The sequence below is a fragment of the Rhinatrema bivittatum genome, chromosome 5, assembly GCF_901001135.1.
Source record: "Rhinatrema bivittatum chromosome 5, aRhiBiv1.1, whole genome shotgun sequence".
Taxonomy (NCBI): domain Eukaryota; kingdom Metazoa; phylum Chordata; class Amphibia; order Gymnophiona; family Rhinatrematidae; genus Rhinatrema; species Rhinatrema bivittatum.
Window position 1 is genome coordinate 193,070,791 of NC_042619.1, and position 144,179 is coordinate 193,214,969.

Sequence of the window (144,179 nt, forward strand, 5' to 3'; positions counted from 1 at the left end):
CCTTCTCCTTATCTCATAAGCTCTGCAGGTCTATTGGTTTAATATTATTTTTCATACATAGTGCACTCCTCCTTCCTTTCTTCTTAGCCTGACATAAGAAGTAACATAAGAACATAAGAACTAATATCAAGGTCAGCATCCTCTTTCCAAAAGTCTTCAATCTAGGCTAAGGTCACACTTACCTGGCAAGATCCCTAATAACAGACAGATTCCATGCTGCTTATGTGAAGGGATAAGCTTTGGCCTTCTCCTAATTTACCTGGTCAATAACGGTTTATAGACTTTTTTTCTAGTAACTTGTTCAAACCTTTTTTAAACCCAGTTAAGCTAACTTCCTTTATCACATTTTCCAGCAATGAATTCCAGAGCTTAATTGTGAACTGAGTGAAAAAATATTTTCTATGGTTTGTTTTAAATGTTCTACTTAGTACCTACATGGAGTTTCTGTAATCGTTTTATTTTTTCTAAGAATAAACAACTAATTTGCATTTACTTATTCCATTCCACTCATTGTAAAGAGCTTGTCATATCTCCCCTCAGCCATCTCTTATCCAAGCTGAAGAACCTTAACCTCTTTAGGCTTTCCTCACAGGGGGTTCATTGCATATTCTTTATCATTTAGGTCACTCTTATTTGTATTTTTTATAGTTCCACTAAATCTTTTTTTGTGATACAAAGATCATAATTGCACAAAGTACTCTAGCTGCTGTTACACCATGGAGCAATACAGAGGTTGTATGACATTCTCCATTTTATTCCACATTACTTTTCCACTAAATCCTAACAATCAGTGTTATGGAGTCTCAATTTAGTGGACCCTTGGGCCGACCTGCAGGAGACTGGGATAGGTGTTCAATGTATCTAGTATGTGGCAGGCCGGGAAGCAGATGTTCAGGCAGGACGTAGAGGTGCTCTTCACCCTGGAAGCTGGTGCTCCCCCGGGAGGAGCCCGTAGGAGCCCAGCCGCTGGGACTTAGGTGGCTTCACCCTTGGAAGCCGAAGCCCTCCTGAGAGGAGCCCATAGGGGCCCGGCTGCTGGAACTTAGGCGGGTTGATGATCAGGACTGAGAACTGGAACCAGACTAGAACAGTCGACAGGAACTGTAGCAAGACTCGGGTACTGGAACCAGGCAGGAACTGTAGCAGGTGAGCAGGAACCAAGCAGGTACTGTAGCAGGCAAGCAGGAATGGAGCGAGTACCAAGGCAGCTCACTCCGGGGCACGAAGCAACAGGGAACCAGGAGGTAAACCCGTTGCAAGGCAAAGACTGAGTGTCCGCAGCCGGCTTATCAAGGCCGTGGCATCTGACGTCAGGAACTGGGCGGAGTCACCACTGGCGGGAAGTGGCCTAGAAAATTGCCCAAGTGGCGCGCCCGCGCGCCTAGAAGCAGGGCATCCATGGGAGGCTTCCCAGCGGTGCGGCCCATGCGAGGACGCCACCGAACAGGCCGCAAACCAGGCCTCCAGAAGCGGGAACAGGTCCAGGAGCATGGAGGTAAGGGTCTGGTCGTGGCACTCGTGGCCAGAACCGCAACAATCAGTTTGATTTTTTGATAGCCATCACACTCTCAGACCGATGCAATATTGGTGTGCATAAAACAGATACTCATGATTCAGCCTCTCTTAACACCCACCAATCCCTCTCTCCCGGGTGCCCAATTTAATATTGGCTGCTGCAGTAAAAAGTAGGCACTAGGGAAAATTTTGCATTCCTAGTACCTCCACAACATTGGGTACCCAGGAGAGGTGGCTGTCAGCAGGTTAGGAAAACGGACGCTCAGTTTTATGAGTGTCCATTTTCCTAACCTGTTTTCAGCCACAGGTTAGGAAAATGCATGCTCATTAATTGAGCATCTCTTATCCTTACCTGACTGCTGTCACACTTTATTATTATTATTATTATTATTATTATTATTATTATTATTTTAGGGTTCTTGTTTTCTGGTTCCTCTGACTTAATATCGCCAGGATATTAAGTCGAAGGAACTACGTAAAAGAAATATTTTCTGTTTTACTGTATACCTTTTGGGCTCCTCAATAATGCCTGATCCAGGGTAAGTGTTAATTTTTGAGATTGAAAATGTGTGAGTTAGGTGCACATTGTTTTGCATTGGGGGACATAGCTAATAGCCTCATCAACATGAATTCACATGTGATGAGCGTCTATTAGCTAGCGCTCGGTTGGAAGAGGGTTTTGGACACACTAACCCCTGTTCATCGGGGGTTATAGACACATATGCTAAACACACGTCCAATCATGTCTTGAACCATGTACTGCAGCCAGTGCATGGAAATGCATCAGCCTAACAGCAGAGGATTTTTAACATATTGTTCATGATAATGCCTAGATCCCTTTACTGAGTGGTGGCTCTTAAATGGAACCTAAAATTGTACTACCACAATTTTTATTAATTTTTCCCAATATGCATAACTTTGAACTTGTATATATTAAATTTTATCTGCCATTTGGATTCCCGATCTCCATGGCTTCTTACATGAATAGATTCTAGACTGGTATATCTGATCATGGTTTTCCATGCTTCTTGCTTGTATGACAGCCACTACGTCCAAGTCAGCTACTTCAATGACTGTTTCTAAATTCAGGACATTATTTCCAATGCTATGAGTATTAGTGTACATAGCTTTACAGATGTAGCACTTTTTTATATTTTTCTCTATAAATATTTAAAGATTTACTTATCTGAGTACTTTTACATACTTTATGGTTTTGTTCAGTAATCCCCAATGAACCTTTTTTTAAATCTAATCTTAGTAGGCAGCAATGCACATTTTGTTTAAACCAATGTGTAAAATGCAACAAATGAGATAATTTTCATTTCATTTTTGTCTAATTTGTTTATATTTCCCTTTCAAGTACTGCTGTACAGAGAAATCTGCAGGGATTAACTGGTAGCTATAGCAACCAGCCCTTGCCTGTGTGTGTGATAGGAGTTGGGCCAGTTTCAAGGCAGGAGACCTAGGGATATAGACATGATGGAGAACCAATCAAGATAAAGCATTTTTTTAAAAAATAGCCTATAGCTACCATCTGGATCAATTTGGATTGCTGTGACTCTCCTGCTTCATTAGTATTACTAATGAGGCAGGAGAGTTAGAGCATCCAACAAAGAGGTTCCAATAAAAGCAAACGTAGTCCATATGCCTATAAATAAACCTGAGCTAAAAGATTCTAAATTATTCCTTTCAACTGCAAAGCGTGTTAATTAATATAAACAAAAAGCACGCTTTGAAATGTCTGTACGCCAGTTCCATAAGTCTAAAATGTAAGGTAGGCAAGTTCGAGAGTATAGTAGTGAATGATGATATAGACTTAATTGGTATTTCAGAGACATGGCAGAAGAAGTATAATCAATAGGATATTGTTATACCAGGGTACAAATTATATTGCAATGATAGTGAGGACCAGGTTGGTGGCGGGGGGAACGGGACGACAACTTAATGTCCAGATTGCATAGAGTCCAAAAGACAAAATGCACAATAGAAACTTTATGGGTTGAAATCCCAATTGTGTTGGGGAAGAATTAGTGATAGGAGTATACTAGTATCACCCTGGCCAAAATGATAAGAGAGACAACGAAATGCTAAGTGAAAATAGGAAAGCTAATCAAATTGATAGTGCAGTAATGGAAGATTTCAATTACCCCAATATTGACTAGTTAAATAAACATCATGACATGCAGAGAGATAAATTTCCTACAGGTCTATCTAGTAACGAGCGGTAGGAAGAGCTGCGTTAGTGCCCGGCGCACCCGCGGTTGCCGCACGCACAGTGCAGCTCACCTACCACTCGATCCTGTATGTAAATAGCTTGCAAATGCAAGCTGCATCTAAGAAGCGTCCGTGAAGCGTTAGGCCCGCGCAACCCATTTTACTGTATAGAGCGCCTATACAGTATCCTGGGTGCGCGGGCCTAACGCTTCACGGCCACGCTGGTATCTGTCATTTCAAATGTCATTTGAAATGACAGATACCAGGAAGTCGGGATTGCCAGTCCCCTCTCCCCTCCTCCCGAAGCAGGGCGCGAAAAGCAGCCTTGCTCCGGGAGGAGGGAAGAAGGGACTGGCAGTGTAAAGCGATGAAGTGGCGAAGCGACTTACTTTTTGCACCCCCCTCCGGACATCGGACGACCTCTCCTGCCTCCAGCTGCTCGCGAAGATGGACGCCTGCACGGCCGCTGAAGACGTGACGTCACGACGTTTGGCGTCACGGCATGTGATGTCACATCTTCAGCGGCCGTGCAGGCGTCCATCTTCGCGAGCAGCTGGAGGCAGGAGAGGTCGCTTTACACTGCCAGTCCCTTCTTCCCTCCTCCCGAAGCAGGGCACGAAAAGCAGCCTTGCTCCGGGAGGAGGGAAGAAGGGACTGGCAGTGTGAAGCGGCGAAGTGACTTACTTTTTGCACCCCGCTCCGGACATCGGACAACCTCTCCTGTCTCCAGCTGCTCGCGAAGATGGACGCCTGCATGGCCGCTGAAGACGTGACATCATATGCCGTGATGCCAAACAGTCGTGACGTCACGTCTTCAGCGGCCGTGCAGGCGTCCATCTTCGCGAGCAGCTGGAGGCAGGAGAGGTCGTCCGATGTCCGGAGGGGGGTGCAAAAAGTAAGTTGCTTCACTGCTTCACACTGCCAGTCCCTTCTTCCCTCCTCCCGGAGCAAGGCTGCTTTTCGCACCCTGCTTCGGGAGGAGGGGAGAGGGGACTGGCACGGGGGAAGCCACGATGTCCGGAGGGGAGCTGCAAAAGTAAGTCGCTGAGCGTAGGATTGCCCGTCCTCTCCCCTCTCTCTCTTTCAACTTTTTTTTTTGCTTCGGGAGGAGGGGAGAGGACTGGGGCAGCCCCGGAGACCAGCATCCATGGACGCGGCCAGGGCAGGTGAGCGGGGGCTGGGGGAAAGCTTGCCGCCTACCCTTACCCCTGCCTCTAACACAGGGGTAAGGGTAGGCAGTAAGTTAGCAGGTTAAACGCGCGGCAAAACGGCAGGGTAAAATAGCGATAGTCGGGGCACAGGTTACTGGATGCTAGGGAATAGCTAATTCGCTCGTTTGCATGCAATATACATGCCGCGTTTGGAAGGAGTTGCCCGAGGATTTTAGGACACGGTAAGGGTAGGTTAAAGGGGGTTGTGGATTGCAGGAAGGGCTAACGCAGCCGGAAAGTGAGTAGAACGCGGGTTAGGAGCGGGGTAAACGCGGCCGCACTTTACTGGATAGACATGCTAGATGGAATAAAGGACAGCTTTAAGGAGCAATTGTTTCAGGAACTGTTGAGAGAGGGAATTATTTTAGATGTAATTCTTATGGAGTGCAGGATTTGTAGACATAACATGATCACATTTTAATTAATGATTGGAAGGGGGATAATAAGTAAGTAAATCCACAGCTCTAGCATGAAACTTTCATAATAAGAAAAATAGTTAGAAAAACACTGAAAGATGCAACTACAAAGGTTAAGAATGTATAACAGTATAAATATTGCTAAAAAATAGAGATGTGATTCGCAGAACCTTTTGGGTCGGCCTTCATTATCAACTCACCGTGGGAAATTTTGTTTCCCACGGTTTGGGCCGATTATTTTTCGGCCGTCCCAAACCGACTCCCACTCCAACCCTTTAGATGTAATTAATTACAACTCCCCCACCCTCCTGACCCCCCAAAAACATATTGAAAGTCCCTGGTGGTCCAGGGGGGTCCCGGGAGTGATCTCCCACTCTTGGGCAGTCAGCTGCCAGTAAACCAAATGGCGCCGGTGGCCTTTTACCCTAACCATGTGACAGGGGCTATCGGTGCCATTGGCCGGCCTCTGTCACATGGTAGGAACAATGGACAGCTGGCGCTATCTTAAAAAATGGCACGGGCCATCCATTGCTCCTACCATGTGACAGGGGCCGACCAATGGCACTGATAGCCCGTCACATGATAAGGGCAAAGGGCCATCACCACCATTTTGATTAGTGGCAGCAAATGGCTTGAGAGGGGGAGATCGCTCCCGGGACCCCACTGGACCACCAGGGACTTTCGGTAAGTCTTGGGGGGAAGGGTCGGGCAAGTCTTGGGGGGTCGGGAGAGTGGGGGGTTGCAATTAATTAAATTTGAAGAGTTGGGGTGGGGTTTTTTTTTTTTTTTTTAATGTGCTCTTTCTCCCCCTAAAAATGATAAGAAAACTGCATGAAATTGCATGGGTTTTTCTATCAATTTGACGGCCCCTCGAAACACGACGAAATAGGAAATATCATCTATATTTCCTATTTCATCGCAAACGAATGCACATCCCTATTAAAAAAATACCATCTTAGAAGTGCAGTCCAAATGTATTCCACACTTTAAGAAAGGTGGAAGGAAGGCCAACTGATTGCCAGTATGGTTAAAATGTGAGGTAAAATAGGCTATTTCAGCTAAAAGATATTCCTTCAAAAGTTGGAAAAATGATCCATCTGAAGAAAATAGGAAAAAACATAAGCATTAGCAAGTTAAATATAAGACAGGCTAAGAGATAATTTGAAAAGAAGGCGATAGAGGCAAAAACTGATAATAACACTTTTTTAAAAATGTGTGAAGCAGGAAGTCTGTGAGGAAGTCATTTGAACTGTTAGATGATCAAGAGGTTAAAGGGGCTTTTAGGGAAGATAAGGCCATGAAGGAAAGATTAATGAATTCTTTGTTGTTTACTAATGATGATGTTGGCTTGATACCCATTCCAGAGACAGTTTTCAAGGAGGATGATTCAGATGAACTGAACCAAGTCATGGTAAACTTAGAAGATGTATTAGGCCACATTGACAAACTGATGAGTAGCAAATCACCTGGATCAAATGGTATACACTCCAGGATCCTGAAAGAACTAAAAAATAAAATTCCAGACCCATTACAAGCAATTTAAAATCATCTGTGGTATCTGAAGACTGGAAGGTGGCCAATTTAACCCTGATATTTAGAAAGGGCTTCAGAGGTAATCTGGGAAATTATAGACCAGTGAGCCTGAATTCAGTGCCAGTAAAAATCATGGAAACTATTCTAAAGAATAAAATCACAGAACATATAGATAAACATGGTTTAATGGGACACAGCCAGCATGGATTTACTCAAGGTAAATCTTGCCTCACAAATTTCCTGCAGATAGTGGAGAAAATGGGCTTTAAACATTTGCTGCATATCTTAACCCCAATTATAAAGTGCACTCCAGGACAACATTTAGTAGGCAGCTTATCCCTACCTTGGACAATCAATGCTGTAGTCACATTTAGTTATAGCTGGCCAAGGCAGAGGAGAGCAGCATGTAATTCACAAAAGACAAGACATTTGGTCAGTACGAATGCTGTGCCTTCCTACTTCTCCCTATTGGCACACTGATTGGAGCTGGCCAAGTCAGCAGCAGGCAGCACCGCTAGCATGGAGCAAGCATCATGTGCATGTGAGCTGCACAATATCCTATCAGCCAATAGAAAGATGATGGAGGGCTGGCAGCTAGACCAGTGAGGCTGGTGTCTTCATGAGGTTTTTTTTTGTAACAGACAATGTGAAAAATATGATAATCTCAGTGAAAGATGTGGGCTAACAGGGGATCCATTGCTTTGAACACTTGCTGTACCTTGCAGTGAAAGAAGCACTGAGGCTGAGGCCCAAGGATCATAGGATTCCAATCCTGAAAGTTATGATAGAGAGATACAGAAAAATAGCGATGCATTTTAATTGTAGCATAAAGGGTGAACAACTTCTCCCTAGATGCAAGAAAAATTCAGGTTGTCTCATAAGTATATTAATCAAGATGTTGATACCCAGTGAAATTTCACTTATTTGATGCTGCAGAGATTAGTAGAGAGACAGACACCCCTTCATGACCTATCTCTGCAAACAGAGATGGGGTGGATCAGCCTCTCAAGCATTATAATTGGGTAATTATGAGGCAGATGATACCTGAAATCCTTCAAGGATCACACTGAAGATCTAAGTGCCAGAAGCACTACCCTGGGCTGGGACATCCCCATAGTAAATATTCTAGAGGAAAAGTTATAGGGTTTCTGTGAGCAAGAGGGAATAGAGGCAGAGGTGTTAAAATTTGTGGACTTCTTGCAGAAGAAGTTGCAAGAGAGACTGAAACCTCTGACAGAAAGCAAAATGTACATGAATGCCACAGTTTATGATGATCTATGGGTGTAAGGTAGTCTTACCTTCCAACTCCAGCATCTCACTTACATGAAGGAGATACTGGCTTCTAGGATGTGTGAACAACAGCTCAAGAGGCAGAGGCACAGTGGGGAAGTAGCGCAAGAAAGAGTGGTCACCATAGTGATAAGTGCAAGTATGATCATTACCGTGTCAGTGAACACTTCATCCTCCATCTCAATATGCCAGAGTCATGTTGCCCCCACAGTACTGTCTCTCTGATGAAGGCTGTAGCTATAGCAGCTGCCAACACAGCCCATCACCTGAACCCTGCAAAGGAAACATCAGCAGAAATTTCTGTGACACACTATATATCATAGGCCATTAAGGAAATGGATACAGATCCACTGGCATATTGCACTTACATGAGTCCATGGTCTGGACAGCATTATCTTGCCTCACTAGTATACCCAGTGAATGTGTCGCATCAATGGCAGGAGACATCATATGCTCTCATTATTTGTTATGGAAAATACGTTTTGAAAATCAATCTGCTCCTTGCTGTATTTTTAAGATTTTCCATGTGAGTGGAAAGATGACAGGAAAACACCTTGGAGGACTTACATATATCAGTGAATAAATTTCAGAGTGAACTAATCTGAAAAAACACTCACATAGGTCTGTATTTCATGACTGCTGCTTCAGGGAATAGATTCAACATGCACTGATGAAGCAGTCATGAAATGTGGCCCACACCAGCATCTGTTCAGATATGTTCACTCTGAAATTTATTCTGACTTAGTGCTCATTGATAGCTGCGATCATTCTGATTGTCACAACAACTATTTTTGAAAGCTGTTTTGCTTATTAAAAGTATCATAAGAATTGTAAAAAGTACTGAGTTGAAACCATTAGCAATTTTTTATTTACCATGTGCTTTAATTTAAAGTTATTTTTCCAGTTATGACAGTGTATTTTGAGCACTCTTTCACTGACTAAGTAAGCCAGTGGGGCTGTCTGAGTATTTTCCTTTTCTATTATTAAATAATTGCAGTACACAAATTAAGAATTCTTACAGTACTTCTTTAAGGGTATGTGTCACCCTCCTTGTAATCATCCCCCCCCCCCCAAAGTTATCTTCATGTTCTCAACTTTGTTCATTTGTAAACCATTTTATGGTTATGTTTATATGTAAACCGATATGATGTCTCCAACAAATGTCAGTCTTGAAAAACTGTAAATAAATAAATAAATAAATAAATAAATAAATAAATAAATAAATAAATAATATAAGTTAGTCTAAAAATGAAATAAAAGAAAACAGAAAAAGAAAAGAAAAGTAGTTTTCACCAGTAGTATATAATCTTTTGGATTTTGGCAGGTTACAAGATGGTTTCTGACCATTTTTAAGATATTAGGAACATCTTGCATGTATTGAAAGAAATAAGAAAGACCTGCCAAAGTCCAAGCCTTTTCTTCAACTGTCCTACAAGTAAAATTAGCTAGTCTTTGACATATAATTTCCAACTCCTAACTGAAAATCCCTTTTTGCAGTCCTGTTTACTGGCTCACTTGTTACTTTAAAGTATGTAACTGCTTTTCTGCACTATTGTTCAAATTGTAAAGTTTGTTATATTTGCACCCCTGTTTCTTGTGAACCAGCATGATGGGACTTCTGTCTTGAATGTTGGTATATAAAAAAACTTAAATAAATAAATAAAAATAAAGTATGAAGTAGCTTACCTTATCCTTTCAGACTGCACTGCTAGAGGAGTGTCCAGCCACCCTAGGTGGTGATATCATAACATGATCTTTCTCTTTTCTCTCTTTCATTGCACAACACAAATGACCCCAACTCCTCAAAGAAATACATAGCCAAAATTGGAACATGCCCTCCAGCTCTGTGCCTCTACAGCACCACTTCTCGTTTCATCTGTCCTTTCAAATCTGCCTTCCTTATTGGCTATTCTGTTACCCTGTCCACTTTCAGTATCCTAGGCCAGCCTCTACCCCACCTAATGTTTCCACCAGCCCTGCTTTCAAACTACAATATGGATTTATATATCTATAAGGTTTAGTATGGTTCTGCTGGTAGAATCTAGTTGCTTAGGGTAAAAAAGTAAACCCGATCTTTGCCACAAAAATGTAATAAGATGCTATTTATCAAGGCCCTCCCCAAAATAGGTTTACTAAATGTTTTGTCCTGTTTGCAGATGATAAAAATTTAATCTAAATAACTTACATATTCTCCTCGTCCTGGTACAAATTAATGTTTCTCCAACTAATGACTAGAAATTTTGTAAGGCAGGGCAGCATAGTTTTGCCCTGCTACCCTTAACATGGTGGCAGGGTAAACATAACTGAACAAGAGCTAGGGTTTTGGGATGACTTTCTTCCCCTCCCCCTTGCTCTTTCCTTATGGTGTGTTTTTTCCCTTGATTTTCCTGCCTAAGTACCAGGTGTTCACAGGAGTTAAGAGAAGCTCATGTGGGTTAGTGAATTTGTGGTGCGCTTGGTCAGTTGGCCAGGGGTTGGGGGGTTGTTGTATGGGAAGGTTTCATTGATGGATGAGTATGTAGGGTAGGTTTGGAGTGAAGGCCTGCACCAGCTCCCACAGTTATTATTGTAAATCGTTTTGATTTTTATCTAAATCGTTGTTACACCTGTAAACCGGAGTGAAGGCCTGCGTCAAACTTCAGTATATAAAAACATACAAATAAAAAAAATATATATGTGAGGATGTTACAGAGTTTCATGCATGTGGTGGAATTTTTTGGGATTCCAATAGCAGAGGGAAGATGGAGGATCCAGTGTCCAGGTTGAATTTTTGGGGCATTGAATTGGATTCAATATACATGGGGGCAGATTTTCAAAGGGGTACACGTGTAAGATACGCGCGTATCCCCCAAAAACCTGCCTCAAGCTCCCCCTGCGCACACCGAGCCTATGTTGAATAGGCTCGGTGGCGCGCGCAAGCCCCGGGACGCGCATAAGTCCCGGGGCTTTGCTGAGGGGGGGGGGGCGTGTCGGGGGGCATGTCGGGGGCGGCGTGACGTTCGGGGGCATTCTGGGGGAGTGTTGGGGGCATGGTGCTGGCCCGGAGGCATTCCAGGGGTGTGGCTGAGGCCTCCAGACCAGCCCCCGGGTCAGGTGATGGTGCGCCAGCAGCCCACTGGCGCAGGCGTAACTTTTCAAACAAAAGTAGGTGGGGAGGTTAGATAGGGCTGGGGGGGGGGTTAGGTAGGGGAAGGGAGGGGAAGGTGCAGGGGGATGGAAGGAAAGTTCCCTCCAAGGCAGGTTGCGTGGCTCAGCACGTGCAGGCTGCCAATTTTGCGCAGCCGTGCGCATGCCGACCCCGGATTTTAAAAGATACGCGCAGCTACACGCGTATCTATTAAATCCGGCGTACTCTTGTTTGCGCCGGTCGCACGAACAAATGTACGCGCGGGCGTACTTTTTAAAAATCTGCCCCATGGTGTCTAGGTTGCCAGGGGAGAAAGTGCAGAAATTGAGGGAAATGGTTTGACTGGTTGGTAGGGCCAAAAAAGTCACCTTGAAGCAGATTCAGGGGTAGATTTTCAAAAAACGCGCCTTAGCGTACTTTTGTTGGCGCATCAGGCGCCAACAAAAGTACGCTGGATTTTAGTAGATACGCGCGTAGCCGCTAAAATCCTGGATCGGCGCGCGCAAGGCTGCCAATTTCGTGTAGCCGGCGCGTGCCAAGCCGCGCAGCCTGCCGCCGTTCCCTTCCTCTATCTAACCCACCCCCCCGGCCCTATCTAGACCCCCCCCTTACCTTTGTCGGGGGATTTACGCCTCCCGGAGGGAGAAGTAAATCCCCGCGCGCCAGCGGGCCTCTAGCGCGCCGAGACGGGACCTGGGGGCGGTTCCAGAGGGCACGGCCACGCCCCCGGACCGCCCCGGCCTGAAACCACACCCCTGGGCCCGCCCCCGAAACGCCGCGTCCCGCCCCGAAAACGCCGCGCTGATCGGCCCCGCCCTGACACGCCCCCCTCGAAAAACCCCGGGACTTACGCGAGTCCCGGGGCTCTGCGCGCGCCGGTAGGCCTATGTAAAATAGGCGCACCGGCGCGCAAGGCCCTGCTCGCGTAAATCCGGGCAGATTTACGCGAGCAGGGCTCTTAAAATCCGCCCCTCAGTTTTTAATCATATCTTTGAATTTTGAATTCAGGGTAATCTCAATGGGTAGAACATTTGTCAGGTACCTTTCAGCGGCCACTGTGGGAGCAAGGAGGGTGCATGGTTTATTTGAGTCAATTGGAGTATATGAGAGGGTTGACTATTTGGGAAGTGTTTTTTCAGACTTACAAAGAGGTGCAGGTCATGCAAGAGGAACAGATCACCAAAAGGGATATTCACTTCTATTCAGATATGGTGGTAGCATTAACTTTGGAGTTTATTGTCAGGTGGCATGGTGAGTGGCTAGGTCACTGGCAGCATGGGTAGAGTAAGGGATCCCCAGAAGCATCACTGTTTTGGAATTGATTTGCTTGGACATAGTTTGAACATTTGTGGTCAGGGATTGCAAAACAGGAAGATGTTGCTTTGGTGTGACAACTTGAGGGGATGTGGAGGTAATAAACCAGCAGGCTGCTAGGTACGTACAGGTGTCTGCATTATTGAGAGAATTTGTATTGCTATGCCTTAGATGGAATGTTTCTGCTAGGGCAAGGCATGTGCCCAGGATTGATAACTCTATAGCCGATGTTCTTTCTCGTTCCAAGTGAGATATTTTTTGCTATTTGGCCCTGCAAGTAGATGAGAATTGAGCAGCAGATTGGAATGAAGAATCATGGGAGATGATCCAGACATATTTGGCACCTGCTACCTGGATGGCATACGCAAAGTGCTGAGGAGCTGTGTCCAGTTTCCTGTTATAGTTGTTTAAATAGATTACCTAGTAAAGCATGTATAACACTTGGTATACTACCAAATGATATTTGTTTTTTTTATTTAAAACCCACTTATTAACCTCGTCCCTGGGCTATATTTAGAATATGGGAAGCTCAAAGTTACATTTGAACAAATCAAAGCTCTTAGGTCTTCACTTCATGGACTTCCCATCCCTTACACTAGGGCCTCCGAAACTGTCCTGGGGACCCCATAGCCAGTCAGATTTTCAAGATATCTACAATTAATATGCATGAGATAAATGTGAATATCATGGAGACTCCATTAATGTAGATTTATCTCATTAATATTTATTGTGGATATTCTGAAAACCTGACTGGCTATGGGGTCCCCAAGACAGGATTGGGAAGCCTCGCCTTTTACTATCTAAGTTGCATCCCATTTCTTAAGAAGAATGTTAACATAAGAACATAAGACTTGCCATTTTGAATCAGATTAAAGGTTCATCAAGCTCAGTATCCTGTTTCCACCAGTAGCCAATCCCGGTCACAAATACCTAGCAGGATCCCAAAGGGTAGAAAGAATCCATGATGATTATCCCAGGATAAGCAGTGGATTTCTGCAATTCCACCTTAATAATGGTTTATGGAACTTATCCAAAACTTTTTTTAAAAAAGCAACTTTACTAATAGCTTTTACCATATTCTCTGGCAATGAATTCCAGGGTTTAATTATGCACTGAGTAAAAAAAAATAAATTCTCTTATTAGTTTTTCATGTACAGCTTAGTAACTTCATTGTGTGTTTCCTAATCTTTGTTCTTTTTGAAAAGGTAAACAACCAATTCACATTTACTCGTTATACTTCACTCATTATTTTATAGATATTTAATATATCCCCTCAGCCACCTCTTCTCCAAACTGAAGATTACTCACCTTTCATCAGAGGGGTTTGTTCCATCCCCTCTATCATTTTGGACATCCTTCTCTGTAAATTATGTAATTTTGCTATATCTTTTTTGAGATATGGTGACCAGTACAGCACTCTATACTCATAAAAACATAAGAACATAAGGCTTGCCATACTGGGTCAGAGCAAAGGTACATCAAGCTCAGTATCATGTTTCCGACCAAGGGGTAGATAGATTCCAAGCTCTAATCTCATGAATAAGCAGTGGATTTCTGCAACTCTACCTCAATATGAGGTCGCATCATAGAGCAATAGGGGTGTGCATCCGTTTTCCACGTATTTGTGATCCGCAACATATTTAGTCCTATCTGTTAAATACGTGGGGAGGTGAAACGCATCGCGACTCCCCACGTATTTAATGGATTTCTGTTTTATTCGGCCACCTAAATAAAAATTTAAACAAACCCTCCTGAACCCCCCCAAGACTTACCAAAACTCCCTGGTGGTCCAGCGGGGGGGCCGGGAACTATCCCCTGCACTCACACCCTCGGTACTGGTTTCATCATGGCGCCGATAGCCTTTGTCACAGGGGCTACCGGTGCCATTGGTCAGCCCCTGTCACATGACCATCGGCACCATCTTGTGCTCCTACCATGTGACAGGGGCTGACCAATGGCACCGGTAGCCCCTGTGACATAGCATGGGCAAAGGCTATCGGCGCCATTTTGAGTCCTGGCATCATATGGCCGGCGTGAAGGAGGTCGCTTCGGGACCCCCGTTGGACCCATAGGGACTTTTGGCCAGCTTGGGGGGCCTCCTGACCCCCACAAGACTTTCCAAAAGTCCAGCGGGGGTTTGGGAGCGACCTCCTGCACGCCGGCCGTCCGATGCCAATACTCAAAATGGCGCCGATCGCCTTTGCCCTCACTATGTCACAGGTACTGACGGTCGGCCCCTGTGACATAGTGAGGGCAAAGGCGATCGGCGCCATTTTGAACACTGGCAGCAGATCGCCTTTGCCCTCACTATGTCACAGGGGCCGACCGTCGGTACCTGTAACATAGTGAGGGCAAAGGTGATCAGCGCCATTTTGAGTCCTGGAATTGGCCGGCCGGCGTGCAGGAGGTCGCTCCTGGACCCCCGCTGGACTTTTGGCAAGTCTTGTGGGGGTCAGGAGGCCCTCCCATGATGGCCAAAAGTCCCTGGGGGTCCAACGGGGGTCCCGGAGCGACCTCCTGCATGCCGGCCGTCCGATGCCAGGACTCAAAATGGGGCCAATAGCCTTTGCCCATACTATGTCACAGGGGCTACCGGTGCCATTGGTCAGCCCCTGTCACATGGTAGGAGCACAAGATGACACCGGTGACCATGTGACAGGGGCTGACCAATGGCACCGGTAGCCCCTGTGACACAGGCTATCGGCGCCATGATGAAACCGGCAAACGAGGGTGTGAGAGTGCCGGGGATGGCTTCTGGACTCCTCGCTGGACCACCAGGGAGTTTTGGTAAGTATTGGGGGGGTCAGGAGGGTGGGGGGTTGAGGTTAATTTTAATTTTAGCTGGGACACGAATATAACCTGCCGTATTAACGCATCGGGGTGCCATACGGCCGAATGCAACGCATTTGCTCCCCGACGAATCCGAATCACGAATGCAACGTATGACGTCCCTCTGCACATCCCTATAGAGCAATATAAACTGAGATTAATTGTTCATTCTTTAATGTTTAACCTACATTCACCTTGGGCAAACACAATTATGAAATTCTACTTCCCGGCAAGATCACTTCGCTCAGCAACCAAGTATCTCCTTGACATCCGGTCACCAAATTTGATCTGCCTCGATGAAACATGAGAAAGAGATCTCTCAGCAGCAGGTCCAATATTTTGGAATACCTTCCCTTTAGAAATAAGAAGTTGCAATGATCCCAAATTAGTTCAAATATACCTGAAAACCCACCTTTTTAAGATAGCTTTCAGTGACTAATAATTCGTATTTTGACCTTTTGTTTTAGAGATTATTTGATTTTATATTTTGTGTTCATATTTTACAGATTACTTGATTTTATATTTCGTATTCATATTTTCTGTTAGCTATAACTGGACATTTATTATATATTCTATACTGGATCCCAATGCTATATCGATTGTCGATTCTGATTTGACTAAATTATTGTAATGCCTCTATTCATTTACATTTATTGTAATCCATCTTAAGACCAACTTTTGGAAATAGAAGCAAATCAAATGTTTATAAATAAACAATTAAAAAATACATAATCTATCAAATGTAGGGAAGAGATATGTTTTGTTTCTTCTGGAAATAGATGTACTTTAGCTGGAATTGTGATGCTAGGGGTAGACTGTTCCATGTCATCATTCCTCTCTCTTTTTTTGTAATGTCTGGCAACCTGCTGAGACAGAATCTGGAGAATTTGAAAAACTGATGAAAAATCTAGTAAACTGAAATATGCCTTGTCCAAACATATGGAAATAACTATTGTTTTTGGTGCAATTGGCAATATGCTAAGTATTATATTTTAAAAATTGTCATTTTTTTTCCTATATTTACACAACTCTATATTTTGAAAATTCTCAAAATTTGTATGATGAATTAGATGGGTAAAAATGGGGCCCGGTCAGAGATGTTCCTTGGGAAACTTTCAAATTTAATTGATCAGTTTTATATTCAGCAATAACTGGCTAAATGTAGGTAGGTAACCACAGTCATACAAATGGCAGGTAGCTAGATTAATCGGCACAATTATACAGATAAATGCGACTGAATATTCATGTATAGATATACTGGAGAAGGAAGACCAGCTGCATGTTACCCATGGCCCTGCTGCTGCTTCTTGTGTTTCCCTCAACCATATCTCTAGCATGAGAATTTTGTCCAGATGGCCACTGCTTTATGACATCATTGCTCATGCCTGTTTTTTCTGTATATCCATTGAGGTTGGCAGATAACCACTGAAGGGGTGTACTAAAGAGTTTTGCCCCTTGGTGTGCCCTTTCAAATGCCTTTTGGTTGCTTTTATATATATATATATATATATATATATATATATATATATATATATATATATATATATATATATATATATATATATATATCTCCACTCAAAGGTATTCACAAAAACTATTTAACTTTGAATCTCAGCACAAGCATAGGATTAAAGAGACCATCATAACACCCAAACAGCTAACTGGACTTTTTTTGTCTATCAACTTCCATGGGTCATGAATAATCATGAGTCTCATTGCACTACAATTCATGCAAGTAAAATAAGAGCCAAGAGGAAAATAATTGTACTTCCCTCAAATGGTATTTCTTTTCATTGTCCAAATTAGGAAGCAACATTCAACTGCAGCATTTGGCAAAACATGACCCCTGGTAGTTGATGGATAAAAAATAAGTCCAGTCAGCTGTTTGGCTATTATGATGGTCTCTTTCATCCTATGCTTGTGCTGAGATTGAAAGTTAAATAGTTTTTTGTGAATGCCTTAGAGTGGATATTTACAAATTGTTGCATTTCACTTTGGACTCTATCATAGTGCTCTTTTTATATAACTGGAAAGACATATGGTGAATATACCTTGAAATAGTCAGGTCTTTATTATAGCTCATGAGGGATGGAAGCTGCAGTATTCAGTGAAAAAAGGTCTGATATATTTTTGTATTTTGAGGCCGATATAATGTTATTTTTATTATTGAGTATTGGGTGGGGGAGGAAATTAAGTCGTATTCCAGTCCCTCCTTGAGAAAGGATGTGTGTGTGTGGGGGGGGGGGGGGGGGGGAGGGAGAGCAGCAGGCTTGGAATAGGCAGGGGATAAATCAGCATGATTTTTCTATTATAAGCCATATCTAAAACTGTAAAAAAAATAATAATAAAAATAACTTTGGGGGAAGTTCTTGACAATTGAATATTTGAGGGTTTTTTTTTACATGTTCTATATTTTATTATATTTATAATGTATTTTATTTTTTATATATTTCATTGCATTGTAACTTGAACTGGATACTTCTTGGAGGATGGCATTTATATAGAAAATTTAGTATACTGTAATGTATAGTTATCTTACCTGTTCAGCCTGTTTTTGAAATTGACTCCTAAGGGCTTAATTCACCCCGAAACATTTCAGTCTTTGGAAGGAGAATGTCTGAAAATCCTGAATGACAACTATAAAGAAACCTGATTTTCAGGAGATATTTGGTAAGAATAAATGTTTGTGATGGCTTAAATAAAAATATTTAGAGTATGTAGAAGGAAGACATTCTATTGTTACCTTTTGTTGCAGTTGACCCCACCGTTCATCTTAATAAAAATAAAAAAGGAGGGAGGGGCATAAGCAACAGTGGCTGGTGACTCTGGCACACAGAGAGATCGGCAATATTTCCCTCCACAGCCTTCAAAGAAGCCTATACCACCTTGAACATCACTGAGCAGGGGAGACTTAACCTTCTCCATGAGTGTGATAAGGTGATCTTTCTGACATGGTCAAAAGGTGGCCACCACCATTCCATTAGACATTTGGATAGGAAGAGGGGAAGGGCCCAGCACATGAAGTGGCATCCACTATGGTTTTGCTCACCACCAGAGGTGGGAAAAGAGGCTTATGGTCTATAAGACTGCCCTTGCCCCATTTTGGGACATTTGCTGCCACATCATATGGCCCCTCCCAATTCAGCTTCACAAGAGGGCATCATTGCCTTCCCTGCAAAATTAAAGGGGAGAGAGGAAGTGATAAGGAACAAAATTTAAAATTTATTCAGGGTTAAATTAGGGAGTAGGAACCAGCCAGCTGCTGTTTATCATTCCCCTTTCAAATAAAGGTAGAATCAGCAGTAGTGATTCTTTGGCCTTGCCCTCCCTCTCCCTCAAGTATTCAAACTATAAAAAGGAGATTCTGTGGCACTAGAATGGATTTTTTCAAGAGTATATAAAAAAGGGAAGCAAGCTATTTTAATAAAAGGGATTCCCCTTTTTAAGAAATATGGGGTTGTGGTGAGTGTGTGTATGTGTGTGTTTAAGGGGTTATCCTCAAATGAAGAGTATGTATTTCTCTTAACTTGTATAATATAATTAGCTTGTCATTAATCTTCAATTGTTAGGGATGTGAATCGTTTTTTGACGATTTAAAATATCGTCCGATATATTTTAAATCGTCAAAAATCGTTAGAGGCGCGATACAATAGGAATTCCCCCGATTTATTGTCAAAAATTGTAAATCGGGGGAGGGGGGAGGGGAAGGGTGAGGGCGGGAAAACCGGCACACTAAAACACCCTAAAACCCACCCATACCCTTTAAAATAAATCCCCCACCCTCCCGAACCCCCCCACCAAAATGTTTTAAATTACCTGGGGTCCAGTGGGGGGGTCCCGGTGTGATCTTCCACTCTCGGGCCATGGCTGCGTTAATAGAAATGGCACCGGCGCTACCTTTGCCCTGTCATATGACAGGGCAAAGGTAGCGCCAGCGCCATTTTGGTTCCTGTCCCCCGACGTCACGAGCGCAGGAGATCACTCCCGGACCCCCGCTGGACCTTCAGGGACTTTTGGCCAGCTTGGGGGGCCTCCTGACCCCCACAAGTCTTGCCAAAAGTCCAGCGAGGGTCCGGGAGCGACCTCATGCACTAGGGCCGTATTGCAAAATGGCGCCGGCCGTATGGCCGTATTGCCGTATTGCAAAATGGTGCCGGCCATACGCCGGCCATACGCAGGCGCCATTTTGCAATACGGCCCTAGTGCATGAGGTCGCTCCCGGACCCCCGCTGGACTTTTGGCAAGTCTTGTGGGGGTCAGGAGGCCCCCCGAAGCTGGCCAAAAGTCCCTGGGGGTCCAGCGGGGGTCCGGGAGCGATCTCCTGCGCTCGGGACATCGGGGGACAGGAATCAAAATGGTGCCGGTGCTACCTTTGCCCTGTCATATGACAGGGCAAAGGTAGCGCCGGCGCCATTTCTATTAACGCAGCCGTGGCCCGAGAGTGGAAGATCACACCGGGACACCCCCCCCCCCCCCCCCCCTGGACCCCAGGTAATTTAAAACATTTTGGGGGGGTTCAGGAGGGTGGGGGATTTATTTTAAAGGGTCGGGGTGGGTTTTAGGGTTGTTTTAGTGTGCCAGTTTTCCCGCCCTCCCCCGATTTACGATTTAAATGATTTTAAAAAAAACAAAACCGCGACGATCAGATTCCCTCCCCCCCAGCCAAAATCAATCGTTAAGACGAACGATCACACGATTCACATCTCTAGCTATTGTTTCCTTTATAGTGGAAGAGAATCTTAATCAGGCATCTATCTATCTGCCTATAGTATCTGCCTGCCTATCTATCTATCTATCTATCCATTTATCTATCTCTATATTTATATAGTAATATAGCAACTAGGGATGTGAATCGTTTTTTGATGATTTAAAAAAATCGTCAGATAATTTTTAAATCGTCAAAAATCATTAGAGTCACGATACAATAGAAATTCCCCCGATTTATCGTGAAAAATCATAAATCGGGGGAGGGGGGAGGGCGGGAAAACCGGCACAACAAAACAACCCCTAAACCCACCCCGACCCTTTAAAACAAATCCCCCACCCTCCCGAACCCCCCCAAAATGTTTTAAATTACCTGGTGGTCTAGTGGGGGGGGGTGTCCCGGCGCGATCTCCCGCTCTCGGGCCATCGGCGCCATTTTAGCTGCCACTAATATAAATGGCGCCGATGGCCCGATAAAAAAACCCCCACCCGACCCTTTAAAATTACCCCCTTAGCCTCCCCCACTCTCCCAACCCCCCCCCAAAAAACTTTTTACACATACCTGGTGGTCCAGGGGGGCCGCGGGCAGCGATCTCCCGTTCCCAGGCCATCAGCTGTGCTAAAAAAAATGGCGCCGATGGCCCTTTGCCCTTACCATGTGACAGGGCAAAGGTAGCGCTGGCGCCATTTTGAATATTGGCAATACGGCCCGAGTGCAGGAGGTCACTCCTGGAACCCCGCTGGACTTTTGGCAAGTCTTGTGGGGGTCAGGAGGCCCCTCCAAGCTGGCCAAAAGTCCCTGGGGTTCCAGCGGCGGTCCGGGAACGATCTCCTACACTCGGGCCGTATTGCCAATATTCAAAATGGCGCCGGCGCTACCTTTGCCCTGTCACATGGTAAGGGCAAAGGGCCATCGGCGCCATTTTTTTAAAGCAGCTGATGGCCTGGGAACGGGAGATGGCTGCCCGAAGCCCCCCTGGACCACCAGGTATGTGTAAAAAGTTTTTTTGGGGGGTCGGGAGAGTGGGGGAGGCTAAGGGGGTAATTTTAAAGAGTCGGGTGGGGTTTTTTTTTATCGGCGCGGGCCTCACTAAAAAAAATTAGTGATGTGAATTGGAATCGGAAACCGATCCCAATTCACATCTCTAACGATCAGATTTCCCCCCCCCCCATCCCAGCCGAACCCGATCGTTAAAACGATCGGGCACACGATTCACATCCCTAATAGAAACATATGTAGAGACCTAAAGGTCTCCACTAGATGGCCCTAGATCTCTGCCTTTTAGTTAACCAGCTTAGAGGAATATAACATTCTTCTCAGCACCTCCTCAGAGGCTATTTAAAATGTTGTGTGCCTAAGTCCAGAATGGGGGGGGGGGGGTTCTAGGTCAGTGTAGAGTGTGGTTATTTTGGTTTAACTTTGGAGGAATGAGGATCTTTTTGGTTTCCCTTTCTGAGTTAGGGCCTACCAACCTAACTTGACATTTTTGTGATAAGAAGGTACGTGCACTTCCTGCCTGTGAGGATCTGTATCCTATTTTAAAAAAGAGACTTTTGTTAGAATTTGGATTTGATTGGTGGTGATACCTAGTCCACCCTGTAAGGGACATGCCCTGGATCCAAAGACTAGGTAGCAGAAGACTTGTGAGTAACTCTCCATGTAAGTGAAGGGGGTAAAGTGACCTTTTCACCCCAGAAATATTTTTGGGAATTTCAAAGTGTTTTACCTTTTTGTTATGGCAGGAGGTTTAGTATCACCACTTCTCACACTGAAGCTGGGCTGTAATAGCCTCTATAGACCTTTCCCCAAGGAAGGTCACATTAGGAGTCTGGAGAGTGAAGAAAAGAAGCAAAATCTTTGGAGACCCACAACAGGATGTCTATCACTTTGGGACACAGGACACGGGCTGGGAAAGAAGAACACTGGACCTTTAGACCTCAGGTAGGATTTTTCCAGGACAAAAGTGGATCCCCTCACTTTTAGGATTTCCTTGTCCTAATGGGACAGTATTACAGGTAGTAACTGCCAGTTTGTGCTTGTTACACACAATTATCCCTTTTCTTCATCTCCAACTTTTAGCTACACATGATTTTCTGTGTTTATCCCATGCCTTTTTTGATTCAATTACTGTTCTTGTCTTCACTACCTCTTCTGGGAGAACATTCCATGCATCTACCACTCTTTCTGTGAAGAAATATTTCTTGACATTGCCCCTGAATTTACCCACTTGGAATGTCATGTTATGTCCGCTAGTTCTACAGCATTCTTTCCTTTGAAAAAGATGTCACTCCTTTGCATAAAAACTGTATCATATCTCCTCTGTGTTTCCTCCCCTTCAGAGTATGCATATTTCTTTATTTTAAAATGTATAATCTGCACCATATACAATTTTAGGTGGATAATAATTTTAAATATCCATAAAAATAATCAAAAAAGTAAAACATATATAACAAGTCATATAGAGAGCAGACAGACATCAAACTGAATTTAAAAGCATTCTGCTATTGCGGTCCGCGGCTCTCTTACCTCCGCCGCCTCTGCCCCAACCTCCATGTTCCTCCACAATATGCTGACTTCTCAGATGTTTTTTCTAAAGAGAAAGCAGAGACCCTTCCGGTGCATTGCACCTTTGACTGCGCCATAGATCTGCTACCAGATACGGTTCCACCCCGAGGATGGGTATACCCGCTGTCCTTGCCAGAGACACAGGCTATGTCAAAATACATAAAACAGAACCAAGACCGGGGGTTCATTCATCCCTCATCACCCCCAGTGGGTGCATGGTTTTTCTTTGTTTCTAAAAAGGATGGTTCCTTAAGATCCTGCATAGACTATAGGGGACTCAACGCCATTACATGCAAGGACAGCTACCCACTTCCCTTGATCCCTGAACTTTTGGATTGCCTCCATGGAGCCAGGGTATTCACCAAATTGGACCTGTGAGGGGCTTATAACTTGGTCCGAATAAAACCAGGAGACGAATGGAAGACCGCATTTAACACGCGCAATGGTCATTATGAGTACCTTGTAATGCCATTTGGACTATTTAACGCGCCCGCAGTCTTCCAGAATCTCATGAATGAGGACTTTCAGGATATGCTACATGACAAAGTGATAGTCTACCTTGACTATGTTCTAATTTACTCCAAGGACATCGTCACCCATCGCTCCGATGTCCATCGGGTTCTCCAGCGTCTCCGAGAGAACCGGCTATTTGCGAAACTGGAGAAGTGCCTCTTTGAGCAACATTCATTGCCCTTTTTGGGCTTTATTGTCTCTACCACTGGATTCCGAATGGACCCTGATAAACTAGTCAGCATCCAGGAGTGGCCGCAACTGATGGGACTTTAGCCACTTTAATTTTATTCTATGGTACCATCCTGCGGCAAAGAATACTTGCGCTGATGCACTATCCAGACTATACGAATCCGAGGACACACAAGACCCACCTAGCTACATTTTGCACCCAGCCAAGGTTCTATTTGCATTCACGGATACAGTGCCACCAGGGAGGACAGTGGTTCCATTAAGCCTGCATGCCAAGGTGCTCTCTTGGGCACATGACTCCCTTACTGCGGGGCACCCGGGTAGGACGTGGACTCTGGCACTATTGTCCCACTATTACTGGTGGCCTCGCATGTCGCAGGATGTTCGGGCCTACATCAACTCCTGTCCAACTTGTGCCCATCAGAAGCCCTTACATGACCGCCCGTGTGGGCTCCTTCAACCCTTAACACCACCACGAGAGCCATGGACCCATATCTCCACCGACTTTGTGGTAGATCTGCCCATGTCTTCAAGGAAGCAAGTGATATGGGTTGTCGTTGATCTGTTTTCCAAGATGACCCACTTCAACCCACTGCCCAAGCTCCCATAAGCCCTTGAACTAGCACATCTGTTTACCCTACATGAGTTCTAATTACGTGGCCTTCCACTGCATATCATGTTGGATCGAGGTCCTCAATTTATGGCTAAATACTGGGGAGCGCTATGTAAGAAATTCGGAGTGCAGCTGGATTTCACCACAGCCTTCCATCCCCAGGGAAATGGAAAAGCGGAACGGGTCAACAGAGGCCTGAAAACCTTCATCCGCTCTTTTGTGAACTGTCGCCAGGACTATTGGGCCTCACTTTTGGCATGGGCCGAGTTCTCACACAATTCTCATGTACACTCTGCCACGGGGTGTACATGAGAATTGGGTATGGCAAGATTCCAAGACCTTCTCTCCCATTGCCACTCACGGTTGCCTCCCCGGTGGCCCAGCTCACTGCTGAACAATTACATAACCTCTGGGAGTCGACCAATTCCAACTTGCTGCATGCAGCAAACTCTGCTAAGCACATGGCGGATAAACATCGTCGGCCTGCCCCGCTGTTCGACACAGGAGACAGAGTCTGGCTTAGCATTCACCACATCAGACTAAGGGTCCCATCTTTGAGACTTGCTCCCAGATATATTGGACCCTTCTCCATCAGCGAATGCTTGGGACCAGTAACCTACCACCTACGGCTTCCTTCAAACCTTCGGGTACATAATTCCTTTCATGTATCTTTATTGAAGCCCTTGATTCTCTCTCACTTTCATGCTGCTCCACCCAAACCGCCTGACGTGGTGTCCGATGATGACCCCCATCTACCATGTTCATGAGATCCTTGATGTCCGTCGGCACCATAGACGCTGGGAATATCTAATTGCCTGGGAAGGTTTCGGGGACGAAGAAAATTCATGGGAGCCTTCCTCCAACATTCTGGATAAATCCTTACTCTAACACTTTCACCTAGCACTCCCTGGTAAGCCAGGCCCTTCTCAGAAGGGGTGTAAGGGGGGGGGTACTATTGCGGCCGGCGGCTCTCTTACCTCCACCACCGCTGCCCCAGGCTGCCGCGGCCTTGCCCGACGCGCTCCGCTCCGTGAAAGGCCTCCTATTGCCTGCCACATGGCCGCCAACACCGTCCTCCTCTCTTCAGCAGGGTCCTCCCTAGGCGCGCGTGCGCGCGGGAGGCCCCGCCTTTTAAAGGGACAGCGCAGGAAGCAGCAAGACCAGCTCCAGTAAGAGATGTCTGCAAGCAGGGGTACTTAAATCCCATTTAGGCAGTTGAAGTTTGCCTTTGCAACAGATTCCCTCTTTTGCTCTTGGGCTACACTGTCTCAGTTGTTACTGTGCTCTGGTGCCTTCGTTCTTCTGTGTTCCTTGCTTCCTAGTGCCTGGCTCCATTCCTGGTTCCTTTCCTTGGCTTGATCTACAGGCTTGACTTTGGCTCATCTCTTTGTATTTGCTTGCCTGCTGCCCATCCTGACCAGTGGCCTGTATCTTCACTTTGTCTCTTCGCTGCCTGCCTCGAATCTCCTGCCTGGACTTTGGCTGTCTCTCGTGAAGGTCAGGTTCCTATCTAGCTGGGTGAATGCTCCAAGTAACCGCTCCTCAGGGGCTCTAAAACATTCATAGGCCTCCCGCTCCTCGGGGGGTTGTCCGGCTAGATCCACGGAACCAGTCCAAGTGAGTCCTCCTCTTCGCCTACACCACCTCCTGGAGACGAGTTCCTACCGAGAGACCTCCTCGGCGGTTGTCATCATCTCTTGCTCTGGCTCAAGGGTCCACTCCCTCAACATCTGCTTCTTAAAGTTGTATTATCATTAGTGAAATTACATAAATTCACTGAACGCCTGTTCAAACCGTTATTTTTTAAGTAGCTTTATTCAGGTTCTTCAGTCCGATCTTGTTGTAGATCTTAGTTTCATCTGTTAGAAGGCAAACATTTTTTTTCTTCCAACTTTTCCACAATATCACTCACAAATATATTGAACAGAACCAGTCCCAGAATTATTTGAGGTGCTCTACTTATGAGACTTGTCTCCTCAGAAAAGATTCTATTTACTACTACTTGTTGTCATCTGTCTATCAACCAATTTGTCTCCATTTCTGAGTACTAAGTTCAGTAACACTTCTTCTCTCATAGGTTCTTTCACTGTTTGTCTAAACAGAATCCCTTGAAAGGTATTCACAATTTCTCTACTTCTTACATATTCTGCAGAAGGGATACTTCAATCTCCATCTGGAAGATTTAAAACACCAACAAGTAACATCTCATGTTTCCTTCCCAACATCTGGATATCTTCAGCCAGATCTCTGTCCAGTTCATCTATTTAGAACATAAGAACATAAGAAATTGCCATGCTGGGTCAGACCAAGGGTCCATCAAGCTCAGCATCCTGTTTCCAACAGAGGCCAAACCAGGCCACAAGAACCTGGCAATTACCCAAACACTAAGAAGATCCCATGCTACTGATGCAATTAATAGCAGTGACTATTTCCTAAGTAAACTTGATTAATAGCAGTTAATGGACTTCTCCTCCAAGAACTTATCTAAACCGTTTTTGAACCCAGCTACACTAACTACTAGGGATGTGTAGAGGGACCGCATACGTTACATTCGGCATTTGTATTCGTCAGGGGGCAGATACGTTGCATTTGGCAAGGGGGGCCCCTGAACTGTTCATGTGTTCAATTCTTATTCATTTCCCGGTTAAAATTTAATTAACTACAACCCCCCACCCTCCTGACCCCCCCTCCCCCAAGACTTGCCAAAACTCCCTGGTGGTCCAGCGGGGGTCCGGGAGCCATCTACTGCACTCACGCCGTCAGCTGCCGGTTCAAAATGGCACTGATAGTCTTTGCCCTTACTATGTCACAGGGGCTACCGGTGCCATTGGTCAGCCCCTGTCACATGGTAGGAGCAATGGATGGCCAGCACAATCTTGTGCACCCACCATGTGACAGGGTCCGACCAATGGCACCGGTAGCCCCTATGACATACTAAGGGCAAAGGCTATCGGGGCCATTTTGAATACCGGCAGCCGATGATGTGAGTGCAGTAGATGGCTCCCGGACCCCCGCTGGACCACCAGGGAGTTTTGGCAAGTCTTGGGGGGGTCAGGAGGGTGGGAGTTTTATTTAAATTTTCTCCTTTAGATGGCCGAATAATTTGGTGAAGATTTGTTGTATTCATGGGAAATCACGATACTTTTTGCAATGCAACGAATACAACGAATATGGCCCTATACATTGCAGATTGCCAATACGCTGCAAATGAATGCACACCCCTATTAACTGCACAAACCACATCCTCTGACAACAAATTACAGAGCTTTATTGTGCATTGAGTGAAAAAGATGCCCATAGAACACACCAAGTAGATCACCATCCACCAAGTTTTTCATTCCAGCTCACCACGGAGCATATCACGCAATTACTGACGGAAATAACTGAGGCCTCTTCCCTAACCCTTAAATCGGTGTCCTACGAAGTTAAACTACCAACCCCACCCATTCACGTGACCAACATAAACCCATCTCAACAATCACACAACCCCACCTCTCCACACAACAGACGTTGTGTGGTGAGCTGGAATGAAAATCTTGGTGAGTGGTGATCTACTATTGAAGGTAAGATATATGATCGATTGGTTATGGTGGCTAAAGAGATGTGTAAATACAGTTAATTGTGTATTGGTTTACATGTGTGCCTTTGTTTTTTGAATAGGCACACGAGAAGCAGACAGTAAATGATCGTGTGAAACTTGCTAATTGATAGTCACGGAGATTATGTGGAAGAGAATGTGAGATGTCTCATTTGTGGATAAGATTTATAAGTAAGATGGGAAATATAATTATTAAGATGATGGAAATGGTGTTACAAATAGTATAAAGTGATTATCATATGTCATTGTAGGGTTCTCATAATGTAGTGGTGGTGGACATGAACAGGCATTAACAGCATTGGAATAAGTAAGTTAAATAACAGTGGGGTTTAGGGAGAGATGCTAAAACACTTTTGGGTTTTATTGTGTTTTAATGTGTTTCTTTTGTTTATTGAGGTATTGTTGGGAAGTTGGAGAAGTCAGTTCAGAGATGAATTCAGAGTTCAAATTATCCCCTGAGGAAGCATATGCGAAACAAGGAACCTTGTAGGGAATGATGTTAAAGGATTCTAGCAAGTTTGAAGGTGTGATAAAAGCATCTAAATACTGAAAAGATAAAAGTGGAATTAATTCATCTGAATAATGAAGATTTGAATGGTATCTAGGCAAGTCAAAAAGGTATAGGGATAGATAACAGAACTGATTCTCCTGTAAAATATAATGTGGGTTATGGGACTTTTAATTGGGGGAGTGAGTGAATGTGATGGATGAGTGGGGTAAGTTTTATTAAAATGTATTTGGGTAATGCTGGCATGTCCATGTTGTGAAAAATGTTGTGAAAAACATTTTTTGAAAATATGATATGATGTATATGATATATGTAAAAAAAAAGTATATATTTATAATGTTGGAATCTAATTAATAAAGTATGAAATATATAATCATATGAGATTTGTTTATGAGGTACTATAAGAGATAGTGGTTTAATAAATTGTTTTGTAGAACACAATATATAGTTATGTGATGTTCCCTACATTTGTGAAAGATTATTAATATTGGGGAACTGAATACCTCTCTGTATTTAATGACCATGGTAGGGAGGTTTAGACACCATGTGCCTTTAAGGATGCTAATGATCACCTGAAGTTAGAGGAGAGTTGGTCATGGGTAGGGGTAGAAGCAGAAGCAGCCATAGAACAGAGAACTGGAGCTGAGCTGCTGGAGGAATAGGAAAGCATGGAAATAAAGCTTTAAGATTTGTCTCCCCAGTCAGAGGTTGAAGATGTGGAATACACTGAGGTCCTGGCAGCTGTGCAATATTAAAAGGAAGAGAACTGCTGTTTTCCATGGAGCACTGAGAAAGGTAACTGTGGGCAATCACCTGTGGGAAGTTGGTAGTCAGAGTGACTGTTGTGCCTACCGGGGGTGGAGGTGTTTCAGTAGAGTTACTGATTTTAAAGCTGCTCAAAGAATTATGTAATGAACTTTTTTGTTTCTTTTTGATAAAGCACTGCTAATGCAAATAGGATATGCTTGTTCAGCAATAAGAAACATATTTTGCTTGCTTTGTGATTTAGCATTACACCAAGACCTGAGAGGAGTTTTCCTTCTTAAAACACTTGCCAAATGAAAAGTCTTTGGGTTGGGAACTTTATTGGATAAAACTTAAATGGGTCTTGCTGTGCTTAAGTGAGAACTGTAATCTGTGATAGTGCAAGGGCAGAATGAGACAATTTTATCTCTGCATCCATTGCAGTAAACAGTTTGCATGTTTTAGATGGTAAATAGTTTTAGAGGACATTACTTGTGTCTCTCTTTGAAAGGAGAAATTGTTTTCTTATTATTAGCCACTGTGGTATAAATTCTGACTATATGATTGATTGATTTCTTTTCAGTTTCTTAGGTCTTTGTGGAAAGATGTTAAATGTTTGAACTAAAATCTGAGCAGTCCATCAGGGCCAGAAATCCTTCAGTTTGTGGGCTCTTCTTAAATTGGTTTTCAACTCTTTTGTTGTTACTTTAGTCTGTTCCTTTAATTTGATGTTTGCTTTTTTCATGTGCTTCTGCATGCTGGGCAGCCATTCTGCTTCTCTGTTTTGTTCCATAGGATGCTCACATAAATTGCTCGGAACGTTTCTGTTTCAGCTGAGATAGGTGGTGTTTTATATGTATTAATGCTTTTCCTCAATTCCCTGTAGAATTTCCTCGGATTCTACCTGTTTTATTTTGATGTCTCTCATTTCCATTTTCTTCATATCTCTGCAGCCTTTGTGCTTCTGTTATTATTTTCAATTTGTTATTGAAGAATATTAATTTAAGATCTTCTGTTAGTGCACCTTGCTTTAGCTTGATCCTAGCATCAAGAAACTATTCAATACAGTGAATAGTAGCTGACTGGCTAATCCCTGTGGTGTCTGAGTCTTTCCACTGTCAAGAATTGCAAGAAGAATTTTAACAGTTTAATCCTTTCTTTATATATTTCAAAAATTAATATCGGCATAAGCAAGCCTTTTTTCAAGCCAAAAGAAATATTGCAAAATCCCAAATAAATTAGTAATACAAAATAACAAATATGTTTTGGTCTTTTATTTTTGTGGTATTTGGGATGCTTCTTTTTATCTCTAATATGATAATAACTGGGGACATGCATGTGTTTGTTACTTTCTGGGCATACATTTTTTATGTATGTAAAATTGAATTTAAGCACATAAAATTGATTTCATACATGCTCACAAATGCACAAGTGTGCAAAAATGCATTTTATATTAATAGTGAAATAAAACAAAACAAAATGTATGAATGCAACAGCAGATGACTTCCTAAAAACTTTTATTTGCCAAATGGTGTGATTCCATTGAAGAGCAATGGTGGAAATGGACTAAACAAAGATGAGGTTCCTGGACTTGAGGAGTATCAAAATTATTAAGATAGTATCTTTGGGGCTCTGCATTAAAACATGTAGGGAAAACTGTCATGAAAATAAAGGTTAAACCTAAAGAGAAAATACCTAATGAGGTAAACACGATTCAAGACTCTTGTTTAAACATGTTAGTGATGACTGGACTCTAACACTGAAAGAGAAGGAAAGAATATGTGGAAATGAACAGGGATAAAAGCAGAACTACTAAATATATAATTGTGTTTTTATGTCACTAAATAAAGAGATGTGAGACACTGCACATAATTGCATTACAATCTGATGGGAGGTAGCTCCATTTATGGAACTAAATCTGGATGTCAACAGCAAACTTGGAATTGGGTGAGGCAATGCAACTAGACAGGTCATATTTTAAGTGTAACAAGGTGTGGTAACATCACTAGTACAAACAATGTTTAATTACTCATTGGAGACAGGTGTGGTAGGAAAATAACTGGAAAAGGCTGCGGAATACCTTGATACTAGCATAAGACAAGATATGAGGCAGCATGTCTTTTTTTAGGGTGTGGTCATGTTAAACAAATCTTATGGGATCAATATTCAATAATGTTTGTCTGGCTAAGTTTGGGACTTAGCCAGTTTTGTGGAGCGCTAGGAGAGCGGTCCTGCTTACCAGAGGATGTGTGTTCTTGGACCACGGCTCAACCCCAGAGGGACGCCAAAGACGTGCCGTGGCAGGCGAGCATGGGCTGGACAAGAGCGAGGCTGGACTGAATACAGAAGATTGGAGACACTGACCCTCCTCCGGACCTGCACGCTTCGGAAGACCAGCAAAGCGATGGTGGTCTTATGAACAGTCCTCCGACCATTCCAAGCCCTTTTGGACCTGCTGCAGGGTACGACAAGAAGCGGCAGGCCAGATGGAGGCCAGGGCAGCAAAGACCGGAACATGGAGCTACAGACGAAGACTCAGGAATGAGGTACTTGGATGCACAGACGAAGACTCTAGAACAAGGTACTTGGATGCACAGACGAGAATTCAGGAATGAGGTACTTGAATGCACAGATGAGGACTCAGGAACGAGGTATAAGGCATTCAGAAGACTCAGGCAAGTACTGGGTTGAGACTGCGACGCAGCGCGCCTTACACAGTGCACCCGCAGGACTGGTCACGGACCACACTGGACTCGAAGAGCCTCTTGACGAGATGTGGAGCAATGAAAAGGGACATATCTCAGAAGCTGTAGAGGCCTGCACCGGCATGCCCTACTCAGCTGCCAGTGGCTGGTCGCAGACCACGCTGATGGTACAGGTTTTGGAAGAGTCTTTGGCATGGACGGAGCAAGCACAAAGGACTCCGTAGACCAGGGACAAGTACAGAAGCGGAAGTCTCCCGGAGGCTAGTGATGCAGAAGTGAGGAAGGCATTGCACCATGAAGCGCCCTACACAGCCTGCCCATGGGGCTGGTCACGGACCACGACATGGCACACTAGGAAGGGTGGCAATGAAGAACCAGGGGTTCAGGATTACTGGACTGGATCACTGACATCAGGATCAGGAGAAACAACATTTGGACTGGATCACGAACATCAGGTTCAGGAGAACAAACATCTGGACTGGAACACGGATTACTAGATCAGGAGACATACCTTAGACTTGGATCGCAAACATCAGGCAGACATCTGGACTGGAAGATAGATTACAGGAACAGCAGGCAGACATCTGGACTGGAACATGGACATCAAGACAAGACGAGGAGCTCCAACAAAGAACAGGAAACACAGGACCTTGAAGAAGAGCTGGAACAGGGCCAATCCATGATTGCCTTTACCTTGGCTGGGTCCAAAGGTGGGGTCCATGGAGAACTTGTTACAAGAAACAATGTTCCACAGGAAGGGGGAGTTACTCTTGTTCAAAGAGACATTTTTCCAACTTGGCATAGAGATTGTTCTCTCACAGATATTTCAGGACAGTGTAAACATCTTGATGGTGGGTACTCACTGTTTGGAAGTGGAACAAAATATCATCTATATACATGATCAAACAGGTGTAGAGTATGTCGCAAAAAAACCCATTGATCATTTTCTGGAAAACTGCTGGATCATTACAAAGCCCAAAGAGCATAACCAAATACTTGTAGTGTATATCATGAGTGTTAAATGCAATTTTCCACTTGTCACCAGTCTTGATAACAACAAGCTTATATGCATCCTTGAGGTCCATCTTTGTGAAATTCTTGGAACCTTGTAGGCAGTCAAAGAGTTATGTTATTGGCAGGATTGGATAACGGTGCTTTCTTGTGAAGGTGTTCAGGCAGCAGTAGTCTATTCAGGACCTGAGGGAGCCATCATTCTTCACATTGTAGAAAAACCCACCTCCAGTCAGGGTGGAAGAAGGATAAATAAATCCACATTACAAGTTTTCCCAGATGTAATCAAGCATGGCCTGTATTTCAGGAAGCGATGGGGTACTCCCTTCCATGTGGGGACTTGTTCCCTGGGAGGAGCTCAATGCCACAATCATACATGTGGTTAGGTGGCACTCTCAGTCCTTCTCTTAAAAATTACATCTTTGTAGTATGCGTTCTGTGGAGGAAGCCCAGGAAGTAATGTAGCCATGGTCCTAGAATGAGGAGATTCTATAGGCTCCAGGTAGGAATCTGTGCATTCACGGCCCCATTGGGCAAATTGTAGGGTAGCCAGTTGAAGTGCAATCAGTGTTGCTGGGAGCCACAGCAATCTCAATTTAATAGGGTGAATGGCCCTGAAGATCACATGCAGACTGAGTTTTCCAAGATGCAGGAGACCAGTGCATAATGTCATGGGCACTCTAGTCAGAGTGAATTAGTCTGGAAGAGGGTCTTCATAAATGAATGAGATCATGTAATCTGTCACCCCTGAGGGATGGGATCACTTTCATGACCGAGATTGAAGTTCAAAATGTAGTCATCTGAGCAGCAACAAGCTTTCAGATGTTGCCCACAGGAGAGTGCAGTTCAATGCCTTCCTCCCTTCTGGATCTCCCATAGAGATTGGGGTATATAGGGATTTGGGGTACTACTACCCACCCAGTAAAGTCTCTTGCCCATTAAACATTATGGGGTAGATTTTCAAAGGGTTGTGAGCGTAAGATACACGCGCAACCCCCAAAAACCTACCCTGCCTCCCCCTGCGCATGCCGAGCCTATCTTGCATAGGCTCAGCGGAGCACACAAGCCCCGGGAAGTGTGTAAGTCCCGGGTTTTGCAAAAGGGGGCATTCCCGGGGCAGGACCATGGGCGGGGTGCTGGCCCGGGGGTGTGCCGGGGGCAGGGCCAAGGCCTCCGGCACAGCCGCCCTGCCGGGGGATGGAGAGCAGGTGTAACTTCTTTGATAAAGGTTAGGAGGGGGATTTAGGTAGGGCTGGGGGGTAGGATAGATAGGGGAAGGGAGGGGAATGTGGGGGGAGGTGGAAGGAAAGTTCCCTCCGAGGCTGCTCCGAATTCAGAGTGACCTCGGAGGGAACGGAGGCAGGCTGCTCGGCTCGGCGCACGCAGGTTGCACAATTGTGCAACCCCCTGCGCGCGCTGACCCTGGATTTTATAACATGTGCCCGGCAGAGTGAGCATGTTATAAAATCGGTTGTAGATTTGTTTGCGCCGGGTTGTGCGAACAAATCTACGCCCACGTACATGTTATAAAATCTGGTCCTTTGGGTCCTATTAAATAACCAAATAATAAGAAGAAAGGAGTTAAATCTTAATTAAATGATCGTCTGTCTCTATATTCTCTGTTTATTTTATTTTTATTTATTTAAAAGTGTTTGTATACCGTCTTTACAAACAGTGTTTAATCAAAACGATTTACATAACTAAATAAAAAACAAATGTAAATAAAGATTTAAATTTAAAAGAACATAAAGATTATCAAATTATAAAAGCTCAAAATTACAAAAATATATAATACATTTGTTTGAATAATAAATAAAAGTTTGAATCTTATCTAACAAAAAAATCTTAGAAAATGGCACAGGCCATCCATTGCTCATTCCATGTGACAGGGACCAACCAATGGCACTGGTAGCCCCTGTCACATGGTAAGAGCAAAGGGCCACTGGCGCCATTTTGATTCCTGGAAGGCCCGACGGCCCGAGAGGGAGACATCGCTCGCAGGACCCCGCTGGACCACCAGGGCTTTTAGTAAGTCTTGGGGAGGGATCGGGATGGTGGTGGTGGTGGTGGGGGGGGGGGCTAATAAAGTAAATTTGAAGGGTTAGGGTGGTTTTCTTTCGATTCATTTTTTTTCGATTCGTTTTTTCCGATCCATTTCACTGAAAAATGACCCATGGGAAAACACGTTTTTCCCACAAAGCGCCCAAACCGAAACCCGACCCGACACAGAAAAATGAAGCTCGTTTCTACTAACCATGAACCCTAAAACCCCACTAACAGCCTTACATTTTTTTGTTTTAAAACTTACCTGCTATCCGGAGCTGTAGCATCTAATGGCGCTATCCCGGTCCATCCACGCCCCACTCAGACCCCACCTGGCCCTCCCCTAGCCTACCCCTTTTGGCTAACACTGTCCTAGTACAAGTACCAGGAAATACGCCTGTGGCTGTGGGCCATTTAAAATCTGCATGGCGCTTGCATGGCCAGCCACATGAATATCTCCCAGAATTGCCTCGCACATGGCTTTTAAAATTAACTCTTAACTGAGTGCTCTATTTTTTTTATTAAGTATTTAAAATAAAATGGAAGTTAAATAAATAAGAAAAAACTCCCAACTGAAAGGCCTTCTACTATTTACTCACTTACATGCCTTCTATATTTTTTTGAATCAGGTCCAAGTTGATTTATTTCAAACAGGAAGTGCTGTTTGCCAGCCGTTATCAGCTTTCTAGCAAAAACAGGTACACTTTACATTTCGACAAAAGCCCTGTAATTTACCCCATAGAGATATACAGTAACATAACAGAATTATCATATTACAGTATGGAATGAAATGCAGCTGAAATATCAGAAATATAAAGCAGAGATTCAACAGTCATAGATATACAATTTGTTTAACAAAAATAAAACAAACCAAAGGGGAAATTTTCAGAGAGATTTACATGTGTAAAAGTAGCATATATTGTTGCAATTTTCAAAAGCCCATTTATTTGCATAGGAAAAAGCTTTCAAAGGAGTTACACATGTAAATGTAACAAACTATGGGCCTCATTTTCCAATATCGCATTGGTATCGCATGCGATACCAAAAAGGGGTGTACCTTATGCTAATAAGCATGTGTATTGCAAATTGCAAAAAGCTCTTATTGCAAGTTGCACTATTAGTCCAATTTGGACTCCATTGCCAGTATATATTGTGGTTCATGATGTTCTGGACAGGCAGGCGAGAGAGAGAGAGAGAGAGAGAGAAAGAGAGAGAGAGTGCCTCCTCCCAAGAAAGGTATTTATATCCCTATGGGAGGCCCACCTAGTAACTCGAGGTGAGTGTTAATTATTAGTGTAGGGCAGGGGTCAGGAACCTATGGCTCGGGAGCCAGATATGGCTCTTTTAATGGCTGCATCTGGCTCGCAGACAAATCTTTAATAAAAAAGTAAAAATCTAACAAATTCCCCCACCCTCCTGACGCCCCTCAAGACCTCCAAAATTAATTTACTACAACCCCCACCCTCCTGACCCCCCCCCCCCCCAAGACCTGCTAAAAGTCCTTGGTGGTCCAGCGGGGGTCCAGGAGTGGTCCGGGAATGATCTCCTGGACTTGGGCTGTCAGCTGCCAGTAGTCAAAATGGCGCCGACGGCCCTTTGCCCTCACTATGTCACTGGGGTCGACCAATGGCGTTGGTAGCCCTGTGACATAGTAAGGGCAAAGGGCCGTCGGCTGCCAGTAATCAAAATGGCGTCAACAGCCCTTTTCCCTTACTATGTCACAGGGGCTACTGCCGCCATTGGTCGACCCCAGTGACATAGTGAGGGCAAAGGGCCGTTGGCGCCATTTTGACTACTGGCAGCCGACAGCCCAAGTCCAGGAGATTGCTCTCAGACCCCCGCTGGACCACCAGGGACTTTTGGCAGGTCTTGGGGGGGGGGGGGGGTTAGGAGGATGGGGGGTTGTAGTAAATTAATTTGGCAGGTCTTGGGGGTGTCAGGAGGGTGGGGGGTTGTAGTTAGTATGGCTCTCATGGAATTACATTTTAAAATATGTGGCGTTCATGGCTCTCTCAGCCAAAAAGGTTCCTGACCCCTGGTGTAGGGGGTTAGGGGCCACTTTGACATTCAACGTGAGATGTACGAACAGAACAGTGGTCTCTTATGTAGATTTGCTGGCCTTCGGAGTGAGGAACCTCACTCCAAGATGAGATATGGGCAATGTTCTCTCCACCTAGCTTGATGGACACTCTATCTGGGCAACAACAAGCAGGAGGGGTTTTAAAGGGTTACGCACGTATATTACGCGCGTAACCCTTTTAAAATCCGCCGCTATGTGTTTTAGCCATTCACAAGGAATGACCCAAACACACACAGAAACTGGCATTAGATGATCACTTTCAAATCCCACAAAGTGCTCTTCTGATGCCAAATACCTTGAAAGCTTGTAAGGCCATATATACTTATGTGTTTCTATTTTTCTTGTTGTACTGGTCCCAGCCAGGAATTGCCAGGACCCAGCTGGCAAGGGGCAGGTATGAGCCAGGCCATACCAATAATGCAGCGTCCCTTAGTGCTCAATGCTGAGACACATGTGGAGCTGGAGGAGCTGCATACACCGCAGGATTCTGCACCCTTCACAGGCCTTAATATTTCCCTAGATCTGGACACGTTAATGCACGACACAGCAGGCTGGAGAGAAACAATCAGCACCCCAATGCACTTTGTCAGCAGTGAAGGTATGCCAATATTGAGGCCTCATGGCCTATCAATTCCATGTACCCAGGCAGCACCTACACAATCACCTCCAGCACCACCCTCACCATCTGCCATGGCACCACCACCTGCAGCACCCATAGCACATCTGGATGAGCCCATGACATCCTCGCAAGGCCAGCTCTTGTGAGCCGAAATCCACAACCTGTGCCGGGTGCTACAAAGGCAGAACCGCATCCTGTAGCATGAGATTGCTGCTAGGTCCCAGGATGCTAGCAGCATCACATCATCGATAGGCACCCTCACAAATATCATGAGCCAGATCTTGGAGCATATGCCATACTCCACCTCGGAGTCTTCCTCCCTTGCATCAACCCCCCACAGCAGTCCAGCATGGGGATGAGGCTGCAGGGGCCAGCCCTCTAAAGCAATGCTGCCTCCAAGAGGCAAGGGACCACGTGGCAAGGGTCCATAAGATGGAACGTCATGGGCAAAAAAAGTCCCTCTCTCTAGCTTGTCTGTGTGGGCCCTCCACAGAGTTCCTATGCTGTCTAGATGGAAGGAAATGGATCAGGGTGCGCTTACCTCTTCTCATCTGCTCCAAGTGCTGGCTCCATGTTGCGGGGTGTCTCCTCTTCTCATCTTCTCCAAGTGCTGGCTGCATGCTCTCATGTCTCATTGTGGGACTCCTGCTCCCATGCTGCTGTGTCTCATCCTGGTCCTCCTGCTCCCATGCTGCTGTGTCTCATCCTGGCCCTCCTGCTGCCATGCTGCTGTGTCTTGACCTGCTCCATCAGTGCTGCTGCTGGACCTTGTGCTTGTTCTCCTGCTGCCTGCATGCTGGAACTTTGCTGCAGTAGCTCTTTGGCTGTCCCTTTTCAGTGCACTCTTTCAATATGGACAGTCTGGGGCCTTTGCTGGAACTTTGCTGCGGTGGCACTTTGGCTGTCCCCTTTCAGTGCACTCTTTCAACATGGACAGTGTGGGGGCCTTTGCTGGAACTTGGCCGCCGTGGCGATTAGGCTGTCCCCTTTCAGTGCACTCTTTCAACATGGACAGTCTGGGGCCTTTGCCTTTTATCACATTGTACAGCATCATGTATTTATCTATTACTTGCAGTACTTTAACTTTAGGGGTGCCACTTCCAGTTTCTAGATATTCTTTGTGTAATCATGATTCTGCTATATGGTTAACATGCTATATCTGTATATGTAATTATGCTGTTTGCATATATATTTTGGTACAGGTTCATAATGAAAGTGCTATTCACGTAACATGGATAATTTTCAGATGTTTCTTCACTTGTCCTGGCAGATTGTGATTACCTAAGACATTGGCATTATTGTCAGCAGTGCAATACCAGATTGTGTTAATAAACTGCACACAGCTTGAATAAGGGATCTTGATGTGGCTCTGCTCTCATTGTGTTTCTTTATTGTTAAGGGTTGCACCTGGCTGAAGTAATGTTAATGTGGCTTTCATTCTCCTGTGTGACACAGCTGTGTATCTTAAATGCCAACACTTCATATAGTGTGCATTTACAGGCTGGGTGTTGAAGGCAATGAAGGTGGAGTTTCAAGGAGGGTACAGTATACTTTATGTGAAAGGTCTGAATTTTCCAGTCCAAGGGTATGTGACAACGTACTAGTAATGTTGTTCTACAACTAAGAAGTGTAGTTAATATTGATTGCCAGTAAGAAGGCATGGTGTGTGTCACACTGTATTGTGACCTGTGTACATTACCAGAGACACTGTGACTATGAAGGTGCTTATAAAAATGTAAAAAATGATAGTGGTAGTACATGGAAGGTGCTCTTTAATTGTTCAAATATACTTTTTCAAAGCAAGCCATGTTTTCTGTCCATACTTTTTGGGCATGGGAGAATGCCATCTGACTTATCCTAACAGCACATTATCTCCGTGCCTAAGATGCATCAGGCAAAGAGCATGGCATGCTATGCAGTTTCACATGGGTCTACAATATACCCTTACACTGCATGTACTACCTTTATCCATTTATTTCCAAGAGCTTGCTAGTTAATGACAAAGACAAACATCTATGCTATTTGCCTATTACACAATTTACAGGTCACTACATTGTACACATGCCGTTCTAACAGTTTTTAGGGCTTAAGTGTAGCACTGGTTGAATACCCTTAAGGGGAATCAGTGCACACTCACAGCAGAAGCCAGATCAGTAGGCCAGAAATGTTTTGCTGTACTATATGAAGCAGTATGGCACTGGCCATCTGCATACGCCCCTGCTTTGGGAGTGTGTACAGTAGGTAAAAGGGAAGTCTTAGCTGAAACTTACTTAACACACCCACAAGGGAGGCCAGCACAGGCATGGGAGTCTGACTATAGAGGTGATCCTGATACATGGCAACACACCACTCTGCTACTTGCCACCTCAGCAGATGCTGTGCCACACAGTACTGATGTAGTCCTGCTGTGCACTTGTGGGAACGCACTTTAGACTGTGTAAGAACACTCACTCCAAGCACAGCTAATGTCAAAACCAATAGTGGTATAATGTATTCTTTTAAATACACTGATTTGTTAATGGGGAGCCCCAGGCGTTCTCCCAAAGTATATTTTGGTAAGTTGTTGCATAACACCGAAAAGATTAGCGATTTCAGATGCCCCATTCAGAGCTGGTGTAGGCTGATTATGTGAAGCCAGCAAATAGATGGTGGTGCAAAAGGTGTAGGGCTGTGGGGAACGCTATGGCCATACCGTCTGATCAGAAATAAATACATAAACTGAGTGACAGCTTTTGCACAATCCAGGTGTCTGGAGTGTTTATAGAGTGCCCATCCAGATACACAGAAAGGGAATGAGGCATCTTTCTATGTATGCAATGTATGAAGCTGCACGCTGGGAATAAGGCTGTGAAAACTATCTTTAGTACAGGCAGTAAATATTCATTATTTACTGTGACTCTCCAGGCTGCACAACATGCACACAGGCATCTGCCTTGTAATTAAGTATACAAGCTGCCAGCATAAATACTAAACTATATGTGAAAGGTGGCTTGGCCAAGGTACATATAAACACTACATGAGGTGACTTCGTACAAGCACATGCGGCCCAACCCTTGCTGTGGTGCCCAGTACAGCTGAGTCAATATACCAGGTGGTGCCTAACTACTTCATATGTCACTATGGTCACCGCCACACCTCTGCACCTGCAAGATCAGCACAGTAACTGAGTATTTTCATAAATTATTGAAATTTCATGGTAATAATTTGTACCATACTGACCACAGTACATATTGGGTCACTGTCAGAGTGCCGTGAGCTACAGAGAGATTCTACTACCTCAAAGCACTAAAAATGTTAATACTTTGAAAAGAACCTAGAACCTGATTACATGCTATACTCTTATGTTAAATACACACAAAGGCAGAAGGGCCAAAAGGTGGAGGCCCCGCACACAACAAGTGACTGAGTAACCAAGGTGCACTAAGAACAACATAACCTATGCATCACGCTCATCTATGTTAGCAGTACCCAGTACAGGTTGCTGTCCCTTCACAGATACATTGTCCAACGGTACTCTGTTAATGCCAAGCATGTCAATATGGATGAAGGTGCTCATTGTCAGCTTGCTATAACAGGTTCTCGGACATTGAATCTCCCTCCTCCACAAACAGTAAGTATTGCTGCATTCAGGAAACACCTCAGGCATAGTTATTAGGGATGTGAATCGTTTTTTGACAATTTAAAATATCGTCCGATATATTTTAAATCGTCAAAAATCGTTAGAGCCACGATACAATACCAATTCCCCCGATTTATCGTCAAAAAATCGTAAATCGGGGGAAGGGGGAGGGGAAGGGGGAGGGCGGGAAAACCGGCACACTAAAACACCCTAAAACCCACCCCGACCCTTTAAAATAAATCCCCCACCCTCCCGAACCCCCCCAAAATGCCTTAAATTACCTGGGGGTCCAGCGGGGGTCCGGAACGACCTCCTGCAATCGAATCGTGTTGTCATCGGCCGGCGCCATTTTGCGCCGCCATTTTTCAAAATGGCGGCGCAAAATGGCGCCGGCCGTAGACAACACAATTCGACTGCAGGAGGTCGTTCCTGACCCCCGCTGGACTTTTGGCAAGTCTTGTGGGGGTAAGGAGGCCCCCCCAAGCTGGCCAAAAGACCCTGGGAGTCCAGCGGGGGTCCGGGAGCGATCTCCTGCCGCAAATCGTTTTTCCGTACGGAAAATGGCGCCGGCAGGAGATCGACTGCAGGAGGTCGTTCCGGACCCCCAGGGACTTTTGGCCAGCTTGGGGGGGCCTCCTGACCCCCACAAGACTTTGCTTAGGAACCCTAACAAGCAGGGTATACTGGCTTGGAACACTCAACTTGCCCATGGCAACCCCACAACTTTGATCCCCCCCCCCCCCCCCCCCCCCCCATTTTGGTGGTATTACACACATCAACATTGCATGACATGGAATAGATAAAGGAAAAAGTCTGTTACCTACAAGCCAAGCATCACCGTACAGGCCGGCCTCAAAATTGTCAAAAAGGACTGATTGCCTTAGTATAAAGGAATCATGCGCTCCTCCCGGGTACCTGGCCACCACATCCAGAATGTGCATTCCAGTATCACAGACCATTTGCACATTGAGGGAGTGGAATAGCTTTCTGTTGCGTTACGCCTCCTCCCTTTCACATGGTGGAATGATGGCCACATGTGTGCAGTCAATAGCTCCAATTACATTGGAGAAGTGTGCAAAGACATAAAAAGCTCTCTTCCATCAAGTCCTGCCTGTTGCGAGGAAAGTATATGTTGCAATGAATGCGGTCCATGACTGCTTCAATGACCTGATCCAGACAGCGTGAAAATGTGCTTTGAGACATTCCTCCCACAACTTCTACTCTTGTTTGGAAGTAGCTGCTGGCAGTGAAATGGAGTGCAGCCAACAGTTTGGTCATGCAAGGGATGGCATGGGACCTTGTGGTTGCAGGATCCAGATCAACTCGCATGTCTTCATATAACTCATGTATTGCCTAAGAGCTGAGACGATACCTGCTCACCACTAATTCCTCAAGCATGCCTTCCAAGGAAGTACGTGGAGGAAATATATGGTCCTTATTTATCCTCGGCTGGGCCCAGGCATGTGGCCAGCCCTGACCAGGCCTGTGACCCTGCGGGAATGCAGCCTCTGCCTGCGCTGCTGGTAACTCCCTGTGATATCTTGGATGTGGCCTGCCCTGTTGTTCATGTTGTCCTGCTTCCACATGCTGTGATCTGTGATGGGATTGGCGAGGCATGAAGTGGCCATGTATATATACACCTAGCAGTGAGCAAATGGTCTCATGAAGGTTCACCTACTAAAAACAAGCATTTTTATTAGTCCAGGAAGGCTGGGTAGCTGTTTTGAGTTTTTATTGCACATGGTATGTGCCTCAATAATACCGCGGTATTCGATATCACATGAGAAAAGTCCTTAGCGCAAATAAAAAAGGTGTAGTTATTTTCCGCGTTAATAGCCTGCGATAATGGACAAAATTTATCGCAAATCGCGATAGCAGCTCCTACTTTACATTAGACCTCCCCAATTCCTCCCCAATCCCTCCCCTTTAAAAAAAAAATAATGCCTTAACGCATGCGAAAATGCCTTATAGCAATTTGATAAATGACCCAGTATCCTTTAATCCTTTAAAAATCTGAGTATTACTCAGATTTCAGGTCTGTCCTTCAATCCCTACTATTCTGCGGGATAGACTACTGTAACTCTCTCCTGACAGGCAGAGGAGATGCATAAAGCAATCACAGAAGTGGTTTCTCTTTCTGACCATGGCTTACTCAGCAGATTATAAAATTGGATGTATTTCACAAACAGCTGGAAGTCACCACAGAGGTCAGTCAAAAGCTCTCATAAAGGTGCTAAATAGATATTGAAAGAATGCCGATAAGGCTTACCCCTGTGGGATACCCGACTATATAAGATACCAATTAGATATTGAATCTCCAATCACAACCATCTATTTCCTATCAGGAATGAAACCAAGAATATTGCCAGTATATTTGTTTCCCATTTTTAAAAAATACATAGATATATGTTTACATATTCATATAATTGAGCAACAATCTTCTGACTTTAATTCCCATGAAGTTATACAATTGTTAAGATTTATTTTAAATGGAAAATTAGTATGGGCCCAATATTCAAAGTGCGCTCAGTGCTATTTAGCCTGATAAGGAGGACTTAGCCAGCTAGGTAGTGGCCGCTGAATATGCGCCTATCCTCAGTGGCTACCGCTTAGCTGCATAAGTCCTTTATATGGCTAAATGTTACACACATAAAACATAGGTGTGTACTGGGTGAACTGGGGGCAGAGCGGGTAGCCATATAACTTATATGGCTAACTACCAATATTCAGTGTTAGCCATATACGTATACATGCAAGTTTAGATGTGCCATAGAACAGGTCCAAACATAGCCAGGTATGCTAATCAGGCTAAGTGCATATATGTACATGAATATTCAGTGGCTTCACCATGCTTTTTCCTTGTACCATTCCAATTGGTTCCAATCTGTTTGGCTTTGATTCTCCCACAGACTTTAATGGGCTGAAAAGAGTTTGGGATTTTTCAAAAGACTGTGCCCATTTAGTTCAGATGACTAAACTGAACTAAAAGTCAACTAATTCATATCAGATTTCACATTTGGGATACCTGAATGCACATCCCTAGTACAAGCACTGGGGTCTGTGTTCATGTCCTGCTGTAGAATTATTGATGTGGGTTGGTTATTTCTTCAGTTTTTGTTGAGGTTTTGATGGTGAAAGCACAAGAGAAAGTTACTATTTTTAAATACCCAGGTGCTAGTTGTCATGGGAAAAGAATGAACCACCTTCTTGAATGTTACATATTTCAGATTGTTCTACCTATACAATGATTTGCCTTTTCTCTCATTTTTGTAAATTGATATTGACGTGCCAACCAAATAATTATTTTTACGAAATCGAGAATACAACATTGTTATTGTTTGATGTGAAGTTCTGAAATGTCAAGCAAAAAATGTTGACTCATCTGATATTGAAACAAGAGCTATTTCATTGGATAGCATATCATCTCTCTTTATCATTGAGAGCTTACTGTATGCAATAGATCACATTGCAAGAGAATGTGCTTTGAAAGAGGAAATAACCATAATGTGACAGAAAAATAATTTTGTGAATTGCTTTACAGAAATAATCTGATTAAATGTATGCAAGGTTAAGATCATTTGTTAAAATGGGGATGATGTCATAAGCTATGCTAAAGCTGTTGCAGGTTTTTGCACGTTTTTCCCATGCTAGTCTTACGAGTGTATGTAATAACATGGCCAGCATGGGAAAAATGCATGCATAAACCCACCTAAAAACCCACAGCTGGTTTTGTGTTAGTGCATGCAAATGAGGAAATTAACTATTTCACAGGCTATGCAAGAGCCACGCTTCAGTTAGTGCAGGTTTTTGTGCATGGGATTTTAGCACCTGGGTCAGGGCAGGAGTTAAGTTAAGGCATGCATGTGGAGGCCAGTTTACTCCATTGCTAGCATTAGTGTGGTTGTTTGCCCATGCAACTCTGGAGTAATGGATTGCCTTCACTTTTTCTTGATGCTATGGTACATTTAGAGAGTTGGCTGAAGAAATCTCTGCTGCATTTCCTGGGCTTACCAGCATCCACCAGTAAGCTGCCATACGATCAGAGACAGAACATGAAGGGGTTAAACATTGCTCTACTTCCCTTGAGTCCCACTCCTAGACCACTAACTTCTTCACTGTTTTATGAAAGGGAAAGGCTTTCACCCTTTTATCACTCGTGAGTCACCATATTGATTCGGGTTTCAGTGTGGGTTTCTGCACGGTTCATTACATAGGCTCTTGACCTCACGTATTTGAGTGCGTTTTTGAGTGTGTTTTACTTTTGCATGGATATTCTGCACGCATCTCATTTGCATACTTGTTCTTTATTATATCCCGCAGAAGTGCCTGCTCTTGCTGTGCTCACTAAAAAAATAAGTTCAGACAAGTAACACTGATTTCACTGTGGCCCCATTATAAGATGTTGTGTTAAAATTTGCATGCAGCTTCCAGGAAACATTAGCTATGCAAATTGTAGCTCTCAGCTTTGAAAATGTCATTGTCTCTTTTAAAATGTAGTCAAAATGAATCAGAAGTGGTAAAAACCTGTGAAGTGAGTTCTTAAACAAATCTGAGCTTAAAGATTAAATGGGTTCTCAGATAAAATCATGAGTAAATTTTGGAAAATATCAGTAACTAAAATTTTGAGACAGAGCTAAAGGATGGGGTACAAGGAAAGTGATGTCTAAATATTCTAATAAAGAATCAAATTTTTCATTAAAAATTTCTACAGATAATAAATCTTCTGAACAAAGATATGATATTAGAGATCATTAAAGAAGTTCATTCCATAAAGGAAAATAGAAGTTCACTATATATAGACTTTAACAAGCTAAACAAAAGAGTTGAAGATCTAGATAAATTAGAAGAATATTTATTATGTCACAAATAACAAACGGCAAAGTAACTGAAGCATTATATAAACAGAGTGCCAGAATGGACAGGGGTATGATAACAAGGCTGAGTTCCTCCATCCTATCAAGCTCCCCACCAGACTTTAGGTTTCTCTTTTCAGCACGCAAGTGGGAGAGCATCTGTGGTTAGTATCTGTCCAATCACTGCTTGCTATGTGGTGCTCCTGATTCTAGTATGCTCCAAGAGTTCAGTCACCCTCTGGAGCACTGGGAACTGGGCAACCTTGCTGGTTTTCATTCTTGTTCGTGTTTTTGTGGCTTGTGGTGCAAGACCTTGCTAGGTCCTAGTGCTCAGTTTTATTTTGTGATTTGGTGAGGTTATTGTGTTGACAGGGCGAGCAGTGGTCAGAGGCTTTCAGCCAGTCTGGAGCTCATTTTGTGGGGAGTTCATGGTGATCATGTGAGAGAACCAGGGGTTTTGAGTTCCCTCAGCTGTGGTGCAGGTAGTGGTCAGCTCAATATGAGGCAGATGGTCAGCATTCAGGAAGGGAATGGTGCAAGTGAGGGAGGGTGAGCTACTGGTGTACTCCATTTAGGGTCTGCATGCAGATTTTGGGGAGTAAGCAGTGGCAGCTTGAAGAGAGTTGTGTTTTAGATGAGGGCTGCTGGGGGTCATTTAGCACAGGTGTGTTCATTGTTATTAGTGGGAGCTGTGAGTGGTGTGTTTGTGGTCTAGTGATGGAGAAGAAGCTTGTGTGAGTGAGGAAAAAGGGGTTCTGGTATGCACTGTGAGTGAGCGTAGCAGCACTGGGAGGGGCAGAGGGTTATGTTCAAATTAAAACAAAAGAGATTGATGATGGGGCTAGTGCAATTAATGTATGTGCCAATGAATAAAGATTTTTTTTAAAGTAGTAAGTGGTAAGCTTAGAGAAATGCAATAGCATTTTAAAGTTAATTTGGCTCATTATGACACCTAGAAGAATAAATCAGCTTGAGGGTTTGGAAGGTTGCAGATACTGAGACATCTTGCTTGCCTATCCAGAGAGTGACAAGAGGGCTAGATTGTTTAGTACAACAGGGAGCTACTTTTCCAGTGCTCTCCTTGCCTAAATACAGAAGAGCAGTTCTTGGGATGGGATAATTGTACTAGGGCTGAATTGCTGCATTAAAAAAAAAAAAAAATCTAAGTCCATGCAGCCTGCAATTGCTTTTTCTAATTCTGCTGCTGTGTCTCATAAGAAAGGCAAGATTAATGGCCAAACTTCAATGAGGTTCAGGAGTTTCTCTTCAGGTCCTTCATCAGAAATAACAGTGGTAGGGACTATGGTCATTGAGAGGAAGTCTGTACCAGCAGAGCTTCAGCAGAGGACCTTTCTAATGGTATATTCTTTGGATAGTGCTAGTATGATTGAAGCTGGGATTTTCAGAGAGTTCTACAGGGGAGAGTTGGAAGGACAAGCAGAATAAATATGTAAGACGTTTAAAAGATAAGAAGCTTTTAAGGAAACCCCAGGGTGCTTATTTAAAAGAATAGACAAGGAAAAGCACAAGGCTTTGAACAGACGTCCTTCCCAAGTTTGGCATTCTTCAGACTCAGTGGTGTCTTTGAAGTCTTCTTCCAGTTTAGATTCTGATTTGGAGATCAGATCATCTCTTCCTCCTATGGGGGGAGGGGGGAGGGAGGGTTAAATGTGGCAACACATGATTCAGTTCTGCTGTAGGGTCTAGGTAGGGGCATATCAGATAGTGATTCTGCTTCTGCTTTAAGTGCTATCACTTCTTTGGGTAAACATGTTCCTGAGAAGGCACATTTTTTCTCAGGGGTAGTGATAAATATATTGATATTTCTTCACTGTTAGCCAAAGAATAAGACTGCAGTTAATAAGAAGGGGGATGATGGTAGGGAAGAAGGCATAAAAGAATTCAGTTTACAATGGCCACATTTATTGATAATTAGATTTTAATATTTCATATTCTGTCTGGAATTAATAGAGAGGCTAATCTTCTCTGGTACTGCAATATGACAATTTGATTTTATAGAACCTGTGGAAGATTAGGCATAGCTTAACTATGATGAGCAGTTCCAAAACGTTTAGCTAAAGAGAAGTATGATGTCTGGGGTTTAAAGATGTGGATGTTTGGTTGAGTGAAATGGTTCCATTAAGGCTTTGGTCCCAGACACCTTTTCAACAGAGTACATCCTTTAGTGGTTTCTTCTTTCACCATCCCATGTATGGCTCCTCCTTTCATGGCAGCAGTCTCTCTTTCTCATTGCTTCCCAGCCAGGTCCTTTCCATCAGAGTAGTAGTTCCCAACCTCCTGCATTTTCAGGGATTGCAAAAGTGGGAAAGAGAGAGGTTAGAAATGCCTGCATGTATTTCAGTGTAGAACAGAGCGTGCCACCTGGATGCTGCTTTTTATCACTTGCAGAAACTGAGGAGGCACTCACCCTACATTAAACTGTCATTCTAGCATGGTTGACCCAAGGAGAGGACAGTGAATCCATGCGCTATCATCTTCAGATATTCAGCAAGACTCCTTCAAATAATGTGGAAACTTTGGTTAGGTGATTAGATCAGTATCATTGTCAAGTGGATGCTAAATTGCTTACAGAAGGTTTTAATGTTGTTTTTCAGATATCTTATGCTGGTCCTCAGCTTTGACATAAGCCTCAGAATGCAAAGTCCATTTTAATATGGAAGGATATAGTTCAGGAGAAATTGAATAAAGAATTGGCTTTGGGGAGAATCACTGGCTCATTTCCTATTCCTCTAATTGAATATCTTGTGATTTCTTCTTTGAGTATAGTGGCAGAAATGAAGGCAGACATTTTTGAACTTATTCATAATTTATCTTATCCTTTGGGCAGATGTGTTAATGACATCATTAACCTGGCTTCTGGTATACCTCACTGGATCAGGCTATTGCTCTGCTTAGACATTGTGATTCAAGTATGTTGATGGCCAAAGCTGATACTGAAATTGATTTTTGATTGTTGCCAATTCACCCAAACTCTTTTCATTTATTGGAATTTAATTTCAATTCTATGTACTTTTTTGATAAATATATGTCTATGAGGTGTTCTGTAGTGTGTACTTGTTTTGAAGCTTCTACTACTATTTTCTATTGGGTGATTTTGCAAGCTTCAGATTGAGATAATATAATTCATTATTTAGATGCTTTTCTTTTTGTTGGGCCTGTAGGTACTAGGGATGTGCAGAGCAAAAGTTTATGTCCATATGTCAATATGTCCAAAGGGGGTCCCATTTGCGGTCAATATGGACATAAAAAAAATTAAATGAGTTGGGTATATGTCCATATGTGCAAAAAAAAAAATTTAAACCCCCTCACCCTCCTTAATCCCCCCCCCCCCAGACTTACCACAACTCCCTGGTGATCGAGCGAGGAGTGAGGACGCCATTTCTGCAATCCTTGGCGAAAAGCATGTGACGTCGGCGCCACGTCGAGTGACGCGGCGTCACGTGATTCCCGGCGTTGTCGCGCTGGAAGGCTCGTTGGGCCCAAAAAGAACTTTTGGCCAGCTTGGGGGGGTCAGGAGGCCCCCCCAAGCTGGCCAAAAGTTCTTTTTGGGCCGAACGAGCCTTCCGGCGCGAACTCGCCGGGAATCACGTGACGCCGCGTCGGAGTGACGCGGCGTCACGTGATTCCCGGCGTTGTTGCGCCGAACGAGCCTTCCGGTGCGAACTCGCCGGGAATCACGTGACGCCGCGTCACTCGACGTGGCGCCGACGTCACATGCTTCTCGCCAAGGATTGCAGAAATGGCGTCCTCACCCCTCGCTCGATCACCAGGGAGTTGTGGTAAGTCTGGGGGGGGGATTAAGGAGGGTGAGGGGGTTTAAATTTTTATTTTGGCTCAACAATCGCGATTTCCAACATATCCAACATAGCTATGTTGGATATGTGGGAAATCCGATCGTTTATGTCACATCACTTTTTTAAGTTAAAAAAAAAATATGCGTAGCGTTTTACATATGCGGTCAATACGAAAGCACACCCCTAGTAGGTACCCATGTTTGTCTTCATTTGGTACATAATTTTGAGTGGTTACCTTTAGAATTTGGAATTCCTTTCATTGTGGATATGTCTGTACTGTGTTTCCATTTTTGGATGTTGACTTTAATTCACAGTTGATGGTATCAAGATTGCCACTAGTCAAAGTAAAAATGTTGGAAGAAGCCATAGGTTTGACAGTTTTTGCTAAGAAAATGACCATGCACCAAAATTTAGGGCCTTATTTTCCAAACATATCGCACGCGGTAAGGGACGTTTCGCACGCAAAATGTCCCTTTTCACATGCAATACCAAAATGGGGGCGGAGTCGGCCCTGGAAGAGGAGGAGTCGGGGCATCACTGGGGCTGACTCCACGACGACGGCGCGTACAGTGAAAAGGTAAGAGCCTTTTCACTGCCTATTTCGCTCCCAATAGCTACACCTCCTATGGTGGCGCTATTGGGTGCGAAACCGGCAGCGATCGCACCGCGACGGTGCGATCGCTGCCAACTAGCACAGGCCCGCCCCCCGTTTCGGCTCCCCGCCCCTCATCTTCTAAAGTATCGCAGGCCTGCGATACTTTTGAAAATGAGGCCCTTAATTATTGATTGGGTAATTCAATTTTGTATGTAGGGTAATCCCAATGAAATAATTTTTACCAGGTATTTAGCAATTCTGACTAGAGGGGTAAATAGTATGTATCATTCTATCAGAATACCTCATCATATGCTTGATTGGCTTAAAATATAAAGACCTCAAGCCTGATTGTCTACTTTCAGCCTAATTAACTTAATAATTGTAACCATTATTTACTGTAGGAAACTCCTCAAATGTCTTTTGCTTTTTATGTTTGTCTTGATTAGATTGTAAGCTCTATTAAGCAGGGACTGTCTCTTATGTTTTGCTTGTATAGTGCTGCTTATATCGAGTAGCACTATAGAATTATGAAGTTGTAATGCAGTAGTAATAGTAGTACCTACTCCAGCCTTAAAACTAAAATATAATCCAGATACTATATTGGTACAAAAATAATACTTTTTTTAGAGCATTTTTCAAGACTCACCTGGTCTTATAATTGTGACCAAAAAGCCTCCCATTGAAGACTATCACTCATGAACTGAGAGGGAAACTATCCCAATAGGGCCAAAGAAATCAACTACGGATGCCCCGTGGAGCCCAATCTGATGGACTGAATACTGAAGAGTGCTGTAAGGATGCCGAGTGGATCCCATTCTTCTGGACTAAAGAAGACTGCTGCAGAACCATATTGGATTATACCTGAATTTATAAGAATATATGGAGTCTGTCATAAATACAAGGTCATTTTATAAGCAGACCAGACAAAATTGCCTAGGAATTGTACTTTTTGAATCTGCAATAGAATAATGTACTTAGAAATATAAGCCACACAGTGGCCAAATTGTTGGTTATTTTATAGCCAGCTAACTTTAGGTGAACTTTCAAATGCAAACTAGAGGGCTAGTTTGTGTTTGAAAAGTTGTGTAAAGTTATCAGATTATAGTTAGTTAACTAGCTATCTATAGTTAGCCAGCTGTCTTAATTTAGTCTCCTAAAGTTATTCCTGTGCTTTCCATCAACAGACATAAGGGCATATATTATAAGGGTGCGAGTTCCTAAACCTTTAATATGTATGTTAAATCATGTGATGAAATACATTTTACGGGTGTGCATGCTCAAAATTTTCATTTTCATTTTATTCATTTCTTTTCCGAATTATTTATGTTTATGTTTTGTTGCAATTTTTTTTTTCATGGTTCTGCAAATAGTGTACACTGTTTTCAACTAGGACATATTACTTGTAAACCAGCTATTTTGAAAATATTTTGCCACATTTGCTGAAAATGAAAAAAAAATGAACATTTTTGTGTATTCCCCTTTTTCATCATATTTTACCCATTTGTTTCAAATGAAGGCAAATCCTTCATAAATTATAGCTTGTGCATGGTAAAACATTTCCCGATAGCATGTCATGCTATTACTGAACATATTAACTCAAAAAAAGCAATTGCTAATAGTATGAGAATGTTAATCATCGTACAGGAAAAAATGTGATGTAAAGCCAACTGCTGCCATTTTGAATCTTGGTATCAGAAGGGAAAGAGGGAGGATCTCCAACCCTAATTGAATATCATTGTGTTTCATATGAGTAGGCTTCAGTATGGGGACCTGTAGGGAAGGAGATGAAGATTGGGTATTAGGGTGGTCATGATTGTATGCCAGGAGAGAGTGGCTACAAAGTAACTATTTTCAGGAAGTGAGTGGACAGCTCATATCAGGCAATGTGTTAGCTCCAACAGGCTAATACAACATCTTAACTAAATCTAGAGAAGGTATAGTTTTTCTGTTACATGTGGGTTAACACAAATTGTGTTGCCTTATGTGATATGTGTCAACTCTATTTTAATATAACTGAGCTGTTAAGCATAAATATTCATGTGACATAGGTCATTTAGTAGATACATTTCCTAGAGAGATGCAAGGGATGAGGACAGGGAGGATAACTTTCAAACAACTGTGAGAGTCAGCATATACGCGTGTATTTATCTGCATGTATATTTGCTATATTATTTTAAAATACACACACATCATGAAATGATATAGCTTTCACGATTACTTGACTAATGCACAATAACACTAATGAAATAAGAATAATATAAACTATAGCAACTCAAGTACATGTCCCCATTATTAAAGGAGGAAGCTAAAATGAAAAAGGAAAAACAACAACAACAAAAAAAGACAATTGCCTAACTGTTCAAAATGTTTCTATATTAATCTATATAAGATCCACTCATTTCAGCTAAGACTTTTCTGGATAAATATAACTTAAACTGTTTTATCATGGATATACATAACTTATACTGTTTTATCATGTAAAGAGGTTTCCAAATGCATTGGATCTGTGAACGTAAGCTTATTTTTCTGATATATAATAACAACACACTTAAAAGGAAATTTGAGAAAGATATCCCTAGGGCAATTACTCTTTGCTTCATTTGTGAAAATTATTTCCTTGGAAGTTGTGTAATACATGATACATCTGGGAAAATATGCAGCTTTTTACCACAAAATAAGAAATTCTTCTTCGAAAAATATTTCTGAAATGAAAAATATTTATCACTTTCTGCACAAAAAGATACTAACAAAATGGCTCTTTCAGGTATGTTATCAAAGAAGGCCTCTAAGAAATCAGAAATACAACTCTTCTCTCAAAAATTCAGGCCTACTTCTTAGGCATCACCTATTACCTTGGCCTTGGAAATATGAAATATTTTTGACAATAAAGAGAGTTTGTCCTCTGAAAAACGTACTATTTCAAGAACAATTCCTATACAGAAAGATGATGAGACATAGTAAAATGTAAAACTCAGTAATTATTTACCCTCTTACTATTCTCTAATGGCTGGATATTAAACACCCCCCACCCCCCGCGTGTAAAAAATAGGGGTTACACACGCGGTCAGGCCTTGTGCATGTTGCGCGCATTTTAGAAGAGGCCCAGCCACGCACGTAACTCCCGTTACACTAACAAGAGCTAGGCCTCTGTGAAGGGGTAGTCCTGGGGGGTGGGGAGGGGAGGGCCAGGGGCCAGAGTGGGGCAGGCTGGGACAGCACCATTCCTTACTGTTTCGGAGCCTCGCATGTCAGGCGGCTGCCGGCATGTGCAAGTTACTTCAGGTCAGGCCCTGAAGAAACTTGGAAAATAAAAGGTAAAAGCAAAAAAAAAGGGTTTTAGAGAGAGGGAGGAGAGGGGAAGGGGAAGGGAGATTAGGGTAGGGGGTAGGAAAGTTCCCTCCCAGACTGCTCCTCAATTGGAGCGGACTGGGAGGGAACTGGGGAGGGCCCTGTGCATCGCCAAGCGAAAGTAGCCAAATTTGACCCCCCCTTGTGTGCACTGACCCCAATTTTATAACATACTTGCACTGGCGTGCGTATGTATAAAATTGCGCATCAATGTGAGTGCGCCGGGTAGTGTGCACACATGGATACGCGATTGTAATTTTTAAAAATCTACCCCTAAGAATTCATATTGTCTATGAATAATTGCATATTAAAAATATGTGCATGTTTTATAAAATATGTTTCTAACACACAGCATATACGCATACATATGCTTATACACAAATATACTAAATACAGAAAGGACATCATAAATAGTAGCTGTTTTTTTTAGGTTGTGATACCTCATAGAGGTAAGACTTTTTTTTGTGTGTATAATCACTGGTATCAACAATCGGGGTTTTTTTAAGGTGCTTTGCAAGTTTTTTACATTTTTGTGAAAATTAAGATGGATATGACAGATCACTTATCATTATGTGCTTGGCGTGAAGAGGTGACAGCTTTTCAAACACCGGCATGAACCCGACACGTCCGTGTTTCGTGGACTTCTTCAGGGGTATATCCTGCAGGATCCTGCTTCCCTGAAAGCTGTGATCACGCTCAAAGCGTTGTGTGATGGGACAGACTTCTAAAAACACACGTGAATATACCCCTGAAGAAGTTCACGAAACACGGACATGTTGTTGATACCAGTGATTATACACACAAAAAAAAGTCTTATGGCGTTAAACCAACCTTGTGAATTATGGTTAACGTTAGATATTTGACTTTTTCCGAAGCGAGCACCCTCTGATAAACATAGAGAGGCTCCACACTCTATGAGGTATCACAATCTAAAAAAAACAGCTACTATTTATGATGTCCTTTCTGTATTTAGTATTATTATATACATCATAATCGCACAGTTGATTGTTTGTTTTATCGTGTCATATATACACAAATATATGCAATGCATTGAAATCATGTATATATCAATGAATTGAATGCACATACTTTACTCACCTATTTTAAATATATATGTGCATATATTTTACACTTGAAAGTAAACTAGGATTCACATGTGCAAGTAGGCCAATTTTAGAATATGCGTGCGTTGAAGAAATTAACCAGTTTACCAATTATTCCATCATTTCGCCCAATCCTTATCTGGGTCATTGAGACCTTCCTGGTTTTTTAGCCTGAACTTTTACCCAGTCCACCCAGACCTCCCATCCTTTCAGTACTACACAATAAAGATGTTTAATATCACTTATACCAGATAATTAGCAAGTGTAAAAACATACAAATAATTTTGGAAAATGTACGTATGTGTCTCCTAAAATAGCACACATGTAACTGTTATCCCTACTTCAGAATGCCCCTAGACTGCCCCTTGTTTTACACATATATATATATATATATGTGCATGTAAAAGTGAATATACACATGTATTTTTTACTTTTATAAAATATGGAATACCCAAGTATAGACTACTTATGCACATATATGCTATATTTTAATGTGCAAGCCATAAACAAAAAAAGAGGGCTATTGTAATCTCATAAACCCAACTAATTTTCTTTCATAAATAAGGTGTCAGCAAGCCAGATAATGTGTCCTTCAAATGAATGGGCAACCCGGACTATTCAGTTGTTCACCTTATGGAAAAGTCTTTCAATGATCAAATATTGTGATTTTTTTTTTCTTTTTTGGTGCAGTTAAATCAAAAATTCATAAAAATTGAAGACAATTAGTCTTATAAACACAATCTCCTTCTGGACATGGCCGATGCTCCACTAAATACTTCTTCAGGAGTTAAATCACAGATTTTTTTATTCAAATGGATTATGTGACCATTTTATACAAATGAATTATGTGACCATTGTGATTATTGTCCATTTTCAATATGGACAACACCATATCTCGAACTTGAAAAATGGATCTGTGATTTACCCCCTGAAGAAGTGTTTAGGGCAATATCGACCATTTTGGGCAAAGAGATTATAAGGTAAATTTTAAGACCCATGCATGGGCATCCATGATTCCTAGCGTGCACACAAGGACACACCAATTTTATAACATGTGTGTGTTGATGCAAGCATGTTATTAAATCCGCTACCAGTGTGCACATGCATGCCCAAATTTATATCGGCGCGTGCACATGGGTGCGAGTGCCTACTCACAAACATAAGAGGGGGGGGGACATTTTATAAGATGTGTATGGCGATGCGAAAGGCCCTTTCCCCAGTTCCCTACCAGTCCGTTCCAATAAAGGAGCAGACTGGGAGGAAACTTTCTAAATTCCTTAGCTGACCTGCCTTCCTTTTCTCCTCTCCTCCCTGACCCCCAAAACCCCGCTGGCTAACTTAATTTTTGTTTGTCTTGATGTTTATCTGCTCTCCGGAGCAGTAGCAGGTTGCGTGGGCCAGTGCCTAATGGCGCTGTTCTAGCCCACCCCTTTTTCATCAAGCCAGTCTTCAGCAAGTACTGGGATATACACGCGTGGCTGTGGGCCTTTGAAAATGCAAATCCCATTTCAGAGAGAGAGAAAGAACAGCTCTGGGAAGGCACACATATTAATCAACTTTTTATACTACTGTAAATGGGACCATTCTGAACTCAGGGAGAGGTTTTGGTGGTCGCCTAGGTTTTGGGGGGCAGTTTTATGCAAGATCTAACAATTGCATATTGTGGCTTGCCTAGTTGGATTGCAATTTGTTTTATGTTGCTCTGGCAGCAAAATGGTGAGAGTTAACATTGTCACAGTTGATGGCATCCATTCTGACATAAAATGGAAGAAACTATTCATCCTATTCAAAAAACTGAACTCACATATTCTCTTGATACAAGAAACCCATTTGAAAGATGCAGAGCATCCTTAGCTAAAAAGGGAATGGGTTGGACAGTGCTTTTATTCCTCCTACTTCAGGCATCAGAGGGGTGTGACTATGTTAATAGATAAACAACTTCCTTTTCAGATGGAGTGACAGTTTAAGGAAGAAGATGGCAGGCTTATTATAGTGCTGGTCCTTTATTTAACTGCAAAATAGCACTATATAATGTCTATGGCCCCAATGACTATTCTCATGACTTTTTTACAAATTTGATAGCAAAGCTCCTACAATTCCCAGGCTACATAGTGGCTAATAGAAATTTCGACCACAGACCACCGCTGATGAATATAAAAGGAGCTGAAAAAGGGCTATACACATAGGGGATAATTTTCTAAAAGATTTACATGTGTAAATATAACTACTATTATAGCAATTTTCAAAAGCATTTACTTGAGTAAATCCTATGGACAATTCAATGGCATATATTGCAGCAACTTTCAAAAGCCCACTTACTCGAGCAAAGTTATTTACTTGAGTAAATGCTATTTAAAATTAGGCCCTTTGTGTGTAATGAACTCGGGCTGGTGGATGCATGGCACATCTTGCATCCTGGCAAATCTGAAATCCTTAAATAGCTATTCCAGACTCGACTACCTCCTGCAAATGGCCTCTTCACTAGGTGGATTAAGGCTACAACAGGAGCTATAATTGTCTCAGATCTGTGGCAGTAAAATTAGAATTGGGCCCAGCAGCACCGAAGGCTTTTAACTGGCAGATGAGTCCTTACTTATATGAAGATCCTGACTTTTGGGTTTACCTGCAGGAAAAAATGGAATATGTGTCTCTGAATCAATCCACCCCCATACTTCCGCAGCCCTTTTGTGGGAGGTGGGTAAGGCAGTGCTGAGAGGGCATATTATTGCCTAAGTGGTTAGGAAAAATAAGTGCAGGGGTGCTGAAATCCTTCGATTTACTGGGACCCTACAAACGGCTCAGAGTATACCCCAGATCACATTATCAGAAACCCACAACAATTCAGTAAATCAGATAAGGGCATCCTTAAACCAACTTTTATTCCAAAGGGCACAGACATCTTGATGCATTTTATATAGCAACTTTATAAATACATAAATAAATCCAGCAAATTGTTGGAAAATGTAGTCCAAGTAAAAGGACAGCGGCCAGTTACCAACAGCATGAAAGATGAAGCTAGGAATCTTCAGCACTCTACCCAGAATATAGAGGTGAGGTTTTTTAAAAATCTATATATAACAATCAGCCAGAGGACGTTGCTGTCCAAACAAAATTTTTCAGTAATTTCTAGTGGGCAAACATAAAAGAGGATCAAGTACATTTTCTCAACTCCCAGGTTACAGAAACTGAAGTGTATATAATAATTAAAAATTAAAATTGAAGAAAGCTGTGGGTGTGGACTGGCTAAGTTCTGAATTTTATACAATTCTACAATTTTTGGTGCTTTTGGTCTAGGCCAAGGTATATAATATGCACGCGGCACACGTAGGGGGGGGGGGGGGGTATGCAATGTTCACACGGCGAAACAATGCAGCCTTCCCCTGTTCCCTCCCAGTCCACTCCAGTTAAGGAACAGACTGGGAGGGAATTTCCCTACCCCCTACTCTAACATCCTTTCCCCTTCCCCTTCCCAACCCCTAATTCCTACCTTTTTCCTTTTTTTATCTTTTCTCTTTGCACTTAATTCAGGGCCCAACCTGAAGTAAGTTGCTTGCGCTGGCAGCCAGACGGCGCGCATGACTCCGGGACAGCGATCAATGCCACTATCCCAGTCTGTCCCCCAACCCACTCCTCCCTGCCCAGGACACGCCTCCCGGCCTGCCCCTTCCAAGAGGCCCAGCAGTTCTGCATTTAACAGGGGTTATGTGTGTGGCCGGGCCCCTTTGAAGATGCGTATGACGCGCACTAGGCCAAGCCACACGCATAATCCCTGTTTTTAACGCACGCGGGGGATTTAAAATTAGTGAATAAATTAACATGAGCCAATATCTTAATATGGCCAGAGGTTCAGGCGTGGTGTTTGACTAGATGGAAATGGCATTTATTAACTAAAATTTCCTTGTTCCTACCATTTTGAGGAAATAAGAGTTTTCCCCCTGGACAAGAATGCACACATATTTTTCAAAGGTGACAATCTGTGGCTATTCGATATCTCTGCCAACTGCTTGCTGGAAATTCTACTACATCTCATGATTTTGCATCTCTTCTTACCCAATTCATCTGCCAAACACACAGTTTTTGCCTTTCTGCAACCAAGGCACTATATATACTCCTTACAATGGTCACAGTTGGAATTGGTTAAAGAATGTACTTTCTCCAATAAAGAGCAAGATTTGAGTGAGGGACAGAAATCCATATCATTAAGGTATAATTTTTGCAAACCACATTTCACCTCTTCCACTACTTTGCTCATAAGTAAATATTGGAACAAAGTATTAGTGCAGGATGTATCAGAGCTCTTGATTAAGAGGTGTATGCACCTACTACACAGATACAATACAGCTATGAGTATGACAGAAATGAAGTAAAATATCTTATATCACGCATATATTCCCTTTGGTACCATATGAAGTTATCTGCTTTACCTTTATGTCCTCTAATTTGGGCAATGTGCATTAATTCATAAATTTCTGACATGTTCTAAATGAATCCCTTTTTGGGATGTTATATTGCAATTTGTGGGAAATTGTGTTGGTTACATGGTTCCCAAGATAAGAACCAAACTTATACTAGGACATATGGCAGAAATTTTAGATCTCAAGAAGGGAAGAGATCTGTTCACTTATTTGGCATTACAGCTGGCATGCAAATGTATATTACATACATGGATGGATAAATCACCCATAACTGCCTCTTTGCGACAGACAAAAATGATTGGATGGATGTTACTAGAGAGAATGAACATTCTATATCATAAAAGTAGATCATCAGAAGAGTATGTCCTGCCATGGAAAAATGTGTAAGGGTTACTATCCCTAGATGAAAAAAAAGAATTTGTCCTCGCTGACTTATACCACCTAATGGGGGGACTCAGTTGCCAACTCCCCATTGAATTTATTTATTTATTTACTTATTTAACATTTTTCTATACCGTCGTTTGGTGGGGACCATCACAACGGTTTATATTAAGGCACATAAATAGAGGCTAACATATCTTAATTTACATAGGTGCCATTTTAGGGTCGTAACATAGTTTGTAAATGATATTAATTGGTAAGTGTAATGAGTCATTTCCAGTTTACATTTTAACAGTAGAAACCTGTTGAACACAGCATGTGATATCTTATGACCGTAGTTTCAAAATATGCCAGTAAAGGCTGGGAAAGCTATACAGTATTATCCGTTAAAAAATTGTCAGAGTAATCCAGTGTTGATTTGAGGTGTCGGAGGTGTGGTTAGACACAGTAAGTATTGGAAAATAGGTGAAATAAAACACATGTTATGCAGTGGACCGATTTCATAGGAACACATGTACTAGACCTTATGAGCTAAGCCACAAACGAAAAGGCTTTAATCTATGATGTCCCTGAAGAAGCCCTAGATTTGGGGTGAAACGAGGCTCTCGTTGGACGAATACATTTGGAACAAACACGGACAAATTATCAGGCTTTCAGTAGTACAAATGGTTGATTAATAAGATGTAAAGTTGTAGTATAAAAATAGAACTAGATGTGTTAAAACAATTGTATACTTTGAATGTAACATGAAAATATCAGTGCATGTGGTTTAAATATGTAAACAATTATTGTATTGGTAATGCTACAAAGCAAACTTTCAAACTTTATATATTTTTATGTGCGGTATGATTGAGGAATGAGGTATGAATGTGAAATGAGTATGTGTGGAGTATAGCTAATGAGGAGTAAAGCATGCTATAAGGGATAAAGCATGTTTGGATTATTTTTAAATGAACAAATTGACTGTATATATTTAAGATAGAGTTTTTGTATAATTTGAAAATAATTGGAAATAAAAGATATACTGGCATGAAAAATTGCCTCTGACTTTTGATATAGTATCAAAACTGGGGAGAGCCACTAACCCAAAGTAGCATAGTTCCTGCTTTCTCTTGTAGAGCCAGTGCAGCCAGGACTGCTGCAAGAGTATTAGGTATCATAAGCAAACCTTTCAGCCTTGCGCCACTCCTAGCCCCATCCTTCCCACAAATCATTTAAACATATGCATTTATAGTATCAGATTTTATATGAAAAAGAGTATTCAGTGTTTTAAGGTAAAAAAATATCACTTATAATATGTGTATTAATTACATGCACCGCTGTAGTACCAACCAAAAAACTTTGCAAAAAAAAAAAAGACACCTGCAGCCATATGCAATTCGGACTATTGTAAAGCATGTTGGGTGTCAGAAAGCTTTAAGTAAACTGAATTACAATATAGTAAACTTCCCATACTTAAACAGCACTAACTGTCAGCACTCAAACAATAACAACCCTATCTATGAAAAGACAACACTGCAAATATTACACCAGACCCTAAAATATTACACCAGGCCCTAAAACACCAATACACCTAATATTAAGAAAACAGAGCAAGGCAAGCTTAAGAGCCTGACACAGAAACTATATTCTAGCAGAATACATCACCTCAGTCACACTTGCAGAACACAGACAGACCCTCACCAAATACAGAATAAAGAGAAAGTATAACTAGAAGCATGCAGACAAAAATTAAATTGACTAAGTCAATTAGATGATCTATCTATCAAAAATGCTTGGCTATTCATAACATGAGAATCCGCCTTCTCTATAGCAGCTCATATTCTATGGAACTCCTTCCCCAAAGAATTGTATCTGTGTATGTGTCTTAAAACCTTTAGAATTATTTTCAAAGCCTTCCTTTTCAAGAAGGATTATTATTGATTATTTTTGGAATCTTTTCTGCCCCAGTTGAATAAGGCATGATTGTAGGGCTACTCAGTATTATGTTTTTCTTTTGTATTTGATCTGTTCATTTATCATGATTAGCAGATACTGATTCTTGTATTGGTTACATTTTTGTAGCATGTATTTTATGGATGACTTATTTTGTGCATTGCTTATGCTTTGATTGTGTTAGGTGGCTAATACATTCTAATAAATTGAAATGTAAACTATATATTTAAATGGTGTTTGAATATGGACTTCAGTTTATGGCACCATTTTTTTTTGTGCTGTCATCAGAGCAAGTATTTGCTCTAGAAGAAAAATGGTTTTCACATGGAGACCTGGGCAGAAGACAGGAGGTGCTGGATAGACTTATCAAGTCTAGATGAAAAATGCAAATTGTCTCATACATGTGAGGTTGTTTGAGCATCTAAGAATCAAGCGGTTACATTCTCAGCCACTGAAATACTGTATTGGTGTTAAAAAGGTATGGGACTGTGAGCTCTCTACAGACACAATGGTCCTTCTTTTGTGGAATGTTGATTAATAAATGCTTGTCTGCCTCTATCTCTCAGTCCCTTTATTTTATATCTCATCGAGCAGTCTAGACTCCAGTTAAACTGCAAACATTTGTTGCAGAGGAGACTGGACTTTGTTGGTCTTGTAAGCTTGGTAAAGACACTCTAGGACTCCTTTTAATGTTTTTGCAAACATCTGGGCAGGTTTTGGTCCTCTGTATGGAAGTATATTTGTGAAGTTCTCCTTGTAACCTCTCATATATCCTTTTCTCTTCTGTTTCTCTTCTGTAGAGGCATATGAACAAGCTGGATGTCAGAAGACATCTTGGAAGGTTTGGGCTCCCATGCTTGGATATGTTTCTCATTCTCCGTGAAGTCTGCACCTGATAGCATGTCATATATCTTCTCTGTTGTGGTTTATTGTTATACAAGCCGTTAAGCCCGTTAAAACGGGCTACATCCCTCTGTCTCTCACCTCCCCCTCATTCTCTCTCCCCTCACTCTTCACCACCCCCCCCCCCCACCCACTCCTCCCACTCAGTCCCTCCCTCCCACTCAGTCTCCCTCCCCTCCCTCCCACTCTCTCCCTCCCTCCCACTCAGTCCCACTCCCTCTGTCCTCTGCCCTCAGTCCCACTCCCTCCCTAGTCCCACTCAGTCCCCTCTCCCTCCCTCTCACTCAGTCCCCCCTCTCCCTCCCACCCTCTCCCCCTCAGTCCCACTCCCTCTGTCCTCTGCCCTCAGTCCCACTCCCTCCCTCTCCCCCTCAGTCCCACTCACTCTCACTCAGTCCCTCCCTCTCACTCTCTCCCTCCCTCTCACTCAGTCCCACTCCCTCTGTCCTCTGCCCTCAGTCCCACTCCCTCCCTCTCACTCAGTCCCTCCCTCTCCCCCTCAGTCCCACTCACTCCCTCTCACTCAGTCCCCCCTCTCCCTCCCTGAACTCACTCCCTCCCTCCCGCTCTCTCTCTCCTCCCTCCCTCGCTGCTGCCACCGCCCGCTGCGAACCGCCGCCGCGAACCGCCACTCGACGCCGCCATTGTTTTCCCTGACGCTGCCTGAGGCCGACGTGCTCGCCCGCACATGCGCGGTAGAGCTGGTCTCTACTGCGCATTTGCGGCACGTCGGTCAAGTGTCGTTTATAGGTATTGATTGCTTTTGTACTTCTTCAATAAAGATATTTGAACACACAAAATAAATTGTATCTCTTTAGACTGGCTTTCATTTAATCCATTAGCCTAGTTAGTATTATTGCTTAAGGTTTTTTTTAGATCTGCTTGGACTGCTGTTTCCTTGTATTTATTGTTATTTTAAGTCTCTCATTTTGATTTAATCATGTATTTTTTATTGTATTTTTGTTTAAGCTGTTTTACTTATGGATGTTTCTGTGAGTCACTTAGAATAATGGATAATACAACATATAAATATTGTAATTAATTACATAATAAATAAATAAATTATATACTTCATAATTCACTTTACCTTTAAGGAAGAGGACCACACTAATCACCACTTTTTGCATCCTGTTGCCTATTTTTTCACTCTGTTTTCAACATTTTTTCCTATTCCCATAATCTTAGCTTGTTTATTAATCTTCTTTGTAGAAAAGTGTCATTTTGGGTCACTATTCCACATAGAACAGCAGTAAACAAATTAAGAAATTATAACAACTTAAAAAAATCTATGAAAAAACCAAGGGGTAGATTTTTAAAAAAGCACGCGTGTGGAACATTTGTGCGCGCTACCCAGCGTGCACAAATGTACACCCAATTTTATAACATGCGCGCGCTGCCAAGCGCATGCTATAAAATCCGGGGTCGGCACGCACAAGGGGGTGCACGATTGTGCACCCCCTTGTGCGTGCTGAGCCACGCTGGATTCCTCCGTTCCCTTCCCCCTAGCCACACCTTCTCACTCTTTCCCCTAACCTTTCCTCCCCAGCCCTACTCTAACCCCCCCCCACCCCGATCTTTATTTTACCTTTTGCACCTGCCTCCAGGCGCAAGTTGTGCGCGCCGGCCAATTGCCGGAACACGATCTCTGACACAGCGGCAAATGGCCATTGTGCCAGGAGCCGCTGACTATGCCCCACCCCGCCTTAGACCACCCATGCCCTGCCCACACCCCACCCCTTTCTCAAGCCCCGGGACTTACACGCATCCTGGGGCTTTCCGCGCACCGCTGGGCCTTTTGAAAATAGGCCGGGCACGCGTAACCCCCCTACGCACGTAAATCCTCCTGGATTTACGCGCGTAGGTCTTTGAAAATCTGCCCCATAGAATGTAAACTTGAGAGCACATACCATGAAGGGTTACCTCTAGTGTTATTCAAAATTTTTGAAGACTGGAAAAGTGTACACTTCCACATTTATCAGATTAATTCATTATCCTTTTTAGTATGTTTGATCTGTAGATTAAAGCTACCAAATAGTGGGTTTCATGTTCAGCAACATTTAGCTGGTTAACTCATGAATTATCCAGCTAAACACTTATATTTTAATATTTCTGCCACTTATCTAGCTATCCTTTAATTAGATAGCACATCATCCAGTAAAAATGAGGCCAGGTAACATATAATCATTTCAGGGGCACTCTGAGCTGAGAGTAAGTTAGCTGAATAGCTTATCTGGCTAAGGGGGTTATTTTCTAAGCACTTATCACTAGGGATGTGAATCGTGTGATCAATCGTCTTAACGATCGATTTTGGCTGGGGGGGGAATCTGATCGTCTTAGTTTTTTACGTTAAAAAATCATTTTATCAGGGGAGAGGGGAGGGCGGGAAAACCGGCACACCAAAACAACCCTAAAACCCACCCCGACCCTTTAAAATAAATCCTCCACCCTCCCGAACCCCCCCAAAATGTTTTAAATTACCTGGGGTCCAGTGGGGGGGGGGTGTCCCGGCGCGATCTCCCGCTCTCTGGCAACGGCTGCATTAAGAGAAATGGCGCCGATGGCCCTTTGCCCTTACCATATGACAGGGCAAAGGTAGCACCGGCACCATTTTGGTTCCTGTGACCCGACGTCACGAGTGCAGGAGATCGCTCCCGGACCCCCGCTGGACCCCCAGGGACTTTTGGCCAGCTTGGGGGGGGCCTCCTGACCCCCACAAGGCTTGCCAAAAGTCCAGCGGGGGTCCGGGAGCGACCTTCTGCACTCGGGCCGTATTGCCAATATTCAAAATGGCGCCGGCACATCTACTCGTTCAAGACCTCTCATGATCTTAAAGACTTCTATCATATCCCCCCTCAGCCATCTCTTCTCCAAGCTGAACAGCCCTAACCTCTTTAGCCTTCCCTCAAAGGGGAGCTGTTCCATCCCCTTTATCATTTTGGTTGCCCTTCTCTGTACCTTTTCCATCGCAACAATATCTTTTTTGAGATGTGATGACCAGAATTGTACACAGTATTCAAGGTGCAGTCTCACCATGGAGCAATACAAAGGCATTATGACATTTTCCATTTTATTAACCATTTCCTTCCTAATAATTTCTAGCATTCTGTTTGCTTTTCTGACTGCTGCAGCACACTGAGCCGACGATTTTAAAGTAATATCCACTATGATGCCTTGATGCCAGCACTTGCACATGAGGGAATCCAGGAGGCCAGTCTAAGTCTTGATAGGACATGGTTGCAGCAAGTTTACACTGTCTAGACTACAGTTTTTTCCACTGGGAGAGATTTGGCTAGTTATTGAGGGACTGTGGAAAAATTTGTCTAGTCAAACTGCAGGTTGATTTGAATCTTCAAGGTCTGAATAAGAGAACTGGGGAACAAAAAAAATAAACTGTGGCTAAATGAATTAAGTGAGTGGAAAAGATTGAGCAAAAGACTGAGCAACTCCAAGCTAATGTGGTAGCTCTATGAATAATAAAACCTTAATTCATTGGATTGTAAAATATGGAGAATATTTCCAAGGATAACAGTTTGCATTTGATTAATTTTCTTAAGGTCGATACGATTTTTCCCAATGAATGTTCAAGAAATATCTGATAGAGATTCTAAATGTTGCTTTTGAATCTGTATCACCTATTTTATGCGCTTTTTACCTGCCTTTGACTAAAAAGGTGAAATCTGGAGCAATGAATGAGGAGATATTGCCATCTACTCCTCAGGATAATATAAATGTAATGGCATTTTTGGGAGATTCTGGTGTCAGGGAAGTTAGCATGACTACATTAATAGTTAATCTGATGTTAGAAATTGATAAAGCATGGATTATGAAACTGTTTTTTGAAAAAGAGATGAGCTGTTTTTTCATTGTAAAATTATGATTTTTCTTGACTAGCACACAGATGAGGTGAAGGCAATTTTTATTATTAAGACCTAGAGTTCTCCAGATTGGTACAATATTGTTTTTAAAATTTATTTCAAAATGTTTAGACCTAGATTTATCATTTTGCTATAAATTTCACAAGAATAGTGTCTGTGATAAAAAAAGAGGGCATAGTTAGGGTAATTTTCAAGATACTGCAATGTGTGCTATTTTACTGCATTGCATAGATATTTTACTGCAATGTGCATTACATTTATCACACCTATGTTTATTTTCATCATGACAAGTGCCCAAACAGGTTTTCCACAGAGAGAGAGAGAGAGGGAGAGAGAGAGAGAGGGAGAGAGACTTTTTTTTAAGGCTGTCATATAAGCAAATTATACCATTGTAGGAGGGACAACTAGTATCTTAGGGTGAGATATTGATGGTGGTCTAATTTTGAGGACAGTTTTACATGCACATGCAGAGGTACGAGCAGCACAGTACACAACAGTGAAGATTTGATATGATTTGGACTGACAAAAGTAACACAAAGATGAGATTTGTACAATGTACGCTTGACCTAGCTTGATAGCAGCTAGGTAGAGAGTACATCAGGTTGAAAGTACATTGCACAAATCTCATATGATACAGATATAAACATATGCTACTGGACTGGGTAATCGGCCAGGTGCATCCACACTTTGACAGGAATGGCATCCCCCTCTCTGGTTGTCTGCATGCTTGAAAAGAATGACTTTCATCTCCCATGCCACTCTGCTTTAATGCTATGTCCCTCACCCTCACCTTCAGATCCTAGTGCCACTCAGTCTTGGTGCCATGTACAGAATTTATACCTTGTAGTTCTTAACTTCTTTCTGCCTCTGTACTTTCCAGGCATATTGCAGCTCTTACACTTTGAGGTCTTTTTGCCAACACTGGGTACTACTGTACACTTCTCCTATCCTTTTGAAATCTTAATACCACTTTATATTATTCTTGTTCTCTTTATCTGTACCTTGAGATGTTTCCTGCCATGTTTTCTGCTTTGTTCCCCCTTCAGGGTGCCTTAGGGTGCTGATGCCATTTTTGGTGCCACTTTGCCTCTCCTAATGCCATGAAGTGTTCATGTCACTATTGCTGGGATCGTTTTTTTTTCCACCTTGGGATGATATTTTTCCTCTTGCTGCTTCTTTGCTCTTCTCATGGTACTTTGGAGAACTCCTGCTGATGCTGTAAGCCTGGTATCTATTTGCCTCTTTATAGAGCCTTAGGCTACTTTATGCCACTTGTTTTTAGAGATGTGAATCAGGCTTCGGACAATTGAAAATATTGTCGATATTTTCAAAATCGTCAGAAATCGGGGGCTCCCCCGAAATGATAGGAAAACCCCACGATATTGATCGGGGGTTCTCTTATCATTTTGGGGGAGGGTGGGAAAAACGGCACACAAAAATAACCCCTAAATCCACCCCGACCCTTTAAAACTAATCAATTTGCTTCCCCTACCCTCCCGACCCCCCAAAAAACATTTTACATGTACCTGGTGGTCCAGTGGGGGTCCCGGGAGCGATCTCCTGCTCCCGGGCCGTCGGCTGCCACTAATCAAATTGGCGCCGATGGCCCTTTGCCCTTACCATGTGACAGGGTATCCGTGCCATTGGCCGGCCCCTGTCACATGGTAGGAGCACTGGATGGCCCGCGCCATTTTTAAAGGTGGAGTCGGCCATCCAGTTTTAAAGGGTCGGGGTGGGTTTTTTGTTTATCGGCTTGGGCGCAGCTGATAAACAAAACCACGATCGGGCCCGATGGAAAAAAACCCACATGTGAATCGGAACCGGAATCCGAACCGGTTCCAGTTCCGATTCACATCTCTACTTGTTTTTATTCTACTTTGACACTCTCTAAATTCCTTGTACTTTTTTCCCCCTTCTGATAATTTCTTCTTACAAGTTTCTTTAGAATTAATAAGAAAATAACTATTCTGGAGCACAGAATAGACTTCTAGGCTTCCCTCATAGCTTCTAAAGGCAAATAAACTAATGAAACAAATGAACAATTTTTATTTATTTATTTATTTATTTTTGGTATTGGAAACAAAATTGGGTCCCAATTAAATGAGTCAATGAATCAAAATTATTTTTTTCTTCTGCACATCCCTACATGTAACCCATATCTAACCACAGAGAAGAGCAAGCATTTGCAGTATAATTTCCTGGGTCTTTTTTTTCAGGTCCTCCAACTTCCCATGGTATGTGGCAAACTTGTAGTACCTGGAGAGAGTTTGCTAGGTGACAAGTATAAATGGCCATGTCCTTCTGCCTCCTGGGTAAAGGGAAGAGGTAACCCTCTTCTGGCAGAACTAGCTTTGCTCAGAGCAGAAGTCCTTGGCTGCGAATTTAGGATTTTTAGCACGTGAAATGTGGACACAGGCAATGGGTGTAGTGTGTGCAGAAAACACACAAGTAAATATTAAAGGTATGCAGAGTATGCAGGCATACAAAGGTCAGTATGTATATTGATTTTAGGCAGAACAAGTTGGATTTTGAGAACAGCACTGTTTGTGTTGCGTCGGAGGTGGACCCTTGGGCTGAGGTGGGGTTGATGCAACCCATAGGCGAGGTTCCCACCATTGACAGGTGGAATGGACTGATAGGCAGAGGCCGCTGGAGCTTCACCTATACCAGCCCTTCTTCCCCACAGGTTGAGCCTTTGGGTGCCGGGGCCAGCAGGACTTAGGTGGGCCTCGAGGTTGGATATCTGAGAAGGTTGGTTCAGCCCAGAGACAGCAGACGATAGGTGGCATAGTCCTAATCTAGACTGGGTAAGGTACTGGAACTCGGGTGCCAATGGAACAGAGGCTGACTGAAGGTGCTCGAGCAAAGGTAGGCCGGAGCCTAATAAGTCCACGTCCAGGGAGTAGGTTAGGTGAGGCGTCAATGACAGACTTGGATCAGGGCTGGCGGCAAAGTGGAAGTCATGGCAAGCAATGCTGAGATCTGATCACGGAGAAGTCAATAACGTTAGTCAATCAAAGCAATGGTCTGATCACGGAGAAGTCAATAGCGTAGGTCAATTGAAGCAAATATCGAGGTCTGGAGATAGGCAGTAGCGTATAGGGATGTGCAGAGCAAAATTTTATGTTCATATTTTTTATGTCCGAAAGGGGGTCCCACTTGCGGCCAATATGGACATAAAAAAAATCCAATGAGTTGGGTATATGTACATATGTGCAAAAAAAAAATTTAAACCCCCTCACCCTCCTTAATCCCCCCCCCAGACTTACCACAACTCCCTGGTGATCGAGCGAGGAGTGAGGACGTCATTTCTGCAATCCTTGGCGAGAAGCATGTGACGTCGGCGGCACGTCGAGTGACGCCGGCGTCACGTGATTCCCGGCTCGTTCGGCCCAAAAAGAACTTTTGGCCAGCTTGGGGGGGCCTCCTGACCCCCCCCAAGCTGGCCAAAAGTTCTTTTTGGGCCGAACGAGCCGTCCGGCGTGAACGAGCCGGGAATCACGTGACGCCGGCGTCACTCGACGTGCCGCCGACGTCACATGCTTCTCGCCAAGGATTGCAGAAATGGCGTCCTCACTCCTCGCTCGATCACCAGGGAGTTGTGGTAAGTCTGGGGGGGGGATTAAGGAGGGTGAGGGGGTTTAAATTTTTATTTTGGCTCAACAATCGCGATTTCCCACATATCGAACATATCTATGTTCGATATGTGGGAAATCCGATCGTTTATGTCGAATCAATTTTTTAAGTAAAAAAAAAATATGAGTTGCGTTTTACTAATGCGGTCAATCCGAATGCACACCCCTAGTAGCGTAGTCAGGCGTAGCGGAGGTCTGGAGATAGGCAGTAGCGTAGTCGGACATAGCGGAGATCTTGGTCTGGAGATAAGCTGAAGTGTAGTCAGGCAAAGCGAAGTCAAAATCCATGCAGTCAATCCAAAGCATAGGCAGGGCAGAATGAAGAGAACAGGAACCAGGAACAACAAGGATCAGGATGAAGAGTAGAGAAGAATCTCTAATAGCAATGAGTACTCGAATAGCGAGGAGACCTGTTGCAAAGGCAATGCTATGGAGCGAGGCCTGAGCTTAAATACACTGTAGAGTTTGACATCATCATCCGGGGCCGGGGCCAGGTTCCCGCTGCAGGCCCTTAATAAGGATCAGTGATGCGCACGTGCGCCTAAGGCGGGAAGCGGTGCGGATAGTGGCATCTCTCTGCGGGCCATGCGGAGAGTCCCGACGAGCAATGGCATCTTGACATGAAACACTGGGGACTGTGGCGGAGCCGGAGGCACCAGGGGCAGCCTGAGGTTGGAACTGGCGGCCTACCACCACTAGCGAGGAGGAACCAGAAGCTGGAGTCTATGTAAGAAAGTGAGGGGGCTGTGCTGCAGGTCTGCCGCGGATGGCACGTGTAACAGTTTGCACCAAGAGTTGTTTTAAAATCCACCTTAGTTGCATAGGTGGGATATTAAATAATAAAACATAAATATAAAATAAATATAAATAAAATAATTTGTTTCAAATTTTAGGCACCATTAGGTAAACAGCTATCTGGATACTTAGAGGAACTACTGGAAATTAAACTTATGTCATCAAAATAGTCCCTTGGTCACAATGCACCAAATATATTATACATTTTAATTTTCAGTTTCATTTGTAGTTGCATTTTATGTTTTCTTGTCAATTAAATATTCATCATGTGGACAGAAGGAAAGAAAACATATAAGTTTTTTTTAACCTGCTGCCATGGGAGAGCTGTCTGCTGCTTCCCACGCATCATGTAGATCTGCAGGCTCACACGGGAGCATTCTTCCTGCATCCCATGGCAGAGTGGAAGAAAGGCAGTACAACAAAAACAGAGTGCTTTGAAGAGGGGCAGAGCAAGTAATCACCCTCTGCCAAAGCTTGTCTCAGCTGCCGCAGAGGAGAAAGGCCCGTGCCTCTGCTGCTACATTGCATAACTGTAATTGGGGGAGTGGAAGAAGCAATGTGAAGCATCGTGGAATCTCCTGCCACTAAAAGGAAGCTGCAGCCAGGCCTGCTGATGTGTTGGTAATGTCATTATCGCTGCGATCCTTAAATAAGGCAGGCTGCAGCTACATGAGTACCAGAGGGGCAAGAACCAGAAGGGTTCTTGCTTCCCGCTTTGATGGCAGGGGAGAACATAAGAACAAAAGATATGCCATACTAGGACAGACCAAGGGTCCATCAAGCCCAGAATCCTGTGTCCAATAGTGACCAAGCCAAGTCACACGTACCTGGTAAGTACACAAACATTAAATGGATCCCAAGCTACTATTGCTTATTGGTTAATAGCAGTTTATGGTCTTCTCCTCTAGGAAGTTATCCAAACCTTTTTTAAACCCATTTACACTCACTGCCATAACCACATCCTCTGGCAATGAATTCCAAAACTTAAGTATGCTTGAGTGAAATATAATATTCTCTGATTTGTTTTAAATAAGCTAGTTGCTAACTTCATGGAGTGCCCCCCATTCCTTCTATTATCTGAGAGAGTAAATAACCAATTTACATTAACTTGTTCAAGACCTTTCATGATTTTGTAGACCTCTATCATATCCCCTTTCAGTTGTCTCATCTCCAAGCTGAGCAGCCCTAACCTCTTTAGCCTTTCCTCTATCCTTTATCATTTTGGTCACCCTTCTCTGCGTTTTCTCCTGTGCAATTATATCTGTTTTGAGATACAGTAACCAGAATTGCACATAGTAATCAAGGTGCGGTCTGACCATGGAGCGATACAGATGCATTATGACATCCACCGTTTTATTTGCCATTCCCTTCCTAATAATTCCTAATATTCTGTTTGCTTTTTTGAATGCCACAGCACACTGAGATGAAGATTTCAATGTATTATCCTCTATGATGCCTAGATTTCTTTCCCCTGAGTGGTAACTCCTAAGATGGAAACTAACATTGTGTAAATATAGGAAGGGTTATTTTTCCCCATAAGCATCACCTTGAACTTGTCCACAATAAATTTTATCTACCGTTTGGAAGCCCAATCTACCAGTTTCACAAGGTTCTCCTGCAATTCTGTTTTTGCAGGCGGGAGGCAGCCAGCACACTTCCTGCCGCTGCCTCACCACCGGCTGAATGCCTGCCTCCCAGCTCCGACAGCTTTCCTCTGCGGCAGGTACTTTTCATCCTCATGTCCAGGGGCAGATTGACCAACTGAGGCTTCAGTATGCCTCGCTGGGCAAGTCCAGCCAATCACTTGTAACCAACACCATATAGCAAGCGTGCTTGTCCCATGGTGGGAGTATAAGTTTCCAATGGTGGCAACAGCGACCACTCTCTACACTTCCCACAGCAGTCTCTGACTGCCCCCACCTTCATCACGGAGGCAGGAAACAGTGCAGGTGCCTCTCCTCATGCTGCAGCAAAAAAAAAAAAAAAAAAAAAAAAAAAAAAAAATATATATATATATATATATATATATATATATATATATATATATATATATATATATATATATATATATATATATATAAAACTACTTCAGGGCTTAACAGACCTCTGGCCTTCCCACATTAAATGTCCACCCCTCCCTCAAAAGCCCACAGACTCATCTCCTGGGCTCTGCCTGGATTTTCCTTGACCACCAACATAAGTAAAAATTTTTGCTTTACAGAGGGGGAGAAAAGTGAACATAAGTGAGCATGACTGAATGCATGAGGTAGTGAGGGTATGTATGTCAGCATATGTGGGCGTTAGAGTATGAGTGTGTCAGTAAACGTGTGTGAGTGTGACTGAGCATGTGCGTCAGTGCAAGTGTGTCAGTGATCATGTGTGTGAGGGAAAGTGAATGAGTCAGCAAGTGTGTGAGAGCATACATATGGCCGAGAGTGAGAGCATGTGTTTTAGAAAGCATGTGTGTCAGAGCAAGCAAGCACATCGATCAGAGAGGGAGACTGTGTGTGTGCATGAGTGCGCATATGAGTGTATGTGACAAGTGTACTAGATAACAATTAATCATGACCATCTCAAGGAGACAGGAATCAAAAGTTCCCAGGTTTGGAGAACAGGGGATTATTTTTTATCCTTATAAGTTTTAATTATTGGATATAATTTGGTGTGCTGCTGTTTTTGAAATATTATTATTGTTTTTTTGGATATTTGCAAAAATTTGTAATCAAATTTGAGTCAAATTACTGGATGTTCTAGTCATCAGCTGTTTTGTAATATATATATTTTAGTATGATTTTCCAATTGTGATTGATATTTTATAGGTTTTGGTTTTATTGTTTGATGTTTTATGAGGAATGATGGTATTTTCTGTTTTTCCATTGCTGTATTGCTTAGAGTTTAACTTATTGTGATTTCCAGTTCAGTTTTTGTGTGTACATTTCTGTTTATATTTTATTCTGTATTTGGTGTTGATCCATCTGTGTTCTACATGTGTGATTGGAAGGACATATTCTGATTGCATGCAGTTTGGGGCGGATTTTCAGAGCCCTGCTCGCGTAAATCCGCCCAAAACCGGGCGGATTTACGCGAGCAGGGCCCTGCGCGCCGGTGAGCCTATTTTACATAGGCTCACTGGCGCGCGCAGAACCCCGGGACTCGCGTAAGTCCCGGGGTTTTCGGAGTGGGCGTGTCGGGAGGCGTGTCGGGGGCGGGGCCGGAGCGCGCGGCATTGCGGGGGCGTGTCGGCAGCGTTTTGGGGGCGGGTACGGGGGCGTGGCTACGGCCCGGGGGCGTGGCCTCGCCCTCCGTACCCGCCCCCAGGTCACGGCCCGGCGCGCAGGAGGCCCGCTGGCGCGCGGGGATTTACGCCTCCCGGAGGGAGGCGTAAATCCCCCGACAAAGGTAGGATGGGGGTTTAGACAGGGCCGGGCGGGTGGGTTAGGTAGGGGAAGGGAGGGGAAGGTGAGGGGAGGGCAAAGGAAAGTTCCCTTCTAGGCCGCTCCGATTTCGGAGCGGCCTAGGAGGGAACAGGGGTAGGCAGCGCGGCTCGGCGCGCGCAGGCTATACGAAATCGATAGCCTTGCGCGCGCCGATCCAGGATTTTAGCCGATACGCGCGACTACGCGCGTATCTACTAAAATCCAGCGTACTTTTGTTTGCGCCTGGAGCGCAAACAAAAGTAGGCTGTTCGCGCTCGTCTGAAAATCTACCCCTTTCTGTATAGGGATACAACAGCCTGGCTTATTTTGTTTTCCTTAGAGGAGGTGTATTGATGTTTTAGAATCTGGTGTGATATTTGTAGTATTGTCTTTTCAAAGGTAGGGTTGTTACTGCTTTGAGTGCTGGCATTCAGTGTTGTTCTAGTAAGGGAGGATTATTTATTTATTTAAAATATTTCTAGGCCACTTATAGCAAACATATTATAGTAAGCAGATTACAATATAAACATAAAATACATCATAAAAGGTTTATTATATTATCATTATTGTTCAGTTTACTCATGGCTTTCTGAAGACCAAGTCCACATCCAATGTATTTTACAATAGGCCTATATAAGAACATAAGAACATAAGAAATTGCCATGCTGGGTCAGACCAAGGGTCCATCAAGCCCACACCTTGAATACTGTGTACAATTCTGATTGCCGCAACTCAAAGACGATATAGTTGTCAAGGAGAAGGTACAGAGAAGGATGACCAAAATGATAGTGGATGGAACAGCTCCCCTATGAGGAAAGGCTGAAGAGGTTAGTATTGTTCAGCTTGGAGAAGAGACGGCTGAGGGGGGATATGATAGAGGTCTTTAAAATCATGAGAGGTCTTGAATGAGTAGATGTGAATCAGTTATTTACGCTTTCGGATAATAGAAGGACTAGGATGCACACCAAAAAGTTAGCAAGTAGCACATTTAATAATAATCAGAGAAATTTATTTTTCACTCAACGTACAATAAAGCTCTGGAATTTTTTGCCAGAGGATCTGGTTATGCAGTTAGTGTATCTTGGTTTTAAAAAGGTTTGGTGCCAGGGTACTGATATAATTCAGAACTCTGGTTCAGAACATTGGCTCATTCAGCCAGTCCCAGAATCCTCAGTTGGTTGAATTACACTGACACTGTTGAAATACAGTGACCTTCTGACCATCTTAGACTCAAGAATATGGAAGATCTGGGAAACTTGTATGCTCTGCAAAGCCTATAATTAAAGGCCAGGTGGGCATCAATAGCAATATTTACAGCATAATACAAGAAAGCTTGGTTCTCACGACAAACTTGTGTCTCATAGATGACTATCTCAACTGCAGGAGCCAGGTGAACGAAGACAGCTTTAATTAAAGTCCTTGCACCAGCAACAGAATTCAGGCCTACTGTCTATTCAGAACACAGACCTACTACCTGTTTACACAACACAGAAGATCAAAGGAAGATCAGAAGAAACCAACAGCTGTAGCTTCAGGCACTATTCTGTTGAACCCTCACTGGACAAGATCATCTACAGGACAGAAGGAGTATCTGGAAAGTGATGGCAAATGAGCTACACCTGAAAGACCTGTCAGGGCAGTTCAGGGATAGGTTGTCATGTGAACAGCATGATGTGTCTCTGTAAATGAGTCTTTGGGCAGTCACGTGATTCTAGAAACTTCGGCAATACTGTATGTTTAACTATAAAAGAAGGATCACTTCCTGAATTCAGGGAGATGCTGGTTATTTTGAAAGACAAAGGGCACCTAGTATACAGCATCTCCCAGAAACACTTATAATGACAAATAAAATTTACTTTATACCTTTTACTGAGTCTAAGTGTTCTTGTTGCCCTGGCCCTGAGTACAGAAATTATGTACAGTACGTGCCAGGTTTGGTGCCAGGGTACGTGCAAGGTTTGGTGCCAGGTTTGGTGCCAGGTGCAAGGTTTGGTGCAAGGTTTGGTGCCAGGTTTGGTGCCAGGGTACGTGCCAGGTTCTTGTGGCCTGGGCCACAAGAACCTGGCACGTACCCGAACACTAAGAATATCCCATGCTACTGATGCCAGTAATAGCAGAAGCCATTCCCTAAGTCAACTTGATTAATAGCAGTTAATGAACTTCTTCTCCAAGAACTTATCCAAACCTTTTTAAAACCAAGATACACTAACTGCATAACCAGATCCTCTGGCAAAAAATTCCAGAGCTTTATTGTACGTTGAGTGAAAAATAATTTTCTCTGATTATTATTAAATGTGCTACTTGCTAACTTTTTGGTGTGCATCCTAGTCCTTCTATTATCCGAAAGCGTAAATAACTGATTCACATCTACTCATTCAAGACCTCTCATGATTTTAAAGACCTCTATCATATCCCCCCTCAGCCGTCTCTTCTCCAAGCTGAACAATACTAACCTCTTCAGCCTTTCCTCATAGGGGAGCTGTTCCATCCACTATCATTTTGGTCATCCTTCTCTGTACCTTCTCCTTGACAACTATATCTTCTTTGAGTTGCGGCAATCAGAATTGTACACAGTATTCAAGGTGTGGGCTCACCATGGAGCGATACAGAGGCATTATGACATTTTCCATTTTGTTAACCATTCCCTTCCTAATAATTCCTAATATTCTGTTTGCTTTTTTGACTGCTGCAGCACACTGAACCTAATAACAAATGTTTTTTGCCGTGTTTTCTGATTGGCACCAGTGCAGGGCATGTAAAAATAATATACATGTTGCTGTGATATTTTTACCTTGGAATACTATGAATATTTTTTTTTCATGTATATTCTGTTATTATAAATGCACAGTTTTTAATTGTGTGGTGAGGGCTAGTGTGCAAAGTTCACCTAGCACCTGATATCATTGCACAAACCTGGAGAGAGTGTGCCCCATACGGACGCCCCTACACTATTCACCCATTTCCCACTTCTCCAGGGGGCGAGGGCAGAGGAAATGTGAGATGCAGGTTGTAAGGTTCCTGAAAGGGTAGCAGAGTTGTCAGCTTCCAAGACATATTACCAGTGATACACCATCTGCCACTTCTTTGGGAATTCTGACCCTTGCTTTCCCCCTTCTGTAGCATTTCAAATCACCAAAAGGGTCAAACTCCAAGGGGATCCTCTGCCCCCATGGTCCTCTCAATGAGTTGACCTGTGTTGTGCCTTTGGGGTGGGGATAGGGGTGCCATCCCATCCCTCAATTCAGGCAGCAGATTGCCTTGAGTTGCCCCTGCCTTAACCAATAAGCCTTGAGGCTTTTATTGCAGTTACAACATTACTCTCCACTTTGGAAAGTGGGAAAAGGGAATTGGATTCAGACAACAATCAAGAGGACTCCCAACTTCTGCAGTCTAGGGTACTGATATGCAGGCATAAGGTAAAAAGCCCAGGACTGCTTCTACGGCAAAGTCCATAAGCAAAACACATTAAATATAGCACTGTCTGAATTTTCAAGGAAGCTCATCATCCAGTAAAAAATGTTGCTAGTGAAATTGTTATGAGTCATCATAAAGCTTGGGCTAACTGCACAGAGCAGTAGTTACAGACATTAAGAGAAACTTAAGGGTAGCCTGCATGGAGTGGCAGTTGCTACCTAGGGAAGCTTGCTGGGCAGACTAGGTGGACCACTTGGTCTTTTTCTGCCATCATTACTATGTTAATATGCTCCTAAGAAGAAATAAAGAAAAGGAAATAAAACATTTAAGCACCGGGGGGCATAATGATCCTGAGCTCATAGAGGTACCTGCATGTACTAGGCCATGTGGGGGAAGATGTTCAGTAGCATACTTAAAGAAGACTGGAAAGCCTTGAGATAAGCAGTAATGCCACCCCTAGGGAAAAATAATTTAAATTGAATTACTGGGCATATTTGAGTGATGGAGTGTCCTATTCAAGCCCCATCACCTGTGCAAGAGTGGTTGGCTGCATTAGTTTGGCCAGGGATAACCCCTGTGCCAGGGCTATGGTCTGGACAGTATTCCAGTCGAGGTTTTAACTATAACCTTTCTGTGTTACGCCCGTCGGTCGCAGACGGCTGCAATCAGTAATCCTCACCTCTTTTGCTGCTACATTGTTACCCTTTGGATGAATGGTGGCATCCACTAACCACCGCTGCCCAGCCTGGTATTCCCGGGATGGTGTGGGTGCTGCCGACTGTCATCTTTGTCCAGGAATCACTTAGGTGTGCGCGCATGGGCCACTCTTGTACACGTCATGGCGGTAACCTCGGGGGGCGTCCCTCCTGGATAACGTCACCCACCTTCGGTACTTAATCTAGTTGGCCCTTCACTTCTATGAGTTAGCAAGGAGTTCCCTCTTGCTGAATTCCGCTCCTTGGACTTCCGGTTCCAGTTTCTATGTTGGCGTAAGACACTCTGGGTACTTGCTCCTCGGGGGCCCTATATCGTCTCTGGTTATTCGCTCCTCGGAGGACCCTCTGCCTTAAACTGCTATTGGGTTCACTCCCCAGACCCTCTCCTGGAACTACCTTCTGTGAGTACCTAATTCCATAAACTTCTACTGTCTAAGCCTCATTCTGGGATTCACTGCAGTGTACCCCGTGCTTTGGGCCACTACCACTTCTTCCCTGAAGGAACTACTCCGGTATACCCTGTGTACAGGTTATTGATGCACCTCGGATAGCTTTCTCATTCCATCTCTGAGACTCATCCCCGGCATACCCCGCTCCACGGGAAACTGCATGGCCGAGTGTTCTCCACTACTGCAAGACTTTCTGGCGTACTCCACTTTGCGAGCCACTACCAGATCATCATATTTGAGACATCATTGTTGGGTATACCCCCTGCTCTGAACTTTACTTTCTGCACCTCCCATTCCATGGGTTGTGTCTCTCTTTGCTATCAATAAAGATTTTATTCCACAGCTGTGTCTGACGTCACTGAGACCATGCCTACTGGCAGTGAGGTTCACAGGGCTCCTCCCTGTGGGTGGAGACACCTCTCACCTCAGCCCAAAGGTTCACACTAGTACCAAACATTAGAGATGTGCTTCGTTTTTTTTCTGCCGGGTCGTTTTTTCTGCCGGGTCGTTTTTTGACTCGGATACTTCGTGGTAAATTTCGGGTTTCCTCGTTCCGTTTGGGGGGGTCAGGAGCCGTTTGGGGGGGGTCAGGAGCTCCTGACCCCCCCCCCGTTTGGGGGGGTCAGGATCCCCCTCCTGACCCCCCCCCCAAGGCTTGCCAATAATCACTGGGGGTCCAGCGGGGCTCCGGGAGCGATTTCGTTGTCGGCTGCCAGTAATCAAAATGGCGCCGATAGCCTTTGCCCATACTATATCACAGAGGCTTTCGGCGCCATTGGTCAGCTCCAGTCACATGACAGGAGCACAAGATGGCGCCAATGGCCACGAGACAGGGGCTGACCAATGGCGCCGGTAGCCCCTGTGACATGGTAGTTCAGAGGCTATGCGGCACCATTTTAAAGAGCACGGCTTGCAGTAGCACGGGCACGGAGGGCAAATGGAACCCGGGACCCCGCTGGACCACCAGGGATGTACTTCGTAAGTCTTGGGGAGGGATTGGGATGGGGGGGGGGGTGTTGTATTATAGTTAATGTAAATGTTTGGGGTGGTTTGGGGTGTTTTTTAATTAAAAAAAAAATGTGTGCCCCTCTCCCCAGGCAAACCCGAAAAACGAAATTTCCCCGAAATTCGGGGAAAATTCTTTTCGGGTTTCGGGGCCTCCGAAACAAAAACGAAATAGGAAATTTCGGGTAATTTCCTATTTCGGGCGAAAAATGAACCACATCTCTACCAAACATAACAGATTGCTAACTCCATGGATCCGGCACAGGCCTCAGACATCCAGGCCATTCCTGGCCTGGCCCAACGGATCTCAGAGCAACAAAAGGTATTGGAGACTTTGGCTAATGCCATCAATCAGCTAAGCTCTCGGCTGGACTCCGCCTTGATGCCTGTCAAGCCCACCTCCGCTTCACAGATACTGCCTGTCTGGCTTTCTGTACCTTGCCTGCACCTACTCGTTTTACAGGTGATCCCCTGTTATGTAGGGGCTTTCTGAATCAATGCTGTATGCATTTTTCGCTGCAACCTATCTATTTCCCAGATGTAGTGTCCAAAACTACATACATCTTGTCCCTTTTGGATGGGAAAGCCCTGGCCTGGGCCTCACCTCTTTGGGAGAGAATGGATCCAATCCTCAATGATTTGACAGCTTTCTTTGCCCTGTTTCGTTCTGTATTTGACGACCCCGCTCGCAAGACTGTCACTGGATCTGCACTCCTGTACCTACAACAAGGTACCAGACCTTTAACTGAGTACGTGATCGAGTTTAAAACCATGTTCTCGGAATTACATTGGGATCTGGGATGCCTACATGCCATATTCCTGGAAGGTCTCCAGGTACGCATAAAAGATAAATTAGCTACACGTGAACTCCCCGAGACTCTGGACTCTCTCATCGACCTCACTGGTCACATTGATCACCATTATCACTGTGAATGAGATGATTGAAAAGGAAAAAAAAGTGATTTGGTTTCAAAGTTGTTCTTGGGTTCTGTGGAGGTGAGGGGAAAGGATAATTAATTGTAAGAGAATTGAACAGGAATATAGTTCAGTTTTATCTGTTCTTATTAGAAGGAAGTGGAAAGATTGTGAAAACGAGTTAGTGCAGTTCCCCTAAAGTAAATTTTAAGACAGGGGATTTTTGATTATTCTTTTATTTCTCCTAGTCAGAAAATCAATTCAGCAAGGTAATAGACATCTGAGTAGGGAACACCTTGCTGGCAGAAGATTATTGGTGTCAAGAAGTTAGGCTTTGTTATTAACTTTTTAAAGTTAGAAAGTAGTTATCCCCAGAGGAGAGAACACTGATGAAGAAAGGAGTGATGCCCATGGTCACTGGACCCATCATCTAGGAGACCCCTGCTGAAATGAAAACCATCTCACCAGCGCTTTGACCACAACACAAGATCAGCGATGTGTGCACATTAACATTTGTGAGACAAAACACTAGGTCTGGCCAGCCTAGTAACACTTTATTGGACTCTATCTCAGAAATAGAATAAAGAAAGAAATGAGACAAAAAACAAACACCCAGAGAAAAAGGATACTTATCTCAGGGAGTCTATACCAGAAACAACAAATCAATTTCTTAAAAATACAATTTTAAAGTGCAAAAACAGTCAGCGTAAAGAAATGTAAAATACAAGGACAATAATTATCTGATTTTTAGCTGTTTTGGCTTAAAATCAAATGTGAAAATATTATAATTGTTACCAGTGTTTAAAGTGTCAATATGCTAAAAAATATATTTTGAATATGTTGAAATTTCAAATTATTGTCTAAGTATAGAAAAAGCCTTCTCTGGAGTGATTGCTTAAAAGTACTTGCTATGTCATTGTTGCCATTCTTTTCTTTTTCAATACAATAAAATTGTTAAACCTATTAACAGGGCATCATTTGTTGTAGAGGCTTTCTGAACTAACCTCTTCTCACAGGATGTTTACCTAATTTTATCCCTGCTTTCCCTCCCTATCCCAGGGAAACTGAATGGGTGGGTTATACTTGACCATGCTGAGTCTGGCAGGAAAGAGGGCTTTTCAGGTTTGTCTTCTCAGGAAACATTGTGAGTTTCTATTTACCTTCCCTCCCATGGCCCAGATAACAAAGTGCAAGGAGCTCCACCCTGAGGTGGTTTAAGATCACATAAAAAGAATGCAAAGTACAGTTTAGAGATAAATCTAACTCAAGTAAGCTGGTTTGGGAATCTTTGTTTTATTGGGCTGCTTGTAGACTCTATATACAATAGTTATGCTTTTGTTTCTTTCTCAGATAAAAGAGTCAAATCCATCATCAGAAGAAAAAATTAGTTTATTGCTAGTTCAGAAGGCCATGTTAGTTCTGTCACTTTTAGTTGACTATAATCAGATTTTTTTTTCCCTACCTTGAGAAGACCTCATGGTTCAATTACTATGAATTAACTTGCAGCTCTAGAAAGTACAATCACTCATCTTAGGGTTGAAGTCTCTAAGAAGCAGTGAAAAACAAAAAGCTTAGATTATATACTCGATAACAATTCAACAGCTAGAAACAAAAGAATGATTTACAAATATTTGTATTTTACAAAAAGTAGTATTTGTGTAAGAAGTAAAATGAAATCCCCAAACACATGTTGCTATGAGAGAAGAAACTTTAGCCATTAAAAAGTAGCAACACAAAGTTGCATATTTATATGAAATACTTGCACTGGATTTCATGTGTCCGACTATCTTACGTTATATAGTGCAACAATTAAAATGATTGCAAATGTTAATAGGTTTACAAGAAAAAGTTTTGTGTTATATCTCACAGGCCGGTGCAATAAGATGCACTCGGCTGAATACATTTTTACTCACAGTTGTGCACCTTTTGATGGTAACTTTTAAACAGTTGCACCGGTGCACATATATATATATGTTTTCTGGCTCACGTCCAGGGACACAGTCATTTTATGATATGCGCACATATATGTGTGCACGGTAGAAAATAGTTTAAATGAGCACACATGTGCGCACAATTTTAAGAAGGCATGCACCTGTATGTGAAAATACTGCTGCTACCGAATAAGTGGGGGGATTTTAGTGGACATGCATGCCAACACAATTACCAGTTTTCCCTGTTTGTTCAGAGTTCACCTAGGCAAGGGATAGGACTTTCAAACCCACCTAGTTTAATAGCCTTCCTTTTACACTATTAACCCCAACATTTAAAATCCAACTCACCTCTTTATTTTGTTTTCTGACTTACAAGCCATCCATAGCAGAAATAAAGTTATACAGCAGGGGACCCCAACAGGCACTTGTGAACATAAGTATGTAGATGAGAGTTTCATTGTGAAAGCCAGGAAAGCCCATACCCCACCCAAACCACAGCCACACTCTGCTCCTTTTTCGGGAAAATATATTTGTGCACGTAGTGGCAAGTCCGTACGTATGCGAGACCTTTTTATAAACTGCTTGGTGTGCACTGGCCCAGCTTGTGAGCATATCTCACAGGGCTTTTAAAGTTCACCTTTTTGTGTGCAGAACCTAACTGCTGATGCTGATGCTCCACACCGCCACCCGCTATCCTTTAGGGCCCCCGCTCACGCCCTATCTAATTCTCAGGTTCATAGTGATACCCTCTTGACGCCCTATATCATACAACGCCCATCAACGCCTATCACCACTATTTTGCGATTCTATTTATCTTCGTTATTTGTCGACTTGCGACCTATTAGCTCCGTTTGCTGTTCTATTATACTTGTTACTTATATTTGTTTTATATTGTCATTTATATTTGTTATTTATATTTGCCGTTCTATTTATACCTGTTATCTATACTAGTTATTCGACGATTTGTTTTAATGTAACGCCATAACCGCAATTGTTCTGTTTCAATGGAAACCGATATGATTTGATATTTTTTTCAAGAATGTCGGTATATAAAAACTCTAAATAAACAAACAAATAAATAAATAAATGCAGCACAGAGTTTTATGTGCACAAATCATGCTTTTCAGACTGTGCATTTGTCTTAGCACCCTTGCATGGAAATCTCATGCAAATGAGGGCATTAAGTACTAAGTCCTACTCCTTGATGCAGAGAGGTTTCCTGGTTTAGCTCACATTTTCCTAGCACTGAAAATTGTAATCCAGGTCGGAGGTGGAGTAAAGTTTCCAGCACACGTGTCAGAGGTGGAAAAGGGAGCAGAAGAGGCTTCAGGAGCAGCGGTCTTCCCATTACTAGCTCCCACAGTTCCATACCTCTTGTCCTTGCATTCACTGCAGATTTTTAAAAATCTCCTTCTGCTCTCAGGTGCCCCTGCCACCTACTTGCTTTTATTTTTGCAGTTCTGTCCTCCCATCCCTGTCAAATATCTGGCAAATCAGACCTCGGGTTTCTCCCACCTGTCCCCCCTCTGCTCTTAAAGGAACAGCTCCCAGGTTTAAAATGAGCGTTCGGTCTGTGCTGACGGCTGAATGCACATTTTCCAATCTGGCACCTTTTTTTAACTCTTGTTGCATTAGTATACCATTAGCTTTCTGCATCAGGAGTTAAAAATAAATTAACCTATGCATTAAGAAACTGTGCAGTCTTTAATGCACAGGTTATTGTTATTGCACTGACCTATCATTATAGTGTTGGAAACAGGCTACTGAGCTTGATGAACCTCGTACACCAATTCTTATATTCTTATATGCTGGCTAGAGGAGGTGCTTGGGAAATGCTCTGCAGATTATGTTTATGTATTTCCCTTAGACAACATCATGCACATCTGGAATTGAAAAGCGAGGCCAGCAAGGAAAATTGTCAGATTCTGCTGTTAACAAGGAGAGGAAGCATAAGGTCAAGAAAGAATGCCCATAATTCAAGAAAAATCACATTCTTTTCACCTTTTTTAAAATCCTTTTCCTATTACACAAAAACATAGAAATCAATGAGGAATGCAATTTAGACTCAAATCTACAGTGTCAAAACCGCTTTTGGTTACAATAGCAGATACTTCAACAATTTAATATTCAGCAGCCTTCAGGTTGAAGGATTTCTAATGAATAACTATGTTTACAAAGAAGATAGAATAATTGAAGCATGTAATAAAAAGCAATAAGACTTTACATTCTGGTTCTAAATGTAGTTGGTCTATGTATTATGCGGGGTTAAAATAGACATGGTAACACAAGCTACCTAAGAGTTTTAATGCCAGCATTATTAAAGGATTTAACACCTATTGTACAATCTAATGGTATGAAAATTGCACAAAGGAATTACCATGGTATCATTAAAGACAGTATGGTCAAGGTAACATAAGTTTGGATCAGCATATCAGGTTTCTTTATGTAACAGTGCAGGACAGCACTGGATAGCTCCCTCAACTGCACCTTTGGAATGTGATTATTTATTTATTTATTTTTATATACTGGCATTCAATTTGACATATCACATCAGTTTACATTCAGGTACTGTAGGTATTTTCCTATCCCCAGAGGGCTTAAAATCTAAGGGGTAGATTTTATAAGTCTACGCGCGTGCGTACTTTTGTTTGCGCACCAGGCATATGTGTATCTTATAAAATCCGGGGTCGGCACGTGCAAGGGTGTGCACATTTGTGCAACTTGCACACGCCGAGCCCTGCGCGCGCTGGCCATTCCCTCCGAAATCGGAGCGGCCTCGAAGGGAACTTTCCTTCTACCCCCCGCACCTTCCCCTCCCTTCCCCTACCTAACCCACCCCCCCAGCCCTATCTAAACCTTCCCCCTACCTTTGTTGGGGGCTGGTCCGGAGGCCTTGACTACACCCACGGGCCGGTGCCATGCCCCTGACACGTCCCCTAGAATGCCCCGAAATTTGCTCAGCCCACCCGACACGCCCCCCTTGCGAAGCCCTGGGACTCACGCGCGTTATCCAGCTAACTTACATGGGATATTCAGTTGAATATCCCGTATTTGGAATTACTTAGCTGAACAAGTTTTATATCTTGCTAAGTTAGACTTGCCCTATGGCACATTTAACTTATCCAATTAACTTAACCAGATAAATTAGCCAGATAAGTAGCACTGCTCTGATCTGCCTACTGCTCGTTCAATAGATATCTGGCTAACTACTTAGCCAGACAAGTTTCTTATCTGGCTAGGTGGTGAGTGTTGAACATAGCAGGATATTCAGCTGCCACCACTTAGCCAGATAAGTCACTACCTATGTAGCTATGTAGTGCTAAGTATTGGGTTGCTTAGTAATTCAGTAATAAAAACAGCATGTTAATTAACAAAATTAAAAGCTATTTAGCATGGATAACAGCCTGATACAAATGCACTATAGAACTTCTTTTAATAATGCAAAGCCTGGGAAATGTCAAACTTTCTTATGTCATTGCTGTGATATAGCACTATACCATATCAAGTAAAACCAAGTTTATAAATAGTTTTTCCATTCTTCAGTCATTATTTTATCTACAAACTTACTACTCTTAAACTGGACACAAAAATCAACTGAAAATGGGGAATTTTCAGACTCCTTCTGGAGCTTGCAATCCTATGAGTACTTGTAGAGTGTACCTTTCAAAGTATGCCAGGTGCAAAATGTGGATGCAGGTACAAAGTGCACAAGGAGATTTTAACATGAAATCTCTGCAAATGCTTCTTCTCCCCTCATCTATCTTGGTTTCTTTTCTCATGTGGGCTTATATATGTGTACTGTGAAACAGCATGCATACTTTTACCCAAATATAGGATACAGAGGTGAGGAGAGACAATTTTCAAAGCATGTTTTTATATGGATAAACATCTTTTATATTCATGAAACCATTATGTCCTCCTAAAATATTTACAAATCCAAATATGATGAAACAAAGAGAGAAGGGATTTTCTGCAAGTTTGCTACAAATAAATAAAGCAACACTACACTCTGGTGGTTAAGATCCAGAACTGAAGACACAGCTTCATGCTGTATATATTTTTCCTTAAACTACTGTATTATATTGATTCTTCAACTTTTATTCCTATTCCTACTTGTTTTTGCTTCCAGCTCAATCATAACCAGGGCTTGAATCTAGTGCCATAAACCTTCACTTGAATTCACCTTATAATTTCCGCTCCACCCATTTTATATTGCCTCTCTAACATACGTAGACTAGTCATTACAGTAATGGTCCTGGGCCAGAGATCATGCACTAAGGCTCCTTCTGGAATCCTGCAATAAAGGAACCTGACCCATCATTAGGTATCACCCAATAGAAACATATCAGCAGAAAAAGACCATTATGGCCTATCTAGTCTGCCCATCCACCTCAACTATTCAGCTTTAAAATACCTACAACTCCCTCAGAGATCTTATGTGTTTATACCATGCTTTTGTGAATTCAATTACTGTTTTTATCTCTACCACCTCTAATAAATATGCTTACACCTACCACAGACAGTTGTGAATATTGCCTTCACAGCATTCTCATCCCTAGTTGAGCCACGAAGGCCAAACTCAGGGATTGAAGCATGGACCTTCCACATAACTGTGTACAGCACATACCACTAGAGCTACTGGGTCAGCCAAAATTCAAGTATTAATAAAAGGTTCATTTTTTTTATATTTTATATTTATTAAAAAATACGATACACAAAAATTGTGCATTACACAACAAGCAAATTTGAGGTCAATAAAGTTTGTAGTGTGCTACATTTTTTCTTTCAGGTAAGATACCTTTTATGCTTTCTAACATGTTTATTTTCCTAACAGTGCTTATGTATGTGTGTGTCTATGTTTATTTCTCCTCTATACCTTCCTTCATGACTTTTCATGTAGAGAGAAAACAGCTTTGTTTAGAACAGTGATGGCCAACCTTTTGAGCTCAGTGTGTCAAAATTCATAAAAAAAAACGAGCATAACTCGGGTGGTGTGTCACTTCTAGAAAAATCCATAATTGTGATATTTGTAGCTCTAATTAATAACAAAGTTATAATTTTAATATATGTACTGTATTTACTAATAAAGCAAAAACAAATAATTCTTTACCTTACCTGCTTAGTGACTTTTTTGTTGCTGAATTTCATCGGCTAAATCTTCAATTAAAACACTCTCTCCCCCTCCACCCACCCCCTTCCCACAAAAACTCTTACTCCCCTGGATTTTCTCATACATACTCCTGCTCTCACACTCACTGGCTCCCTCACATACACACAAACACACACACCCAGGCAGGCTCCCATTCATTTTCACAACACTCCCACTCCATCCTCCAGGCAGGCACCAATTCATTCTCACACACACAGACCCCCAGGCAGACACCCATGCATTCACACACATACACCCCCAGGCAGAGTCCCATTCATACACATGCACACACTAAAGGCAGATCCCCTTCTCTTTTGCCAGCAACCTCGGAGCCTCTCTCATTCCTCTGCTGCCACTGTCACTGCTGCCACATGACTATTGGGGATGTTGCTATTCTTGCACATTCCCAAAGATTACATGTGCCAATCACTAAAAAGATTTTTTTTTTTTTTACTTTGCTGTCTGATCTTAGTTTTCTAATTGCTTGGTCACAGGCTTTTTTTTTCCACCTTCCCTTTCTTTCTTTTTTTTTTTGCCAATTCCTTTTATATTGTCTTTTTTTCTGTTTCTTTTCTCTCCATCTTCTTCCCTCAAACACACAGTCAGGTTCTCATTCTCACATGCATTTCTCTCTCTCACACACACACAGGCTCTCACTGTCACATGCTCTCTCTCATACAATCATTCATACACACAGGCTCTCACTGGCACATGCTCTCTCTCATACAATCATTCATGCACACAGGCTCTCACTGGCACATGCTCTCTCTCATACAATCATTCATACACACAGGCTCTCACTGTTACATGCTCTCTCTCATACAATCATTCATACACACAGGCTCTCACTGTTACATGCTCTCTCTCATACAATCATTCATACACACAGGCTCTCACTGGCACATGCTCTCTCTCATACAATCATTCATACACACAGGCTCTCACTGGCACATGCTGTCTGACTCACACACACAGGTTCTCTCTCACTCCTACATGCTGTCTTGCTCAAGCACATGCAGTCTCTGCAAACATTCAGGTCCTCACACACAATCTCTCAACTCATCTCATACACGCGCGCACACACGCACGCACGCACACACCCTCTACAGACCCTCAGCCTCTCTCTGTCACCTCTGGGCCTCCTCTTCGCGGGTCGCTGCAGGATGGGCTCTGCAGCGGCCCTGCTACCGGGCCTCTTCCTCTTCTCGGGCCTCTTCCTCTTCTTGGGCCGCTGCAGCTCTGCTACCGGGCCTCTTCCTCTTCTCGGGCCGCTGCGACTTGGGATTCGCGGCGGCCCGTAAGCGCAAGCGATGCTCCTCTTCTGCACGCACTGATGCTTCTCCTCCTTCCTGCCCATGCGGCTCCGGCAACGTTTACTTCCGGGGCTGCACAGGCAGGAAGGAGGAGGAGCATCAGCGCGTTCAAACACGATCTTTTTCTTTGGGCTGTGGTGACGTGAGCCTCACCACAGCCCTGCCTGTCGCTGCGCCCGGAGGCATTGGGGAGATACTGAAAAACTAATTTTAAAGGGTTGTGGCAGCCGATAAAAAAAAGGCTCGGCACAGCCGATAAAAAAAAAAAAAAAAAATTTGATAGTCCCAAAACGCTGCGCGTGTCAGCAAAAACGGCTCAGCGTGTCACCTCTGACACGCGTGTCATAGGTTAGCCATCACTGGTTTAGAACAAGAGAGCCCTGTCTTTTTTGCTTACTTTGTAAGTTTGAATTTATAACAGAATTGTTTACGTTAACTAATAAATTCCTATTTTTCCTTCCTGTCTGTCTCTGTCTTTCTGCCTGTCTTGCTCTGGACCAAGTTGCTTAGGGATGGAGTGTATGTATAGTGGCAGGGTGGGGGGGGGGGGGAAATTTTGGACTGGATTATTCACCAGTATTCCTTTGCCTCTGACTCCTATAAACATCACAATCCTACCTAAGGCCTCAAACACACACACACACACACACATATACATATGTACAGATACATGCACATAGACATGCACCTTTCCCCACATTTCCCAAGCTACTTTGCCACCTAACACATACCTCACCACTCACATATATCACAGAGACATAGATATACAGACACACTTACCATACACACACACACATCTAGATATGCACACAAATGCAATCTCACCCACATACACAGTTATTGAGGCATAGCATGTGCTCAGTATGTATTGTACGAACACGAACATCACAATTTTCTTCCGCAAATCCATATTGGAAAGTGGAAGAGTAGCAAATAGAGTAGGGAATCAGAGCTCAAATTCCACTTCTCCCACTAATATCCTTGTGCCTTTGGGCATCAATTCATCCTCAATTGCCTCTGGAACTTAGGAGGTCACTTATGTAACCCCAACATCATAGGTCACATAAAATGATAAGATATACTATCCCTGTATAATGATGGACAAACTTTTAAATTTATTTAGTGGGTTAAAACTGTTGAATCATGCAGATGATAAAGTGGACCTGAATGGAAACAGTGGGTAGATCACTTTCCTTTGACTAGTCAGGGAGATCATTGAACCTTCTCCCCTCCATGAACTCGATCTCCATACTTTTCCATGAGTTCTGGCATATGTAGATTCTCAGAACAAAGTCACACCATTCACAAGTAAAACCAAAACTCATAACATTATTTCTGATTCACACAACCAGTTACTAAGTATAATTTAGTAAAGGGTAGATATTTAGGTACAGAATGCTCAGAGTTCATGGGATACACAGTCAGAGTTAAATACCCACATACTGAGTACTCTTAAAGATAAGGTACAAATCTCTCATGCTTCACTTGAACAGTATTTAGATCTATACCATCCTTCCTTATAGCCACCTATTCCACTTTCCAGTGTGGAATCTAGAGCTCAAATCCTCAATTAACTCCAGGAGGCCAATTTTCCCATCTTCCTGAGCTACTCATAAACTCTCGACCTCAGGCATCTTTTCTCCCATCTCTTCACCTTTCCCCTCTTTCTGACATCCTCCAATACCCCTCTGCTTGCTCACACTTGAACCCAAGAACTACTTACTACCTCAGGACCACAGGTTCAACTCTTTCTTCATCCTGGCCTCTCTCTCTCTCGAACACTGTCAGGATTTCCATGGTTTCCTCCACAATGCCATTTTCTGTTAGGTTTCACCTCATCTTAGGACACCCCTTCCTGTTCTCCTCAAGGCACTTTTTCCCTTGTAACTCACCAAAGCACTCTATTCCTCTGGATAATGATTCACGTGTACTTTCATGCCTCTTCCTCAGCCAGTTTCTTAAAGGTAAGAATCACCATCACCCCAGTCCATGGCCTTGGGCCTTTTCCCTTGAAGAGAATCCTTCATGGCTCACTCTGTATTGAAAGAGTGCCTGGGCCCTATCAGCCCATGGGCTGGCTATCCAGGACCTCTACATCCCAGAGGTCTCTCCCTTTTCCAGCTCCAACTTAGAAAGGGCCCTTCTTTCCAAATGGACCCAGACTTTATACCAGCTTAGGTAACCAATCAGATTAATGTCCCACTGAATATCCCCAAGTTAATTATCCAGCTAATATTATCCAGATAATGGTAAACATAACCAGATATTCTTTTGAAAATTCAGTTATATTCAAAGTTATACAACCAATATTGGCCAAATAACTTGAGAATTAATCAGCTATATTCAAACAAATATAGCCAGTTAAGTGCTGAAGTATAAAAGAAAAAAAAAAAAACAGGTTGTGGGCCTAAAGCCCCAACAAGCCCTCCTCCCTTCCAACCATCCTACCTGTGGGGCTGATCCTACCACCAGCTCCTGACAATACCCTGCATTAGATGGATTACAAACATAGAGATCAGGGTTAGTAATTGGCTCTCCCCTCCCCTACTGCTTGCTCCTGAGTTTTATTGTTTATTTTTTTTGCAACAAAAACTCAACCTATGGACCCACATTTACCCCACCCCCACCCTAAACCTCCAATCCATGATTACCTTCATTTTTTTTTCTTCAGCCTGGATCATGGTAGCCTCCTAACATGCCCTGGGCCTGAGACTTCTGGCATGAGAAGCAAGTCTAAACATATCTGGCTAATATAGCTGGATATTTATATATTTATTTATTTATTTGTTTGTTTATTTATTTATACATTTTTGTATACCAACATTAGATCAAAGATATCACATCGGTTTATAGATAACAAAAAAGGAAATAAGCTGAGGGGGGGGTACTTATTTCTTACAGTGAAATATTTTCTTTAACAGTGCAACAAATTGAAACTTGAGGTTTAGGAATGGGATAAGGAAGCGAACAGGGAATATAGAGAGGAAGAACAGTTATATGTGAATTATTCTAGTGCAAATTAAAGGGATTGGATAGCCTTAAAATGACACGTGGTGGAGAGAGCAGCATGCGACTGGGGACGGGGGTCGGACAGCATGCTAGCCGGGGCAGGGCTAACAGGAAGAATGTTAGGGTGGTTGTGGGTATGCTCATTGGGGGAAGGCTTGCCTGAAAGCCAGGTTTTTAAGTGTTTTTTGAAGAGCTGTATTGATGGTTTGGATCTTAGTTGAGCTAGAAGGCTGTTCCAGAGGGAAGGTCCGGCTATGGAGATTGCACGCTCTCTTGCGTGGTTAGATGTGCTTCCTTTGGGTTGGAGATGTGGAGGAGACCAGTATTAGAGGATTGGATGGTTCGTTGCGGTGTGTCGTATCATAGGGGCGTGTTTAACCAATCCAATTTGTCGTTGTGGAGTGACTTGTGAATGATGGAAAGAACTTTGTGTTGTGTCCGGAAGGTGATGGGTAGCCAGTGGAGGTCCTGGAGGATGGGGGGTGATGTGATCTGACTTCTTTTGGTTTGCGATGGATCTGGCTGCTGCATTTTGTAGTAGCTGCAGCGGTCTGATTGTGGAATTATAGCCAGATAACTACTTATCTGGCTATAATTTAGATAAATAAGTGGCTTAATATGCCACATTTGACACTTAGATTGATACTGCAGGTCCAATGAACTATTTAGAACACCAAGCAATAGAAAAATTTCAGATATCCCCCATCCCAAATATCTTATACTATTAGAATATAAGAGGGCACAAATTTGGGGATCTCCCCAACCTTATTAAACTACATTAAAGCTTAACCCCACTGTAAATGTGTAGTAAATGACAGCACAGAGACAACACATAGTATTTCAAATACTGCTGACTTTAGGTAGATCCATGTGAGGAAAATGTTTACAAGGGGGTTCCCTTATAGGCCTCTCCCTCTCCGTATATCCCCATTTCACATAAGTTTAACACATCAGTGTTCCTTAGAGATAATGTGTTGGTGAGAATAGTTAATTATTTTATGAGAGCAGAGCAACTTAGTAACATAGGCAGATATATATTCTTTAAAAATATATATACTTTTATTACACACATGAGGAACAATATTTAAAAAATCAAGTCTTGTCTTAGTTACAGAAAGATAGGTAATAAATAGAATGGTTTTACCATGTATGAATTAATAGACAGTCTCATCTCAGTCTGCCATGAGTTAAAATGGCAGCATTGAGTACCAATTTTTCATTGTATTTATACTTTTCATTTATGACAATTTATGGCCTATCATCTTAACAACACATGGACTCATAGTCTTAACATCTCAGAAACACATGAACTTACGATCACATATAAAAATCCAAGATTTTAGGTACTGAATTTATCATTAAGCTCTACTGTGTATATTCTATTAAAAACTGTATAAAAGCCTCATAAGAGGAAGCAATAGAATTAAAGTTGGTATATTTTTTAATATTTGTGTATTATAATATGCTTTCATATATATTTATATATATAAAAGTATTCTTCACTAAGAAGTACCTAATTTTAATACCTATTGCATAAATAATACATCATATACTCAATGTTATAATGCCTTATGTCATACATGATTACTTTAGCTAACTGAATGTCTTACTCGCCTCTTCCTCGGCCAGTTGCTCAAAGGTAAGAATTACCATCACCCCATTACATGGCCTTGGGCCTTTTACCTTGAAATAAAACTCCTTCATAGCTCATTCTGATCTGTACTGGAAGGGTGCCCTTGCCTTGTTATACAATTTTATTATTATGTGCTAGAAAGAAGACCCTATTGTTATATTAAAAGAAAACTTTGGAGATCACGTGATACACTGAGGAGGACAGATGTAAGTCCCCTCCTTGGGCCCCGTTTTCCGCTCCCGGCCCCATCCAAGCCCATCTACTAATCATTTTTACAACTGGGGCTGATCTACAATCGTGAGTATAAACTACGGGACTCACTTCTGGCTCCGATGGCAGCTCGAGCAGCGAAAAAGGAGAGAAAAAGGGACAGGGCCCATCCAGCAGATACCCCACCACTGGAAGAGGATTCAGCGCTGTCCGATGTGACACTGATGGCAGCGGCTCACGAAATCCAAACTGCTTCCACAGCCACAGTTTGGATTTCGTGAGCTGCCGCCGTCAGTGTCGCATCGGACAGCCCTGAATCCTCTTCCAATGGTGGGGTATCTGCTGGATGGGCCCCTTTTGGAAATTTCAGGGACTCTGGCGGGGTATGAGGTGCGATCTGGGGAAATGAAGCAGTGAATCTCTGAAAACCAAGATGGTCTTGTGGCTGCCCAAACAGAGATTGTGCATCTCAAAACCTTGCTGCAGAAATGTGAAATGCGGATCGAGGACTTAGAAAATCACTCCCGTTGCTCAAATCTGCGCTTTGTGGGTTTGCCAGAGACCCTCAAGGAAGGTGGCCTCACCAGTATTTTGGAAAAGTGGCTGCAAGGGAGCTGGGCCTCTCCCCGGTGAACTGCCCACTCCACGTACAGTGCGCGCACAGGCTGGGGCCTTTGAGATCTGCAACTGAAAGACAGGGTTGTTATTGCCAAAACATTAAATTTTGCACACAAAGCCAAAATTCTACGTGGTCTGTACGATGGGAAGTCGCTGACCTACCAGAACAAAAGGATCCTGATTTTTCAAGATTATTCTGCATCACTAGCAGCACAGCGGTGGGCCCTCACTCCTCTGGGCAGCAAATTGTTTACTTTGGGGCTCCGGGTCATCGTGGTCTATCTGGCTAGAGTGAGGGTCCAGACCCATGGAGGGGTACGCTGGTTCACGGGCCTCGAAGACCTCCATGGGTTTGTGAAAGAGCAGGAAAAAGCGGAGCAGCCCACAGTGACCAGCTGAGCGAGGCTCAGTAATGACATGGCTGGTTTTTTTTCTTTTCTCTCTTCTCTCTCTTTTCTCTTATCTTGGCAGTCCAAACCTGCAGCATTTTTGGATATCGACGGTTGCTGAGGGCAATTTGAATGTCTCATCTTGAACCCCGGGCCAGTGGACTTATGGACGGGTCATGTCCGTATGTGAACTTTATGCCATGCTTTGGCTGGCCGGCATTGACTCTAGCCCTGATTAAGGCACCCAGTCTTTTTTTTATCTGGGCTGGGATGTCTTCTTTACCTCTGCAATTCCCTGACATTGCTCTCTGCTTTGTGTGCAGGGGGCGAGTTTGGTTGCCCTTGTATCTTTGTGGGCAGTTCCAGAGACCAGTTGTTTTTTTTCTGCTGGAGTCAAGCTTGCTGTCTTCCTTCCCCTGGTTTTTAGAATGGAAAGGTCTGGATTCATGTTCTATGTCCTCCTTATAAGAACATAAGAAAATGCCATACTGGGTCAGACCAAGGGTCCATCAAGCCCAGCATCCTGTCTCCAACAGTGGCCAATCCAGGCCATAAGAACCTGGCAAGTACCCAAAAACTAAGTCTATTCCATGTTACCATTGCTAATGGCAGTGGCTATTTTCTAAGTGAACTTAATAGCAGATAATGGACTTCTCCTCCAAGAACTTATCCAATCATTTTTTAAACACAGCTATACCAACTGCACTAACCACATCCTCTGGCAACAAATTCCAGAGTTTAATTGTGCGTTGAGTAAAAAAAAACTTTCTCCGATTAGTTTTAAATATGCCCCATGCTAACTTCATGGAGTGCCCCCTAGTCTTTCTACTATCCGAAAGAGTAAATAACCGATTCACATCTACCCGTTCTAGACCTCTCATAATTTTAAACATCTCTATCATATCCCCCCTCAGTCGTCTCTTCTCAAGGCTGAAAAGTCCTAACCTCTTTAGTATTTCCTCATAGGGGAGTTGTTCCATTCCCCTTATCATTTTGGTAGCCCTTCTCTGTACCTTCTCCATTGCAATTATATCTTTTTTGAGATGCGGTGACCAGAATTGTACACAGTATTCAAGTACGGTCTCACCATGGAGCGATACAGAGGCATTATGACATTTTCCATTTTATTCATCATTCCCTTTCTAATAATTCCCAACATTCTGTTTGCTTTTTTGACTGCCGCAGCACACTGAACCGACAATTTCAATGTGTTATCCACTATGACACCTAGATCTCTTTCTTGGGTTGTAGCACCTAATATGGAACCCAACATTGTGTAATTATAGCATGGGTTATTTTTCCCTATATGCATCACCTTGCACTTATCCACATTAAATTTCATCTGCCATTTTGAAGCCCAATTTTCCAGTCTCACAAGGTCTTCCTGCAATTTATCACAATCTGCTTATGATTTAACTCCTCTGAACAATTTTGTGTCATCTGCAAATGTGATTATCTCACTCGTCGTATTTCTTTCCAGATCATTTATAAATATATTGAAAAGTAAGGGTCCCAATACAGATCCCTGAGGCACTCCACTGTCCACTCCCTTCCACTGAGAAAATTGTCCATTTAATCCTACTCTCTGTTTCCTGTCTTTTAGCCAGTTTGCAATCCACGAAAGGACATCGCCACCTATCCCATGACTTTTTACTTTTCCTAGAAGCCTCTCATGAGGAACTTTGTCAAACGCCTTCTGAAAATCCAAGTATACTATATCCACCGGTTCACCTTTATCCACATGTTTATTAATGAAGCTCTGTTGTTACAGTTAAGGGTGGGGCTGGGTCTTGGGACGGAGCCCAGCATGTTCAGTGGTGATCTCTGATACTCCCCAGGGGTATCCGGATGGAAGTGGGGTATGGGGGGACAGGAGGGGGGGACGGGGAGGGGGGGGAGAGCTGAGGGGGAAACATGCTCACCCTTTTTCTGTTAAATTATGCTGGGTTGGCACAGTCTACTTCACTTCATCTACTACTAAATCTGTGGGTGTTGCCATTCTGGTTCATAAAATGTATCCCTTACAGTCCAGAAAGTAATTAAGGACCCCATGGGCCGATACCTAGTGCTGATTGCAGAAATCAGTAAGGTTCTTATGGTTTTATGTAATCTATATGCCTCCAATACTTATGATCAAACATTTTATAGGAACCTATATGGTATATTATTGCCCTTTGTCTCTCATACCCTGGTGCCATTAAGGATCCTGATTTAGATGTTTCTCAGTCTCATTTCTCAGATGTCAGCCAGGTAGGGGGATTTTATTTCTTGAGCAGTCCCTTCATTTGGTCGATGCTTGGAGGACTTTGCATCCCACTGATAGGGACTTCACTCATATATCTAGGGCCCTCTCGTCGCACTCCCGGCTTGATTATCTATTGGTTAGTGTGCATGCCTTTTCTAAAGTCATTGATATAAGCATTGAGGATATTATTATGTCTGACCATGCACCGGTTTGGCTTGATTTCTTGGACCCGATCCTGCCTCGGTCGAGTCCCCACTGGCGGTACTCCTATTTTTTGGCTGATGATGCCTCCTTTCAAGATTTTTTGCGCACCAAGTGGACCCAATATGCATCTTTTAACTGTGCACATGCAAATATCCTTGTTCTGTTTTGGTATACTGCTAAGGTGGTTCTTCGTGGAGACATTATTTCCTATTTGGCCCATAGACGGAGGACCATGGATAGGCGATTGTTGGATTTAAGTAAGCAGTTCAGCATGCCAAAAAAGCACTTCAGTGGGCCCACTCCAAGGTGAATAGAGAGTGATACTTGTCAATTCAAATTGCTCTGAATACCTCAATCCATCAAAGGGCACAAAAAAGTCTGACTTATTATCAGTTTAAGCTTTTCCAGTATAGCAACAAATCGAGGAAAATGCTTGCGAAGTTGATTAGATCGATGCGGGGGTCTAGGCATGTGGCTACCTTATGTGACCCTGCAGGCCGTGTGGTTAATGACTCCTCAGCCATTGTTGCCTCCTTCAGGCAATACTATTCAGCTTTGTATGCTGCTGATGGAGGGCAGAGGGAGGGTTATACTACATTTCACGAGCCCTTGCCATTACCAGGTCTAACACCAGCACAGCGAGATTATTTGAACAAGCCCATTACTGTTGATAAGGTTTTGGGAGCTATTCATCGAGTGCCTCGCCTTAAAGCACTGGGCCCAGATGGGTACACTGCTGAGTTCTACAAGACCTTGCTAGATTCCATAGGCTCTCCTTTAGCGCTGGCGTTTAACAAACTGATCAGCTGGAGTGAGTACTCTGCCCACACTAATTCAACTCACATTACCCTCATACCCAAACCTGGTAAGGAGCCTTTCTCCCCAGCCTCCTACCAGCTCATTTCCCTGTTGAAATTTGACCAAAAATTGATGGCCAAAATATTGGCAGATCATTTATCTACAATAAGGCCCCAATTGATTGCTCCAGGCCAAGTAGGTTTTGTGAGACAACGCTATGCTTTAACTAATATTAAGCTAGTTCTCAATGCAATGGCTCTTGGTACTAGAGTGACGGCACCATATATGATCGTTAGTTTCAACACTGAGAAAGCGTTTGATAGAGTGGAGTAGAATTATTTATTTCAATGCCTGCAGGATATGGGGTTTGATGGGACATTCTATAAGGCAGTTGCTCTGCTATGCAGGGAACCGATGGCCTCTATTATTGCCAATGGTATGCGGTCAGACCCCTTCCCTATTCATAGAGGGACTAGGCAGGGCTGCCCCCTTTCACCGTTACTCTTTATCTTAACTCTAGAGCCTCTCCTTCTCTCCATCCAAGCCAATACTGAAGTCAGGGGGCCATGACCTAAAGATAAATCTGTAGGGCTGCAGCAAAGGCCATCCTGCCATGGTCAGAAGAGAGGTCTGCAAGATTGCGGCAGTGCTCATCCTGCATTGGCCAGAAAAGTGGAACATGTGAAGCCACAGCAGAGAGCATCCTGCCATGGCTGGAAGAAAGCCCGATGGAGCTTCTGCAAAACCCATCCTACCATGATCTGAAAAGAAACCTGCAGGGTCGTGGCAAAGCCCATCCTGCTGAGTTCTGAAGAGAGGCCTGCAGAGCTGTGTGGACCTCCTTCCCCACCTTACAGGAGCAGTGTAGAAGCTGTGGCCTCCTTCCAACTCCTTTCCAGCAGTAAGCAGCAGAGTTGCTGTCCTACAGTGGCCAGACAAAGCCCAGAAGAAAGGGGGAGGCCTGAAATATCTGTGTGTATGCTTGTGTATATGAGAGCATGCATGTGTATGAGTCTGAGAGAGAGAGAGAGTACACTTTGGTGTGTATGTCAAAGAGAGAGAGAGTCTGGGTGTATATGTGTGTGAGAGGGAGGGCTTGAGTGTGTTTGAGAGAGAGCCTGCATGTATGTATAAGACAGCCTGCATGTGCGTGTATTAGAGAGAGTCTGCATGTGTGTGTTAGAACCTGTGTGTATATGCAAGAGTGAGAGAGCCTGCTTGTGTGTATATCAGAGCCTGCATGTATATGAGAGAGTGAGAGAGCTTGTGTATGTGTGAGACTGTATATATATGAGAGAGCAAGCCGGCATGTGTCTGTGAGAGCCTTTGTGTGTATATGAGAGTGAAAGAGAGACTGTGTGTGTCTGCAAGATCAAGAGAGCCTGTGTGTGTGTGTGACAGCATATGTGTATGTGGGTGAGGGTGTAGAGAGAGGATAAAGATTGACAGCCCCCCCCCCCACCTCCTCCAATCTACAACAATCTGTAGTTGACTGGAAATCAAAAGATCCCAGATGGAGATTTTTAATCCTATAATTTTTAATTTGTGGGTATTATTTCATGTGTCTGCTGTTTGAAATATTTGGTGTTTGGGAAATATTATAAAATATTTATGAGTTATTTTAATTACTGGATATTAACTGGCTGTTGCTTGCTTGACATATTTAACCTTTTTATTAGTATGGTTTTAATAATATGAATGATGGTTTTTATATCTTTACTTTTTTGCTTAATATTGTATGAAGAATAATGATGATGTTTCTGTTTTTCCATTGTTGTAGTACATATTACAGTCAGACTTGATGTAGTTTCCAGAAAATTTGTATGAGTGACAGTGAGTGAAATAGTAAACATCTGTGTAAGTGAGAGAGAACAAGTGAGCCAATGAGCATAGGTGTAAGCAAGAGGACTATATAAACCAGCGAGCATGTGTTTGAGCAAGCGCAAGAGCAAGAGCAAGAGCAAGAGCAAGTCAGTTTATTTACTTATAATATGAATGTCGCTTTAGTAAACCGTTGTGATCTTCTTTTGGAATGATGGTATATATTATGCTTAAATAAATAAACAAACAAATAAATATAAATGTTTCAAAGCAGCTGATAAATAGAGCATCCAATGATTAAAAACATATAACGTTGTTTTTTTACATTTTCAAAACATCAATAAAATATTTCAGAACATCAAATAATACCCAATAATTAAAACTAAGGCTAAAAAGGCTAAAAAGTAAACCTGAAGATTCTTCCGTGGCCACGGAAGAATCTTCAGGTTTTCTTTGGGATAACAGAAATTTCCAAAAAATTTTTTTAAAAAATTGTTAAAAGAACTCGAGGAGGAGGAGGAAGGTTAATGATTATAAGACCACCTCAACAGTGGTGCTGGGCACCTACACCATGTATGAAACCTTTCTCCGACTCCATTCATTATTTTGGTAAATTAATCCACATACACATTTTTTGATTAAATTCACTCCATTTATTGTGTAGGTATTTACTTTATTAAAACAATACATAAAATACAACATACCATTTAAAAGTTTATTCATTGACAGCGACAGAGCACAGCTCTTGATTGTTTTTTCTCCCCAGTCTTGGCCAGGGCTTAATTTTTTCTTTTTATAAGCCCAGGGAACAGTACAAATCACTTCTGGTCCCCCCTTCCCTGAAATAGGTAGGCAGAACAAAGCATGGGGAGCCATTACAGCAGAAGAATGTGAGCCTGCAGTCAAGGGGACTGCACTGAAGTGCTGGGAGGGTTACTGAGAAGAAAATGCAAACTACAGGCACAGGAGGAAATGTCTGTGTGGTGTTAGGGAAACTTCTGCCTGAGGTACTGTACTGAGCTCTGAAAGAAGCATATGGCTGTGGGATCAGTGAGTCTCCTAGAATACGGGATTGGGGAAAGGAGGAGGCTGGTGCAGAAAGGGGAAGGGCTGGCAGCAAGCAAGAACTTTACACCATAACGCAGCAGTGCTGGACTCGGGGCACTCACTGGATCACATAAGCAGCAGCACAACAGTAGCATGTGAGACTGTTTGTGCATCTGTGTCTAGTGAGACACACCCATACATATTTTGTCTGTGAGAGAGAAAGTGTGTGTGTGTGTATGTGTCTTTCTCTCTGACACATCACACACACACACACACACACACACACACACACACACACACACACTCTCTCTCAGTATGTGGGTATGTCTTTGGTGACTGAGAAAGAGTATGTGTCTTTGTGTGTGTCAGTTTATATGTGCCAATAAAGTTTCTGCAATCTAAAAATCTGTTTGTGAGCATGTGTGTGTCTGACACTGGTTGGCAGTGCCATTACTTGCAACTAATTCAAGAGCCAGACTGGGAATCCAGGATATATCTCTATAAGTAGATGTATTAGGGGCCCAACCAATCTGCATGGAAGAATTGGTGGCTGCAGCTCTGCTCACCCCTGATCTAGAATGTGCTCAACTTTTAGTTATTTAGCAAAGATGAAGTTTATAGTGGAGGTATTTTGGTTCAATTCTGCTGGGTTCCAGGGTCGATTTGTTGTACTTTCAGTAGCTTTTGGCACATGTGCTGCAGGGAAACCCCATGGGCCAGTTTTGAAAAATCCCCTGGGCTGATATTTTCCAGCAATCTGCCCCTGTCCAGCACCCATTTCTCATTCTCTTCCCTTTGTTAAGAAATACCACTCCTGGGAGCCATCACCCCCATGGTCCACCCTAGCCCACTCTCCCAATCTCCCTGGATTCACCAAATTCTGCCTAGCAGTCTAATGAGGGCCTGGGTTCTCTGCTCGTGGACTTGGTGGCTGCCATTTTTCAAAATGGCTGCAGTCACCCTTTGTCTCTATAAAGTGTCAAGGACTACAGATGCTATTGAATAGCCCCTGTCACATGATAGGAGGAAAGAACAGCTGGTGTCATTTTTCAAATTGCTAGCTGCCAGGTTCAGGAGCAGAGAGGTTACTCCCTGGCCCACACTAAAACACTAGGCAGAATTTGTTAAATCTGAGCGAGATGGGGAAGTTAAGGAGGATGGAATAAGGTGAATCATAAAGAGGTTGGCTACCAGAAGGGTATCATTGAACAAAGGGGAAGGGGCTGGGGAATGAGGGTTGGGTCTATGTCTGGGGTTGTATTTTAAAAACTATTACTTTTTCTGAGGAAACGGTCATCTCCAGGGGTGGGGGGTTGTTGAAACAGGGGTCTGCATTTATTTTCTTCTTTTTGCTTTCTGAAAATAGTGCACACAATTTTCAAATGGCATCCACTAATTCCATAACCAAAATTAAAATTAAAAAAAAACTATATAAAACAAAGCATTCATATAAAATGCCATAATAAATAAATGACAATTTTTGCTGTCCACGCCCCTAGTAAGAACAGTAGGGTAAATTTTTAAAACCCGTTGTGCACAAATACCTAGAGATATACCCATGGCCGGGCCAAGAGCACAATGAGCACAATTTCAAAATGGCCCGGACACACGCATATCTCTCAGTATGTGCGGAAGTGGCAGGTTGTTGGAAAGGGGCAGGCTGGGGGTGAGGGCTGGCCTGGACAATGGCATTTTGTGCTGTCCTGGTGAAGCACACACCAGCCAGCTCAAGCTAGATAGAGAGAACATGGTATAAATCTACTCTTCTTTCACCTTTCATCCCTCCAAATCACATACAATTTTCACTGAAGGTAACTGTGCTGTTCAGACGTATGACTGTGCATTAGGGGTGTGCATTTGTATTGAACATAAATGTAAAACGCTACTTTTTTTTTTTTTTAACTTAAAAAAGTGATAAGACATAAACGATCGGATTTCCAACTTATTCAACATAGCTATGTTGAATAAGTTGGAAATCGCGATTGTTGATCCAAAATAAAAATTTAAACCCCTCATCTTCCTTTATCCCCCCCCCAAAGACTTACCACAACTCCCTGGTGATCCAGCGAGGAGTGAGGACGCCATTTCTGAAAGCCTTTCCGAGGAGCAAGTGACGTCGGTGCAACGTCGGAGTGACGCGGTGTCACGTGATTCCCTGCGGGTTCGCGCCGGAACGCTCGTTCGGCCCAAAAGGAACTTTTGGCCAGCTTGGGGGGGTCAGGAGGCCCCCCCAAGCTGGGCAAAAGTTCCTTTTGGGCCGAACGAGGGTGCTGGAGGGAACTCGCGGGGAATCACGTCATGCCGCGTCACGCCGACGTCACGTGATTCCCCGCGGGGTCACTTCCGGGATCCTCATTCGGCCCAAAAGGAACTTTTGGCCAGCTTGGGGGTGTCAGGAGGCCCCCCCAAACTGGCCAAAAGTTCCTTTTGGGCCGAACGAGGATCCCGGAAGCGACCCCGCGGGGAATCACGTGACGTCGGTGCCACGTCGCAGTGACGCGGCGTCACGTGATTCCCCGCGAGTTCCCTCCGGCACCCTCGTTCGGCCCAAAAGGAACTTTTGGCCAGCTTGGGGGCCCCCAAGCTGGCCAAAAGTTCCTTTTGGGCCGAACGAGCGTTCCGGCGCGAACCCGCGGGGAATCACGTGACGCCGCGTCACTCCGACGTGACGCCGACGTCACGTGCTCCTTGCAAAGTTGGTCAGAAATGGCATCCTGACCCCGCTGGACCACCAGGGAGTTGTGGTAAGTCTTGGGGGGGGGATTAAGGAGGGGTGAGGGGTTTAAATTTTTATTTGCACATATGGACATATACTCAACTCATTGAATTCTGTTTATGTCCATATTGACCGCAAATGGGACCCCCTTTGGACATATGGACATATGAACTTAAACTTTTGCTCTGCACATCCCTACTGTGCATGTTAAACTGCCCCCTAAAACCCATCTCACCTCACAAACCTCACCCCGAGTTCATAATGCCCCCTCTTACAGTGGAATAAAAAGTTCAGAAATCAGTGAGCCTCCATAGAGGCTCTCTCTCGCTCTCTCTCTTGAAATGGGATTTGTGATAAATCCTATTTCAGCCATAACGCACAGCTATCACGGTTTTAATAACAGGAGAAAGTTAGGTAGAGAGAACATGATACAAATCTACTCTTCTTTCACCTTTCACACCTCTAAATCACATACAATTTTCACTAAAGGTAACTATGCTGTTCATTAGGGATGTGAATCATATTTCTGACGATTGAAAATATTGTACGATATTTTCAAAGTCGTCAGAAATCGGGGGCTCCCCGAAACCGATAGGAAAACCCCACAAAATTGTTTGTGGGGTTCTCTTATCATTTTGGGGAGGGCGGGAAAAACGGCACACAAAAAACAATCTCTAAACCCACCCCGACACTTCAAAACAGCTCCCTTAGCTTCCTTCACCCTCCCGACCCCCCCAAAATATTTTAAATCACCTGGTGGTCCAGTGGTGGTCCCGGGAGCACTGGACGGCCCGCGCCATTTTTAAAGATGGCGCGGGCCATCCAGTGCTCCTACCATGTGACAGGGGCCGGCCAATGGCACGGATACCCTGTCACATTGTAAGGGCAAAGGGCCATCGGCACCATTTTTATTAGTGGCAGCCGATGGCCTGAGAGCGGGAGATTGCTCCCGGGATCACCACTGGACCACCAGGTGATTTAAAACATTTTTTTTGGGGGGGTGGTCAGGAGGGTGGGGGAAGCTAAGGGAGCTGTTTTGAAGTGTTGGGGTGGGTTTTTTGTTTATCGGCTCAGGCGCAGCCGATAAAAAAAAAAAACCTGATAGGGTCGCTCGAAAAAAAATGCACGATGTGAATCGGAACCGGAATCGGAACCGATTCCGGTTCCGATTCACACCTCTACTATTCGTATGTATGACTGTGCATGTTAAACTTCCCCCTAAAACCAAACTCACCCCACAAACCTCACCCTGAGTTATTAGTAGGGATGTGAATCATTTTTTGACAATTTAAAAATATCGTCAGATATTTTTTAAATCGTCAAAAATCATTAGAGTCGCGATACAATAGAAATTCCCCCGATTATATCGTGAAAAATCGTAAATCGGAGGGGGAGGGCGGGAAAACCAGTACACTAAAACAACCCCTAAACCCACCCCGACCCTTTAAAATGAATCCCCCACCCTCCTGAACCCCCCCCAAAATGTTTTAAATTACCTGGTGGTCCAGTGGGGGGGGGGGGGGGTCCCGGCGCAATCTCCCGCTCTCGGGCCATCGGCACCATTTTGGCTGCCACTAATATAAATGGCGCCGATGGCCCGATAAAAAAAAACCCACCGACCCTTTAAAATGACCCCCCTTAGCCTCCCCCACCCTCCCGACCCCCCCCCCCCCCAAACCTTTTAAAATTACCGGGTGGTCCAGTGGGGGCGCGGGGAATGATCTCCCGATCTCGGGCCATTGGCTGCGTTTGGCGCCATCTTTAAAGATGGCGCCGGCCATCCAGTGCTCCTACCATGTGACAGGGGCCGGCCAATGGCACGGATACCCTGTCACATGGTAAGGGCAAAGGGCCATCGGTGCCATTTTGTTTAGTGGCAGCCGATGGCCCGAGAGCGGGAGATCGCTCCCCGCGCCCCCACTGGACCACCAGGTAATTTTAAAACCTTTTTTAGGGGTTCGGGAGGGTGAGGGAGTGTTTTTTGATTATCAGATTGGGCGCAGCCGATAATCAAAAATCAAATCGGGCAGGGCGATAAACATTTTAAGATTTGGATCGGAACCGGAACCGATCAGATTCCGGTTCTGATTCACATCTCTAGTTACAAGTGCCCTCTCTTATAGAGGTTTAAATTGTTAACTTTTTATGAGCCTCTAAACCCTGTCTCTCTTTCTCTCCACCCCCCCTCCCCCCCAGCAGCCCAAAATGCATTTAATGTGTGTTGTGGTAAAATAGCTATCCAATGTGGTACCTGTAAAATTACTCTAACTGTGCCCCTTTTTTTATCATGGGCAATATTTTTGCTATATTTATAGCAAAATGATGAATCTAGGCTTAAGGAAGCAAGTGTTGCACTTCCCAGCAGCATTGGTGCCACGACCAGGCCTGCTCACCTGGTGCGCCTGTCTACCAGCTCCTCACTCAATCCCAGCGCTGCTTGGCCGCGGCTTCCATGAGCATCCCCAGTCCCATCGGGGCCTTCTTCCTCACAGCACTCCTCACGCCAGGGCTCAGCGTCCTCCTCAGCATAGGCTCCGCCCCCCAGCGCGTGCGCGGGGAGCTCTTCCACCTTTAAAGGGCCAAGTGTGGGAAACTCACGGGCAGTGCCCAATTCTGCCATCACCTGAACCCTGTATATATAGCAGGGCTCAGCCACTAGCTCATTGCCTTGGCAATCGGGTCATACACTCCAGTGTTCTCTAGTTTGCCTGTTCCAGTATCTCCTGTTTAAGTGTCTCCTGTTCCTTCGTCTCTCCTGGTAGTACCCTTCAGACTAATCTCATGGTACTGACCTTTGCTTGCTCCTGACCATGTCTGACTGCTGCCTGGAACCAACCTCTTCCTGTACACTGACCATGCCTGATCGCTGCATAGAACCGACCTCTGTCTGTACACTGACCACTCCTGATCACTGCCTGAAACTTGACCTTTGCCTGATGTGACTACGACCAGGCTGACTACAGGTACTGACCCCTGATTCGGCTGACCATTCTGGACTGACACTCTGGCCTTGATCTTTGCTATCCACTCGTACACTCTATTATGGCCTCCTGCGACCTCTGGACATTCTTGCTTGGACATCGACCGTGCATCCTTGTTCGTGGTAGGCACTTCCCTGCACTTTCTCTCTAGGAGACCCTGCGAGGCCCACCTAAGACCAAGCGGCCCGGGTACCAAAGGGCTCAACCTGCGGAAACCTCGAATTGCTATTAGCGAAACTCCAGCTAGTCTCTGTCTCCTTCTGTACTCCGCCTCCTGGTGGCAGGTGCTCTCTTGGACGACCAGAGGGTTGTACCAATCCTGCACCAGGCCAAGGGTCCACCTCCAGTGCAACAGCAAAGTACCGATTATACAGTGAATGAGCAAAAAGGAACACTAATAGTCCACCAGTCTAAACTTTCAAGAGCAAATTGAGGTACATGCTTTCAAGCAAGATGTATGAGTGAATGAGGTCAGTGGCCTAAACAAGCAGCAATTACAATTTCTTTTAGTATTAGGCTCTATCTATACTTGGCTATAAGCTAACTGCCAAGAACCATTTTGAGAAAGAATTTTAACAAGAGAAAGCATTTTCTGTTCAAGAATAGATGATGCAAGACTGGTAATATCTGCAATAACATTAGATAAAAGAGAGGCAACTTCATTCATATTATATTGGGATCTAAAACTCATCAGAAATATGTCTAGCTGTAGAAGACATTTTGTTAGGAATTACTTCCAAATTAACTGTATTCACAGTTCCAGGTATTATGTTAGTACCACCTAAGATAGTATTTAATGTGCTATATTTATGTTGAATGGGAGAATCTGGAGAATAAATAGTTTGAAGAAATAACCATGATTTATGTAATTGGACATGATTAGCAACAAAGCTAGTATAATTTGGATAGGTGAAGTTAACTAGAAATATACAAGGATACAAATGCCATGTAACAAAATGCTAATCTACATGATATAAAACATCATGAACTTCATCATATTTAACCTAATTATTTCCATGCTAATAGGTGTGTCATCATGGAAACAGTAGTTCAGCATAGTATATGGAACACAGTGAGTGAGACAAACAATTCTTTCTCCCAACTGGAATCTATTTTCACAGGCAATTATGTCATCTTGTGAAACAGAACAGTTCTGAAAATGGATAGTATTATCCTTGTAGACATAATACTCGAGGGAAGGACTTCCTAAATATTCATATTTACATTACCAATTCAAGGATTCACTTTGTGTTGTAGAGCTCCACTTTATTTTCCTGTATAGGCCATTTTCTAATTTTGACTCATTTGAACAGTAAGGATGAAGAGAAAGTTTTTCAGCATGAGCATATGGTAACTGAACAAACAAGAAAAATAACCATAGGAGACGGGAGAGAAAAAACAGCTTCCTCCCACATAGGCTGTAAAGGTGGTGTTGAAGGAGGCAATCTCACTTCCTGGGATAGGTGCTTCACACCTCACAAAAGTCTCCAATGATCCATTCTATAAAGAGAAAACTTAAGAAAATATCTTTAGTTGAGAGATAATGTATATACTCATTTAAGTTTATCACTGAATAAAGCAATCTGATAAACTATTGCACTAATATATTTAGTGACCTTACAAGGTCCCAATAATATCGATTCTAGAACACACTTCTTTTTACTCAAATTAAAGTACATAACCTGATCACCAACATCCCATCCATCTGATTTTCCTTGAACAGAGCTATTCTTGTTACATGCCTGTATTATAGATTACAATGCCTGATCCATTCAAAACTGCATAATTGTTTTATTTTGTAAACAAGTTTTGATATGCTGAATTATTTGATAATCTACAGATGGTAAGGTTGTTAACCTGTGTGTAATCTATTAGTACTATGAATAAATGTTAAAATCAATTGTAATTTCTGGGACCAATTTTTGCCAGTACTACAAACAACATTATGAAGGGCCTTTTACTAGTATGATTCATTCTTTCTGCTTGATCTGCTGCTTAGAGATGGTACTGTATGTGTAGTTATTAGAGATGAGCTTCGTTTTTCTGGCTCGGGATGGGGTTCGGTTCGGGCGGTTCATGGGAAAACTCGTTTTCCCATGGATCGTTTTCTGGAAAAAACTAAGCTGGAACCTGAACCCGAAACCGGAAAAATGAATTAAAAAAAAAAAAACCCGAATCGGAAAAAAACCCACCCCAACCCTTCAATTGTACTTTCTTCTTATTATAAAAACTCCTGACCCCCGCTAAGACTTGCCAAAAGTCCCTGGTGGTCCAGTGGGGGTCCGGGAGCGATCTCCTGCACGCGGGCCGTTGGCTGCCAGTATTCAAAATAGCGCCAATAGCCTTTGCCCTGACTATGTCACAGGAGCAACTGGTGCCATTGGTCAGCCCCTATCATATCGTAGGAGCACAAGATGGTGCCGGCCGTCCATTGCTCCTACCATGTGATGGGCTGACCTATGGCACTGGTAGCCCCTGTGACATCGTAAGGGCAAAGGGCCATCGGCACCATTTTGATTCGTAGCAGGCCCGACAGCCCAATGGCACGGAAGGAGAAATCACTCGCGGGACTCTGCTGGACCACCAGGGCTTTTAGTAAGTCTTGGGGAGGGATCGGGATGGTGGGGGGGAGGTTGTAATACAGTAAATGTGAAGGGTTGGGGTGTTTTGGGTTTTTTTTAATAAATGTTCCCCTCCCCCCCACACTAACCTGAAAAATTAATTTTCCCCGAAGTTTGGGAAAAATCCGTTTCGTGGTTCAGGTCCCCCAAACCACTACAAATTAGGCAATTTTGTCAAAATTGCCTAATTCGTGATAAACAAATGCACATCTCTAGTAGTTATTGGATACTACCTAATGCTTTCAATTGTGATGCAAATATCTGGCTTACAAAAGCAGGACCACTGTCTGAATCATTAATGTGTGATGTACCAAACTTATAAATTACTTCCTCAAACAATTTCTTAGCAGCAGTTTACGCTACATGAGTTATGGTAGGGAGTGCCTCAGTCCATCCTGAAAAATCATCAGTGATGAGTAAATGATGTTTGTATACTTCTTTAGATATAGGGAGTGTATCAATGAAATCAATTTACAAACAAAGCCATGGACCAACATGTCTCCGATGTTAAAAATATTTATCGTACATTACACATTGTCTGGACTTTTCTTGAGCACAAGGTATACAATTAGCTACCCATTGTTTAATTTGATTTTGCATTTGAAGCCATTGTGCAACTTGTTTAACCAATACAAAGTGCATGCCACTCCTTCACAAAGATAGTGTGAAAGACAAATTATTTCCTGTCTTTCTTTAGTGGATGGATGCCATATAGGCTCATCTGATACTTCTCCTTGTGACTGATCTTGTGTTTACTTTCTTGTGGTTAATTGCTGCTATAATTTCCTTGGCCAATTTATCCACCATATTATTCCAATATGATTCCTTATCTTGATTATTTTGATTTGCCTTAACATGCCTAACATGTAAGATCCTTGGTTGTGCACTGTGAGGAAACTGAGCGGTGTTTCCCATGCTGGAGGCACAAAGCCACATGGATTCCAGCCTTTTCTAATACAATTTTCATTTTATTTATATACAGCTCATTAACAGAATGCAGACTGGCTTGCTTCAATTAAACACACAGGATTGTAGACTTCCTTGGACAGTGTACTCTCACTCCCTCTAGTTTAGTCAGGATGGATATACAGGAACTGCCTCTCCAGGAAATGAGGGGGCCTCCTGAACCCAGCTAGACTTACACTCTTATCCTCCCCAGATGGTACCACCCTCGGGCTTTTCCCCTTTCCCACAGGGTCCTGCCCACAGAGCTCTTTCCCTCTGTGGGATTTAAGGTAGACCAGTCTGTAGCCTGGTCCTGCACATACAACAAGGGGGAAAATGGGCTCACTCCACCACATGCACATGTCCATGTACATAAGTATTCACATTGTTTTCACTTAGCTAATTCTTTCCCATGTATAGTGTTCCATCCATGTTTTGCCCAGGCTTACATCCAATATTGTAGGCCTTTAGCCACATAATCACTGTCAGTTTATTCATAAAATGCCAGAAGTGGATTAGGATAAGACTACAAGACACATTTAACTGCTTCAACTTCTGCATTTTGAGCAGATACATATGTATGTGTTGCGCCTGGAGGTGGAACCTTATTCTGGAGCAGTGTTGATAGGCTCCCTGGTCGGACCCAGGAAGCACCTGCCATCAGGAGGTGGAGCACAGGGGGAGACTGAGGCTAGCTGAAGCTTCACCAATGGAAGCCCGCGGTCCCCCCAGGTGGAGCCCTTGGAGAACCGGGCCGCTTTGGCTTAGGTGGGCCTCACAGGGTCCCCAGAAAGGAAGTTCAATTGTGTGCCCACCAGGATCAAGGGTGCATGGTCGATGTCAAGACTGGAGGTCTGGAGGACCAGAGAAGGCCAGACCAGTGTCTGAGATGACAAGGCTAGGAGCAAGGCCAGAATCAAGGAGGCACAGTCAGGAATAGCAGAGGTCAAGTTCCAAAGGTCAGTCCGAGAGTAGTCAGCCAAAGCAGGGGTCAGGTTCCAGAGGTCAGATGTGGTTGAGTAGACAGGCAGAGATCAGTATCCGGGCAGCGATCAGCGTAGTACTTTCTATAGTACTGCATTCAATCAGGACGTGCCGCAGAGCTAGGACCCGCCCCTGGCCCTATAAGGGATAGTGCGGTTCGCGCCTGTGCGCCTAGGGGCGGGGCCGATGCCACGGAGGTCGCTGAGCCCCGCCGTGAGGCCTGGTGCAATGAGGAAGGCCCAGCGACCGCGGGACGCCAAGGCCTGGAGGAGCTTGCGGCTGCTGCTGGGGAGGCCAACCCGGGACCTGCTGAGGAGTTGGAAAGGTGAGCAGGCCCGTGCATGGGCTGAGCATGGACGGGGCGCACAACAGTATGATGTTTTCCTTTTTTCTCAGCTCCAGCTAGATTTATGGCTGTATAATGAGTATATCTTACCCCATTTTCCCATAATCAATTTCCAACAGTGAACCAAATAATGGGCTATAAATCTATGGTATCAATCTCTGCTAATAATGGAGATATCTTACATTGTGACATGTGGGTATCCTCTAATTCCACACAAGTATGATCATTTCCTTTTTCAATAAGAACATGTGCCAACAAATCAGGTTTATTTATTGTTTTATTAGTAACCCCTCTGTTAAACAAAATAAAATTCCATTGTGCCAATCTAGTTCCTGAAACCCTATCTCCCACCAAGTGACCTGATAAAATATGCTTGAAAGGAGTATGCAAACCCTGAATAGTTATAGAAGCTGTAAATGTCAATGGTTCAAAATTTTGAAGTGCCCACACTGAAGCCAAACATCCTCTTTCACGGATCAAAATATAATTCTGCACCCTGCAATTTCCATGAATCATAAGCAACTGGCACTAATTTAGCTGCCTCATTTTTATGTAGAAATACAGCTGGAAGATCTATATCAGATGTCACAAGTCTGATAATAAATGGCTTATAATTATCTGGAAATTTAAGTGCTGGAGCTCATGATGCAGCTTGTTTTAATTGAGATAAAGATTGATCATGCTCTGGCTCCCATTCCCACTGAGATTTTTTTTTCTTAACAGTTTGTACAATGGGGATGCTATTTGTTCAAACTGATAAATGTATGATCTCAAAAAATAAATACTCCTAATAGAACACTAAGAGAATGAGTATCAGTTGGAGCAGGAACTTCTACTAATGATGTGACCTTTCTCTGATCAGTCTTTCTTCTTTCTTTACCAACAGGAGTACCCAAGTGATGCACTTATTTTTTAACTAACTGAGCTTTCTCTAGGTTAACCATAAAACCTGTTTTTTGTATAAGCTCTACTACACTTTCAGGCCAATGCAATATTGGTTAGTGTTAAACAGGTACTCATGATTGTGCAGCCGCTCCATTAATGAATGACGATCCACCTTTCCTGGGCACCCAATTTAATATTTAAATACGGTGCTGTGGTAAAAATGAGGCACTAGGGAAATTGAGTGCCCCTAGCGCCTTTTTGGCTGTAGGTGCCCGGGAGTCATGGCTGTCAGCCGCTTAGGAAAATGGACGCTCAATTTTAGAGCTTCCATTTTCCTAACCTGTGCACATCCACACGTTAGGAAAATAGACGCTTGTTAATTGAGCGTCCCTTTTCCTAACCTGACCACCGGCACCCTTTTTTATTTTTTATTTTTTTTGGGGGGGGGGCATTAATAATTTATTACTTCCTCCAACTTAATATTACCACGATATTAATTGGAGAAAGTGCAGAAAAGCTTTACTGTACACTTTCTGGGCTACTCTAAAATTAACGCCTGCCCGAGCAGGCGTTCATTTTGCTGATTAAGAATGTGCGCATTGGGTGCACATTTTTTATTTTTTCATCAGGGTAATAGATAATAGCCTCATCAACATGAATTTACATGTGATGAGTGCTATACCTATGCATGCAATTGGACGTATGTTTTGAGCTATTGCAGGTGCCTTATGAAATCCTTGAGGAGCCCTACCAAAGGTATATTGTTTATCTCGAAATGTGAAAGCAAATCTATCTTAAGAATTACTCTCTAAAGACATATTAAAAAACAATTTCTCATCCAAAAACCAAAAACCACTTACATTGATCTTGAATCTTCTGCAACAATTCTGTAATATTAGATACTACTGGACCCATTTGAGGAGTACCATTATTTAATCATCTGTAATCAACTGTTATTCTCCAATTAATTCCATCAGCTTTTCTAACAGGCCAAATAGGTGAATTAAATGGTGAATTTGTTCTCCTAATTACTCCTTGTGCTTTTAAATCATCAATAATTTTGTTTAGACTTTTATGAGCTTCAGAGAAACAACTGTATTGTTTTTGTGGTGGCACTGGATCTCCTACTATTTTAACACAAGCTTCAATTTTTTAAAGGAAGGACTTTACTTTTGCCAATAATCCTTCTCCTCAGTACAAGTAATCCCACAAACTTCAGTAATATCAATTCCTTCATCTGCATTTTTAAGTGAAAATCATGCACTTCTTTGATTAACCTGCCAGATAACACAATTTGGAAGATCTATTTTATATTGGTGTATTTTAAGCCAATATATTTATTTATTTATTTTATTTATTTAACAGTTTTTTATACCGACCTTTATAGTAAATAACCATATCGGATCGGTTTACAATATAACAAGGGAATAACTGGAGTAGCAATTCAAGTAAAATGAAAGATAACAATGGTAGGAATAAGTCAAAGTTACAATCAACAGGGATAGAGAACTTGGAAGCTTACAACAAGCTGGAAAGAAGAAAGGCAGGTAATAAATAAGTAGTGTTACCATAGAACGTACGAGTTAACAGCTTAAACGGTGCTTTGACCTGAAAGTCTCAGAGTCCATTTCGTGCAAATGATTGCCAGACCGGGTAGGAGTGAAGGGCAACTAGTAATTGTCTGGAGGATCAGGAAAGGCTTGGTGAAATAGCCAGGTTTTAAGTCTTTTTCTGAAAGTTAAAAGGCAAGGCTCCAGTCTGAGATTTGATGGGATGCTATTCCAAATAGATGGGCCTGCTATCGAAAAAGCTCTGTCTTTGGTCGAAGCGAGGCGTGTGGCTTTAGTGGGGGGAAAATTCAGAGTGCCTTTGTGAACATCTCTAATTGGTCTGTTAGAGGAGTAGAGTTTGAATGGTATTTCCAGGTCAAGTTGAAGTTGATGATGGATGGTTTTGTGGATTAAGGTGATTGATTTGTATAGAATTCTGAAATTCACAGGTAACCAATGTAGGTTCCTGAGTATGGGTGAGATGTGTTCGCCGCGGTTGGTACTGGTCAACAATCTCGCTGCCGCATTTTGTATCATCTGTATAGGTTTGGTGGTAGATTTGGGGAGTCCTAGGAAAAGGGCACTGCAGTAGTCTATTTTGGCGAACAGTAGCGCTTTAGGACTGTCCTGAAGTCATGGAAGAATAAGAGTGGTTTAAGTCGTTTTAGAACCTGTAATCTGTAGAAGCAGTCTTTAGTTGTTGTGTTGACCATTTTCTTCAGGTTTAGTCGATTGTCTAAAATAACCCCAAGATCTCTAACCTGCTTACAGGTAATGTGAGAGTTGTGTGGAGATGGAAGGGAGATATTGTTATCGTTTGAGGAGATGAGGAGGAGCTCTGTCTTAGAGGAGTTGAGGACCAAGTTTAAGCTGTTGAGTAGATTGGTGATGGATAGAAGGCAGTTATTCCAATGGGTGAGTGCCTTTGAGATTGATTCTGTTATGGGGATCAGAATCTGCACGTCGTCAGCGTACAGATAGTGAATTAGGTTGAGATCTGATAACAGTTTGCAGAGGGGGAGGAGGTATATGTTAAAGAGGGTTGGGGATAAGGAGGATCCTTGTGGTACACCAAGAGTTGATTTTGTTAGGGGTGATTCTTTATTATTGATTTTGACTTTGAAAGTCCTATTACTTAGGAAGGACTTGAACCAGTTGTGGGCAGATCCGGAGATGCCGATATCAGCTAGGCGATCCAACAAGATGGTATGGTTGACGGTGTCGAAAGTCGCCGAGATGTCTAACAAGACTAGTAAAAAGGAGTGTCCTTTGTCTAACCCCATGATAATATGGTCTGTTAGTGAAATGAGGAGGGTTTCAGTGTTGCGTGATTTACGGAAACCATATTGTGAAGGGTGTAAGATCTTGTGGTCTTCCAGATAATCAGAAAGTTGGGTGTTTACCAGTTTCTCCGTTAGTTTGGCGACGAATGGGAGGTTAGAGATGGGTCTGAAATTAGCTAGTACGTTTGGGTCTAAATTGTGTTTCTTGAGGAGGGGTTTGAGTGAAGCGGTTTTTAGACTGTCTGGGTAGCTTCCATGAGTTAGCAGACTGTTTATGATACTGGTCAGAGGTCCTGAAATCGAGTTTGGGATGAGAAGCAGGAGTCTCGATGGAATATTGTCAGCCGGATGGCTAGATGGTTTCTGTTTTATATACTCCTAATATATATGTTTTTTATATATATATATATATATATAATATATGTTTTATATACTCCTAATATCATATCATCCTGCACTTCAGGGTTCTGAAATAGGGAGAACTAATTGTTTTTCTGCACTTTCCACTGGTACTTTTCCCCATAACATACATTTTGAATCATAACCCGGAAAACTCTGTAAGAATAATGTTTTATTTTAATTCCCTTTCCTGGCTTACTAAAAATTAATGTAATTGCTAGGGGTGTGCATTCGGTCCCTACGTATTGGCAATCTGCAACGGATGTGCCAATATTCGTTGTATTTGTGGGGAAGCGAAACGTATCGCGATTCCCCACGGATACAACAAATTTTCGCCGAATTATTCGGCCGCCAATTTAAACAACAACCCCACCCTCCTGATCCCCCCCAAGACTTACCAAAACTCCCTGGTGGTCCAGTGGGGGGTCTGGGAACCATCCCCTGCACTCTCACACCCTCGGTACCAGTTCAAAATGGCGCCGATAGCCTTTGACCTGCTATGTCACAGGGGCTACCGGTGCCATTGGTCAGCCCCTGTCACGTGGCCATCGACGCCATCTTGTGCTCCTGCCATGTGACAGGGGCTGACCAATGGCGTCGGTAGCCCCTGTGATATAGTAAGGGCAAGGCTATCGGCGACATTTTGATTTCTGGCACCCGACGGCACGAGTCAGGAGATCGCTCCCGGACCCCCGCTGGAACCCCATGGACTTCTGGCCAGCTTGGGGGGGCCTCCTGACTCCCACAAGACTTGCCTAAAGTCCAGCGGGGGTCCGGGAGCGAACTCCTGCACTCGGGTCGTATTGCCAGTATTCAAAATGGCGCCGGCGCTACCTTTGCCCTCACTATGTCACATAGTGAGGGCAAAGACAACCAGGGAGTTTTGGTAAGTCTTGGGGTGGTCAGGAGGGTGGGGGGTTTTAGTAAATTTAATTTTAGCCGGGTAACGAATAGGATTAGACGTATAACCATATTGGGTCGCCATACGGACGTATACAACGTATCTGCCACCCGACGAATACGTATCCCGAATGCAACGTATGGCGTCCCTCTGCACATTCCTAGTAATTGCTGCACCAGTATTCAGTAAAGCTTGTATTTCTTTAGTTCCATGCCTGAGACTCACTCTTGGTCTACCTCCAGGATCCCATTGTAAACTGATATAACTGGATAAACTTACACAGTCCCGTGCTATCGTTGTTAAGATTCCTGGACCCTTGGCCTGGGTGGAGGTTGAAACTTCCTGAGGGGTGAAGCTTCACAGGTCCTCACCGTCAGGAGGTGAGGTCAGCTGCAGCAGGGGACATGATTGTAGTTCAGTAGAGTGAGAACGTCCTGCATAACTGCCACGTGATCGCAGGTACCTGCACTGAGATATACTGTGAGGCGTCCCAAGAAGCAGGGCGAAGAGGCACAGTTCAGAGTAGTCACAGTACTTAGGCAGGACTGAAGAGACAGAGTACCAGAGCAGGAGCCTCCAAGTCAGAGGAGCGCTAGGCAGTCCTCGAGGAGTGGGGAATGTTGAAGACAGGAACTTCTGGAGGAGTGATGCAGAGACTGTCCCGAGGGGCGGGACAGCATAGCAACATAGTCTCTGGTGTGATGCCGTAGGGGCCTCCCCAAGGAGTGGGGAAGTGCAGAGACAAGTCTCTGAAGAAGTGACGTAGACTGCCTTGAGGAGTAGGGAAGCAGTGTGCTGCGGCAGTCAAAAAAGCAAACAGAATGTTGGGAATTATTAGAAAAGGAATGATGAATAAAACGGAAAATGTCATAATGCCTCTGTATCGCTCCATGGTGAGACCGCACCTTGAATACTGTGTACAATTCTGGTCGCCGCATCTCAAAAAAGATATAATTGCGATGGAGAAGGTACAGAGAAGGGCTACCAAAATGATAAGGGGAATGGAACAACTCCCCTATGAGGAAAGACTAAAGAGGTTAGGACTTTTCAGTTTGGAGAAGAGACGACTGAGGGGGGATATGATAGAGGTGTTTAAAATCATGAGAGGTCTAGAACGGGTAGATGTGAATCGGTTATTTACTCTTTCGGATAGTAGAAGGACTAGGGGACACTCCATGAAGTTAGCATGGGGCACATTTAAAACTAATCGGAGAAAGTTCTTTTTTACTCAACGCACAATTAAACTCTGGAATTTGTTGCCAGAGAATGTGGTTCGTGCAGTTAGTATAGCTGTGTTTAAAAAAGGATTGGATAAGTTCTTGGAGGAGAAGTCCATTACCTGCTATTAAGTTCACTTAGAGAATAGCCACTGCCATTAGCAATGATTACATGGAATAGACTTAGTTTTTGGGTACTTGCCAGGTTCTTATGGCCTGGATTGGCCACTGTTGGAAACAGGATGCTGGGCTTGATGGACCCTTGGTCTGACCCAGTATGGCATTTTCTTATGTTCTTATGTTCTTATGTAGAGTAAGCCACTGGAGCAAATATGTAAATACTGCCCTGAGGAGCAGGAAAGTGTAGAATCAAGTCTCAGATAAAGTGATGTAGAGACTGCCCCAAGTAGCAGGGAAGTGTAGAGTTAAAGTCTATGGTGAGGTAAGACAGAGACTACCCCAAGGAGCGGGAAATTGAAGAGATGAGATCTCCGATAGGCAGTGCTTGAGGCAACCCCGAGAAGCAGAGAAGCGAGCAGGCAGGACCTCTGGTGAGGAGTGCAGGACCTACCCCAAGGAACAGGGAAACCTGGAGACTAGGTCTCCCATAGGAAGTGCAAGCAGGCCCCTGAGGAGCGGGTGCCAGAGCCAGAGTCCAGATCAGCAGATGGAGATCCAAGGAAGGAACCATGGGGCCGGGGGAACAGGAACAAGCACCAGTGAGGCGAAGGAACTCATTGCCAAGTCAATTAGCATAGGCTCAGGGAGGTGCTTATAAATCCCAAACTTGTGATGTTATCAGTCGGGGATGCCCCTGTGTTTCCCACCATTGGGCCTTTAAAGGGAGGCCCGGTGGCGTGCGTGTGTGCCTAGGAAGGACTGGAGTCCACATGTGGGTCGGTGGCTTCCCAGATGCCATGAGGAGTCTTGAGAGCCTGGGGGTACATGGTGGTAGTGGCTAGCCATAGCTGTGAGTCCACCCGGAGAGGAGAGCAGGACAATACATGACATGAGTTGGGTCTGTCGCGGCCGCCCGTGGCTGATGGTCATAACAATCGTGAATCTCAAGCACTTCATTTTATCTTCTTTCAAAATGTTTTAATGATCCACAGGATTAGAAGAAAACAGCAGTGACTGGGGCTTGCTTACAGTTAAGTTGGAGAGCTTAAGCAATGATACTGGAAGTGGGTTTTCCATTCCAATAATCATGATCCTCTCCATGCGGCATCAACATTTTCCAAACCTGTGTTGAATTTCATTTTCCTATGTAAAATGCTCATTTATTTTATTATCCTTTCACTGATATAGAGATGGATGTAAACCTCCTCTGCCTCTTCCTATCACATCTTTACATCTACCATGACTTCTATCGCTAGGTAATCTCCACCATCCTCATTACTATGTATAATTTCTGTAGTCCCTAATAGAGATGTGTATCGTGTGATCGATCGTCTTAACGATCGATTTCGGCTGGGGGGGGAGGGAATCGGATCGTCGCGGTTTTGTTTTTTAAAATATCGTGTAAATCGTAAATCGGGGGAGGGTGGGAAAACCGGCACACTAAAACATCCCTAAAACCCACCCCGACCCTTTAAAATAAATCCCCCACCCTCCCGAACCCCCCCAAAATGTCTTAAATTACCTGGGGTCCAGTGAGGGGCTCCCGTTGTGATCTTCCACTCTCGGGCCATGAGTGCGTTAATAGAAAATGGCGCCGGCGCTACCTTTGCCCTGTCATATGACAGGGCAAAGGTAGCGCCGGTGCCATTTTGGTTCCTGTCCCCGACGTCACGAGCGTAAAAGATCGCTCCTCGACCCCCGCTGGACCCCCAGGGACTTTTGGCCAGCTTGGGGGGGCCTCCTGACCCCCCCAAGACTTGCCAAAAGTCCAGCGGGGGTCCGGGAACGACCTCCTGCACTTGAATCGTGTTGCCGTACGGCCGGCGCCATTTTGCAATATGGCCGGCGCCATATGACAGGGCAAAGGTAGCGCCGGCGCCATTTCTATCAACCCACCCGTGGCCCGAGAGTGGAAGATCACAACGGGACCCCCCCACTGGACCACAGGTAATTTAAGACATTTTGGGGGGGTTTGGGAGGGTGGGGGATTTATTTTAAAGGGTCGGGTGGGTTTTAGGAATGTTTTAGTGTGCCGGTTTTCCCGCCCTCCCCCTTTCCCTCCCCCTTCCCCTCCCCCTTCCCCCGATTTACGATTTTTGACGATAAATCGGGGGAATTCCTATTAAATATCGCCTCTAACGATTTTTGACGATTTAAAATATATCGGACGATATTTTAAATCGTCAAAAAACGATTCACATCCCTAGTTCCTAATGCTGCTACATCTTGTTTCTTAAATCCTTTTGGAATGCCATAATACATCTGAATCTGATGTACCTTTCATCTTACTTCTACAATTGTAGCTGGATGATCATTACTCTCATAGAAAATCCTATTAAAGTGAGGATGCATCACCACCTGGAAAAGTGGCAACAGAAATATGGGTGACCACCACAACATGGAGAGATGCACCATCTGGAGCCCAGCTCCAGATATTTCCATTCCATTTTTCTGAGGAATATAAATCAAAATTGCTGTCCTCAGAAGTACATATGATCACTGTGCATATGAATTGCTTGAGTCAATATCTTAAGGTGAGACTCACAATGCTCGTAATCACTCAGGGACCCCCGTTGGACCCCCAGGGACTTTTGGCCAGCTTGGGGGGCCTCCTGACCCCCATAAGACTTGCCAAAACTCCAGCGGAGGTCCAGGAATGACCTGCACTCCGGCCGTCCAATGCCAGTACTGAAAATGGCGCCGATAGCCTTTGCCCATACTGTGTTACAGGGGCTACCGGTGCCATTGGTCAGCCCCTGTCACATGGTAGGAGCACAAGATGGCGCCGATGGCCATGTGACAGGGGCTGACCAATGGCTCCGGTAGCCCCTGTGAGAAAGGCTATCGGCGCCATGATGAAACCGGCACCGAGGATGTGAGTGCAGGGGATGGTTCTCGTACCCCCCGCTGGACCACCAGGGACGTTTGGTAAGTTTTGGGAGGGTTCAGGAGGGTGTGGGGTTTGTTTAAATTTTTATTTAGGTGGCCGTATAATTCGGTGAAGATTCGTGTATTCGTGGGGAATCGTGATACGTTTCGCTTCCCCACGAATACTACGAATAGTGCAATATACGTTGCGGATCACCAATACGGTGAAAATGAATGCACACCCCTAAGATCTAAGACAGATCAAAAGAGGAAAGGCACTACCATAAAGCGACCTCGTTTGCCCAGTGCGCTTCGCATGGCGGTATTTGCGGTTAAGACCAGCCATTGGTGGGGCCTTTTTAGTGCATGAGAATGGTTTTGCACTGACCAAGTATCAATCCACTCAGGTGCTCAGAATGGTGATCGCAGCTGATGGAAGAGATGTGAATAGATATAGTTCCCACTCTTTCAGGATAGGGGCAGCGACGGTGGTGGCGGAGGCTGGATTCACGGACGTGGGGATAAAAAGTATAGGACGATGGAAATCAAAAGTTTTCAGGGATTATATTAGATTGGATGCATAAAAAAAAAAAAACCCAGCCAAGGAACAGAGAGCCGGGGGAGTTGGTATCTCAGGGAGGGGGGCAGGCGGAAGTTGTGGAAATTAATGCAGTATTTCTTTTGCAGAAGCCGGGGGGAGGTCGAGCGGTCACCAATGTGCCTGGATCGTGGGCCATTCCTATGTGTATCGAGTGCAAAGACATGCCATGAAAAGACCATACGGGGGACCATCTGGAGTTGGAACGCCTAGGATGGCAATTAGCGTGGTTCAGTCGATGAGACATGGAATGGGACGAGCTGCTGCTGTTCATAAGCGAACGAATGGACACATGGGGCATTCCAGACATACTCATTGTTCACTAAGGAGGCAATGATGTCGGAAAGAAAATGTGCAGAAATTTGTTGACATGTATTAAGAAAGACATCACAAATTTGGGCAAGATGGCCTTCAATAAGATTGGGATGGTCTGATATTATTATCCGTCTGCGTAATGCTGAGGAGACGGTTTGGAAGAGTGGGTTTAAAAAGCTAAACAAGGAAATGGGTAGATGGATGGAATGGGAAATGGGATTCTGGATTAGGCATACTTGGGCTTGGAGTGGGGAAGCAGGTCTCTTTAGTGGAGATGGTGCCCATTTATCCGAAATTGGAATAGATCCCTTTAATCACACCATCCAAGAAGGTTTAGAGAAGGAGATCAGCAGCAGAGGATAGCTGGCCGCAGTGGGGGAAACAAGTCGTAAGCTACTTGTTTTGTGGCGGATAATAGGGGAGTGATTCGTGTGATCGATCGTCTTAACGATCGATTTTGGTTGGGGGGGAGGGAAATCTTATTGTCGTGTTTTTTGTTTTTTTTTAATCGTTAAAAATCGTAAATCGGGGGAGGGCGGGAAAACCGGCACACCAAAAAAACTCTAAAACCCACACCGAACATTTAGAACAAATCCCCCACCCTCCCGAACCCCCCCAAAATGTTTTAAATTACCTGGGGTCCAGTGGGGGGGTCCCGACACGATCTCCCTCTCTCTGGCCACGACTGCGTTGAGAGAAATGGTGCCGGTGGCCCTTTGCCCTTATCATGTGACAGGGCAAAAGTAGCGCCGGTGCCATTTTGGTTCCTGGGTCCCGACCCCCAGAGACTTTTGGCCAGCTTGGGGGGGAGGCCTCCTGACCCCCACAAGACTTGCCAAAAGTCCAGCGGGGGTCCGGGAGTGACCTCCTGCGCGCGGGCCATATTGCCAATCTTTAAAATGGCGCTGGCGCTAACTTTGCCCTCAATATGTCATACGGTGACCGTCGCCCGTATGACATAGTGAGGGCAAAGGTAGCACCAGCGCCATTTTGAAGATTGGCAATACGGCCCGCGCGCAGGAGGTCATTCCCGGACCCCTGCTGGACTTTTGGCAAGTCTTGTGGGGGTCAGGAGGCCCCCCCCCAAGCTTGCCAAAAGTCCCTGGGGGTCCAGCGGGGTCCGGGGGCCATCTTCTGCACGTGTGATGTCGGGACCCAGGAACCAAAATGGCGCCGGCGCTACCTTTTCCCTGTCACATGATAAGGGCAAAGGGCCACGGCGCCATTTCTCTCAACGCAGTCGTGGCCAGAGAGAGGGAGATCGTGTCGGGACCCCCCCACTGGACCCCAGGTAATTTAAAACATTTTGGGGGGTTCGGGAGAGTGGGGGATTTGTTCTAAATGTTCGGTGTGGGTTTTAGGGTTTTTTTGGTGTGCCGGTTTTCCCGCCCTCCCCGATTTACGATTTTTAATGATTAAAAAAAAAAAAACATGACGATAAGATTTCCCTCCCCCCCCAGCCAAAATCAATCGTTAAGACGATCGATCACACGAATCACACCCCTATTATCCGCCACAAAACAAGTCGCTTATGACTTGTTTCCCCCACTGCGGCCAGCTATCCTCTGCTGCTGATCTCCTTCTCTAAACCTTCTTGGATGGTGTGATTAAAAAGATCCATTCCAATTTCGGATAAATGGACACCATCTCCACTAAAGAGACCTGCTTCCCCACTCCAAGCCCAAGTATGCCTAATCCAGAATCCCATTTCCCATTCCATCCATCTACCCATTTGCTTGTTTAGCTTTTTAAACCCACTCTTCCAAACCGTCTCCTCAGCATTACGCAGACGGATAATAATATCAGAACATCCCAATCTTATTGAAGGCCATCTTGCTCAAATTTGTGATGTCTTTCTTAATACATGTCAACAAATTTCTGCACATATTCTTTCCGACATCATTGCCTCCTAAGTGAACAATGAGTATGTCTGGAATGCCCCATGTGTCCATTCGTTCACTTATGAACAGCAGCAGCTCGTCCCATTCCATGTCTCGTCGACTGAACCACGCTAATTGCCATCCTAGGCATTCCAACTCCAGATGGTCCCCCGTATGGTCTTTTCATGGCATGTCTTTGCACTCGATACACATAGGAATGGCCCACGATCCAGGCACACGATCCAGGCCCACGATCCAGGCACATTGGTTACCCTGTCACATGGTAAGGGCAAAGGGCCATCGGCGCCATTTTTATTAGTGGCAGCCGATGGTGGAGGCTAAGGGAGTGGTTTTAAAGTGGTTTTAAAGGATCGGGTGGGATTTTTGTTTATCGGCCGACAGCCCGAGCACGAGAGAATGCTCCCGGGATCCCCGCTGAACCACCAGGTAATTTTAAAATGTTTTGGTGGGGGGTCGGGAGGGTGGTGGAGGCTAAGGGAGCGGTTTTAAAGGGTCGGGTGGGTTTTTTGTTTATCGGATCGGGCGCAGCTGATAAAAAAAAAAAACAATCGGGCCGGACGAAAAAAAATGCATGATTTGAATCGGAACCGGAACTGAATCGATTCCAAAAACATTTTATAGGTACCTGGTGGTCCAGTGGGGGTCCCAGGAGCAATCTCCCACTCTCGGGCCATCGGCTGCCACTAATCAAAATGGCGGCATGGCCTTTGCCCTTACCATGTGACAGGGTATCCGTGCCATTGGCTGGCCCCTGTCACATGGCAGGAGCACTGGATGCCCCGCGCCATTTTTAAAGATGGTGCCAGATGGCCGGTACCATTTTTAAAGATGGCGCCGGCCATCCAGTGCTCCCTCCATGTGACAGGGGCCGGCCATCTACTGCTCCCTCCATGTGACAGGGGCTGGCCAATGGCACGGATACCCTGTCACATGGTAAGGGCAAAGGCCATCGGCACCATTTTGATTAGTGGCAGCCGACGGCCCGAGAGTGGGAGATCACTCTCGGGACCCCCACTGGACCACCAAGTACCTGTAAAATGTTTTTTGGGGGTTCAGGAGGGTAGGGGAAGCAAAGGGATTAGTTTTAAAGGGTTGGGGTGGGTTTAGGGGTTATTTTTGTGTGCCTTTTTTCCCGCCCTCCTCCAAAACAATAAGAGAACCCCCACAATCAATATTGTGGGGTTTTCCTATCGTTTCGGGGGAGCCCCCGATTTCTGCCGATTTTGAAAATATTGACGATATTTTCAATCATCCGAAGCCCAATTCACATCCCTAATAACGAGAATCAGTGTAAACAGTGAGACACAATCCTTTTCCTCTAAAGCAAGCCTGAGTAAGGGCTACCAATTCTGCTGTCTGTGCTGATCATGCATGAGTGAGAGGTCCAGCTTCTAGCACTTCCTACTGGGTACATACAGCATATCCAACCTTCAGTGAACCTGTATCATCATGGAGAGCAGGACCATCTACAAAATAAACTGCATCAGCATTAGAAAGAGGGATATCTTTTAAACCTTCCCGGGGCTGCAGTTCCCATCCATTTGCATTGCACAATCATGGTCCGGAGTTTCTAAGTCAATTATTTCTGGTAGCAAAGTAACAGGGGTGAGAGCAGAACAGTGATGAAAGATGATATTTCCTGATTGTAAAAGGAGTTCATACCTTGTCATGCATTCCAGAGTGATTACATGGGTCGTTGCATTGTTTAAAACTGTGAACAAAGTGTGTGGTAAACAGATGTGCAAAGGCTGGGGCAGAATCAATTATTGAGATCTTTCTACCATCAGGGCTGCTGCGGTGATAGCCCTTAGGCAAACAGGAAAGGCAGATGCCACTAAATCTAACTGGGCTGAATAATAATACCCAATAGGTTTCTATTTTCCTCCATGGTCCTGGCTTACCACTCCAACTGCTACAGCTGCAACCTCATGACACATTAAATAAAAATCCTTTCCATAGTCTGGAAGCCCTAATGCTGGGGCATTAGATAAGGTGGCTTTCAGAGACTGGAATGATTTTTCTACCTCATTAGTCCACTCTGAAGCATGTATTTGTCCTTGTAATCTGTCCTTGCCCTTAAATATTTGATACAATGGTTTAGCTAGAGAAGAAAAATCAGGAATCCACATTCTACAAAAATTTACAATGCCAAGGAATTCTCGTAACGTTTTCAATGTCCTAGGGACCTATACCTTCAAAACAGCCTCAATTCTCTCAGTAGTCATTTTTTTTCTCTCCTCTAATAGCTAGAGACCTAAATATTCCATTTATAATTGACACATTTGAAGTTTACCTATTAATACCTTAAGACCTAATGAATGCAGGAAACACAGCTCTGCTTCAGTATCGCCTAGGCAAAACTAGGTGAGACTATACCAGAAGATCATTAACATACTGCAGTATCTTAACTCTTTGGGATAACTGTCAGGTGAGGTAGAATGCATAAAACTATAAATGCTATAAGTCATAGTTAATTCTGAATCCTTAGATTTAATACTGCCCAGGATTTATTTTCATGTTATTAACTCAAATTACAGACACTTAGAAAAACAGGGGTGTGATGCATCTGGTATCATTAGGATATGACATAATTTTAAATTGACAAATACTTTACCATTGAATATATATATATATATATATATAGATAGATAGATAGATGGATAGATAGATAGATATAGATATAGATATATAATTAACATTACCATGACATAATTTACTACATCAGTTACACTTATTTGCACCTTCAAAAACTTACAGTAGCTATGCCATGTTCAAACAAACAAAACTATTTCCAAAATGGAAGAGCTCATTCAATTCTGTATTCCCTGTACTCAAAAGATACAGATTTCCATTCACTGTAAACAAAATTAAACATTCTTGCTAAATTTGTTTTTAAACTGAAGATTAATTCATTGAATGGAGTTTTCTCCTCCGTTTGTGTCTTCTCCTGAGAAACAATTTCCTGCATCCCCCACTCACCCTCCTTTCTCTCTGTTGCTAACCCCTTAACTGCCTTGTCCTTTCAAGTTTTAAACTTTAACACTAGTAATTGCTTTTTCAGCAATCAAATTGTCAAAATCCCCAATAGAGGAGCCCCCATGTTCCCCAAACAGTTCCTGACATTTGCCATCCTTCTCTGGAAAAGACAGTTAATGATCTCTGAAATCAAATCAGAATTTTATCCTAATGCTATAAGTTCCCTTAAATCTACAGTGTCTGTTTGGTCCAATAACTGTGTGGGAACATTAAACTGTTTGTAACTAGTCCAGTCAGACATGTTGTCAAAGCCTGGTCACCAGGACTAGTGCTAGATTTATACATGATCCCAGCATTAACAGCAAAAGTCACATATTCTTTTTGTGTCATTTTCTTAATATGTTTAATAACTCTAGAAAACCAGTCAATCATTAACTCCCATAGGAATTATTTTTAATTCTGAAACAAGGAAAAGCAATACATCCCTTTTCTGGTAATAAATTAAATACTTATAGCCTTTCTAAATCTAATTGTTATATGAAAATAGCTTCAGATGAATACATTTTGCACAAATGTCTCACAATTTTATAGTGCAGAGCAGGAAACAGGAATGCCAATAGATAATATCCAGAATAAAGGCAAATAGTAAAAACGCTTTCTTACTGCAGAAGCAACTCTAGAATTTCTAGTAGATGAAACATATTTCACTTTATTCTTCAACTACTAGTTTATTTACAGGCATAACACTCTCATAATTGATATATAAGCAGTCCCCTAAAATATCCTGCATCCTAATAGACACCATTTCCCTGTATGTAGGAGCTGTAACTAATGCAGAGATTGTACTGTTCCAGAAAAAAAACCTCAGATAAAAACCTCTTGTTATAGCTTTTCGAAAGTATCTTCAGCTGGAATCTTCCCCCTAAGTAACATGATGTCATTCAATAATTTTTCCACATATAATGGGCAGGGGTGTTTAATGGTGGTTCTGGTATTGCTTTACTGGGTAAATCTCCCTTTTTTTTTCTCTATGAGCAATCCTTTATCGGATTAGACACTCTCTTTTTTGTGTCAAATACTCCGTGATTTCAAGATTTCCCAATAAATCTGGTATCCCCTTTTCTATTCTAGCATTTACTTTTTATGGTGTACTTTTTTAGTCTTTTTGTCCCCTTTTTTCTCTTTTCCTGTTTTTTTATACCATAAGCAGGGGTGCACTTCCCATACTTATCCTAACCTTTTCCTAGGCTCTATTCCCAGGGAATTTGTCTCCCTGTATTCCAGTCTAGACTTTCCCAGATAATTTGTCTCCCTGATTTTGTTCAGTCTAGACTGCCCCAGCCTATTTACCTTAGGCTGTATACCCAGGGATTTCACCTTGCTGTAATTCACCTGGCCCGGTATTTTTTCCAGGAGTTTAACTCCCTAAATTCCTTTTCTGGAGCCCTGCTCCCTGTATTAATCCACCGGCTATGTCAGACCATTACCTTGTAATTCTGACTGCTTTGTATTTCAGAGGAACACACTAGTCTCCACATAATAGTGCAAAAACAACAAGTAAGCACATTTCCCTTAAAGGTCTCAATGTTAGTGCAATACAAATGGTACAGCACAAAAAAACAAGGAGAAAAGGATTTAAAAGTACCTTCAGGGATCTTGTGTCCTGTATTCCGTTCAAATCAAGAGAAGGGCTCTCGGACTGTGCTGTCCTGCTTCAGGTCAGCTGGCATCCTTTCTCCAGCTGCCCTGCTTCAGGCCAGCATACCTTCTTCGATTCCCGGAACAATGCACCATATGCAATGAAAAAGTTTACCCAGGACATGAGGACAACAGATACAGTGTATTTCTCATGATCAAAAAGCCTTTATTTCTTATGCGCATAAGGAATAAAGGCTTTCTTATGCACATAGGGGTAGATTTTCAGACGAGCGCGAATAGCCTACTTTTGTTTGCGCTCCAGGCGCAAACAAAAGTACGCTGGATTTTAGTAGATACGCGCGGAGCCGCGCGTATCCACTAAAATCCTGGATCGGCGCGCGCAAGGCTATCGATTTTGTATAGCCTGCGCGCGCCGAGCCGCGCTGCCTCCCCCCGTTCCCTCCAAGGCCGCTCCGAAATCGGAGCGGCCTCGGAGGGAACTTTCCTTTGCCCTCCCCTCACCTTACCCTCCCTTCCCCTACCTAACCCACCCGCCCGGCCCTGTCTACACCCCCCCCTTACCTTTGTCGGGGGATTTACGCCTCCCGGAGGGAGACGTAAATCCCCGCGCGCCAGCGGGCCTGCTGCGCGCCGGGCCGCGACCTGGGGGCGGGTACGGAGGGCGCGGCCACGCCCCCGGGCCGTAGCCCCGCCCCCGTACCCGCCCCCAAAACGCTGCCGACACGCCCCCGGAACGCCGCGACGACCGGGCCCGCCCCCGACACGCCCCCCTCCGAGAACCCCGGGACTTACGCGAGTCCCGGGGCTCTGCGCGCGCCGGGAGGCCTATGTAAAATAGGCTTCCCGGCGCGCAGGGCCCTGCTCGCGTAAATCCGCCCGGTTTTGGGCGGATTTACGCGAGCAGGGCTCTGAAAATCCGCCCCATAAGATATAAAGGCTTTTTGATCATGAGAAATACAACTGTCTCTATTGTCCTCGTGTCCTGGGTAAACCTTTTCATTGCACTACTAATTTTACTTAATTAAATCAATAATAGAAACCTGCCTCCTCATTCAACTTTCTTCACTCGAATACTAAAGTCTTGCTTTAGTTATTCAGGAACCTTAGTGTACTGTAATATAGTACTAGCTATTTATTTATTTATTTATTTGTTTGTTTTTATTTATTTATTTATGAATTTTCTCAAATACATTTCAAGAATCCACTTGAATCAGCAAACAATGAGACAATTAGGAAATTACATGATCAAATCAATAAAACTGAAAAAAAGCTAAGAGGAAAAAAATATATGTCTCATAAAATCCTAGTCGTCAATCTTGGGGAATCCTAACCCAACCTTAGGAAACAAATATTAAGTCAGACAAGGCAATCACTGGCCAAAATGGGGGCCTATTTTGCATAGGCCTGGCGACGTGCGCAAGCCCCGGGATACACATATGTCCTGGAGCTTGAAAAAGGGGGTGGGGAAGGGGCAGGGCAGGAGCCTCCAGGCATAAAGGCCATTTGCCACTGTGCCCGGGATCGCAGGCCGGCTGTCAGCTGGCGCGCACAACCTATGCCTGCCCAGAGACAGGTACAACCTCTAAGTTAAAGATAAGGGGGGGGGGTGGTTTAGGTAGGGCTGGGGGATGGGTTAGGTAGGGGAAGGAAAGGGAGGAGAAGGTGGGGGGGGGGGGACGGAGGAAGGCTGCACGGATCGGCGCACGCAAACCCCGGATTTTATAACATGTGCGCGGCTGCGTGCGCATGTTATAATATCGGGAGTAGATTTGTGTGTGCTGGGTTGCGCGCACAAATCTATGCCCGCACCTAAATCTTAAAATACGGCCTCAATGAATGGCTCATAATTGAATATCATAAGCTCTACTAACAGAAATAGGAAAACAATCTAATATAGGCAGATACTTATCACTCAGAAAAGATGAAAGTTGAGATGGCTGGAAAAAAGTATATGAAACACTCTGGTACTTAATATTTATTTATTTATTTATTTATTTTTAATTTTTATATACCGATGTTCCTGTAAAGAATACATATCGCACCGGTTTACAAGGAACTGAACAGTCACCTCCAGGGCGGAAATACATTAAAACTGTCGCCTCAAGGCAGAATACATTAACACAAGTAATAAATAAATAAAATAAAATAAAATAAAATAAATTAAATAAAATAAAAGTAATAATAAAGCATTTAGAAGGGAACTTTAAAAGTAAAAATGCCCCCAAGGCTAATTCTCTAGACCTCAATAGGAGAAACTGCAGCATCTTCTTCTGTGTTTGGCCAGGTCAGGAAATACTCAAACTTTTAAATTTAGTAAAATCTTCATTCAGTGTTGAAAAAACATTTTCAGAACCAAGCTTGATCTGACTCTAGAAGAATTATAGCAATAAGAGTTGTAGGAGTGACTTGTTCACTTTGAGATGAATATTCTGTCCATCAAGTTGATCTTTTTTAAAAGGTAGTAAATAATAAAACCCTTGTTACTAATGGTATCACTTGTTCAGGTATTTTTAAGATAGCCATTAGATATTTCTTCCACATATCTTTAGAAGGCACAAGAAGATCCTTTGGAAAATTAATAAAGCCCCTCATTTGGTTTCTCATTTGCTCCAATATATTAGAAAAAAAATTGATTTTCTTTGAGCAGAGCTTGCTGAAGAACAGAAGTACTTTTCAAAGCAATTTAAAGGTCTTGCATGGTTTTTTTTTATGGCACTACTTTCAGACTCCAACATTTTCATGCAAATATCCAAAGGATTTATAAAATTCACCACCTGGTTTATATGACCAGAGATATTATTATTAAGAATCTCAAGGGCCTCCCAAATCATTACTAAAGTAAAAGTAGTCAGCCTTACCAGTTCAAAGGGCTGTAACGAAGGTAAGTCTACCACCCAAACAGGAACATCTCCATACTGCCGCTGAGCTTCACCTCCAGGAATTCTCCCTGCACCACCTTCGATGTCAAATGGCGTCTCAGAACGAGGCTCAGCACTAATGGCATCGTCAGCCTGTGACAAGCCTCATCACAGCTCTAGCGTCTTCACCTCAGTGGAATTTGCAGGGGCAGTCTGCTCCAGGGAGAGAGATGTTAATGAATCAGGGAAGGGTCAAGTTCTTCTCCTTTTTGTAACCCTTCCAGCAATCCAACACATGGAGTAAGGGTTCCCTGGTGCACATGTGAGTCCATCAGCCCAATAACAGGGATTAAGGTCAGGGCAACTGAAACATTCCTCTTCCTGGCCCTGGCCCTCTGTTTGTGACTGGAATGAAGCATAGTTCAAAGAGTTAAGGAAAGTAAGAAAACTGACTCAACTGTGCACAGCCAGTTCTGCCATATTGGATTCACCCTTTTTTTGACTACTACCTATTTAAATAAAATTAAAATTAAAATGATTTCCCTCACTTCTCATTAGATTTATTAAAACTGACTTTCTTAGGGTTAATGTTGCTTGTAGTCTTCGTCTTCTTCAGCAGGAACTAATATAAAAGAATTTCAACAATCAATCTTTCACATACATACACTCACTTTGTCATCTTTCCTGGTACTGTCAATAATGGGATTATGATTCTAAATGATTATTTTTGGGCTTTAATTAATATAACTTGCAAATTATCTGCAAAATGGTTCATAGAGGTACTAATTCATTTACAGTAGTATCATCCTCATATGAGTAAGGCACTGGTTTATCTACACCAGCTTTAAACCTTTAGGCCAGATTTTAAAACACACTCGTAAACTCCTGGGATGTGTGTGTAAGTCACTTCCAATTCCTGCAGAGATTGAGCAGACAATGATACCTCCTCCATTTGCCACTGTGCCGGGGGATCGCACGCCGGAAGGGTGCCGGCGCGCGCAACTTACTCCTGCTCCGAGGCAGGAGCAAAATGTGAGTTAACGAAATTGGGGGGGGGGGGGGGGGCTACGATAGAGATAGAGGGAGGGTAGAATAGGGAAAGGGGATGGGAGGTTAGGCTATGGAGTTGGGAAGTTCCCTCCCAGTCTGCTCCTTAATTGGAGCGGGTTGTGAGGGAACTAGGGAAGGTCCCAATGCATCGCCTCGCATACTTGCAATACTCTATCACCCCTCACGCATGTTATAAAATCACGCATCCATGTGTGTGCACTGGGTAGTGCGTGCACATGGACACATGCTCGTAACTTTTGAAAATTGACCCCTTTATTTTTAAGATACTGGCTTAACTGCACGTTTTACTCCTTTTTAAATATTATACAGGTTTTTTTTAAACTAACTTTTGTATAAATTCTTAAGAAACGTATTCTCATCATGTATTCAACAGCCATTCAATCAATATCTATGCTGACTCTATTTCCCATGGGTCAGCTAAATTAGAATTAATTTATATTATCATTCATTCTTCCATACCTCATATTCACTATTGAATAGGATCACAAACACTCTCACATTCAATAAATAGTGTTCCTTATCTTCTTTAGGCTTTTTTTTTTTGTGTGTGTGCTTAAGTAGCCTCACTGGCAAGCAATAGCAGCACAGGTCCTGTTTCTCTCTCTGTCTATCAGCTCAAGAATTCCTACAGTGTTCTAAATTTAAATCTCTATACAAGTTTCAGTGATTTATTGCTCTGAGTTTTGTCACTAACAAAAATAGTTCCTTACCATTTGGTTCTGGATAAATGAGAACATATATTTTAGAGAGAAGCAAGATGACTATGAGAGGAGGATGCTGAGATTTGCTGACTGATGAAATTGCCTATATTTTTTCTAAATGGCTCCAAAAAGAAAGGGGAAGGTTAGAGTTTTCCCCTCCAAGCTTACTGACCTCCCTGGCCAGCAAATATCTTTCACTTCTCTGATTTCTGCTTCATCCAGAGGCCAGTTCCCCATTGTTGGGTCTGATGAAAGACATCAACTTAGCTGGGGGATCTGGTTTCTCTCAGCCCCCAACCACAAGGCTCTATGCCATCAGTAATATGCGACTCTTCAAAGAAAGTTGCACCGACACAGAGAATGATGTCCCTCTGTTGTCTGTGTGGAAAGGGCTGATGAGGTATCATTGTCTGCTCAATCTCTGCAGGAATTGGAAGTGACTCATAAAAATGCAGAGACAGGAGATCACGTGATGTGGTGAGTTGGGAGGACATGTCTCTCACCAGCTCCAGGGCCCACTCCACGTATCCAGGGCCCACTCCATCTCAGCCCGCAACTTGCTCCAACGGGGCACAGACATAACCAGGGGATAGCGCTTATGTCCATCATATGCACAAGCTAACACCGACGATGACTACAAAGGGAGGAAAATGGGAGAAGGAAAAACCCAAAACCACCGATCCCAAAATGGTGGCTGCCGGAGATGGTGAGACTTCTCATCCCATACTTACAATTACTGACATCAAGGAGGCTATACGCGAAGCCCTTGATGATAATTTGAACCAAATCATGACGCAATTGGTGGAGGTAAAAAAGACATTACACGAATTGAGCTCTAGGATAGAAAATGCTGAGCAGCGGATCTCCTCCTTAGAGGATGACGTGATGAACACAGAGTGCAAAATGGCCGAAAGGGATAAAATACTACAAGCCCTTCAAAATAAGATCGACGGACTCGAAGCAGAGCACGCAGGGACAATTTGCGATTTCTAGGATTTCCAGAAGCCACAGAAGAAAGAACCCTTTGTGCCGCCTTAGAGGAATGGATCCCTACATCTTTAGCACTCCCACATTTACAAGACAAGCTCGTTGTGGAACGAGCACACCGGCTGGGGACAAGGAGAGATAATAGCACCCGTCCACGACTCATTATTGTGAAAATCCTAAACTCGGCATATAAGGCTGAGATATGGAGAGCTTCCAGAGTCAAACAGAGTTGCTGTTTCAAGGAACACCTATCCGAATATTCCAGGATTACTCTGCAGCAGTTTCTGAAGCTCGAAGGGGATTTTCGCCCATCTGCTCGTCTTTACATTCCCGAGGTGTGAAGTTTACCTTGCTCTTTCCGGCGCGACTGAAAATCTGGCATGCCAACCAAGTGTGGGTGTTTGAGATGCCGGCTTCCGTGCAGACATTCCTGGACAACTTGAACACTTGAAGCAGAGGCCACTCAGTGGGCACACTACGTTATATGTTTCAAGTAGGTACTATGGGAGCCTCGTTTCTCTCTGGATTTATGGGACACCTAAAGGTTTGTTTTTACTTTAGGGAGTAAGAATTTTGCAAGGTTGCGTTTTTCCCTTCCTCGTTGAAAAAAAAAAAAGGTTAATAGTAACCCAGTTCCAATTCATAAGTTTATGGGAGCAGGCCACAGAACATACTGGCTCTAACACAGAGGAGGTTTCAAAGAAATCAAAATCAAAATGGCTGGGCCAGAACACACGCTCCGCAGGGAGGGCATGGTAGTATCAACAAGCCACATCTGCTCAGGAGCGGCGGGAGAATTGAGCACCGGGGTAGACCGGGTTTCCTTACCCACAGCAGGGAGCACAGCCTATCCGAGGACCCCAAACTTTTCACCCCACAGGAACCGCTTGACTTGGCCTCCTACGATTGCTCGTAGTTTTGCCTAGGTTACTCCTGACTCGGTCCAGCCCGCATACAATAGTGCATCTCAACCGCACTTCTCCTGACACTGCGAGCTTTGGATTACCACATTGTAGGGATGTGAATCGTTTTTTGACGATTTAAAATATCGTCCGATATATTTTAAATCGTCAAAAATCATTAGAGGTGATATATAATAGGAATTCCCCCGATTTATCGTCAAAAATCGTAAATCAGGGGAAGGGGGAGGGCGGGAAAACCAGCACACTAAAACAACCCGAAAACCCACCCCGACCCTTTAAAATAAATCCCCCACCCTCCCGAACCCCCCCAAAATGTCTTAAATTACCTGGGGTCCAGTGGAGGGTCCCAGTGTGATCTTCCACTCTCGGTCCAGCCCTGTCATATGACAGGGCAAAGGTAGTGCCGACGCCATTTTGGTTCCTGTCCCCCGAATTCACAAGCATAGGAGATCGCTCCTGGACCCCCGCTGGACCCCCAGGGACTTTTGGCCAGCTTGGGGGGGCCTCCTGACCCCCACAAGACTTGCCAAAAGTCTAGCGGGGGTGGGGGAACGACCTCCTGCACTCGAATCGTGTTGCCATATTGCAAAATGGCCATTTGTCCTGTCATATGACAGGGCAAAGGTAGCGCCGGCGCCATTTCTATCAACGCACCCTTTCACCGAGAGTGGAAGATCACACCGGGACCCTCCACTGGACTCCAGGTAATTTACGACATTTTGGAGGGGTTCGGGAGGGTGGGGGATTTATTTTAAAGGGTCAAGGTGGGTTTTAGGGTTGTTTTAGTGTGCCGGTTCTCCCGCCCTCCCCCGATTTACGATTTACATGATATTTAAAAAAACAAAACCGCGTCGATTCGATTCCCTCCCCCCCCCAGGCAAAATCGATCTTTAAGACGATCGATCACACGATTCACATCTCTACCACATTGTAACCATCTCACTGGACATGTAAAGAGTAGTACTTGCATTACAGTACGCAGGATTTCATGAATCTTTCTGACACTCTCAAAATTTTCTCCATGTGGAGTGGGGACCCTGGACACATTTAATCGGATCTCCTCACCTCCTTGTTTGGGGAGGATTCGAGTTCTTGGCAGGTTCTGGTTATGGGGAGGGACGGGATGGGGGTCAGGGGCTTTGGGGGGTTGGGGAGGGGGAAGGGGGAAGGGGATACATGGTCGTTTATCTCTTTGTGTATTCTGCTTTTGTATGATGGTTCTATGTTGGGTGCTGGTAGTTCTATGCGGTCTCTTTACTTCAAACATGTGAGGATCCCTGTTCACAGCTGGGTTGGGGTAAATGGTGAGAGAATAGAGGGGCGGCTAGGCTGGGGGGCGCCCCCTCTCAAATTCACTTGATCCGCATACTATGATTCTCTCCCACACTCAGACAATTTTATAGCACACTCTATACTACTGACAGCTTGGGAGGAGAGGCAGAAGGGGAGTCTTTCTTCCGGGTCCTTGCTCTCCCTACCCTCTCAGCCTCCCAACTCGCTTTTCTGAATTGGCCCCTTCAGACCTATGAAATTTCACAGGTCATTACAGCTTCCCAGTCGGGTAAATCCCCCGGCCCAGACGGGCTTTCTTATGAATTTTATAAAATCCTCTCACAATATATCAGCACGCCACTGACTAAATTTTATATGGAAGGGATTACACAAAAAAGCTTCCCTCCCGCTTTTAACACAGCTCACATTACAGTCCTCCCTAAACCCGGAAAGGATTTAATGAGCCTCTCCTCATATCGGTCTATATCGTTGCTTAACTGAGACTAAAAAATATTGGCAAAGGTCCTGGCAGAACCACTAAACGTCCTCCTGCCTTACCTGATTTCCCATAACCAAGCAGGGTTTGTTAGAGGTCGCAAGCCAAACATAAACATCATCAAACTGCTTACTGCTATGAACCTTTGCCATCAGCCAGACATCCCGGCCCTTGTAATTGGATTTGATTCGGAGAAAGCCTTCGACTGAGTGGAGTGGCATTACCTCTTTTCAATCCTGCAATGTTTTGGCATATGGGGGGATTTCTTATACTACATTTCCTTATTATATAATCACCCACTCTCCCGTATTCTCACAAATGGGTGTCTATCGGGGGAGATAACCATCCAGAGAGGGGTCCGACAGTGATGCCCATTGTCCCCTTTACTATACATCTTATCCTTGGACACTCTTCCCACTTCCGGCGATTTTAAGGAGATTAAAATCGCCGGAAGTACAATGGTGTCAGGTGTTGGAGGCCCTCACATATTTTCAAAATAGCCACTTTCGCTGACGATTTGCTGGTCTTTCTTACCTAACCGCATCTCTCTTTGCGAGCCATGCTCAACCTCCAGCAACAGTTTGGGCATTTCGCTTGGCTTAAGATAAATTGTGATAAATCTGAAGCCCTTGACATCACAGGAACTGTTCGCACCACCTGGGTGGGTGTTTTTCCCCTCCAGTGGGCAACAGACATCCTCAAATACCTGGGGCTCCGAATTCCTAAACGCGAAGGGGATTTTTATACCATTAACATTAAATCCCTAATGAAGTCCACCTTGGCCACGCTGCGGAGATGGATGCCACTCCCCCTGTCTCTGGTAGGTAGATGGTTTTGATACCTAAATGGCTATACCTATTGCAAATAGCGCCATTCTGGATTTATAAACCAGACCATAGCAAATTGCAACAGGCTTTACGCTCTTTTCTGTGGGAGGAAAACGGGCTCGCTTACCCATGCACGTCCTTATGAGTCCAAAGGAGAAAGGGGGGCTAGGGTGCCCGAACATTGTATTATATAATTTAGCATGCTGTCTCAGACATATAAAGGATTGGTTTTTTGCCACATCCTCGATTACCCCGTATCCATGCCTTTTGGAATGGTTTGAAGTGCCCTCCCTCAACCCTTTGTTACAACTTTCTACCCAGTTGCTTCCCACTCAGCTCAGAATGCAAGAATTGGTACGCTCGTGTAGGCAGGCCTGGCTATTGTTCTGCAAACTGGGAAACATACCAAGCACACTCACGTTGTTCCTTTCCATTACTGGTTATGACCTTTTTCCACCGGGGCATGGGGAAGGAGTTTTTCAACGGTGGAGTAAGCTGGGTATCACCTATATCTCTGATATTCTTGATAGGGAGACTGGGACCACCCTGCCCTTTCACACCCTCCAACAAAGGTATAACTTACCAATAGCAGATCACTATGCCTACCTTCAAATCATTCACTTCATTAAATCCTCCAAACCTTATCTTGTAGAGACCCCACAAATCCAGAAACTAAGAGACATAGTACTAGTGGGGAAGAGAGGTAAACCCACAGTATCTCACTACTATAAAGCAGTGATGGGGCTATCCGAGTCACAGATCCTAAGCTCCCTGTACGCTAGATGGCAGGTTTGGCCTCTCTTTTCCCTAAAGTTTGCCGAGTTTACAAAATGTTTTAAAGACTTATCTATGGTAGCAGAAAATGTTCTTTTACAGGAAACGCATTACAAATTTCTTTGGCAAAACTATATTACTCCTTCCCGAGACTACAAAATGAAAATCACGCAATCTCCGAATTGCCCTAAGTGTGCAAGTGCGGATGGCGGCTATTTTCATTGTTTTTGGGATTGTGGATTAATTTCTCATTTTTGGAGACAAGTCTGTCATGCCTGCTCTACCTTTTTGAAAAAAACCTTGCCACCTGACCCAAACCTTTGGCTTTTTGGTGTACACGACTCACCCCATGTAACACTGCCGCTCCCGGAATGTTTATTTATTCTAAAGGCCGGCATGGTAGGGAAACAGAACATCCTAACCAATTGGCTAAGCCCCTGTAGACCTAGCTATGAACGCTGGTTTAAAAAAATGGTACGTCTTTGTTCCATGGAGTATGCAATTCTCACGCCTGCTATGCCAAAACAATCTGTACTCAATTCCCAAATCTGGGTGGACTTTACAGCTTACCTTACTCCTCGCATGGGAAGCTCCAAAGACCCTTGGCGCTGTGACTCGAGCCTCGAGCTCAAGGATAGCACCTCTACTGATCCCACCGGCTGTTTGACAGGACCCACGCCAGATGCTGCATCCTGCTAATCTACCAGCTCCACCTATCATTATTGACCTTCACTAGCTCAACCATCTATGGACCATGGGGCGGGGGGATGTTTCTTCTCGGGGAGGGGGGGAGGGGGTAGAAACTATGGTTTGTTGTAAACTTACTGATTGATATGTGTATGTTCATTCAAACCTTAATAAATATAGTTTCAAAACAAAAAAAAATGCAGAGACAGCTCGCTGAGAGTTGGAAGTTCTGTTGGGTGGTTTTCCTGCTATGGCTGCTGTATCTTCTTGGAAAACCTTTCTTGCTGGTGAGTTCATCCAATTTCTTAATATACTGGCAGAAATGACTCTGGATTCCTTATCGGAAATGATGGTCGAGTTTGGTCAGATTCTTTGTCATATGACAGGGCAAAGGTAGCGCCGGCGCCATTTTGGTTCCTGTCCCCCGACGTCACGAGCGCAGGAGATCACTCCCAGACCCCCGCTGGACCCCCAGGGACTTTTGGCCAGCTTGGGGGGGCCTCCTGACCCCCACAAGACTTGCCAAAAGTCCAGCGGGGGTCCGGAAGCAACCTCCTGCACTCGAATCGTATTTGCCGTATTGCAAAATGGCGCTGGCCGTATGGCCGTATGGCCGGCGCCATTTTGCAATACGGCAAATACGATTCGAGTGCAGGAGGTCGCTTCCGGACCCCCGCTGCACTTTTGGCAAGTCTTGTGGGGGTCAGGAGGCTCCCCCAAGCTGGCCAAAAGTACCTGGGGGTCCAGCGGGGGTTTGGGAGCGATCTGCGCTCGTGACATCGGGGGACAGGAACCAAAATGGCGCCGGTGCTACCTTTGCCCTGTCATATGACAGGGCAAAGGTAGCGCCGGCGCCATTTCTATTAACACACCCGTGGCCCGAGAGTGGAAGATCACAGCAGGACCCCCCCACTGGACCCCAGGTAATTTAAGACATTTGGGGGGGGGTTCGGGAGGGTGGGGGATTTATTTTAAAGGGTCGGGGTGGGTTTTAGCGATGTTTTAGTGTGCCGGTTTTCCCGCCCTCCCCCGATTTACGATTTACACGATTTTAAAAAAACAAAACCGCGACGATCCGATTCCCTCCCCCCCCCAGCCAAAATCGATCGTAAAGACGATTGATCACACGGTTCACATCTCTACTAATGATGCATTAGAATTAGGGCATCCCAACAGTGAGGTTCCAATAATAAGAAAAGAAGTCCAAGTGCCTGTAACTAAATACTCACCTGAGCTAAAAAATTTGAACTTATCACTATCAATTAAAAAGCAGAATGAAAATACAAACAAAAAACAAACTGAAATGTTTGTATGCTAATGCCAAAAGTTTAAGAAGTACGATGGGAGAATTAGAATGTATAGCAGTGAATGATAACATAGACTTAATTGGCATCTCAGAGACATGGTAGAAGGAAGACATCCAATGGAACAGTTCTATAGCGAGGTACAAATTATATCGCAATGACATGGAGGAGCACCCGGGAGGCGGTGTGGCGCTTTCTGTCCAGGATGGCATAGAGTCCAACAGGATAAACATCCTGCATGAGACTAAAGGCACAATTGAATCTTTATGGGTACAAATCCCTTGTGTGTCGGGGAAGACTATAGTGATAGGAGTATACTATGGTCCACCTGGTCAAGATGGTGAGACGGACAGTGAAATGCTAAGAGAAATTAGGGAAGCTAACCAAATTGATAGTGCGGTAATAATTTGAGATTTCAATTACCCCAATATTGACTGAGTAAATGTATCATCAGTACATGCTAGAGATATAAAGTTCCTGGATGGAATAAATGACATTTTTATGGAGCAATTGGTTCAGGAACCAACAAGAGAGGGAGCAATTCTAGATCTAATTCTCAGTGGAGCACAGGATTTGGTGAGAGAGGTATTAGTGGTGGGGCTGCTTGGAAATAGTTATCATAATATGATCAAATTTGAATTAATGATTGGAAGGGGGACAATAAGCAAATCCACGGCTATCGTGCTCAACTTTCAAAAGGGAAATATTGATAAAATGAGAAAAATAATTAGAAAAAAACTGAAAGGAGCAGCTACAAAGGTAAAAGGTGTCCAAGAGGCGTGGTCATTGTTAAAAATACCATCCTAGAAGCACAGTCCAGATGTTAGGGATGTGCAGCAGTGACGGTTTCATCCCATACGGTATTCGTATTTGTGGGGAGCCAAATCTGTTGCATCCATTCTCGGGGGACCCCGATCTGTTCATTAGTTACATATGTATCTGGTTGCCAAAAAAAACCCCTATCCGAACCCTTTAAATTTAATTAACTACAACCCTCCACCCTCATGATCCCACCAACTTACCAAAGGTCCCTGGTGGTCCAGAGGGGTTCCTGGTGCAATCTCCTGCACTCGGGCTGTCGGCTTCCAGTATTCAAAATGGCACCGATAGCCATGGTAGCAGCACAAGATGGTTCCGGCCGTCCATTGCCCTACCACGTGACAGGGGCCGACCAAAGGCACCGGTAGCTCCTGTGACATGGGGCCTCATTTTCTAAAGTGTCACAGGTCTGAGATACTTTAGAAGATGAGGGGCGGGGGGCCGAAACGGGGGGCGGGCCTGCGCTAGCCAGCAGCAATCACATTGTCGCGGTGCGATCGCTGCCAGTTTCACACCCAATAACGCCACAATAGGAGGTGTAGCTATTGGGAGCGAAATAGGCAGCAAAAAGGCACCTACCTTTTCGCTGTCCACTGTGTCGGTGCAGAGTCGGCCCTGGTGATGCCCCGACTCCAACTCTTCCGGGGCCGACTCCGCCCCCATCCTGGTATTGCACGCGATAAGGGACTTTTCACATGCGAGCGGCTTGGAAAATGAGACCCATAGTGAGTGCAAAGGCTATCGGCACCATTTTGAATACCAGCATCTGACAGCCTGAGTGCAGGAGATCTCGCCAGGACACCCGCTGGACCACCAGGGACTTTTGGTAAGTCTTGAGAGGGTCAGGAGAGTGGGGGGTTTATTCGTTAGATACACTGTATTCGTGGGGGTTTGCTATACCTTTCATGACCCATGAATACAACAAATAGGGACATATAAGTTGCAGATTGCCAATACGTCGAGAACGAATGCACACCCCTACCAGATGTATTCCACACATTAAGTAAGGTGGAAAGAAGGCAAAACCATTACCAGCATGGTTAAAAGGGGAGGTGAAAGAAGCTATTTTAGCCAAAAGATCTTCATTCAAAAATTGGAAGAAGGATCCAACATAAGAAAATAGGATAATGCATAAGCGTTGGCAAGTAAATGTAAGACATTGATAAGACAGGCTAAGAGAGAATTTGAAAAGAAGTTGGCCGTAGAGGCAAAAACTCACAGTAAAAATGTTTTTAAATATATCCAAAGCAGAAAGCCTGTGAGGGAGTCAGTTGGACCGTTAGATGATCGAGGGGTTAAAGGGACACTTAGAGAAGATAAGGCCATCACGGAAAGATTCAATGATTTCTTTGCTTCGGTATTTACTGAAGATGATGTTGGGGAGGTACCCATATTGGAGAAGATTTTCATGGCTAATGATTCAGATGGACTGAACCAAATCACGCTGACCTTAGAAGATGTGGTAGGCCTGACTGACAAACTGAAGAGTAGTAAATCACCTGAACCGGATGGTATACACCCCATAGTTCTTAAGGAACTCAAAAATGAAATTTCAGACCTATTAGTAAAAATCTGTAACCTATCAATACAATCATCCATTGTACCTGAAGACTGGAGGATCATTAATGCAGCCCCACTATTTAAAAAGGGCTCCAGGGGCGATCCAGGAAACTACAGACCGGTTAGCCTGACTTCAGTGCCAGGAAAAATAGTGGACAGTGTTCTAAACATCAAAATCATAGAACATATAGAAAGACATGGTTTAATGGACAAAGTCAGCATGGCTTTACCCAAGGCAAGTCTTGCCTCACAAATCTGCTTCAATTATTTGAAGGAGTTAATAAACATGTGGATAAAGGTGAACCAGTAGATGTAGTGCATTTGTATTTTCAGAAGGCATTTGATAAAGTTCCTCATGAGAGACTTCTAGGAAAAGTAAAATGTTATGGGCTAGGTGGCGATATCCTTTCGTGAATTACAAACTGGCTAAAAGTCAGGAAACAGAGAGTAGGATTAAATGGACAATTTTTTCAGTGGAAAGGAGTGGGCAGTGGAGTGCCTCAGGGATCTGTATTGGGACCCTTACTTTTCAATATATATTTTTTTTTTTTAATTTTTTATTTCTTGAGTTTTTATTTCAATTACAATTGAAGCATTTACATAAGAAAAAGGAAAAACAATAAGAAAAATAAAATTTTAGGCAAAGATTCCAAATTTTCATTCTAGATTATTACTAGACATAAAATTGTTTCCCATATTATAAGCAAATAGGGAGATCCAATGCATTAAAGCGGTAATAAAGAAAGAATAATAGAACATCTAATAAGATATCAACACAAGATTATTTGCAGATATTTTCTTTTAAATTGCCTACCCTTCTGTTCCTAACCGGAGTGAGAGTCCAGGTATGTGCGTAATTGATCTAACTCAGTAAATATATACTTATTGTTATTATAAACCAATATACATCGACATGGGTATTTCAGATTAAACTTAGCCCCTCTAGATACAACTTCATTTCTCAAATTCAAGAAAGCTTTTCTTTTCTCTTCAGTTCTTTTTGTGATATCTGGGAATACTCTTACTTGAAAACCATAAAATAATACAGAATGATTTTTAAAAGATATTCTCAATACTTCATCTCTGTCAGATATTTGTTGAAAAGACAGAAAAACTGTTGCACGCTCCTCAATCTTAGCTTCAAATGATTTCACAATGAAATCTGTCAGATTATCAGGGGAATTATCTTTATCCATCGACTCTTGTTCCTGAGGTGCTCTATCTGCTCCTTTGTTTCCTGGGGTATAATAAACCCTCGTCACCGTGGGCAATTTTTCCTCCGAATATGTCAAAATATTTATAAAGTAGCTCTTAATTAAGTCCTTTAAAGGCATCCATTTTGTTTTCGGGAAGTTGAGAATCCTCAAATTATTTCTCCGCATCTGATTTTCTAGGAAATCCAATTTACCATTCACATATGATTCAGACTTTATGAGGTTAACCTGAACTTCTTTCATATTGCTAATCTCTTTGTCCAAATTCACAACTTTAGTTTCCATTATCTGGACTCTCATATCCAAGTCAATAGATTTCTCTAAGCTCAATTTTACTGCATTTGTTAAGTCCACTATAGCTTTATTCATTACTGTTAGAGCTTTCCATATTTCTTCGGAGGTTACCTTATCTGGAACACTCAGTGGATGTTTCAGCATTACGCAAATCCCTTCTTCTTCCCCTCTTTGGTTCAGAGGGCCCTCCTCTTCTCACTCCACACGCTTAGCTCCAAACTCACTTCCCCT